General features: G+C 43.6%; 1 long non-coding RNA gene across 1 annotated transcript; it reads left to right on the top strand.

The window, feature by feature from the left end:
* The first annotated feature begins 49537 nt into the window (after positions 1 to 49537).
* Positions 49538 to 142843, top strand: LOC126191489 (uncharacterized). The gene is made up of 3 exons (XR_007538358.1): positions 49538 to 49751; positions 110647 to 110679; positions 142803 to 142843. It is a non-coding gene; the product is annotated as an uncharacterized LOC126191489 (long non-coding RNA).
* Positions 142844 to 144179: the final 1336 nt, after the last annotated feature.

Here is a 144179-nt window from a genome sequence, read left to right as displayed (position 1 = left end):
GTCTAGATACGACTCTGACAGGTGACACAAACGTAAACATCCTGTCTGATCACCTCCACCCATTCACGTCCATTGCGCATTCCGACGGACTTGGGCAATTCCAGCAGGACAATGCGAAATCCCACACGTCCATAATTGCTACAGAGTGGCTCGAGGGAGACTCTTCTGATTTTAAACACTTCCACTGCCCACCAAATTGCCGAGACATGAACATTATTGAGCATATCTCGATCCCCTCGTCCTCTTACGGACGTATGGACAGTCCAGCAGGATTCATGGTGTCAATTCCCTCCGGTACCACTTCAGACAGTAGTCGACCCTTAGCCACGTCGTGTTGCAGTACGTCTGCAGGCTCACAGAGGCCCTATACGACATTACGGATGTGCCAGTTTGATTAGTAACCAATGAAGATGTGCTGCGGTGATTCAGAAATCATATAGCTCTAAGCCACAACGTAACTAAAAGAAGTTTCGTACGAAGGGCGACCGTCAACAATGGGCCAAGAAGCGCGCTACATAACGGAGGGAACCGAGACCTTACAGCCAGAACCCCAGCATAACGTCAGTAGAATAGCCTTAAAGAGCTCGATAATACATAGCTACCGCAGTCCATTACCAACCTATGGTATTAGAAAAGACGACACAGAGAGATTGTGCTGGCAAGATCGAGCCGACGGCAAAGGTGTCGCAAACTGTGTTGCTCGAACCACTCTACCACTCTCCTGGCCTTTTCACATAGCGCATACTGTTGTTGAAAAATGCCACAACCGTCAGAAGACATAATCATCATGAAGTCGTGCACGTGGTCTGCAGTCAGTTTATGATACTCATTGGGCGTCATGGTGCCTTACATGTGAATGTTCTCCAGATCACAATGGAACCACCACCAGCTTGTGTCCATCCCGCAGTACAGGTGTCAAGGAACAGCACACCTAGAAGGCGAAGTGATGAAGAAGGTACCATAGAACGTTCTGGCATTGCGCCAACTTCCAGTGCCGATGGTCATGTGCCCATTTCAGTCATTGTTGCTTATGTTGTGTTGTTAAGATTGATACATGCATGGGTGCTCCTGTAAAAGGAATGAGGAGTTGGTAGGTTGCTGGAGGGAGCTGGCACCACTTCTGCATACACAAGTCAGATATTTCCCGCAAATTCGTGGGAGGGCAGGGGGGGGGGAGGCTCTGACACCACGTTCAGTCACATCCCAGATGTGTTCGCTCGGGTTCAGATCTGGCGAGTTCGGGAGCCAGCACATTAATTGGAACTCGCCACTGTGTTCCTCGAAACATTCCATCCACACATCAGTGTATACGCGTTCCAATTACTTTGGATCGAATGACACTTCAGCATCACGTAGCATGAAATAACAAGCAAAGCGGTAAAGTGGAGTGTGACAGGAGGACACCGTTATTACACTTGATTTAGGCCCACTGACGTTGTCGCTGTCTTGAAGACTCAGACCTTACTGGAATGGAAAGTGATGTGGTAGTTACTGCATTTCACGAAGATACGACAGTGTACAATAGCACAGGCTCCTATATCTAAAAAGTACATTATCTCAAACTAGATTATCTAACCAGCAAAAATCGGAAAAATTTCCATCAAATTGGTACACGGATGTTACCCATCACACTTGTACAGCTTGAAAAGTCTGGTACCTACATGTTACGTTTCTCACGCAGTTCAACTCTTCGGTCCCATCCACCTTATATTTGGGATACTCAATAATGGAAACGTAGTGGAAAGTCCTTGATACATTATTACTCAATGTCGGAATTTGTCTGCCCACATGCATTACAACAACGCTCTGGCAGTTAAGCAGAGCGGAGCAATTTATTCTAGCTAGACTTCTGCAAAAAGTGGAGATCCAGCTGAAAACGAGCTATGTGGACACCTCTGGGGTTTGTACCAGATGCAACGTTTATCTGTCAAGGCTCAGTATTTTCACGTTCCCTTTACGTCGCGGTTATGGATATATGAAGAACAGTCTTTAAACTACTACAAAACTGCAATGAAGACTATGTCAGTATGTGCAACGACCGTCAAACATGTTTTGTTGTCACGCAGATGCTAAATGAATATGTGAATAAAAGCGAGCATTCCTTGAGCAGGTTCATCACGCGACACTCGTCAGTGGTGATACTCCCTTGTCTTCTGTCTCGACAATGGTTCTACAGCCGCGGTAAACGTGGAAACACTAACCTGGCGCTAAGCTGTCAGACAAGATGCTTCTTTTCTTGCTTATCGCTGCGCTCGGTGAGATCGCATCCCCGGTTCTCTGCTGGTGAATCGCCGGCAGCTCTCGCAACCTCGCAGACTGGTCACTCTAAACGCCGTTGGCCGGTATCGCTGCGTCACTCGCAGGCGAGCAGTCGTGTGGATCGCGCGACGTACAGGCACTAACTGGTTTCGCACCGAAATACATGCTTCGGAAAGACTTTTCCTCCTTTGAGCTTTTCTCTTTGTAAATCAGTAGTGCTAAGAGTTCGCGATATAGAAACTGTAACAGAATACATTTGCTGAACCGTGTCTAGTAAAACAACTTAACTACGTCAATCGATAGAAAAGTTAATATTGTTTCATTTTATTTTTCAGGGTTCACTGGGAGCTCATATTCTCAAACGAAATGTAAGTACCAATTATCCGTGAATAGTAGATGACCACAGTGATCAACGTGGACACAGAGCAGAGGTGGAGGACGAGCAGGGGTGGTTGTGTCACTGGTGAGTTCACTGGTGTAGAAGCAGCCAGTAATTGGCACTGACATTAGGGAGATTCTCCTTTAACACCCGACCGTATCTGTGTTCTTGGTGATGATAGTTTATTAAAACATGACAGACTTCAGACAGCTTAACTGGCGTCATCTAATGATCGATGTCGCGAGCACGATCGTATAGGTCTGCAACTCGCGGTCCACGAGATATGTCGGTAGTGTCATGATACACACGGTGTTAATCACTTTAGTAGTAAATAACAACCAGCATGATAGACGGACGTACTTCGTTAAATTGTGATGAAGCGTGTTTAACCATATTTTCAATGTCTCTTGTGGCACAGTAAGTACTACATCACAAATTCACACATCCAGTACTGTGTAGGTTACCTGTTTGTCGTACCGTTCACTTATAGTCTGCAAACGCTTAGTGTCGGATCATCAGATAATGTATTTTAGAAATATGTCAGCTTGTTGCTGCCAACAGTTTCTTAATAGAACGTGCTATGCTACAGTTATAGTTTTAATGACAATGTTCAAGGGTACGATGTTTCAGGATAATTGTCGGTACAATACCTTCCAAAACAAAGCAATTTTGTCCGTGTTTTTTTAGGTGGATATCGGAAATAGATTTACTGGACTTCCATTTGGAAGAGTATATCCTGGACATCGAGGCAGACCTGGCTGAAGAAGTCGACCTCTCCGAGTTTTTCCTTGACGAGACGGATTATTCAGATCCTGGTCTATGGCCGATTGACCAGGCTGACGGCCTGATGCCTGAGGAATGTTTAACAGATGTATGGGAGATGGTGGGGGAGGAAGACGAGTTTTCTGAGGGAGAAGTCATTGTCATACGGATACTTTTCATTACTATAAAGGAATTTATAGCTCCAAAACGTAAAGTAATGGCTTTCTTTGAGTCTTCACTGGGCCAATAAATAAATAATGTTCTTCAGGTTTCTGAAATGGTTTTTGGTCCATGAGCGAATACCTAGTGGTAAAGACCAGCACTTTAAATATGTAGTGTTTAGTCTGCAGAAAATGAATACTGGACGTCGTTTTTGCTTCTTTGGGTCTATATGCGGTCGTTATTGACACCGTTCGTAATGTTCGTAATGAAATTATCCGGTCCTTTACGTATTCATTTCATTATTTAAGCACTCACTCATTTTCTGTTCTTGAGTAATGTTCTTTCAAGCATGTTACGTAGCGCGAAGGACTCATACATCGTTAAGGAGGGACGCCTCTCAGCTAAGCGAATGTCATTCAGATTTTACTTGAGACGACTTACAATTAACTTTCACAAGATGTCCACTATTTCGATTATAAACTGAAGGATTAATTTTGAAGCTGAAATATTTTTAATTTTAGATTTAAATATGTATTTATTTTCTTCTGTGTACATTTTGCTCTACAACAGGACTATGAGATTTTGGGAATAGAAAGATGGCTACTCTGTCTCGACATCTAACACAACCACTATCAACAACTGCTGCGTTACCAGTGTCTCAGCTATGTGCATTAAATACACACCTGTTTAAATTTTGCCTCGTTGTAGATATTAGTAGATCGTCTCAATCTATACCAGTGGAGGCTTGTGGAGCAAAGTCGAACGTATTTTCGAAGTTTCAATTATCATCGACATATAGGCATTAACTTACTTTAACGTAATTTAAAAACTGGAAGTATAATATTTTTCTTTTTGCCAGAACAGCAGATCACTCTGATACGAATTTAGTGACATACATCTTTTGTGGGTCTGACAAGAGTTTACGGAGTGTTGTTATGCAGAATACGGGGATTTTTGTGCTGCTGAGCAGCGGTCGTTTGAATACCTTTGCCCCTGGAAGTTCACAACACTGCGCAGTGAATCTTGAGCTATCGGGCAGAGAAGCAAAGTGAGTCACGAGAGTTAGGTTTCACCAAAGCTTAAACATGTTCTGCACCAAAGAGAATCTTCTGTCGTTGAAAAGTCATTTAGTCGTCTGTAAGAACGGGATAATTTAATTTTTCACTTCGCATATCACTCTACAAGGCGTTCCAAGTACATGTCAGCTGGTCGCTCTACAGTGGAGTGCGTGATGATTTGAAACTTCCTGACGGATTAAAACTGTGTGCCACACAGGAACTCGGAATCGAAATATTTGCCTTTCGCGGACAAGTGCTCTACTGACTTTTTTTTCTTATTTTACTATATTTATTTATTTTCGTATTGTCGATTTGTTAGGGCCACAGTCAGCTACATGGTGGAGCAGACAAGGTGGGCAGCGGTCCAATCCCGAGGCCTGGCCACGATGCCTCCCTCTTCCCATCGCCATGTTGCACCCTCATACTGCTCATATTAATTTACTTATTACATTTACTTCATTTTTTGTGCACATCTAAGCAAAGGGAAAACAGTGAAATCTAGTGCACCCATCCCGAACCCTGGAAATCCCACAAGGTGATGCTCGTTGGCAGGTGGACCGAATCAAAGGGGTAGCCGCGTCATGCTTCATTCCGAATAGGAGGGCACCTGGAGCACCTGCTGAGCCGGGAACACGCCAACCAAGTAGAGACGTGGTAAGAACGCTGTTAAGATAATAACGGGTACTGCGCGCAACCTCCACATGTGCGGTCTGCGAGTATTGCCGAAACTCATTGCGCGAGTGATGAGCATTTAAATATAGATATTGCCAAAGTCCATCCCCTTCTCCAAAGAACCACTGGATTCTTTGTTGCAGGAAAATATTCCACCGCTGGGTAAAGTTAGGACTCAGGATCAGTAACATGCGACGCACTCGTAGAAAACAAAGGACTATTTTTCGCCCCCACAACCAGACCACCACATAGGCATTAACACTGACTGAACTATACAAGCAAGACTAACGACCCGCCCTCATATCTTTACTTCCGCCAGTAGTTCATCTTATACCTACCAGACTTCAAAAATCTCCTGCATACCTTGCAGGACTAGCAGTGCTGGAAGAGAGGATATTGCGGAGACATTCTTTAGCCACAGCCTGGAGGAATTTTGACACAGCAAACTGCCCATGTTCCAATCCTGGTTCGGCACGCACTTTTAACCTCTCAGGAAGCTCAGTAGTTGTCATAATTTGCAAACAGAGGTCTACAGTAACAAGGGTTTTAAGCGAGAATAAAATGGTCGAGTTAACTGCGGTCCGGCAACGGTAGCCCAGCGGTTCTAGGCGCTTCAGTGCGGAACCGCGTGACTGCTACGATCGCAGTGTAACGCTGGGCGCGTGGCACACGATACTCCTTAAAGCCTGTACTATGGTAAGTTGACGGGCTTCACCTTATGAGTAAGGATTTTTGTATACCGCATGTACCTGAATCGAGGCAAATCAGACTTACACCCATTCTGTAATAACAATGATACGTCAAGGAAGTTCGAAATGCAACTACACGTCAGTACGGACAAAAAACAACACGGGAGATGCTACCAATTTGTTAATAATATGGTCGCCAGCCTAATTAGGCATTAACTGAGTTTCTTCCCTGTACAAGTTGGCAGATATTCGTGCAAAGCAACAAGTAGTAACACTGCATAATATGGTAAATTTTAGAACTAGAAAATCTGTTGAACTGATAGTTTCCCTTTCTGTACTGATAGGGAAAATCCATAAATACATAACACTACACTATAATGTTTACTACAAAACTTCGTACTGTCTATTGATCTGATTAAAATCGGGCATAGGTTACCCTAGAAATAGTAATTTCGAGCCACAAACAAAATGTCAATTTAGATAAAGATAAAACACTGATAAATTTTGGCTCTTATATTGACTTTAACTTTGCTGGTCAAAGCAATTTAAAACACTTCAGAATTCAAATGAATAAAAGGGGGAGGGGGGGACCCTGAAACTGTTATGATCACTATATTAAAAAAATTGATTACTGAAATTATCAGGCGTTCAAGATTTCCAATATATGAGTTACTACTCTTTATATCTTATTTCCTACTCATTTAAATACCTTTATATCTGTCTCGAAATAATTAAACTCCATTACTAAATCAATATTAAAGTTATCTTCCAACTTTGTCAGACCTTCGTTATTCATTTACTGGTTCATTAACAAAACAATTCTTTAAACACCATTCTAACATAGTTAGGTCTGCAGGTAATTTTTATTAATACAAACTTTAATTTTTCATCTCGGGACACTCGGACTGCACAACATTTGGAGAGGACCCTATCTAGGTTAGTTGTGAGGATAATTAAATGATAGGAAAGTTCTGGTAAAATTTAAGTTGTTATTGAACAGTATGGAACAAAATTAACACTGGTCCATACGAATACAGTACTAAAAGTTTCAACCTGCTTGTATCGATGCGGCGGTTGGCGGGCGGCGAGATGGCGAGGCACAGAGCACACATACAACCACAGCTATGGCTCTTGATGTATCGGCACTTTACTTCTTCTTAGCGTCGCAATACTTTTCCGGTTAGTGCCTATGGAATTTTGCCATGCTGTATGGGCCTTGGAACGGCATACCCGAGGCTCAATGAAACTACGTCTTCCAGGAGAGCCTCCTCGATCCAGAACGTGTGGCTCAGACCAATGCCCAACTCCAACTACCACTGCTGAGCCCGTTATGCCGTGCAGTGCTCGTGCGCATTTTCCCGCGCTCGCCTGCCATCCACCTTTTACCGCTCCCTTACAGACAGCGTATTCACCCGAGGTTTTGCATTCTACATATCCTAACACACTGCCTACGTATGGACCAGACACACAGTTACAATTTTAAACATCTTACAACAGTTTCAACATTTGTTACATTTCAATTCTATTACAATATTGCTTGACATTTCACATAAACATTAATATTCACATTGACACTTGTTTACAGTTTTCTTAACACAATGACATGAAACAAAAAAAGAAATGAAATCAGAACATTAATTACACATGTTTATCGAAAAATCAGAAGAAAAAAAATTATATGTACAATACGACAGAGTTGTTGTTGTTACACATGCCCCTGTTTCCAGTAAATTTCACTAAGTGCAAATTTGATGGGAATACTGAACTTTGTATTTATACCTGAGTTCTGAATCTTTGTGTGAATGTGCCATCATAAAATTTCATATCACAAAACTTCCTTTCACTCACATTATATAGGTCTATACTTTTTAATATAGCGAGAACATTTACCTATCATTTACTTAAGTGCCTTTGGAACAGTCCAACCTCCTATCACAACATGATTTAAATAGCAAATTACTTATCATTATTATTAAATTTCTCAGAGAAATAAAAATAAAAATCTGGAACACAAACAGTTAACTACAAAGCAGATATGAATATCTACATACACTATAAAACAATTTGTTGCTGCTTTCATTGCATGGCAGTCATGTCCTTATCTACTAATAAACACCAAATATTATTTAGAAAAATCCCTACATATATTTGCTGCCTATTATTCAGATTTGGGCAGTACATTTTGGATCATTTTATCACTTCACCTGTACCACACTTACAATTCTCCTTTTACTATTTATCTGCCCTCTTTGATTTTTGGCAGTCCCATCTTTTATTCGGCTTGCAGCATTTACCCTTTCTTTTCAGCCTTTTTCTCCATACATCTTTACATTTATAGTACATATGGTAATCTGAAACTCACATAAGTACATTAGTACACTGACACTGGTATCCATACATTTACAAAGATTTGTTACAATTAGAGTAAAATAGTTTCAGCATAAGATACAGCACATTTACTGCAGGTTTCTTTCTGAATGTACTTAGGTTACTCACGCCTAGGAACATACAGTTTCAGGTCCACAACGTTTCTTACACCTAAAGGTCTCTTGGATTTTGGGTAGATCAGGTAGTAAGCATTATTGTGTGGAATGTTCTGTATTATATATGGTCAATTATAAATGTATTTAAATTTGGAAATTTCATGGTTCAGTTCACTAGATTTTTCGTGGGTTTTTAAAAGAACATAACCCCCAATTTTAAATTTTGAAACTTTCAGGTTTTTAGCATGTCTTTTAGATCTAGATTCAGCTTTTTGCTTTGCACTTTTTCTGACTAATTCTTTCTTTTGATTCAACCCCAAGGTGGAAACTCTACTTTTTTCTCAATTAAACTTTTACTTCTGCTGCCTAACAAAATTTCTTCCGGTGGGAACCCAGTAGTTTCATGATGTAATGTGTTCATGACATTCTCAAAGTCCGATATAAACCTGCCCCAGGCTCTAAATCATGCCCCTTCCTGTTTTTTCCGCAACGCACCTTGCCGACTGTGACATCGTCCCAAGATACGTTCCTGACCTGTGAACCATTTATATCTGGTGGCTTTCTCGGTTTCTGGAGTTCAATGTCTTTGCTTACTTCAACTCTTTGCAAAATAGACACTGAGTCGTCAGGTGGCTCTTCCTTTCTGTGGTCAGTCTCAACATCTGGGTTTTGTTTTGAAACTTCGTCATCAGTAGGTACAATATCGCAATTAGCTGGATTCCCATTATTTTCACTAGTACCGAAATACTCGTCATCTGAACTATCGTCCGAATCCGACCATTCTGGATCGCTTTCAGGTTCTAACATAAAAGGTTTTCTGAGACAGGCACTAAGTTCTTGCTCTGCATTTTCGTCAGGCTTTGATTTTAACTCAATATCCTCTTTTGGCAAAACGGCTTCATTATCAGCTTTACTCACATCCACTGTTACTTCATATTTAGTGTAATCCTCGTGGACTTCCATTATTCTTAGGTAATTACCTGCCCCTTCCCCACGGTGCCTTTCGGTAACAGCTTGTACTATTGGCGGATCATTAACAGGAGTTACTTCCTCGTCAATGCTTAGGATTTCATCCTCCAATTCCTTTCTATCTTTAACCTTCGTTCTATCGGCAGTACGCGTACTTTGCGCGGCGCTATTTACTCTCTCCTCTTTAAATTCGGGCCACGTCACCTTATCGACGTCCCTACTATTTCCTTTTTCACTAATTAACGTCCTTGCCTCATATTCCTTCTTAAAATCCTCCCGCTCACATTGCTTGAGGCCCTTGTACAGATCGTCGATCTGCACACATCTTTCAGTTACTTCTGCTAATTCATTCTCCCCATTTACTTCATTGCTAACACTACTAACCACACCTCTCTGTGTATCCACTTTTCCATCTACTATTTCCTTCGTCACGGAATTACCACTCATAATGTATTCACCAGCTCTTACGGCAATGTTTGTACCTAATTCTGCCGCCTTACTAGCGGCTTCTCTCTGAACAGCTGTTCTGCTAGGCTGGGCCGTTGCCCTCTGATGCTCCACTCATCTGTTAACATGTATCGCTCTGCGCGGCGAAGATGACTCATCTGCACACGCACCTGATGCTTGCTTCGCCACAACACGCTGCGTCGTTCCATGCCTGTCCCTAAGTTGTCTCATAACTTCATTGTCAGTCCGGTAACATTTCTTAAATCTGGGCCAGTATGTTCTGTCTGCTTCTGTTTGGCCCGCAACGTTCGCGGAAATCAGTTTCCTGCGTCGTTATTATTTTGCGCGGTGTACCCTCTACCGCGACCTGGATAACCCCCTCTTCCTCTTCCTCTGCCTCTACCTCTCTGTATCATGTTGACGCGAAACCCATCGCCGTCATTTCTCCCGTCATTATTACGATTATTTCTGTTACTAAAATTCTGATAGTTGGCACGAATTTCGCGACAGTGATCTTCGTCTTCGACCCTTTCGAGAAACGCTTGCAAGCTACGATGATTGCTTCCCATGTATGTCTTCGAATCTTCTGGAAGCTTTTTATATAGTTCCCATACGATTTCAGAATCGGATCTTCTCCCTCTTAAGCGTGTCAACTTTCGGTACCAATATTCGCAGAAATCTTTCAAAGAATTCCTGCCCCTGTTATCATGAAGTTTGGCCATGATAAACTGGCGCCACAAATGATCCTGTTTTTGTTCGGACCAATATTCTTCCGTAAATTTTTGTTTAAACTCTTCGAACGTCATTAGTTCGGTATTCAAGTTAATTCCCCAGCGCTTAGCGTCACCTGCTAAGGCGCTAATTACTACATTTATCTTTTCCTGACCAGACAAGTGTTCAGGAAACATCCTCTCGCAATTTTTGATGAAATCCAACGGATGCCATCCGTTATGTTTCTTGGCGGGATCGAAGCGCTCCTCACCTTCCAACAGCTTCGTAAGTGGCGTGCCATTACAGACAACACCAGGCCTATCTTTGATTTTACTCTCAAGATCGAAAACTTTGCCTTGAATTTTCGATGTATTTTGTTCACACTTTTGCACACATCCGATAACTTTTTCGCCTAAATTTCTTTCAGTATCTGAAACTGCCTTTTTCAACTGTGAGATTCCATGTTGGCATTCGTTTAAGATCTCAGTTTTAAGACCGAAAACCTTTTCGTCTACTTTTGTTTCAACTAGAGGCTCTACTTTCTCTTGGATGTTGAGAATTTCAACATCAAACGTACTGTTAATGTTGTCAATTTCCCCCTGCATAGTCTCCATATTTTTATTAATTGTGTCAATTTCAAACCTCATAGTATTTACTACAGAACTTAATTCACCCACTTTTTGTTCTACCTGTTCTATTTGTTTACTAATTTTAATTCCTTATTCTTCGACCTGAGCTTTAAGCTGACCAACTTGTGTTTTGAGCTGCTCATCAACGTGTCTTTTAAGCTGATCATTCTGTGTTTTGAGCTGCTCACTCTGTCCTGCAATTTGCTTGGTTAATTGTTCAAATAAATCGTTCATGCTTAAAATTTTCACGCTGTTTTGTTCTACGAAATCGGAGTGTTCCGAACCTACATCAAAATTTTCTTTCGGTTCTTTCTTTATCTGTGGTGAATCAAGCATCTCAGTGGATTCGTTCACATACCCACTATCATCTAAAAAGTCATCCTCTACTTCTTGTTTTATTCCTTGGTGTGTTCGAGGCAATCTCGACATTTCAATCTGTTCGTTAACATGTTCGTGGTATTGAATGCACGCCAATTGTCTTCCGCTAACGCCATCTGTTGTCTGGCCGCGTAAACCCCTGTCACTGCCAACCGCATCATTCATTACGCTCGGCACATCAACTGCTCCTACGTTCTTGTCCATACTGAACGCAAATTACACCTCACTACCGCACTTGACGTTCACTGTTATTTACTTTACTAAATAATATTGCTATTCGTGCCACTGAACATCCACTGTTCGGTATTAACGTTAATTTGTGACCGACAACGACTGGATGTCCTGTCACCGGGAGCCACTTGTAACGTGCGCGTGGGCCACGATACTCCTTAAAGCCTGTACTATGGTAAGTTGACAGGCTTCACCTTATGAGAAAGGATTTTTGTATACCGCGTGTACCTGAATCGAGGCAAATCAGACTTACACCCATTCTGTAATAACAATGATACGTCAAGAAAGTTCGAAATGCAACTACACGTCAGTACGGACAACAAACAACACGGGAGATGCTACCAATTTGTTAATAATACGGTCGCCAGCCTAATTAGGCATTAACTGAGTTTCTTCCCTGTACAAATTGGCAGATATTTGTGCAAAGCAACAAGTAGTAACACTGCATAATATGGTAAATTTTAGAACTAGAAAATCTATTGAACTGATAGTTTCCCTTTCTGTACTGATAGGGAAAAACCATAAATACATAACACCACACTATAATCTTTATTACAAAACCTCGTACTGTCTATTGATCTGATTAAAATCGGGCATAGGTTACCCTAGAAATAGTAATTTCGAGCCACAAACAAAATGTCAATTTAGATAAAGATAAAACACTGATTAATTTTGGCTTTTATATTGACTTTAACTTTGCTGGTCAAATCAATTTAAAACACTTCAGAATTCAAATGAATAAAAGGGGGAGAGGGGGACCCTGAAACTGTACTAAAAAAATTGATTACTGAAATTATCAGGCGTTCAAGATTTCCAATATATGAGTTACCACTCTTTTTATCTTATTTCCTACTCATTTAAATACCTTTATATATGTCTCGAAATAATTAAACTCCATTACTAAATCAATATTAAAGTTATCTTCCAACTTTGTCGACCTTCGTTATTCATTTACTGGTTCATTAACAAAACAATTCTTTAAACACCATTCTAACATAGTTAGGTCTGCAGGTAATTTTTATTAACACAAACTTTAATTTTTCATCTCGGGACACTCGGATTGCACAACATTTGGAGAGGACCCTATCTAGGTTAGTTGTGAGGATAATTAAATGATAGGAAACTTCTGGTAAAATTTAAGTTGTTATTGAACAGTATGGAACAAAATTAACACTGGTCCAAACGAATACAGTACTAAAAGTTTCAACCTGCTTGATTCGATGCGGCGGTTGGCGGGCGGCGAGATGGCGAGGCACAGAGCACACATACAACCACAGCTATGACTCTTGATGTATCGGCACTTTACTTCTCCTTAGCGTCGCAATACTTTTCCGGTCAGTGCCTATGGAATTTTGCAATGCTGTATGGGCGTTGGAACGGCATACCCGAGGCTCAATGAAACTACGTCTTCCAGGAGAGCCTCCTCGATCCAGAACGTGTGGCTCAGACCAATGCCCAACTCCAACTACCACTGCTGAGCCCGTTATGCCGTGCAGTGCTCGTGCGCATTTTCCCGCGCTCGCCTGCCATCCACCTTCTACCGCTCCCGTACAGACAGGGTATTCACCCGAGGTTTTGCATTCTACATGTCCTAACACATTGCCTACGTATGGACCAGACGCACAGTTACAATTTTAAACATCTTAAACAGTTTCAACATTTGTTACATTTCAATTCTATTACAATATTGCTTGACATTTGACATAAAGATTAATATTCACATTGAAACTTGTTTACAGTTTTCTTAACACAATGGCATGAAACAAAAAAAGAAATGAAATCAGAGCATTAATTACACATGTTTATCGAAAAATCAGAAGAAAAAAAAATTATATGTACAATAGGACAGAGTCGTTGTTGTTACAGCAGGTTCGAATCCTGCATCGGGAATGGCTGTGTGTGATGTCCTTAGGATAATTAGGTTTAAGTAGTTGTAAGTTCTAGGGGAGTGATGAGCTCAGATGTTTAGTCCCATAGTGCTCAGAGCCATTTGAACCATTTGAAGTTAAGTGCGGCCTTGGATAGAAGACCAAGACAGTTGTTGTGCTATTTAACACTCCTGACTGCTGTGTCCGCAGCAACAGCTCACAGAGCTGCGGAAAAACTCACAGAGAAATGTTTCAAAGTAACGGTAGTGCAACTACTTCAGACACTGTTGTTGGACATCAGTAGTGCAACTGGCTGCTGCAGTGTCTGCATATGACGACGAATGTAATGAAAGGCTCTTTTATTCTGACGCAACACACCCGCAGTTAACAGAAAAAGCGAATACACAGAAGGAACTCCCTGTAGTTCCTATCAGTTATGGCAGCAGCCCGTTATTGACGTGAAAACCGGAATGTGATGTGCGATTAGCGCAGTATGATATTCTTCCATCAATCCTTAACTTCGGGTAGATGTCTCAACAATTTACAGCGATCTTTCTTCGGAGAACTAACACTAACCAAAAGACCAACGGGTGTTTCACGCAGGGGAATGTTGGAGCTAATACTCCCAACGTGTCTACGACACAATACCAAGGGAAGGTTTCGATGAGGGGTTGGTCGGCTGGAGTACTCGTTCTACGGCTTTGGATCCATGTGGTTTTTCTCTGTGAGACATGTTAAAAGAGAAGCTGTACGCAAACAACACTCACGCTCTCGAAGAGTGTTTGACAATGTGTTTTGAGGGTGTCAGGCTGCAGCAGCTAATTCTCTGCAGACGAGGTCTCCCTTCATATCGCAAAAATCATACACAGACACATGAACAGAATTTTATGTAACAAATAGATTATCACCAGTAATTAATGTGTGATATGATCAGGACTCAGCAAACAAGGCACAATAGGGCGAATTTTTGGATGTAAAGTCTGAAAGGCAGGAAGCACCTTTTTGACCTTTGCCAACAGACGATTTATGCAAATTTTGTTCGTGATGCAATATCAAGTTGAAAATAAACAGACCAACCACTTAAAGTACATTCCGCATTTTCATTCAGTAGTATGTTATGGTATAATTATCTATTGTAACCCGTCAGCTGGGTAGAAGGAGCTCAGGATATAAAAAAAAGAAACAGAGAAAATAATGTGCGACTTTCACCCACAATTCCATTGTAGGTTTCTCTTCAAAGAGTTATGTATTTTAAGCCGACAGAATCTGTATTCATTGAAGAAACAGGTCATAAATAATTCTTCGAAGTTTGGGAAGAGTAGTAATGTCCACAGATATGACACAAGAGGAAAAATATGACCTTCGTTACTCATTACTACAGCCCTACAGCTTTACATCCTGAAGGCCGTGCTTCTGAAGATATAAGGGCTGGGAAGTTTCGACCTCTAGATATTTCGAGTATATTGCAGAGCATTCGAGTGCACTCGAGAACATTCCACAACATTCGAGAGTAATCGAGAGCGTTCCACAACAGTCAGTCACTGTTGGGAATTAGTGGGGAGAATTTAGGAGCTGGTTCCTCGCTGCCATGTACTTCACTGCCACTGCTGCAGAGTGATTTCAGTCGTAGTTTCCACTTGTCCAGCCACCTGGACAAACACTTAGTTCTTTTTTGTGCTTGTGCTTTGATTGGTGTTCAAGGCGGAGTCCATCTCCATGCAGTGCAGCCAACCATGAGAAGCAGCCGTCATCAGCATGCCACTTTGCGCCGTACTGTTGGTAATATCCCAGCTCTGGCGTGTAGGGTTTGAGCTGGTTTATCAGCCACAAAGCATTCAAGGTCAGGTCTCTGAGCAGTGACATTTGAAGAGCCACTTTGTGTACTTAGGTCATATCATGGTATTGCATCCAGTTAGCCTGACGTTTATCGTTTTTACGCATTTCACCTGTTCCCTTTGCTCTCCCTTCTCATGGCAGGGAAGTACACTAGATTCCATGCAGTCTCGTTTGTACTAGGTTGATGCCAACATCTGTACAATGTTTGGTTTACATTAAAATACATGAATGTCCCTTGTACAAATTCATGAACAACTCTATGCTCCATTTAAAAAAATGTAGTTGTAAAATTTTAGGATGGCACTTATCTGTTAAACTGTCACTCTCACCAGAATCCTTTCTCCATCATCATTTCTGGAGGGGAACTATGATTGCATAATTTAACGAAAAGGTATGTTCTTACCAACAATTGGTTTATACTCAGGTGCATTTATGGTCTTTTGTTTCTTATTCACTGATCACTATGTGAAATGTTTAACTTCAAGCACTGAAGATGATAATTCTGTGATCGAAAATCGATATTACAGTTAATGAATCAACAAAATTACGGCCAATGCTGACTTTCCTTATTATTTAACGAATAAATTATACGAGAAGCTACGCACCCTAACATTTGCTTTATATCAGGGTCATTATAAGATTGTGCTACACAACTTGTGCACATTCATTACAAACCCACTTGGGTACGATTTGCATAACATCGTGATTCTCCCCCTTAACTTGCATTATCAGTTAAGGGTCCAACGACACCAAACGATATCTACTTTCCAGGCACGTCGTGTTCCGTTGTGCAGACGTCTGATATTATCAGTCAGTCAGAATGCAGCATGGTATGTATCACTGATAGACAACCATTCCATCACTAGTCTGTCTGACGTCATAGTGTTAGAAACAGACATATTGGTAGAGCTAGTGACACCACAGAGAACTGTGTAAGCACTACCGATTTCTAACCAAAAATACTGTAAATAAAACAAATACCACACCGCAGCAGATAAACAACCACTACGTTACTAGATTATGGGGCATCACAGTAAAAATACGTCTGCCTGCAGTAGGTGCTTGATATTTCTAATGCTGAATCCAGAATATGGTACGTCAGATAATACTGTTCAGGCTGATTCCAGATTTCGGTGCACGTGGGGATGCTGTTCAGGGCGGATCCGCCTATGTAAAATCTGGGATAATTCTTGGGATGGATCTGTATGTGCAGTAATTCCACGTTGTTATTCGGTGTGGATCCATCGTCGAATGATCTGGGGTAGCAACTAAAAGGTGAATCGTCCCACATTAGGTTCAATGCTGCCGCCGTTGCCGATGCGAACAATGCCACCGGCCTCAGTGGCAGGAGGTGATGGCGGTCTATGCTATCACCCAACACGCGAAATGGCGTAATTGTGTTATGGGTGTTGACGGCAGAATAAGACTAACATATTGCCTCCAAGAGCAATCCGTGTAGATGTAGCTGAAGAGGGTCCTAATGTATAATAGATGACATCTATCCAGACTATCACACAGGAATTCCAAACTGCATCAATATCCACTGCAAGTACTATGACACTTTGGCGGAAGGTGAGAAATCTTGGATTTCATGGTCGAGCGGCTGCTCATAAGCCACACGTCTCCTGGGAAATGCCGAACGACGCCTCGCTTGGTGTAAGGAGTATCAACATTGAACGATTGAACAGTGGAAAAACCTTGTGTGGTGACACGAATCACGATACACAATGTGGCGATCCGATGGCAGGGTGTGGGTATGAAGAATGCTTCGTAAACCTCGTTGCCAGCGTGTGTAGTGCCAACAGTAAAATTCGGAGGCTATGGCGTTATGGTGTGTTCGTGTTTTTCATGGAGGTGGCTTGCACGCCACATTGTTTTGCGTGGTATCAAAACAGAAGTATACCATAACTGCATCATTATAGATTCCAATGGCGTGCCTTAAAATGATAAAAGGTGAAACGCGTCTGTGAACATAAAATACGATGCAGCAAGAGAAGACGTTTTTTACTTACGAATCAAATATGCTGTGTAACATTCGATGTTATGCACATATAAGAGTGCAGACTCCCTCTCTCTCTCTGTCTCTCAGGGGCGAGCTGTCATTATGAATAATTTACAAATTAAGCACCAAAAATGCAAATGCAAATAAATATTCAAGACACACTGATCATCTGCTCCAATAACCAATCACTCACAATAAAAAGCATAAAAAGACTGACACATTTGCAAAAAAATTAAAAGGTGTCTTTCTTTTTGCCTAATTATTTTAGAACACTTTTTTTAAAAATGTCTTCAATTAAATTGCACCTTTCCCACCAAGTTTAGGTTTCTCGTCATTTCATTACAAAACACTTTACCAACATCAACTCGTTTCCGAGCTGCCCAAAATGTGCTAGCATTTTGTGGCAGCATTTATTCATAGAGCATAAGATTAATGAGCTCTTGGTTTAATTCGTCTCCTAGAATGGCTACCTACAATTTCTACACTCATGTTCAGAACAAACAGCACATCTTCAACGACTAGAGGTAGGACGAACATTGTCTCAGGAAGTGTACATTAGTATGTTCTGTAGAAATGACTCACCTCAGTTCACCATGTGTCCACCATAAGACCGGACAACTTGTCCTACACATGACGCAACAACGCGTATAAGTTGCGAATGGCGTCCTATGGTATAGTCATTTATGCTACATTCACCTGGTTCTAAAGTTCATCTCTTGTCGTTGGCGTTGGTCACAGCATGGCACCTGTCGTTTCACCATAGCCCACACATTTACGATTGGCGTGAAGTCTAGCGATCTTGTGGGCCACAGCAAAAAAGGGGGAACATTCTGCGACACTAAGAAGTTTGATTATGCAGCAGCATGTGATCGTGCACTGTCTTGCTGAAACATGGGGTATGGGATGTTGTGCAGAAAGGGTATGGCAATGGTTCGCAGGACGCCATTGGCGTAGATCACACTGGTCTCAGTGCCCTGGACACGCACCAGCTGTGATTTGTGGCTGTAGCCAAAGTACCCCACACCACAAGGCCTTGAGCAGGCGCCGATTGTCTTGTGTGAATGCGGTCACTGTGATGCTGCTCCCACTGCCTGCAGTGAACCGAAATGCGGCCATCATTATCGAAAAAACAGAACCTGGATTCGACCGAATACACTACCTGATGGTATTGCCGTCTTTCATGCTTCTCCGCATTCGTCATAGGTAGGCAAAGAAGTGGACGACGAGCATGTAACCCATGCCTTAATAAACGGCGACGGTCTGATAGTGTACGATGTGTTACACTCTTCCACCGTAGCGCTAGAGCAGATCTGTCCCGCGATGCCATTTGGATGAGGCGTCAATCTCCTCGGGGCTGTGGTCTGTTCTGGTGCGGCCTGACCCATCTCGTCGTGTTCTACGGTCTTCCGTGAACCATTCTGCACACACCAGCTGCACTGCCGAAACACTTCATCCCACACAAAAACCTTGGCACTAGTTCGCAGATTCAACTGAGCGAAGACGTTTTCAAACTGACTGGAGGTAACAGTTTTTTCAAAATTCACGATGGCTCCGTTTTTGACGTAATAATCCCGGTGTTCCATTGCGTAGAAGCGGGGAAAATTCTCTGAGAAAAGGGAACTGTTCTTGCGTGAGAGGGTGGAGGGGGGGGGGCGGGGAGTCATCTATACACTTTACACGTTGAGATCGAAACCACAAAAGAGACAAAGGGATTTCCTGTTTGATCTTTTTTGCTCCCAGAAAAAAGTCGAAAACCATACTCCATGCTTCTGTGCCCTGTGCAGAAACGGTAATGAAGTTAACTGACTACATATCAATCACTACAAGGAATATGCTAGTATACCAATTGAAATGTTGAATATTTTTAACCAGCAGGACAGAACCACGAACTATGTCTAACTTTGGCGTAGAGTACGCAAGTAAACTTCCCAATAAATCAAAAACATCTGAACGTATAAAGGAGGAAGCAGTAAAAGTTTCATTTGAAATTAAAGAACAATTTCATTGCCCTGCCCCTTCAGGAAAAAAAAGATAGATAGATTTACACAAAAGGTAAAAAGATATTGCAATAACGAATTGGGTGACATAAGAGGATGTTGAAATCATGGCTTTATTATAAAAATAATTGAGTGAGCATTTAAAATGGATAAAATAAGATGATAAGTTTAATCATTTTATCCAGTAATGTTGACGCACCAGGTTAGCCGAGAGCGCTAATGCGCTGCTTCCTGAACTCGCGTGGGCGCGCTTGCCCCGGATCGAATCCACCTGGCAGATTCACGACGAGGGCCAGTATGCAGGCCAGCCTGGACGTAGTTTTATAGGCGGTTTTCCACATCCCACTAGATGAATAACTGGTTGGTCACCACGTCCCGCCTCAGTTACACGACTCTCAGATGTTTCAAAGCATTCGCACTATTTAATGGCTTACACTCGACGCAGACAGCTGGAGTACACTAATTCCGTCCTGGGGCGTTCGTGGTGGAGACAGGAAGGGCCTCCGCCCACTCTCCGACACTAACATTGCCAAATCCATAGTGACAAGGCCGACGCCATGTTGAAGTGAGACAAGGGGCAAATGAAATGATGATGATGTTTTTATCGAGTAATGATGTAGAAAGGAACGAAGGTGAAGGTAAAAAGAAAATAAAAAGCCAGAAACAAGAAAAAATATAAAAAAAATACTGAGCATGCCTTTGTATTAGCCAGTCCTAACAATGGATAAAATGTGAAAGGGATTGTTCCTATTGAAAAACGGTCAGCAGAGGATTGACCACTATCACAGCTTTCATTGACGGTCGGTATCGTCACGGCTAAAATATTTGTCCTAGGAAACTCCACGTCAACGTAACAGGTCGCAAAGCCCAAGGTCGGGAAGCCCACGACAAAGAATGATTTCGTAACGGTCGCGGCTCGCGGCATCTCTGAAGTCGAACACGGCGTGGAAATAAATGTGATTGTTATTCCAGGCCTTATTACTGACAAGCTTAACTATTTTCTTCAAAATCATGCTTATACATCAGAATTGCTGAAAAAACCTTACACTCACCGCAGTTGGTATAGCCGGCCGCGGTGGCCGTGCGGTTCTAGGCACTTCAGTCCGGAACCGCGGGACTGCTACGGACGCAAGTTCGAATCCTGCCTCGGGCATGGATGTGTGTGATGTCCTTAGGTTAGTTAGGTTTAAGTAGATCTAAGTTCTAGGGGACTGATAACCTAAGATGTTAAGTCCCATAGTGCTCAGAGCCATTTTTGAGCAGTTGGTATATAATAGTCACTCACACGGATCTGTGTTGAGTCCCCTTTTGAATAAGGTGAATGCAGGATATATTGTAACGACATTAAGCATGTTTCTGTAAGTACAAACGTGTGCCGGTTATATGTGCCTGTATAGTTACTCGATTAATCTGAGGGTGACACTTCTATGACTGAATCGTAGATTAGGCAGTCTCTTTGTCTGAAAGAACAAAACCATTCGTAGTCAAGCTGTTATTAATTGTCCAGTTCTAGTCTTCGCAAGGAAGCACTGGACTATAACAACACCAACGGGTCAGCCACGCCATTTCACAGTTTAGCGTAGAGTTCGCCTAAATTGCTGGCGCCGTTTGTTGACTGAGAACTGACGAGGCGCCTACATCTTGAATGCATAGCAATCGAAGTGTGACGGTTACTTGTCATAGTAAGGGCAGCATCTCAGGTGTCGAGGTTTTAGTTTTATTTACGCTTTACTGTGGCATTATACAGTCGTCGTCCAGTTATCGATGGATATTACGTATATGGTAGTGCCTTGAACTATTTACAAAGGAGACAGAGAACTGAGACACCGTATTTTTTGTGACTGATTCTAGAAGCACTGTAGATTTACTAGAAGATAAGGAATGGACCCCATAGTGAAAGCGAAATTTCTCTACAATATACACGTCCACGAATAGTTTGAATCAAAGGGCACAATAGGTCAAGTGGAAAAGTCGTGTGTGACAGGAAGTCACCGATTCTTTACTTTAATACCACTTACGATGTCTCTGCCTTGAAAGACCAGACATTACTGGAATGGAAAGAAATGTGATAGTCGCTGCAATTCCAAAGATACGGCTCTATAGATTAGTACAGCCTCCTGCATCTAGAAACCATGTATCTCTCAAGCTAGAAGATTCAAACTTCAAACATCTAAAGTACTTTCCATCAGTTGGGACCAGATGTTACGCGTCACAGCTGTACAACTTAAAAAGTATAGAATTTTCGTATTGCGAGGAACCTCGGAACATCTGCGTAGTTTCTATCAGAACTAACGTTTTTAAATAAAGTCTCAGCACTTTCAACTTATTCCGCGCTTACAGATATATGAAGAACAATTTTTAAACTATTATTTAACTGCAATGTAAACTATGTCGGTCAGTGCAACAATCATTAAATATATTTTGTTACCTCGCAGCGCACAAATAAATATGTGATTCGTTGAGCAGTTTTCTCACGCGACACTCGTGATTGGTGAGACTCCCTTGTCTCCTGTATCGACAATGGAGCTACAGCCGGGGTAACCGCGGAAACACTAATTTGGTGCTAAGCAGTCAGACAAGATGCTTGTTCTCGTGCTTATCACTGCGCTCGACGACGTCGCATTCGCGATTCTGTGCTGGTAAGTCGCCGCCAGCTCTCGCATCTTCGCACACTCGTCACTCTACACGCTGTAGGCCGGAATCGCTGCGTCAGTCTCGCGTTTTGGTCGAAGTCGAGCTGTCGTGTGGCTGGCGAGGCATACAGGCAACAATTGCTCTCGCGTCTCGAAGTTCTTACAAAGTTTCACACCGAAATACCTGTTTCGGAAAACCTTTCGCTCTTTTGAGCTCTTAGTGTTGCTTAATGTTAGTAAATCTAACTACTTACACTTCATCAATCGTAATTAAAATGCATGTTTTTCTCTTTTTCTATTTCAGGCTTTCATGGCAGCTGATAGTCTCTACTGAAATGTAAGTACCAAGTCTTTCTGAATAATATAAGATAACTTCTATTAGTTATATATGTTACGTATAATGGTTTACGATAGCTCGTCAGTGCTTGCAAAGAGGGGAGATACATATATGATCGCCAACCACAGGCTCAGGGTGGACACAGCAAAGAGGTAGACAGTTGGTGGGGCTGGTCGTCTCACTGGTGACGTGACTGACTTAGAAGCAGTCCGAAGCTGACTCTGACATTGTAGTGTGACACCCGGCAACATCTGTCCGCTTGGTGATGATAGCAAATTAAAACACGACCGATTTCAGTCCCCTCAGCAGACATCATGTAATGATCAATGTGGCGACCACGATTGTATAGGGTAGCAACATGCAGTCCACGAGATATGCCAGAAATGTCAGCTAATCATTTTAGTAGTAGTTAACTACCAGAATGACAGACCGACGTACTTCGTTAAATTGTACTGAAGCATCGTTTTAACATATGTTCAATGTCGCTTGTGGCACTGTAAGTAGTACATGACAAATTCCAACAGCCGATATGGTGTAGTATACCTGTGTGTCGCACCGTTTACTTGTAGTCTGCAAACGCTTAGTGTAAGATCATCAAATAATGTGTTTTGGAAATGAGTCAGCTTGATGCTGATAATGCTTTTGATAAGTTGGTTTGTTATACATACTTCTTAACAGAACATGCCACGCCACAATCATAAATTTTTATTAGTTTGAAAAATCACTTCACACAAGAATGACACTGTTTAAGGGTAATATATTTTAGAATAGTTTTCCATATAATGTCTTCCAAAACAATTCAATTTTGTTTTTAGATGGCAATCGGAAATGGACTTGCTGGAAGCTGATTTCGAGGAATATGTACTGGACATCGAGGCTGACCTGGCAGAAGAACTGGACCTCTTCGAGGTTATCCCTGACGAGATGGATTATTCAGATACAGATCTATGGTGGATTGACGAACTGATGCCAGAAAAAGATTGGTTAGCCGATGTGAGGGAGATGGTGGAGGACGAAGATGCTTCTCCTGACGGAGTAGTCCTTGTCATACGGATACATTTCATTGGTGTAAAGGAATTTGTGTTTCCAAAACGTAAAGTAATGACTTTCTTTGAGTCTTTACTAGGTCAAGAAATAAATAACGTTTCTTAATTTTTGAAACTGTTTTTATTAGTCCCATGGTCGAATAGCTAGTGTTAAAGACTAGTAATGTTCATATTCTGTGTTCAGCTTCCAGAAAATACTAGAAGTCGTTTGGTCATTTTTTCATCTCTATGCAGTCACCATGTTCGTTAGTGGAAAATGAAGAAAGGGTGTAAAAATTATAACATGAAGAAAAAAAGAGCAAACATTTCATTGAGAAGTTGTTTACTCTTAATTTCAAATTTTTAGCAAAATAATGGAATAATATTTTGGCAGTATTGACTACAAAAAGTTATTCTGAAGTTACATAAAATACAGGGAGCGAAACGTTGTGTACAGCTTGGACAGAAATCAGACTTTAGTTGTAAAAGTGAGAGAACACGAATTACAGGCATCGGCTGAAGTGTGACATGTTTGTAATCTACCCTTGCCCATGTTATTCAACCTACTTATGGACGAAGAAATAAAGGAAACCAAAGATAATTCGGAATGTGAATTAAAGATGGGGACAAGAAAGAAAACCTTTAAAGCTTGCGATAACATTGTCACTCTGTCAGAGACGGCGGTGAACTTTAGGAAGATCACTTGAACGAAATGCATAGTGCCTAGGAAATAGGTTACAAGATGAAGGTAACTAAAAGTGAATGTGGGTACTAAAATGTTAAAGCGAGACACTAAAAGTATTAGACTAGGTTACTGTTTTCCCAGAAATACACTATAATACAATAAAATAAATAAAAGATGCACGACGAAGAATTATGCAAATGGAAAGGAAAACGATAGAAGTGATGACGAGAAAGAAAGCTGATTACAGGTTCAGAAAAATTGCGAGTTTTATTCGAGTGAAAGAGTTTCACTAATTGGGCTAGACAATAACGCGTTGGTCCACTTCTGGCACTTATGGACGCAAGCACTTATTTGTAGGGCATTGATTGAGAGAGCAGTCTTCCTGAGGGATATCGTGCCAAATTCCGTCCAGTTGGCGCGTTAGATCGCCATAAAATTATCTGATGGAGGGCCCTACCCATAATGCTCCAAACGTTCTCAATAGGGAAGAGATCCAGCGACACTACTCGCCATGATAAGGTTTGGCAAGCAGCACGAAGACATGCAGTAGAAACTGTCGCCGAGTGCGGGCAGTTATTATTTTGCTGAGATGTAAGCCCAGGATGAGTGATCATTGAGGGCAACAAAATGAGGCATAGAATGACGCCGACGTCCGCTGTGCAGTAAGGATGGCGCGGGTGATAACCAAAAGAGTCCTGCTATGAAATACAACGGCAGTACTACTGGTTGTTGGGCCATATGGCGGGGGACGTGGACGTCGGTACGTCAACGCTCGTATGAGATCTAGACATGTCTTCGCTGGTCTTTGGGGCCTATTTCGAAGGAGGACTCATCACTGATGACACTTCTACTCCAGTCAATGAGATTCCAGGCCGAATGGCCCGACACCACTGCAGACGCGATCGTTGGTGTACAGAGGTCAATGGAGGTCGGCGCAAGGGGCGCCGTGAACTCAGCCCCCTCTCTGTGAGCCGCTTAGTAACGGCCATTGTGATCACTGAAGCATCAGTTGGCCATCGGAGCGATGACAGTGATGAGTCCGGGGCTCGGAGTGCCTCTCAGACGATTGCTCAGTCCTCACGTTGTGTCGTTTCCAAAGACCAACCGCTTCCTTCTTGACGCCATGTTCGGCCATGTTTCACCAATTCCTGCCAACATCGTCTAATAGTGGCATCGCTGTTATTCAAATGTTGAAGGATTCAGAGATTACTCCAACCGGCTTCTTTGAACCCAACTACACGTCCTCTCTCAAATGTTGACGTCTGCGTATATTTTTCATGCGCCTGTCTGCGAGGCATCGTTATTGTCTAACTGAGTACATGATATGAAATTTGGAAACATTTTACGCCTCGGTATCGTATGTCCCCTGGTTAATATCATGTCCAGCTGCCCGTTGAAAACGCGCTGCAGCGTCACATATTCATCCATCGGCCACCAAAGTTTATGATTATGAATTTTCTGTCGATACGCATATGAATATGAATTTGCTGCCAGTTTTCATGACTCCTTTGAGATGCGTCTTTTTTTTTTTTTTTTGGCTTAGAGTGTGTATAACTGATGACAGATGAAGTAAAGAAAACACCAGCAGCATACAGGCAACAGCAAGAAACGCATTTTTAATCGAAAAATGTTTTACCACCGAATATAAATTTAAATGTTAGGAAGTGTGCTGAATGTATTTGTTTGACGATTAGTGTTATATGTAAGAGAACTAAAATCATAAAAACTGCGGCACTAACAGAAACAGGCTTTTGAAATGTGGCATTAAGGTGCTGACGAGAATATACAATGAAGCGGCACAATAGATGGTATAGGGATGCATATTCGATTACAGAGATACGTAAACAAGCAAAATACGGCGCTGCAGTCGGCAATGCTTATATAAGACAACAAGTGTCTGACCCAGTTGTTGGATGAGTTACTGCTGCTACAATCGCAGGTTATCAAGTTTTAAGGAAGTCTAAATGTATTGTTATAGTCGGCGCACGGGCAGATGGGACACAGCATTTCCGAGGTAGGGATGAAGTGGCAAATTTCCCGTATGACCATTTCACGAATGTACCGTGAATATTAGCAATCTCGTAAAACATCAAACCTCCGACACCACGGAAGCTGGAAAAGGACCCTCAACAATGGGACCAACGACGACTGAAGAGAATCGTTCAATGGTTTTTTTGTGTTTAGGGCGTCAACTACTAAGGTCATTAGCGCCCTTCCCAGATTTCAGTGCTGTGCCATCAACAAGTGTCAGCGCGCGAACCATTCAACGAAACATCTTCGATATGGGCTTTCAGAGGCAAAGGCCCACCCGTGTACCCTTGATGACTTCACTACACAAAACTTTACACCTCGCCTGGGCCCGTGAACACCGACATTCGACTGTTGATGACTGGAAACATGTTGTGGGATTGGACGAGTCTCGTTTGAAATTGTATCAAGCGGATGGACGTCTACGAGTATGGAGACAACCTCATGAATCACTGGACCCTGCATGTCAGCAGGGCACTGTTCAAGCTGGTGGGGGCTCTGTATCGGTGTCGGCGTGTGCAGTTAGAATGACATGACGACTGTGATACGTGACACCTAAGTAAACGTCCTGTCTGATCATCTGCATCCATTCATGTCCATTGTGCATTCCGACTAATTTGGACAATTCCAGCAGTACAATGCGACACCCCACACGTCCAAAATTGCTTCAGAGTCGACAGTCCAGCAGGATTCATGGTGTCAGTTCCCTGTAGTACCACTTCAAACAGTAGTCGTCCCTATGCCACTTCGTGTTGTGGCACTTCTGCACGTTCGCGGAGGTCCTACGCGATTTTACGCGGGTGTACCAGTTTGATTAGCTTTCCAGCGTAGGTTGGTCGAGTAACCAATGAAGATGTGCTGCGACGATTCGGGAATAGAAGAGCTCTAAGCCACAACGTGACTAAAGAAGCTACATACGAAAGGCGACCATCAACAATGGGCCAAGACGCAGGCTACGTAACACAGTAAACCGAGACGTTACATCCAGAATGTGGTATCGATATCCACGATGCCACGGCGTAGGTACAGATACTTAAGCTGGCACTACGAGCGACACCGACGATAGCGCCCTCTAGCAGGCGCTGTCCAGATCTATGAGCTCCCCTGCAGATTCTGCCCATTTCATCAAGAACAGACGGCCGGGAGACTTCGCTTCAGCTTTGCTCTACATACGACAGATTTAAGGCTTGCTCATCTTTACAAAGTTATGTATGTCCTGTATATATTCATGCACCAATAAACCAGTTTTACTTTCTTGCAGTATCGACGTGTATTACCTTTTCCTGCTCCCACTCACTTCCTTCATTCGGCCAAACTTTCAGTTTTCAGGAGCAGACCCACGCGCCGTCTTTCAGGCGGGATACAAAACAGAACACCACGGTATCGGCAGTAGAATAGCCTTGAAGAGCTCGATAACGCAGAAATACCGTCAATCTATTACCAATCTATGGTACTAGAAAAGACGACACAGAGAGATGGGGCTGGCAAGACCGAGACGACGGCAAACTTGTCCCAAGCGGACTGGGCTGACTGTGAAGGCGGTCCGCTGATGGTTGCAACAGGCAATACGGAAGGGGGGTGGGCGCCCCTGTAAGTTAGCACTATAACCAATGCCGGCAAACGCGACAGAGCCACACAATGTGCCAATACAAATTCAGATGACATAAGCTGCCATGTGCGATAGAGATAAGAACATAGGAACGAAGACAAGCATATTGGCTTGCCTCTCTCAATATCAACGCAAAGAAGGATGTATTTACTTAAATTTGTGCTATAAACGGTGGACATAGACATCGTCGTCCTACAAGAAGTGCACATCGACTAATTTCCCATCATGTGCAGGTATAAAGCCTAAGTATTACGTGCCTTCAAAACTGGCAGGAGCATCACAAAACTTCTTACGGAAGGCATCACGGTAGGGGATATCTTCTACCATCCGCTACATCTCTGTATTGTCGAGTACCGACGGAACGGAAGAGCGTTCCCGCTTCTTCACGGAAGAAATTGCCTCGCTGTTACAACGATGACACGACTATTTTATCCTAGGCGGCGATTTTAATTGTGTACTTGCACCGAAAAAATACTTTTCTCGATGCACCCCTTGCCCAGAACTACGAATTTTGACACAGAATATGCATTTTTTTGACATGTGGGAGGATGCCCATGTCCTCGATCCCTGATACACCCATGTAACGAGTCATTCCGATAGTCGTCTCGACGGAGTGTACACTGGTCAGCCACATCAATACGAATACCTACCTAATAACCTGTATGTCTACCTTTGACACGGATAACAACAGCGATGTGTCGTGGCGTGGAGGCAGTGAGACTTTGGTAGGTCGCTGGAGGGAGTTGGCACAACATCTGCACACACAAGGCACTTAATTATTGGAAATTACGCGGAGGGGCCAATGAACTATGAGATCGTAATTCACATTCTAGATGTGTTCGATCGACGTCAGATATAGGGAGTTGAAAGGCCGACACATCAACTGAAACTCGCCAATGTGTTGTCCGAAAAAATCTATCACTCTCCTGGCCTTGTCGCATGGCGCATAATCTTGTTGAAAAATGCCATAGCCGTCAGAAGACAATCATCATGAAATCGTGCACGTGCTCTGCAATCAGCTTATGACACTCATAAGCCATCATGGTGCCTCAGACGTGAATGTTCGACAGACCATAATAGAACCGCCACCAGCTTGTCTCCATCCTGCAGTACAGGTGTCAATGAACTGCTCACCTGGAAGATGAAGCATTCTTGCACTAGCATCGGCGTGGTAAGAAAGGTATCGGGGTTCATCAGACCATACAATGCTCTGTCACTGCGTCAACTTCCAATGCCGATGGTCGTGTGCCCATTTCAGTCATAGTTGCTGACGTGTTGTCAACATTGGTATATGCATGGGCCGTCCTCCAGAGGCCCACCTTTAGGAGTTTTCAGACTCACTTGTACTGTGCGTAGCATTAAAACCTGATGTTAATTCCGCCACAGTTCGCTGCCTGTCTTGTTTTACCAGTCGGCATAGTCTACGACGTGAGACAACTGTAATGAGTGGTGACCACCCAGTCACACGACGTCTGGACATGGTTTCACCTTGTTTCCACCACGTGTTGAAGAAACTCACCACAGCACTTCTCGTACACCCGTCAAGTCGTGCAGTTTCCTAAATATTCGTGCTGAGACTCCAAGCCGTCACATGTGCCCTCGGCGAGACTCACATAGATTGCGCACATTCGCCATTCCAGACATGAAAAGCACACTCACCAATGCTACATGCAACATGCATGTGTCTGACTAGCAGTCATTCCAGCCAGGTGACGCTGCTATGGCCGTTACGGGCTTATATCGATTGCAAGTCACTAGTCGGGATGCTTTGGCTGATCAGAGTTTGTTACACATAATGTTAACACTGAGGTCTTCAATGCGGAACTGTAGCCTACGTCTACCATAAGCCATTTAATGTATGACGTCCCTCCAGCAGCAGCGGGCGTGCCGGAGTTGCGGTCCTTGGAAACTGAATGTCGCTGACCTCAGAGACGGTCCTTACTTGGAAATATTGCAAACGACACCTTACGGCGTATCCCGAGACCCTACATTAGCGCATGGTTTGTGCCAAACTGGTGCTATGCTGTGAAATGATGACATACGGCCGTGAGCAGGCAGTGTGACGACGTCATACGATGGACTTCTGTTCCACAGTGCTATAGGAGTGCACTGACCAAGCACTTTCTCCAGAGTGGCAAGTCGGGATACAACGAACTAAGGCCGATATTAAACCCATCATGCCACCTCGTAGGTGCATTGCTGCAGGCATGGACACTAAACTAGCTTAGAGGATAACACCCATTAATGTATAATATCATCAAAAAAGCAAAAGACGATGAAGAGCCCTGATACATGCACTGAATGATGGCACACACCTAACGTCGCAACAAGAAATAGGCAATGACTTTGTAGAACATTACTGTCAATTTGATGCTGCAGTGGATATCGAGGTTACACATATGATTTTCGGCACCATTGAACCAGAGATGGAAGCACTGCTGACGAAGAAGATTACTGAGGATGAAGTGAAGGAGGCCTTTGATAGGGGAGCAGTGAATAAATCAGTGGGACCTATTTGAAATTTTATAGGAGCACCAGCTATACTATGGCATCCCGAGTGACTGGTGTCTGTCAGGAATTAATAACAACTTTCAGAAGGCGCTTGGTGACTATCACGATATGATCGCCCTAGCAAAGACATGCCGCCGCTATGCAGCACTATTGTCGGTAGGTTTTGATCAAGCTTTCAATGGAGTGAATCTAAGTCTTGATGCACAAGCGGTTTCCATGGCCATTTATCGCTATCATGACGTCGTCACTTCACCATGATTTCTCCATAGTCCTCCTGCAAGGGTGTACGACGAAATCCCTCATTGTATCGAGATACGACAGACAATGGTGTCCCCTGTCTATGATATAATATGTGACAGCCCTTGGTCTGTTACTCTGTGGCTGTCGTCACTGACCGGCAAGACTGAATTTGTGATGATACACATGTAAGTGTAAAGGATATACTGATGGCCTGGTGCTGGCGGCTGATGATAACATGCATGTGGCTTTAGATTGGATCCAAAAATATGGAACGGCCACTAGCAGCCATATAAATGTGGACAAGTTGGTTGTTGACGTGTATCGGTGTCAGGCTATTGGAAGAATATGTAGCACAATTTATGGCTCATTGGTACTTTGGAATGCCTAGGAACTGTTGTTACCAATGGCATATGTCGCACAACAGTTACAATTCTGTCAGACTGCCACAAGCAGTCTAGACAGGTGTCAACAGTAACCTGACATGGGCCTTAGACATCCTCCAGCAAGCACCATATGTAAACACCTATCCAGATTTACAGATTCTGCACTTTGCCCAAGTACTCCCGACGTTGGCTTGGCGGGAGTAGCGCAATTCTGATGGACATCATTTGGTTCCTTCATGAGTGCAGGTCTACTTTTTAAAGCCAGATACAAATCCCAGGTCCCTGTGTTGGTATGAGTTGACCAGGACTTGTACATGTTCACCAAAGAGTGGTGGAGCTATGCATCAGCACAATGTTAAAACTGTGGAGATGACATGAGGCTTCATTGACTAGAAATTTAATAGAAGAATTTCCAACAGTGGCTGTCCAGCCCATTTAACAGTCACTTCACCCTGTACGCATTCTTTTTAGTATCAAACATAATTGTATTCAGATAGCTCTGCCAGGAACCAGACGAGACGCCTATCAGATACTAACTACAGGACAGCCTAGCAAACCCATTCTGAGGAGGTATCCTCAAATAAATCATTTTCAGATAGGTGTCCGGATACTTTTGATCACGTAGTGTATTAAAATTATCTTATAAGCAATCCTAAGATCATCCTACAAGTTGTTTATTGAGGAAGATATACTAGCTTAGATGGCGTTGATTACAACGCCTTTCATGCCCCCTAAAATTGAAATACATAAGTGCTTAATTTTTTTCTGGATATTTACGTGTTGTTAAAGACTAGTTTTAACAGATTATTCGGTAGTGACAGAATGTAATAACTCGAAACTGTATTTGTAAGAAAGACAGTCATGATCTATGATGTTGTATCAAATTATTCGCTGTATGCCTATAGTTTTAACTGATGGCCGATTACACAAAGAAACAAAGCTACTTACAACAAATATGACACTGTAATTCAGAATTAAACTGCCGGATGATTGAAACCATCTAACCTGCCCATTTTACTTCCTACAGAATGATGTCTGTGAAACTAGATTTCTTATGCTCTCACAGCTATGGCTGGTGGAAACATCTCCCTTCCAGATCTTTTACGATTCCACTGCATAACGCAGATGCCAATATGGTATTACCTACGATTGGTCTCCGAATCAATAGTTATCTATCACGTACATAAGTTGTTTAGGAATTGCGTGGCGTGTTATGACAAAATACGATTGTTGTCTTACAGTCTGAGACACTTACTACTTTGGTTTAATGGATGTGGGCTGTAATTATCTCAAGAATACTTCTGCTTCCAAATTAAACACAGATTTACTATATTTTATTAAATGCTTATCCGGACTCTGGGCTGCTTATTACTTATAGGGGGATCATGTGAATTCAGTATCTCTCTTGTCAAGACGCACACACAGTAAGGCCCCTAATAAAAAGTAAACCTACAGGGAGGAGAGCAATTAACTGTACAAGTTCTATTTTCCCCTACGTTATGTTGCCTATCTATATCCGTCCTCAGTACTGTTTTTCACGAAAAAGATGTTTGGCCAATTTGAGTTCACATAATACTAGCATGTGCATTTATCCTACCAGCAACAAGTCCAGCATTACGTTATCGGTGCTTTGTAGAAGTCTTCCGGTTAATAAGGAGTGTTTTACAGCGACAAGGGATTCACTGCTACAACCTTACTGCTACGAACCTCATACTGCTACAACCTTATAACCACATAAGTCTGTTTCCTCTGGTGAGCTTGTAAGTGTCTGCGAGTTGCGACTGGCTCGCCTAGGTGGTCTAGAGGGAAAGGATGGCGGGGCGGGGAAGACAGTGCTTGGCGCTTCAACTGTTAGAAACGTTTGTCTGCAAGGGCGCCGGCGAGTTACGACAGGCTTTTCTGTGCTGGGATACCCTCTCACTGAACCATTGAGCACCATATGTGCCAGACGCCAGGGTCGAGAAAATTACACATACGTTGTGCAAATCTCTCTACCTCGCCTGGTGAGATGGTCAGGTGTAATGTCAGGAAAACATGCGGAGCTCTGTCATTCGCGACCTGGTGGTCACAATCGCACGATGAGTGGCACAGCCTACCAGGATCTCGCCTCACTCGTTCGATATGCGAATTCTGGGGCGAGTTTCCCGTTATCTAGGTGTGTGCCAGACTTACATTTTTTCATCGACGTGTCGGGATCTGCTTGCTGTTATTAATGTGTGGAGGATATCCCTCGGCCACGGCTGATATAGCTCCAGTGCCTGACCCCAGACCGGAGAGGACTTTACCGAAACTTTTTCGGCAGTTGTTGTGCAGTGTGCGCTAACATCGGCGTTCTGGGCTACACACCAACACAACCGAGTCTGAGCGACGGATTCCCTGTGTGCAAGTTCATTCTCGTTTCTCACGTCTGTAGAGGTGTATTTTGTAGTGCTGTGCTACACACATACACAAACTTTGCTTGGAAGCATCAAAATGTTACTGTGACGTCCCATAATTTTGTAGTGTAGTGGTGCATTACCTACTGCTGTGTGGTATTTATCTTATATAAAGCATCTCTGGCTAGAAATTGGTATCGCGTGTAGAATTCTCTATGACTTCACTATTTGTACGAATGTTTCATTTCCAACACTATGACGTCCAACACTACTAATCGAGTGGTGGCTTAGGAATGATAAATAAATCGGCAACATGCTGCATTGTTCTCAAATGACAAATTCACGACTTCTACAAACGCATCACGACGTGCTACAACACGGTGCGCAACTGTGATGTGACGTCTGGACGTGACGTGACGCATGTGACGTGACGCATGTGACGTGACATTTTGTCTCGATGCGAGGCGATGTTGACACCGCGTTGACACTGATTGGGTACAATGATTGAGTGCAATGTGTAAAACTGCTTAAGATACTAAAAATTGCATAAAATATGGGTTAATAACATTACTTACGTACCTGTGTCAGTGACGCTTCTCCAACATCTACATCTACATCTACATCTGCATCTACATCCATACTCCGCAAACCACCTGACGGTGCGTAGCGGAGGGTACTTTGAGTACCTCTATCGATTCTCCCTTCTATTCCAGTCTCGTATTGTTCGTGGAAAGAAAGATTGTCGGTATGCCTCTGTGTGGCCTCTAATCTCTCTGATTTTATCCTCATGGTATACGTATACGTAAGAGGGAGCAATATACTGCTTGACTCCTCGGTGAAGGTATGTTCTCGAACCTTCAACAAAAGCCCGTACCGAGCTACTGAGCGTCTCTCCTGCAAAGTCTTCCACTGGAGTTTATCTATCATCTCCGTAACGCTTTCGCGATTACTAAATGATCCTGTAACGAAGCTTGCTGCTCTCCATTGGATCTTCTCTATCTCCTCTATCAACTCTATCTGGTACGGATTCCACACTGGTTAGCAATATTCAAGCAGTGGGCAAACAAGTGTACTGTAACCAACTTCCTTTGTTTTCGGATTGCATTTCCTTAGGACTCTTCCAATGAATCTCAGACTGGCATCTGCTTTACCGACGATCAACTTTATATGATAATTCCATTTTAAATCACTCCTGATGCCTACTCCAATATAATTTATGGAATTAACTGCTTCCAGTTCTTGACCTGCTATATTGTAGCTAAATGATAAAGCATCTTTCTTTCTATGTATTCGCAGCACATTACACTTGTCTACTACATTGAGTACTTACATATCTGCCTGGGTGTAGTCTCTGGTGGTGCCACGTAATACAAAACTGTTGTTAACAAATAGAACCCATTTATGTGGCATAACGTAGTTCTAAACAAATAGACAGAGGCTACAACCTCTCTCCCTACGCTGCCCAGCTCCAGAATACATCCTGTTATAAAACAGGAACATTGTGGGAAATTGGTGAAAAATACGTAAAATTTGGAATAATGAGAGTAATTCCATATCTGACTCGATGTGGTCTCCGCAGGTGTCACATAATACTGTTGTTGACAAATAGGACTCAGGTGACATAGTTTGTTATTAAGAGATAGACACATCCTCTTCCTATGCTGTCCAGCTCAATAATAACGCCCCACACTTACAGGATGCTTAATCCTCATGCTTCAAAGGGGCAGGGTGAGGAGAGATAGTGGGGGTTGCTGCGATTTTTATGACATGTGACTACTTTAGAATTATGTCATGATCTTGAATATAGCTTGCACAGTTGATTGGGTGCATCCTCTAAGTGACCTCGACCAATTTCTGGTCGTTCCCGGGAAATATGGAATAGCGAAACTAGGACCTCCAGTGTATTACCTGAGAGCGGTTGTCCTTATTTCGATATAAGGAACCAATTATAACTGATAGAGTGATAAAAAAAACACAGCTGCAAAAGAATATAACATACGATACTGGTTCAGGTATATGGATCACATCCTCTGCTTAATACACGAACCACAAACAAAAATTGAAAAATTACATACTGACATCAACCAGGTACATAAAAATAGGAAATTCACAATGGAAAGAGAAGAGAACAACCAAATAAACTTTCTGGATATAACAATGAAAAAGCAAAACAAAAAGCATATGTTTGAAATTCACCATACACCCACAGCAACTGACGCTATTATGCCTCCAGTACTTGAACCATCCACACTCACCAAAGCAAGCAATACTTGAACAGATGCTTCATAGACTCAATACAGTTTCACTCAGCAAAGAAAACTACCAAAACGAACTTGAGATATTAAAGCAGATAGCCCAAAACAAGGAGCACAATAGTGCTATAGTCACAAAACTAAACAACAAAATCAGAAGTAAAATATAATCAAAAACCATTAACAACATCACAACAGGACCATACACAATCACAATCACTCATTAACATAACAACTACACAAAATTATCAGGAAAACATAAGAGAAAAAGGAATGTGCCACATAATGACGTACAAACACAAACTCACACAGAACTCAGCAACATTTTCAAAAGCAGGGAATAAACATTGCATACACAACAGACAATTCTATCAAAAAACACACCCCAAAACTGACAAAAATACGGACATATATCAGAAGCAGGTATATTTCAGTTACAGTATAACACTTGTGATAGCAGATACATAGCACAAAAAGGCAGAACATTTGATGTGAGATACAAAGAACACATTAGAGCCTGGAAGTATGGACAAACCACTCCAAATTTGCGGAACGGCTACGTAAACAAAGCCACAAACCAATCACTAGAGAAAAAGACAACAATATATCTAGAATCAACAATAAAAGACATCTCATAACCCTGTAAGAAAATTATCACATACAGAGAACCGAAGCAGAAAAGTAAACCGTGTTGAATGATCAAGTACACATACCAAACAACTCGTTGTTTACGCTAATAAATAAAATAATAGAGGAACTCCATAACAGAGGACTATTATCATGACAATAATGCCTCCCAACTCAATTTCTATTCACTCACTGGTCCATGAACGTCACCGCGAACATTTAACTAAAACTCATGGAAAAAAATCCATGCATGTATATTCTCTCTCTCTCTTTCTCTCTCTCACTCTCTCTCTCTCTCTCTCTCACACACACACACACACACACACACACACACACACACACACAGACAACAAACAGATATAAACGTCATACCAACAAATACGCGTTAGTTTCAGCATATACATCGTTCGGTTGGAAACATGTAGGTGTATGGAAACAAACCAAACAGGATGAGATGCACGGTGAACTCAAAGTAGTTATGAGTACATTAATGTTATGTGTATGTAACTGACAGAAGACTGAGAGTGATAGTAAAGATCACAAGAAAAAGTGCAAACTAAACGAAATGTGGGAAGAAAAATGTTCGCAACGCCAAGACATGCTTATGTTTTGTCAGTGGAATGGTGGTGCGACCAGATGCGAGGAAAAACCGATGCCAACTAAAAACAGAAAGAATGATAGGTAGTCACTTATTTACATAAAAACCGAGATACATATCAAAACAAAAGTATAGCATAACTGTATCATTATAGAGTCCAATGACGTGTCTTAAAATGGAAAAATGCCGAACGCGTCTGTGAACATAAGATACAATGCAGCGACAGAAGGCGGTTTTTACTTACAAAACAAATATGCTGTTTAACATTCGATGTGATGCACATACAAGAGTGCAGACTCTCTCTCTCTCTCTCTCTCTCTCTGTCTCTGAGGGATGAGCTGTCATTATGAATAAATGAAGCATCAAACAAGCAAATGCGAATAAATATTCAAGAGACATTAATCATCTGCTGCAACAAACTATTATTCATAATAAAAAGCATAAAAAACTGACATATATGCTAAAGAATTAAAACATGACTTACTTTCTGCCTAATTCTTGTAGGACACTTGTTTTTGAAACAGTAATGACTTGAATTAAAGTTCACCTTTCACCACGAATTTTAGGTTTCTCAACATTTCATTGCAAAAAACTTTACCAACACGATCGCGCTTTCGAGCTGTTGAAAATCTGCTGGCATTTCGTAGCAGCATTTATTCATAGGACATATGATTAATGAGCTGCTGGTTCATTCGTCTCCTAGAATGGCTACCCACCATTTGTGCACTCATGTTTAGAACAAATAGAACACTTTCAACGACTAGAGATAGGACGATCATAGTCTCATGGAATGTACATTAGTATGTTGACAGGGGCTGTTTTGGGGAAGGAGACCAGACAGCGAGGTCATCGGTCTCATCGGATTAGGGAAGGATGAGGAAGGAAGTGGGCCGTGCCCTTTCAAAGGAACCATCCCGGCATTTGCCTGGAGCGATTTAGGCAAATCACGGGAAACCTAAATCAGGATGGCCGGACGCGGGATTGAACCGTCGTCCTCCCGAATGCGAGTCCATTAGTATATTCTGTAGAAATGACTAGCATTTGAGTCACCTCAGTTCAGCATGTGTCCTGTTGTCTAATAGACACACGTTCTGCCATCGGCCCTAATAACTTGTTCCATGCACGATGGCATTGACGTGCATTAGGTGCGAATGGCGTCCTTCGGTATAGCCATCCGTGCTGCATTCCCCTACTTCCAAAGTTCATCTCTGGTGGTTGGCAATTGGGCACAGGGCAGCACCTTTCGTTTCATCACATCCCACAGTTTTCCAATTGGCAAGAAGTCTCATGATCTGCCAGGTCACTGCAAAAGCGGAACATCCTGTGGTGCTAGGAAAACACGAGATCGCGCAGCAACATGTGACCTTGCATTGTCTTGCTGAAAAATGGCATCTGGGTTGTTGTGAAGAGAGGGTATGGCAATGGTTCGCAGGATGTCATTGTCGTAGATCACACTGGTCACAGTTCCCTGGACACAGACTAGTTGTGGTTTGTGGCTGTGCCAAATACTACCCCCACCGCATGGCCTTGAGTTGGTGCTGATTGTCTTGTTTGAAGTCAGTCACTGCGATGCCGCTCCCCCTGTCTGCGGCGAAGCAAAATGCGCCAACATTTTCAAACAAACACAAGCTGGATACGACAGAATACACTACCAGATGCCATTGCCACCTAGCATGTTTCTCCACATTCGTCAAGCGTAGGTGGAGACGTGGACGACGAGCAAGTAACCCATGCCTTAATAAATGGCGACGGACTGTCATCCCTGGTAGTGTACGATGTGTTACACTGTTCCACCGTTGCGCTAGAGCAGATCTGTCCTGCAATGCCATTTGGATGAGGCGTGAATCCCCTCGGGGGTGTGGTCTGTTCTGGTGCGACCTGACCCGTCTCGTCGTGTTCTACTGTCTTCTGTGAACCCTTCTGCACACACCAGCTGCACTGCCGAAACACTTCATACCACACGAGCAGCAATTTCTTGTATGGATGCATCACAGTCTTTCATGCCAATAACGCGCCCTCTTTCAAACTCACTGATTTGACGGTACAGTTCGAGCATACATCCGCAAGGCGTCCGGCAGCTCTGCTCAAGTCACACTGATCCATTACCTACGGTTTACAGCGACAACGAGAGCTGCAGGGAAATTTTACAGGCAGGTGGTGTCGTGCCGCGATATCGATGCTGGCCTTGAAGCTGCAGCCCGACATGGATCAAATTCCACTCATTTCTGCAGAACATACTGTTGTACGTATCCTGTGAATATCAGCATCCTAACTCGAGTCGATCACTGTGTTCTGTTTCTTCTGAAAGTGAGTGTAATTGCAGTTCAATCCCGAAACTGGTTTCGGAGTTTTAAAAGTAAACTTAATATACACTGTTGAATATATACGATGCTGAGTTCAACGCTGACTGCCTTTAGATTGTTTTTTGCTTGTAAATTACCAAGTCGTCTCACTTTTCGGGCTGGCAAAGACGTTTTAGGGAATACAGTTGGTAAAACTTTTTCAGTAAGTTTCCGAGTTGCTTCATGCACACACTTTAATCTCTCCCTTATTCAGAGTCTAGTCGATATGAATGCAGAATTTCACACATCTTATTTACAAAGTAACCAGCAGGTTAATGAACCCTGCAGTAAAGAAAAAGCATAACGTTCTCTTAACTTGAGGCGAATGTTATTGTTTTGAACGCCATGTTCCCCTCACGTGCTGCAAACAGAACGATCAAGAAATTCAAAATGACGTCACGATTACACTAAGCTGTGTGAACTGTAGGTTACCCTTCATGACTGTGGTGGTTTCGACCCTTTTGTAGGTGTCGCAGGTACTGTGGGACTTGCGACCAAGCATTTACGTACCGTTAGTTTTCCGACCAGAGCCTCCTGCTGATTTACACCAGTTGTCCACCAGCAGCGGAAGTGTTGCCTCCGTCAGTATACATCGAAAACACAGAAGGGATTTCCTGCTTTATTTATTTTGCTCCCAAACAAAAGTCGAAAAACATACTCAATGCTGCTGTGGTTATAATTAATGGAGAAAATGCCCAGTGGAGAAAAGGTAATGAAGTTAACTGACTATATGTCAATCACTACACGGAACATGCTAGTATAGCAGTTGAAATGTTGAATGTTTTTAAGCAACGGGGCAGAACCACGAATTCTGTCGAACTGTGGGGTACGGTACGAAAGTAAACTCCCTAATAAATCAAATACATCTGAACGTATGAAGGAGGAAGCTGTAAATGCTAAATTTGAAATGAAAGAACAATTTCACTGATCTCCCCCTTCACGACCAAAAAAGATACATAGATTTAAACAAAACGTAAAATGATATTGCAATAACGAGATGGGTGACATCAGAGGATGTTCAAATTATGGATTTGTTACAAAAAAAATGAGTGAGAATTTAGAATTGATAAAATGCCGGCCAGCCTGGATGACGTTTTTGGCGGTTTCCCACATCCCACTAGATGAATAACGGGTTGGTCACCACGTCCCGCCTCAGTTACACGACTCGCAGGCATTTGAAAGCATTCGCACTAAGGAAAATAAAAAGCCAGAAACAAGTAAAATTACAATAAAATACTGAGCATGCCTTTGTATTAGTCAGTCCTAAGAATGGATAAAATGTGAAAGGGACTGTACTTATTGAAAAACGGTCAGCAGTGGGTCGTCCACTATTAAATCTTTCATTGACGGTCGGTATCGTCACGGCTAAAAAATTTGTCCTCCGAAACACCACGTTGACATAACAGGTCACGAAGCCCAGGGTCGGAAGCCCACGACACCGAATGACTTCGTAACAGTCGTGGCTCGCGGCATCTCGGAAGCCGAACACGGCGTGGAAATAAATGTGATTGTTATTCCAGGCTTTATTACCGATAAGCTTAACTATTTTCTTGAAAATCATGCTTATACATCAGAATGTCTGACAAAACCCTACACTCACCGCAGTTGGTATATAACAGTCGCTCACAGGGATCTGTGTTGAGTCCCCTTTTGTATAAGGTGAATACAGGATATATTGTAACGACATTAAGCATGTTTCTGAAAGTACAAACGTGTGCCGGTTATATGTGCGTGTATACTTACTCGATTAATCTGAGGGTGGCACTTCTATGACTGAATCGCAGATTAAGCAGTCTCTTTGTCTGAAAGAACAAAACCATTCGCAGTCAAGCTGTTATTAACTGTCCAGTTCTAGTGTTCGCAAGGAAGTGCTGGACTATAACACCAACTGGTCAGCTAGGCCGTCACACAGTTTCGCCTAGAGTTCGGCTAAATTGCTGGCGCCAATCGTTGACTGAGAACCGATGAGGCTCCTACATCTTGAATGCATAGCAAGCGAAGTTTTACGGTTACTTGTCATAGTAAGTGCAGCATCTCAAGTGTAAAGGTTTTGGTTTTATTTACGCTATACCGTGGCATTATACAGTCGTCGTGCAGTTACCGATGGATATTACGTCTATGGTAGTGCCTTGAACTATTTACGAAGCGAGACAGAGAACACACACCGTGCAGTAAGATCTTGCCATAATATCGATCTTTACTGATGAAACAACTGATCATGCTGGCAGCAAATGAAACTGTAAACCTAGGTTTAGCTACGATTGTGATGCTATTGTCGTACTACCAGATCTTTTGTATCAGCGTGGAGGACAGTCTACACCAAAAACCTCAGCTGTTAATACGTTTCACCTCGTTCTGTCAACGAGGACAACATCGCTCATAATTCTGTCATGCCGTGCGACTTGTATTGCGGAGGTACGCAAGCTAGGAAAATGTACGAACTCCTGGCCGATACCAGCATCTGTATTAGGGAAGTGTAAGCGACGAAGAAGGCCTCAATATGCGTCTAAACTGCCGCCGACGTAGTCTTTATACCAACTGATTCTAGAAGTACTGTAGATTTACTAGAAGATAAGGAATGCACCTCAAAATGTAAGCGACATTCCTTACAATATAGACGTCCACAATTACTTTGAATCAAAGGACACACCGCACACCGCATTTGAACACCAGTATCACACAGTATGAGATAACAGGCCAAGTGGAAAAGTCGTGTGTGACAGGAGGTGGCCGTTTCTTTACTTTAATACCACTGACGATGTCTCTGCCTTGAAATAGCAGACATTACTGGAATGGAAAGAAATGTGATAGTCGCTGCAATTCCAAAGATACGACTCTATAGAATAGTACAGCCTCCTGCATCTAGAAACCATGTATCTCTCAAGCTAGATGATTCAAACTTAAAGAAACATCCAAAATATTTTCCATCAGTTGGGACCAGATGTTACACGTCACAGCTGTACAACTTAAAAAGTATGGAATTTTCGTATTGTGTGTCACAGACGAACTTTCCGGCCTCGACCACTTGATAAGCGGAAAATGCTTGAAACATTTTTAGTCACTGCAGGAATTTGTCTACCCACGTCTATTACGATAATGCCCTGGTAGGCAGGCACAGCGGAGCACGTCATCCTACCGACATTTTTGGAACGCGCTGGGTGGATACCAAAAAAAAACCGAAAGAGGAACCTCGGAACATCTGCGTAGTTTCTATCAAAACCAACGTTTTTAAATCAAGTCTCGGCATTTTCACCATAACTTTATTCCACGCTAACGGATATATGAAGAACAATCTTTAAACTATTATAAAACTGCAATGTAAACTATGTCGGTCAGTGCAACAATCATTAAATATGTTCGTTGAGCAGTTTTTTCACGTGACGGAGCTACAGCCGGGGTAACCGCGGAAACACTAATTTGGTGCTAAGTAGTCAGGCAAGATGCTTGTTCTCGTGCTTATCACTGCGCTCGACGACGTCGCATTCGCGATTCTGTGCTGGTAAGTCGCCGCCAGCTCTCGCATCCTCGCACACTCGTCACTCTAAACGCTGTAGGCCGGAATGGCTACGTCAGTCTCGCGTTTTGGTCGTAGTCGAGCTGTCGTGTGACTGGCGAGGCATACAGGCAACAATTGCTATCGCGTCTCGAAGTTCTTACAAATTTTCACTCCGAAATACATGATTCGATAAACCTTTTGCTCCTTTGAGCTCTTAGTATTGCATATTGTTAGTAAATCTAACAACTTACCCTTTGTCAATCGTAATTAAAATGCATGTTCTTCTCTTTTCTATTTCGGGCTTTTATGGCAGTTGATACTCTCTACTGAAATGTAAGTACCAAGTCATTCTCAATAATAGAAGATAAGTTCTTTTAGTTATATATGTTGTGTATAATGGTTTACGATAGCTCGTCAGTGCTTGCAAAGAGGGGAGATACAGATAAGATCGCCAACCACTGTACTCAGAGTGGACCCTGCGCAGAGGTAGAGGGTGGGTGGGGCTGGTCGTCTCACTGGTGACGTGACTGACGTAGAAGAAGTCCGTAACCGACTCTGACATTGTGGTGTGACACGCGGCAATATCTGTCTTCTTGCTGATGATAGCAAATTAAAACACGACCGATTTCAGTCCCCTTAGCAGACGTCATGTAATGATCAATACGGCGAGCACGATCGTAAAGGGTAGCAACATGCAGTCCACGAGATATGCCACAAATGTCACGATACACATGCAGCTAATCACTTCAGTAGCATGAGAGACCGACGTTCTTCCTTAAATTATGTTGAAGCATCGTTTTAACATATGTTCAATGTCGCTTGGGGCACAATAAGTAGTACATGACAAATTCCCATATCCGATATGGTGTAGTATACCTGCGTGTCGCACCGTTTACTTGTAGTCTGCAAACGCTTAGTGTAAGATCATCAAATAATGTGTTTTGGAAATAAGTCAGCTTGGTGCTGATAATGCTTTTGATAGCTCGGTTGGTTATACATACTCCTTAAAAGAACTTGCCATGCCACAATCATAAATCTTTATAAGTTTGACAAATCTCTTCTCACATGAATGACACTGTTTAAGGGTAATATATTTTAGAATAGTTATCCACATAATGTCTTCCAAAACAATTCAATTTTGTTTTCGTTGTTTGTTTTTAGATGGCGATCGGAAATGGACTTGCTGGAAGCTGATTTCGAGGAATATGTACTGGACATCGAGGCTGACCTGGCAGAAGAACTGGACCTCTTCGAGGTTATCCCTGACGAGATGGATTATTCAGATACAGATCTATGGTGGATTGACGAACTGATGCCAGAAGAAGATTGGTTAGCCGATGTGAGGGAGATGGTGGAGGACGTAGACGCTTCTCCTGAGGGAGAAGTCGTTGTCATACGCATACATTTCATTGGTGTAAAGGAATTTGTATTTCCAAAACGTAAAGTAATGGCTTTCTTTGAGTCTTTACTAGGTCAAGAAATAAATAACGTTTCTTAATTTTTGAAACTGTTTTCATTAGTTCCATGGTCGAATAGGTAGCGTTTAAGACTAGTAATGTACATATTGTGTGTTCAGCTTCCAGAAAATACTAGAAGTCGTTTGGTCATTTTTTCATCTCTATGCTGTCGCCATGTTCGTCAATGGAAATTGAAGAAATGGTGTAAAAATTATAAGATGAAGAAAAAAAAGCAAACATATCATTGAGAAGTTGTTTACTCTAAATTTCAAATTTTTAGCAAAATAATGGAATAATATTTTGGCAGTATTGACTACAAAAAGTTATTCTGAGGTTACATGAAATACAGGCAGCGAAACGGTGTGTAAAGCTTGGACAGAAATCAGAGTTTACTTGTAAAAGTGAGAGAACACGAATTACAGGCATCGGCTGAAGTGTGACATGTTTGTAATCTATCCTTGCCCATGTTATTCAACCTACTTACGGATGAAGAAATAAAGGAAACCAAAGATAATTCGGATTGTGAATTGTAGATGGGGTCAAGAAAGAAAACCTTAAAGGTCTCTATGTCAGAGACGTCGGTGAACTTTAGGAAGATCACTTGAACGAAATGCATAGTGCCTAGGAAATAGGTTACAAGATGAAGGTAACTAAAAGTGAACATGGGTACTAAGATGTTAAATTCACACACTAAAAGTATTAGACTAGGTTACTGTTTTCTCAGAAATACACTTTAAGATAATAAAATAAATAAACGATGCACGACGAAGAAGTATGCAAATGGGAAGGAAATCGATAGAAGTGATGACGAGACAGAAAGCTGATTACAATTTCAGAAAAATTCCGAGATTTATTCTAGAGAAAGAGCTTCACTAATTGGGCTAGACAATAACGCGTTGGCCCACTTCTGGCACTTATGCAAGCAAACACTTATTAGTAGTGCATTGATTGAGAGAGCAGTCTTCCTGAGGGATATCGTGCCAAATTCCATCCAGTTAGCGCGTTAGATCGCCATAATATTATCAGATGGGAGGGCCCTGCCCATAATGCTCCAAACGTTCTCGATAGGGAAAACAACCAGCGACACTGCTCGCCATGATAAGGTTTGGCAAGCAGCACGAAGACATAGAATAGAAACTGTCGCCGAGTGCGGGCAGGCATTATTTTGCTGAAATGTAAGCCCAGGATGAGTGATCATTGAGGGCAACAAAACGAGGCATAAAATGACGCCGACGTCCGCTGTGCAGTAAGGATGGCGCGGGTGACAACCAAAGGAGTCCTGCTATGAAATAAAACGGCAGAACTCCTGGTTGTTGGGCCACATGGCGGGGGACGTGGACGTCGGTACGTCAACGTTCGTATGAGCTCTAGGCGAGTCATCGCTGGTCATTGGGGCCTATTTCGAAGAAGGACCATCACTGAGGACAGATCTACCTCAGTCAATGAGATTCCAGGCCGAATGGCACGACACCACTGCAGACGCGATCGTTGGTGTACAGAGGTCAATGGAGGTCGGCGCAAGGGGCTCCGTGAACTTAGCCTCCTCTCTGTGAGCCGCCTAGTAACGGTCTTTGTGATCACTCAGTTGGACGTCGGAGCGATGACAGTGATGAATCCGGGGCTCTGAGGGCCGCTCTGAAGATTCCCATTCCTGCCTACATGGTCGAATAGTGGCATCGCTGTTATTCAAATGCTGAAGGATTCGGAGATTACTCCAACCAGCTTCTTTGAATCCACCTAAGCGTCCTCTCTCAAATGCAGACATTTGCGTATATTTTTCATGCGCCTGTCTACGAGGCATAGTTACTGCCTAACTGAGTACATGGTTTTATGCCTTGGTATCGTATGTCCCCTGTTTAATATCTTGTCAGCTGCGCGTCGAAATTGCGCTGCAGCGTCACATATTCATCCATCGGCCACCAAAGATTACGACTATGAATTTTCTGTCAATACAAAGATGAATATGAATTTTCGGTCAATTTTCATACTTCCTTTGTAATTCTTTTTTGTGGCTTAGAGTGTTGTTGTAAGGGATGACGGATGAAGGGAAGAAAATACCAATAGTAAACAGGAAACTGCTAGAAATTCATTTTAAAGTAAAAGTGTTTTACCACCGAATATACATTTAAGTGTTAGGAAGTGTGATGAATGTATTTGTTTGACGATTAGCGTTATATGTAAGGGAACTAAAATCATAAAAACAGCGGCACTAACAAAAACAGGCTTTTGAAATGTGGTGTTAAAGTGCTGACGAAAATATACAATGAAGCGGCACAATAACTGGTATAGGGATGCATATTCAATTACAGAGATACGTAAACAAGCAAAATACGGCGCTGCAGTCGACTACGCTTATATAAGACAACAAGTGTCTGGCGCAGTTGTTGTGTGAGATGCTACAATGGCAGTATATCAAGATTTACATAAGTCTGAATTTTGTGATACAGTCGGTGCACGAGCGATGGGACACAGCATCTCCGATGTAGCGATGAAGTGGCAATTTTCCCGTATGACCACTTCAGGAGTGTACCGTGAATATCAGGAATCCGGTAAAACTCGAAATCTATGACATCACTGAAGCCGGAAAAAGATCTTGCAACATGGGGCCAACGACGACTGAAGTGAATCGTTCAATGTGACAGAAGTACTACCCTTCCGCAAACTGCTGCAGAGGCCCACTCGTGTACCCTTGATGACTTCATGACACAAACTTTCACGCCTCGCCTGGGCAAGTCAACACCGACAATGGACTCTTGAAGAGTGGAAACATGTTGCCTGATCGGATGAGTCTCGTTTCAATTTGTATCGATCGGATGGACGTCTACGGGTATGTAGACAACCTCAAGAATCGCCGGACCCTGCAGGGGAGGCTGGTGGAGGCTCGTGGAGACCCTGTCCGTGTGGGGCGTATGTAGTTCTAGTGATATGGATCCCCTGGTACGTCTAGATACGACTCTGACAGGTGACACAAACGTAAACATCCTGTCTGATCACCTCCACCCATTCACGTCCATTGCGCATTCCGACGGACTTGGGCAATTCCAGCAGGACAATGCGAAACCCCACACGTCCAGAATTGCTACAGAGTGGCTCGAGGGAGACTCTTCTGATTTTAAACACTTCCACTGCCCACCAAACTGCCGAGACATGAACATTACTGAGCATATCTCGACCCCCTCGTCCTCTTACGGACGTATGGACAGTCCAGCAGGATTCATGGTGTCAATTCCCTCCAGTACCACTTCAGACAGTACTCGACCCTAAGCCACGTCGTGTTGCAGTACTTCTGCATGCTCACAGAAGCCCTATACGATATTACGCATGTGCCAGTTTGTTTAGTAACCCATGAAGATCTGCTGCGGTGATTCAGAAATCAAAGAGCTCTAAGCCACAACGTGACTAAAAGAAGCTTCGTACGAAGGGCGACCTTCAACAATGGGCCAAGAAGCGCGCTACATAACGGAGGGAACCGAGACCTTACAGCCAGAACACCACCATAACGTCAGTAGAATAGCCTTAAAGAGCTCGATAATACATAGCTACCGCAGTCCATTACCAACCTATGGTATTAGAATAGACGACACAGAGAGATTGTGCTGGCAAGATCGAGCCGACGGAAAACTTGTCGCAAAGTGTGTTGCTCGAACCACTCTACCACTCTCCTGGCCTTTTCACATAGCGCATACTGTTGTTGAAAAATGCCACAACCGTCAGAAGACATAATCATCATGAAGTCGTGCACGTGGTCTGCAATCAGTTTATGATACTCATTGGGCGTCATGGTGCCTTACATGTGAATGTTCTCCAGATCACAATGGAACCACCACCAGCTTGTGTCCATCCCACAGTACAGGTGTCAAGGAACAGCTCACCTAGAAGACGAAGCATTCTTGCTCTAGCATCGGCGTGATGAGGAAGGTATCGGGTTTCATCAGACCATAGAACGCTCTGGCACTGCGCCAACTTCCAGTGCCGATGGTCATGTGCCCATTTCAGTCATAGTTGCTTATGTTGTGTTGTTAACATTGATACATGCATGGGTCGTCCTGTAAAAGGAATGAGGAGTTGGTAGGTTGCTGGAGGGAGTTGGCACCACTTCTGCATACACAAGTCAGATATTTCCCGCAAGTTCCTGGGAGGGCAGGGGGGGGGGGGAGGCTCTGACACCACGTTCAGTCACATCCCAGATGTGTTCGTTCGGGTTGAGATCTGGCGAGTTCGGGAGCCAGTACATTAACTGGAACTCGCCACTGTGTTCCTCGAAACATTCCACCCACACATCAGTGTATACGAGTTCCAATTACTTTGGATCGAATGACACTTCAGCATCACGTAGCATGAGATAACAAGCAAAGCGGTAAAGTGGAGTGTGACAGGAGGATACCGTTATTACACTTGATTTAGGCCCACTGACGTTGTCGCTGTCTTGAAGACTCAGACCTTACTGGAATGGGAAGAGATGTGGTAGTTACTGCATTTCACGAAGATACGACAGTGTACAATAGCACAGGCTCCTGTAGCTAAAAAGTACATTATCTCAAACTAGATTATCTAACCAGCAAATATCGGAAAACTTTCCATCAAATTGGTACACGGATGTTACCCATCACACTTGTACAGCTTGAATAGAATGGTATCTACATGTTACGTTTCTCACGCAGTTGAACTCTTCGGTCCCATGTACGTGATATTTGGGGTACTCAATAATGGAAACGTAGTGGAAAGTCCTTGATACATTATTACTCAATGTCGGAATTTGTCTGCCCACATACGTTACAACAACGCTCTGGCAGTTAAGCACAGCGGAGCAATTTATTCTAGCTAGACTTCTGCAAAAAGTGGAGATCCAGCTGCAAACGAGCTATGTGGACACCTCTGGGGTTTGTACCAAATGCAACGTTTATCTGTCAAGGCTCAGTATTTTCACGTTCCCTTTATGTCGCGGTTATGGATATATGTAGAACATTCTTTAAACTATTACAAAAGTGCAATGAAGACTATGTCAGTATGTGCAACGACCGTCAAACATGTTTTGTTGTCATGCAGATGCTAAATGAATATGTGAATAAAAGCGAGCATTCCTTGAGCAGGTTCATCACGCGACACTCGTCAATGGTGATACTCCCTTGTCTTCTGTCTCGACAATGGTTCTACAGCCGCGGTAAACGTGGAAACACTAATCTGGCGCTAAGCTGTCAGACAAGATGCTTCTGTTCTTGCTTAACGCTGCGCTCGATGAGATCGCATCCCCGATTCTCTGCTGGTGAGTCGCCGGCAGCTCTCGCAACCTCGCAGACTGGTCACTCCAAACGCCGTTGGCCGGTATCGCTGCGTCACTCGCGCGTTTTGGTCTCTGGCGAGCAGTCGCGTGGATCGCGCGACGTACAGGCACTAACTGGTTTCGCACCGAAGTACATGTTTCGGAAAGTCTTTTCCTCCTTTGAGCTCTTTCTCTTTGTAAATCAGTAGTGCTAAGAGTTCGCGACATAGAAACTGTAACAGAATACATTTGCTGAACCGTGTCTAGTAAAACAACTTAACTACGTCAATCGATAGAAAAGTTAATGTTGTTTCATTTTATTTTTCAGGGTTCACTGGGAGCTCATATTCTCAAATGAAATGTAAGTACCAATTATCCGTGAATAGTAGATGACCACAGTGATCAACGTGGACACAGAGCAGAGGTGGAGGACGAGCAGGGTTGGTTGTGTCACTGGTGAGTTGACTGGTGTAGAAGCAGCCAGTAATTGTCACTGACATTAGGGAGATTCTCCTTTAACACCCGACCGTATCTGTGTTCTTGGTGATGATAGTTTATTAAAACATGACAGACTTCAGACAGCTTAACTGGCGTCATCTAATGATCGATGTCGCGAGCACGATCGTATAGGTCTGCAACTCGCGGTCCACGAGATATGTCGGTAGTGTCATGATACACACGGTGTTAATCACTTTAGTAGTAAATAACAACCAGCATGATAGACGGACGTACTTCGTTAAATTGTGATGAAGCATGTTTATCCATATTTTCAACGTCGCTTGTGGCACAGTAAGTACTACATCAGAAATTCACACATCCAGTACTGTGTAGGTTACCTGTTTGTCGTACCGTTCACTTATAGTCTGTAAACGCTTAGTTTCCGATCATCAGGTAATGTATTTTAGAAATATGTCAGCTTGTTGCTGCTAACAGTTTCTTAATAGAACGTGCTATGCCACAGTTATAGTTGTAATGACAATGTTCAAGGATACGATGTTTCAGGATAATTGTCGGTACAATACCTTCCAAAACAAAGCAATTTTGGCCCTGTTTTTTTAGGTGGATATCGGAAATAGATTTACTGGACTTCCATTTGGAAGAGTATATACTGGACATCGAGGCAGACCTGGCTGAAGAAGTCGACCTCTCCGAGTTTTTCCTTGACGAGACGGAGTATTCAGATCCTGGTCTATGGCCGATTGCCCAGGCTGACGGCCTGATGCCAGAGGAATGTTTAACAGATGTAAGGGAGATGGCGGGGGAGGAAGACGAGTTTTCTGAGGGAGAAGTCGTTGTCATACGGACACATTTCATTACTATAAAGGAATTTATAGCTCCAAAACGTAAAGTAATGGCTTTCTTTGAGTCTTCACTGGGCCAATAAATAAACAATGTTTTTCAGGTTTCTGAAATGGTTTTTGGTCCATGAGCGAATACCTAGTGGTAAAGACCAGCACTTTAAATATTTAGTGTTTAGCCTGCAGAAAATGAATACTGGACGTCGTTTTTGGTTCTTTGGGTCTATATGCGGTCGTTATTGACACCGTTCGTAATGTTCGTAATGAAATTATCCGGTCCTTTACGTATTCATTTCATTATTTAAGCACTCACTCATTTTCTGTTCTTGAGTAATGTTCTTTCAAGCATGTTACGTAGCGCGAAGGACTCATACATCGTTAAGGAAGGACCCCCCTCAGCTAAGCGAATGTCATTCAGATTTTATTTGAGACGACTTACAATTAACTTTCACAAGATGTCCACTATTTCGATTATAAATTGAAGGATTAATGTTGAAGCTGAAATATTTTTAATTTTAGATTTAAATATGTATTTATTTTCTTCTGTGTACATTTTGCTCTACAACAGGACTATGAGATTTTGGGAATAGAAAGATGGCTACTCTGTCTTGACATCTAACACAACCACTATCAACAACTGCTGCGTTACCAGTGTCTCAGCTATGTGTATTAAATACACACCTGATTAAATTTTGCCTCGTTGTAGATATTAGTAGATCGTCTCCATCTATAGTGAAGTCTTATGGAGCAAAGTCGAACGTATTTCCGAAGTTTCAATTATCATCGAGATATAGGCATTAACTTACTTTAACGTAATTTAAAAACTGGAAGTATAATATTTTTCTTTTTGCCAGAACAGCAGATCACTCTGATACGAATTTAGTGACATACATCTTTTGTGGGTCTGACAAGAGATTACGGAGTGTTGTTATGCAGAATACGGGGATTTTTGTGCTGCTGAGCAGCGGTCGTTTGAATACATTTGCCCCTGGAAGTTCACAACACTGCAGGGTGAAGCTTGAGCTATCGGGCAGAGAAGCAAAGTGAGTCACGAGAGTTAGGCTTCACCAAAGCTTAAACGTGTTCTGCACCAAAGAGAATCTTCTGTCGTTGAAAAGTCATTTAGTCGTCTGTAAGAAAGGGATAATTTAATTTTTCACTTCGCATATCACTCTACAAGGCGTTCCAAGTACATGTCAGCTGGTCATCGCTAAGAAACGTTTCTCAATGTCATGATTGTTATAGAATGAATTTTTCGCTCTACAGTGGAGTGCGTGATGATTTGAAACTTCCTGACGGATTAAAACTGCGTGCCAGACAGGAACTCGGAATCGCGATATTTGCCTTTCGCGGACAAGTGCTCTACTGACTTTTTTTTCTTATTTTATTATATTTATTTATTTTCGTATTGTCGATTTGTTAGGGCCACAGTCAGCTACAGGGTGGAGCAGACAAGGTGGGCAGCGGTCCAATCCCGAGGCCTGGCCACGATGCCTCCCTCTTCCTATCGCCATGTTGCACCCTCATACTGCTCATATTAATAAGGGAAAACAGTGAAAACTAGTGCACCCATCCCGAACCCTGGAAATCCCACAAGGTGATGCTCGTTGGCAGGTGGGCCGAATCAAAGGGGTAGCCGCGTCATGCTTCATTCCGAATAGGAGGGCACCTGGAGCACCTGCTGCGCCGGGAACACGCCAACCAAGTAGAGACGTGGTAAGAACGCTGTTAAGATAATAACGGGTACTACGCGCAACCTCCACATGTGCGGTCTGCAAGTATTGCCGAAACTCATTGCGCGAGCGATGAGCATTTAAATATAGATATTGCCAAAGTCCAGCCCCTTCTCCAAAGAACCACTGGAGTCTTTGTTGCAGGAAAATATTCCACCGCTGGGTAAAGTTAGGACTCAGGATCAGTAACATGCGACGCACTCGTAGAAAACAAAGGACTATTTGTCGCCCCCACAACCAGACCACCACATAGGCATTAACACTGACTGAACTATACAAGCAAGACTCACGACCCGCCCTCACATCTTTACTTCCGCCAGTAGTTCATCTTATACCTACCAGACTTTGAAAATCTCCTGCATACCTTGCAGGACTAGCAGTGCTGGAAGAGAGGATATTGCGGAGACATTGTTTAGCCACAGCCTGGAGGAATTTTGACACAGCAAACTGCCGATGTTCCAATCCTGGTTCGGCACGCACTTTTAACCTCTCAGGAAGCTCAGTAGTTGTCATAATTTGCAAACAGAGTTCTACAGTAACAAGGGTTTTAAGCGAGAATAAAATGGGCGAGTTAACTGCGGTCCGGCAGCGGTAGCCCAGCGGTTCTAGGCGCTTCAGTGCGGAACCGCGTGACTGCTACGATCGCAGTGTAACGCTGGGCGCGTGGCACACGATACTCCTTAAAGCCTGTACTATGGTAAGTTGACGGGCTTCACCTTATGAGAAAGGATTTTTGTATACCGCGTGTACCTGAATCGAAGCAAATCAGACTTACACCCATTCTGTAATAACAATGATACGTCAAGCAAGTTCGAAATGCAACTACACGTCAGTACGGACAAAAAACAACACGGGAGATGCTACCAATTTGTTAATAATACTGTCGCCAGCCTAATTAGGCATTAACTGAGTTTCTTCCATGTACAAGTTGGCAGATTTTCGTGCAAAGCAACAAGTAGTAACACTGCATAATATGGTAAATTTTAGAACTAGAAAATCTGTTGAACTGATAGTTTCCCTTTCTGTACTGATAGGGAAAATCCATTAATACATAACACTACACTATAATGTTTACTACAAAACTTCGTACTGTCTATTGATCTGATTAAAATCGGGCATAGGTTACCCTAGAAATAGTAATTTCGAGCCACAAACAAAATGTCAATTTAGATAAAGATAAAACACTGATAAATTTTGGCTTTTATATTGACTTTAACTTTGCTGGTCAAAGCAATTTAAAACACTTCAGAATTCAAATGAATAAAAGGGGGAGGGGGGGACCCTGAAACTGTTATGATCACTATATTAAAAAAAATGATTACTGAAATTATCAGGCGTTCAAGATTTCCAATATATGAGTTACTACTCTTTTTATCTTATTTCCTACTCATTTAAATACCTTTATATCTGTCTCGAAATAATTAAACTCCATTACTAAATTTGTCAGACCTTCGTTATTCATTTACTGGTTCATTAACAAAACAATTCTTTAAACACCATTCTAACATAGTTAGGTCTGCAGGTAATTTTTATTAATACAAACTTTAATTTTTCATCTCGTGACACTCGGACTGCACAACATTTGGAGAGGACCCTATCTAGGTTAGTTGTGAGGATAATTAAATGATAGGAAAGTTCTGGTAAAATTTAAGTTGTTATTGAACAGTATGGAACAAAATTAACACTGGTCCATACGAATACAGTACTAAAAGTTTCAACCTGCTTGTATCGATGCGGCGGTTGGCGGGCGGCGAGATGGCGAGGCACAGAGCACACATACAACCACAGCTATGGCTCTTGATGTATCGGCACTTTACTTCTTCTTAGCGTCGCAATACTTTTCCGGTTAGTGCCTATGGAATTTTGCCATGCTGTATGGGCGTTGGAACGGCATACCCGAGGCTCAATGAAACTACGTCTTCCAGGAGAGCCTCCTCGATCCAGAACGTGTGGCTCAGACCAATGCCCAACTCCAACTACCACTGCTGAGCCCGTTATGCCGTGCAGTGCTCGTGCGCATTTTCCCGCGCTCGCCTGCCATCCACCTTTTACCGCTCCCTTACAGACAGGGTATTCACCCGAGGTTTTGCATTCTACATATCCTAACACATTGCCTACGTATGGACCAGACACACAGTTACAATTTTAAACATCTTATAACAGTTTCAACATTTGTTGCATTTCAATTCCATTACAATATTGCTTGACATTTCACATAAACATTAATATTCACATTGACACTTGTTTACAGTTTTCTTAACACAATGACATGAAACAAAAAAAGAAATGAAATCAGAGCATTAATTACACAAGTTTATCGAAAAATCAGAAGAAAAAAAATATATGTACAATAGGACAGAGTCGTTGTTGCTACAGCAGGTTCGAATCCTGCATCGGGAATGGCTGTGTGTGATGTCCTTAGGATAATTAGGTTTAAGTAGTTGTAAGTTCTAGGGGAGTCATGAGCTCAGATGTTTAGTCCCATAGTGCTCAGAGCCATTTGAACCATTTGAAGTTAAGTGCGGCCTTGGATAGAAGACGGAGACAGTTGTTGTGCCATTTAACACTCCTGACTGCTGTGTCCGCAGCAACAGCTCACAGAGCTGCGGAAAAACTCACAGAGAAAAGTTTCAAAGTAACGGTAGTGCAACTACTTCAGACACTGTTGTTGGACATCAGTAGTGCAACTGGCTGCTGCAGTGTGTGCATATGACGACGAATGTAATGAAAGGCTCTTTTATTCTGACGAAACACACCCGCAGTTAACAGAAAAAGTGAATACACAGAAGGAACTTGCTGTAGTTCCCATCAGTTATGGCAGCAGCCTGTTATTGACGTGAAAACCGGAATGTGATGTGCGATTAGCGCAGTATGATATTCTTCCATCAATCCTTAACTTCGGGTAGATGTCTCAACAATTTACAGCGATATTTCTTCGGAGAACTAACACTAACGAAAAGACCAACGGATATTTCACGCAGGGGAATGTTGGAGCTAATACTCCCAACGTGTCTATGACACAATACCAAGGGAAGGTTTCGATGACGGATTGGTCGGCTGGAATAGTCGTTCTACGGCTTTGGATCCATGTGGTTTTTCTCTGTGAGACATGTTAAAAGAGAAGCTGTACGCAAACAACACACACGCTCTCGAAGAGAGAGTGACAATGTGTTTAAAGGGTGTCAGGCTGCAGCAGCTAATTCTCTGCAGACGAGGTCTCCCTTAATATCGCAAAAATCATACACAGACACATGAACAGAATTTTATGTAATTAATAGATTATCACCAGTAATTAATGTGTGATATGATCAGGACTCAGCAAACAAGGCACAATAGGGCGAATTTTTGGATGTAAAGTCTGAAAGGCAGGAAGCACCTTTTTGACCTTTGCCAACAGACGATTTATGCAAATTTTGTTCGTGATGCAATATCAAGTTGAAAATAAACAGATCAACCGCTAAAAGTATATTCCGCATTTTCATTCAGTAGTATGTTATGGTATAATTATCTATTGTAACCCGTCAGCTGGGTAGAAGGAGCTCAGGATATAAAAAAAAGAAACAGAGAAAATAATGTGCGATTTTCACCGACAATTCCATTGTAGGTTGCTCTTCAAAGAGTTATGTATTTGAAGCCGACAGAATCTGTATTCACTGAAGAAACAGGTCATAAATAATTCTTCGAAGTTTGGGAAGAGTAGTAATGTCCATAGATATGACACAAAAGGAAAAATATGACCTTCGTTACTCATTATTACAGCCCTACAGCTTTACATCCTGAAGGGCGTGCTTCTGAAGATATAAGAGCTGGGAAGTTTCGACCTCTAGATATTTCGAGTATATTGCAGAGCATTCGAGTGCACTCGAGAACATTCCACAACATTCGAGAGTAATCGAGAGCATCCCACAACAGTCAGTCACTGTTGGGAATTAGTGGGGAGAATTTAGGAGCTGGTTCCTCGCTGCCATGTACTTCACTGCCACTGCTGCAGAGTAATTTCATTCGTAGTTTCCACTTCTCCAGCCACCTGGACAAACACTTAGTTCTTTTTTGTGCTTGTGCTTTGATTGGTGTTCAAGGCGGAGTCCATCTCCATGCAGTGCAGCCAACCATGAGAAGCAGCCGTCATCAGCATGCCACTTTGCGCCGTACTGTCGGTAATATCGCAGCTCTGGCGTGTAGGGTTTGAGCTGGTTTATCAGCCACAAAACATTCGAGGTCAGGTCTCTCAGCAGTGACATTTGAAGAGCCGCTTTGCGTACTTAGGTGATATCATGGTATTGCATCCAGTTAGCCTGATGTTTATCGTTTTTACGCATTTCACCTGTTCCCTTTGCTCTCCCTTCTCATGGCAGGGAAGTACACTAGATTCCAAGCAGTCTAGTTTGTACTAGGTTGATGCCAACATCTGTACAATGTTTGGTTTACATTAAAATACATGAATGTCCCTTGTACAAATTCATGAACAACTCTGTGCTCCATTTAAAAAAATGTAGTTGTAAAATTTTAGGATCTCACTTATCTGTTAAACTGTCACTTTCACCAGAATCCTTTCTCCATCATCATTTCTGGAGGGGAACTATGATTGCTTAATTTAACGAAAAGGTATGTTCTTACCAACAGTTGGTTTATACTCAGGTGCATTTGTGGTCTTTTGTTTCTTATTCACTGATCACTATGTGAAATGTTTAACTTCAAGCACTGAAGATGATCATTCTGTGATCGAAAATCGATTTTACAGTTAATGAATCAACAAAATTACGGCCAATGCTGACTTTCCTTATTATTTAACGAATAAATTATACGAGAAGCTACGCACCCTAACATTGGCTTTATATCAGGGTCATTATAAGATTGTGCTACACAACTTGTGCACATTCATTACAAACCCACTTGGGTACGATTTGCATAACATCGTGATGCTCCCCCTTAACTTGCATTATCAGTTAAGGGCCCAACGACACCAAACGATATCTACTTTCCAGGCACGTCGTGTTCCGTTGTGCAGACGTCTGATATTATCAGTCAGTCAGAATGCAGCATGGTATGTATCACTCATAGACAACCATTGCATTACTAGTCTGTCTGACGTCATAGTGTTAGAACCAGACATATTGGTAGTGCTAGTGACACCACAGAGAACTGTGTAAGCACTACCGATTTCTAACCAAAAATACTGTAAATAAAACAAATACCACACCGCAGCAGATAAACCACCACTACGTTACTAGATTATGGGGCATCAAAGTAAAAATGCGTCTGCCTGCAGTAGGTGCTTGATATTTCTAATGCTGAATCCAGAATATGGTACGTCAGATAATACTGTTCAGGCTGATTCCAGATTTCGGTGCATGTGGGGATACTGTTCAGGGCGGATCCGCCTATGTAAAATCTGGGATAGTTCTTGGGATGGATCTGTATGTGCAGTAATTCTACGTTGTTATTTGGTGCGGATCCATCGTCGAATGATCTGGGGTAGCAACTCAAAGGTGAATCGTCACACATTAGGTTCAATGCTGCCGCCGTTGCCGATGCGAACAATGCCACCGGCCTCAGTGGCAGGAAGTGATGGCGGTCTATGCTGTAACCCAACACGCGAAATGGCGTAATTGTGTTATGGGTGTTGACGGCAGAATAAGACTAACATATTGCCTCCAAGAGCAATCCGTGTAGATGTAGTTGAAGAGGGTCGTAATGTATAATAGATGACATCTATCCAGACTATCACACAGGAATTCCAAACTGAATCAATATCCACTGCAAGTACTATGACAGTTTGGCGGAAGGTGAGAAATCTTGGATTTCATAGTCGAGCGGCTGCTCATAAGCCACCCGTCTCCCGGGAAATGCCAAACGACGCCACGCTTGGTGTAAGGAGTATCAACATTGAACAACTGAACAGTGGAAAAACCTTGTGTGGTGACACGAATCACGATACACAATGTGGCGATCCGATGGCAGGGTGTGGGTATGAAGAATGCTTCGTAAACCTCGTCTGCCAGCGTGTGTAGTGCCGACAGTAAAATTCGGAGACTATGGCGTTATGGTGTGTTCGTGTTTTTCATGGAGGTGGCTTGCACCCCTCATTGTTTTCCGTGGTATCAAAACAAAAGTATAGTATAACTGCATCATTATAGATTCCAATGGCGTGCCTTAAAATGAAAAAAGGTGAAACGCGTCTGTGAACATAAAATACAATGCAACAAGAGAAGGCGGTTTTTACTTACAAATCAAATATGCTGCGTAAAATTCGATGTTATGCACATATAAGAGTGCAGACTCCCTCTCTCTCTCTGTCTCTCAGGGGTGAGCTGTCATTATGAATAATTTACAAATTAAGCACCAAACATGCAAATGCAAATAAATATTCAAGACACACTGATCAACTGCTCCAATAACCAATCACTCACAATAAAAAGCATAAAAAGACTGACACATTTGCAAAAGAATTAAAAGGTGTCTTTCTTTTTGCCTAATTATTTTAGAACACTTGTTTTTAAAATGCCTTCAATTAAATTCCACCTTTCCCACCAATTTTAGGTTTCTCGTCATTTCATTACATAAAACTTTACCAACATCAACGCGTTTCGGAGCTGCCCAAAATGTGCTAGCATTTTGTGGCAGCATTTATTCATAGGACATAAGATTAATGAGCTCTTGGTTTAATTCGTCTCCTAGAATTTGTACACTTATGTTCAGAACAAACAGCACATCTTCAACGACTAGAGATAGGACGTTCATAGTCTCATGATATGTACATTAGTATGTTCTGTAGAAATTAGCAATTGAGTCACCTCAGTTCAGCATGTGTCCACTATAGGACCTGACAACTTGTCCTGCACATGACGCAACAACGCGTATAAGTTGCGAATGGCGTCCTATGGTATAGTCATTTATGCTACATTCACCTGGTTCTAAAGTTCATCTCTTGTCGTTGGCGTTGGTCACAGCATGGCACCTGTCGTTTCACCATACCCCACACATTTACGATTGGCGTGAAGTCTAGCGATCTTGTGGGCCACAGCAAAAAAGGGGGAACATTCTGCGACACTAAGAAGACGTTTGATCATGCAGCAGCATGTGATCGTGCACTGTCTTGCTGAAACATGGGGTATGGGCTGTTGTGCAGAAAGGGTGTGGCAATGGTTCGCAGGACGCCATTGGCGTAGATCACACTGGTCTCAGTGCCCTGGACACGCACCAGCTGTGATTTGTGGCTGTACCCAAAGTACCCCACACCACAAGGCCTTGAGCAGGCGCCGATTGTCTTGTGTGAATGCGGTCACTGTGATGCTGCTCCCACTGCCTGCAGTGAACCAAAATACGGCCATCATTATCAAAAAAACAGAACCTGGATTCGACCGAATACACTACCTGATGCTATTGGCGTCTTTCATGCTTCTCCGCATTCGTCATAGGTAGGCAGAGAAGTGGACGACGAGCATGTAACCCATGCCTTAATAAACGGCGACGGTCTGATAGTGTACGATGTGTTACACTCTTCCACCGTTGCCCTAGAGCAGATCTGTCCCGCAATGCCATTTGGATGAGGCGTCAATCTCCTCGGGGGTGTGGTCTCTTCTCGTGCGACCTGACCCGTCTCGTCGTGTTCTATGGTCTTCCGTGAACCCTTCTGCACAGACCAGCTGCACTGCCGAAACACTTCATGCCACACAAAAAACCGTGGCACTAGTTCGCAGATTCAACTGAGCGAAGACGTTTTCAAACTGACTGGAGGTAACAGTTTTTTGAAAATTCACGATGGCTTCGTTTCTGACGTAATAATCCCGGTGTTCCATTGCGTAGAAGCGGGGAAAATTCTCAGAGAAAAGGGAACTGTTCTTGCGTGAGAGGGGGGAGGGGGGGGAGAGTCATCTATACACTTTACACGTTGAGATCGAAACCACAAAAGAGACAAAGGGATTTCCTGTTTGATCTTTTTTGCTCCCAGAAAAAAGTCGAAAACCATACTCCATGCTGCTGTGGTTATTAATAATGGAGAAAATGCCCAGTGCAGAAACGGTAATGAAGTTAACTGAATACATATCAATCACTACATGCTAGTATACCAATTGAAATGTTGAATGTTTTTAACCAGCAGGACGGAACCACGAACTATGTCGAACTTTGGCGTAGAGTACGCATGTAAACTCCCCAATAAATCAAAAACATCTGAACGTATAAAGAAGGAAGCAGTAAATGTTACATTTGAAATTAAAGAACAATTTCATTGCCCTGCCCCTTCAGGGGAAAAGAAAGGATATATAGATTTACACAAAAGGTAAAAAGATATTGCAATAACGAATTGGGTGACATAAGAGGATGTTGAAATCATGGCTTTATTATAAAAATAATTGAGTGAGCATTTAAAATGGATAAAATAAGATGATATGTTTAATTATTTTATCCAGTAATGTTGACGCACCAGGTTAGCCGAGAGCGCTAATGCGCTGCTTCCTGGACTCAGGTGGGCGTGCTTGCCCCGGATCGAATCCACCTGGCAGATTAACGACGAGGGCCAGTATGCCGGCCAGCCTGGACGTAGTTTTTAGGCGGTTTTCCACATCCCACTAGATGAATACCCGGTCGCTCCCCACGATCCGCCTCTGTTACACGAGTTGCAGACATTTGAAGCATTCGCACTGTTTCATGGATTACACTCGACGCAAACAGCTGGGGTACACTAATTCCGTCCTGGGGGGTTCGTGGTGTAAACAGGAAGGGCATCCACGCACTCTCGGACACCTCGGAAACACCACGTTGTCGTAACAGGTCGCAAAGCCCAGGGTCGGGAAGCCCCCGACTCCGATTGATTTCGCAACGGTCGCGGCTGGCGGCATCTCTGAAGTCGAACACGGCATGGAAATAAATGTGATTGTTATTCCAGGCCTTATTACCGACAAGCTTAACTATTTTCTTTAAAATCATGCTTATACATCAGAATTTCTGACAAAACCTTCCAATCAGCGCAGTTGGTATAGCCGGCCGCAGTGGCCGTGCGGTTCTAGGCACTTCAGTCCGGAAACGCGGGACTGCTACGGTCGCAGGTTCGAATCCTGCCTCGGGCATGGATGTGTGTGATGTCCTTAGGTTAGTTAGGCCTAAGTAGTTCTAAGTTCTAGGGGACTGATGACCTAAGATGTTAAGTCCCATAATGGTCAGAGCCATTTTTGAGCAGTTGGTATATAACAGCCACTCACACGGATCTGTGTTGAGTCCCCTTTTGTATACGGTGAATGCAGGATATATTGTAACGACATTAAGCATGTTTCTGAAAGTACAAACGTGTGCCGGTTATATGTGCCTGTATCGTTACTCGATTAATCTGAGGGTGACACTTCTATGACTGAATCGTAGATTAGGCAGTCTCTTTGAAAGAACAAAACCATTCGTAGTCAAGCTGTTATTAACTGTCCAGTTCTAGTCTTCACAAGGAAGTGCTGGACTATAACAAAACCAACGGGTCAGCCACGCCCTTTCACAGTTTAGCGTAGAGTTCGGCTAAATTGCTGGCGCCGTTTGTTGACCGAGAACTGACGAGGCGCCTACATCTTGAATGCATAGCAATCAAAGTTGGACAGTTACTTGTCATAGTAAGGGCAGCATCTCAGGTGTGGAGGTTTTGGTTTTATTTACGCTTTACTGTGGCATTATACAGTCGTCGTCCAGTTATCGATGGATATCTCGTATTTGGTAGTGCCTTGAACTATTTACTAAGCGAGACAGAGAACTGAGACACCGTCTTTATTGTGACTGATCCTAGAAGCACTGTAGATTTACTAGAAGATAAAGAATGGACCTGTGGTGTCACCGCCAGACACCACACTTGCTAGGTGGTAGTTTTAAATCGGCCGCGGTCCATTAGTACATGTCGGACCCGCGTGTCGCTACTGTCAGTGATCACAGACCGAGCGCCACCACATGACAGGTCTAAAGAGACGTACTAGGACTCGTCCCAGTTCTTAGACGACTTTGCTAGCGACTACACTGACGAAGCCTTTCTCTCATTTGCCGAGAGACCGTTAGAATAGCATTCAGCTAAGTCCATGGCTACGACCTAGCAAGGCGCCATTAGCCTTACAGTGCTTGTATATAAAGAGTCTCATTTGTATCGTCAAGAGCGATGTACCACAATGATGGATTACAGTTAAGATTATAGCGTGCATTTCGGCCTCCTCTATCTACAAGGTGTTGGCACATTTGCCAACACATCATTGACGACGAGGCTTAAGAAAGGACCTTGTTCTTTATACTTGCTTTGATCTGCTTTACTTGTGTCATGGCTTCGCCACAATCTCCAGATTTACTGTCCAAATTTTATCGCTTGCAGAATCAGCAGACACAGGCCTTATTGGATGCCCTTGGACAGCTCGTTCAGGGTCAACGGGCACTGCAAAACGATGCGGCAGCCGCCGCTTCATCGCTACCGCAGCCACACCACGCAGTTGCACCCCCGTTCCGTAATTTTCGTCCAGACGACGAAACATGGACGGAGTGGTCACGCCAATTTGGATTCCATCTCGCCGCCTACAGAATTCAAGGTACTGAGCGGCAGCCTTTTTTGTTAGCATCCGTCGGGGTGCAGACGTATCGTGTGATAGTGAAATTGTTTCCCCGACGCGACGTAGCGACTCTGTCCTAAGAAGAAATTTTGTCTGCTTTAGATGCCTATTTCAAGGAAACAGTCAATGTCGTTGCGAAAAGATATACGTTCTTTCGTACAAAACGTACGGCCGTCAAACTAATCAGGAGTGGGTTGCAACATTGCAAGGCCTTACAAGGGATTGTGCTTTTGAGTGTGAATGTGGATTCAGATACTATGGTATGTGATGCAATAGCACAGAACGTTTCTGATGTTCGCATAAGGGAACAGATTTTGAAATTAGTCAATCCCTCCCTTCAACAAGTGATAGACATATTGGATAGGCAAGACACACTTGACTTTGCTCAGGAATCATTTGAAACTTCGCCAGCTGTGTGTCACATTAACCGGCCCGCCGGGTGAGCTGCACGGAACTGTAAACTGCCCTCGCGCACGTCCGCGCAGCCACGTGTCCCGCGAAAGCAAGCAAATACAGTGAAATCATGCTCGCGGTGTGCAACTAGACATTCGTGTGAGAATTGCCCATCACGCCAAGCTATTTGCTTTTTCTGTAATAAAAAAGGACATGTTCAAAGTGTTTGCCAGAAAAAGCTTAGATCGGACACTCACAACCATTCCAGGCCCTTTGCTTCGTGCCGGAATCGAAACAAGGACACTCAGGCTCGGGAACCTTCGCCCATGGACATTCATGTAGTTAATGCCACTCCGCCCTGTGCTACTCTCTCTAACAGTGACTGTGTTCATCCCACAAAAAGTGTGCGTCGACGTCGACGGAAATCCCGTCACGTCGTAAGTGATTCTGTACCAGTGTCTGTTCAAGTTGCACAAAACAGTCGCTCTTGTCGTCAGCAGGACAATAAACTTTTTGTAGATTTGGACTTTGCCGGACAAGTTATACCGTTCCAGCTTGATACCGGAGCTGCAGTTTCATTGCTCAATCACGCCACGTACAAACAACTGGGCGCACCTCCGTTGCATGCCGCAAATGTTCAGCTCACTAGTTATTCAGGACAGAATATCCCTGTGTTAGGACAGTGCAGCCTTCTTGCAACATACAAGGGACAAACAAAACTTGTGTCTTTTTACGTCCTACGTTCTTCTTCTGCAGTGAACTTGTTCGGTTTAGATTTATTTCAGTTGTTTAACTTGTCAATAGTCAATCAGGTCCTATCAGTGAACCAGACTGTGCCTTCCGCCAGTGTTTCTGGTCTATGTGAGGAATTTGCAGACATTTTTGCACCGGGCCTTGGTTGCGCTAAGAACTATGAAGCACATTTGGAACTAAAAGTCAATGCACAACCGAAATTTTTCAGAGCGCGCAATGTTCCCCACGGATTGCGTGACGAGGTCGCAAGAACATTAAACGATTTAGAATCACAAGGTGTAATTGAACGTGTGCAGGCTTCTCTCTGGGCCTCACTCTTAGTAATTTTGCAAAAACCTTCCGGAAAATTGAGACTTTGCGTGGACTTCAAGGCCACAGTGAATCCACAACTAGTGACTGCTACTTTTCCTTTGCCCCGCCGGAAGATCTTTTAGGCAAACTGTGCCCGGGAAAATATTTTTCAAAGTTGGACCTAGCAGATGCGTACTTGCAAATACCGGTGGACGACGAATCCCAGCGCGTATTGGTGGTTAACACGCATCTTGGTTTGTACAGATTCAAACGACTGCCATTCGGGTGTGCATCCGCCCCTGCCTTGTTTCAGCAATATTTACAAACTGTTTGTGCGTCGGTCCCTACTGCAGCAAACTATCTGGACGATATTGTGATCTCCGGAAAGACGGCCGCAGAACATTTACAAAATCTCCGAACGTTATTTCAGGTCTTGCGACAGAATGCTCTTCGCTTGAGGAAGGACAAATGTGTGTTTTTTGCTCGTGACTTACCATATCTGGGACATGTAATCAATGCTCAAGGCATACATCCGAGTCCAGAGCACCTTCGTGCCATACAGGACATGCCTTCGCCGCAGAATTTGAAGCAGCTACAGAGTGTGTTGGGAAAAATTAACTATTACCATAAATTTGTGCCGCACGCTTCTTCCATTTCAGCTCCGCTTCATTGCTTACACCGTAAAGGTGTTTCGTTCGTCTGGTCGACGGAATGTGAACGCGCCTTTCGCCAGTTGAAATTGGCGTTGCTTTCAAATACTTGCCTTACGCCATTCGATCCCCAGAAACCCCTTTTGTTGATGGTAGATGCATCGGATTTCGGGATCGGTGCTGTGCTTGCGCACAAAGATGGCTCGCATGATCGCCCTATTGCCTTTGCGTCCAAATTGCTCTCGTCTGCGCAAAGAAATTATTCCCAGATCGAGAAAGAAGCTTTGGCTCTCGTCTTTGGTGTTACTAAGTTCCATGATTTCTTGTATGGTCGTCACTTTACCATCATCACAGACCACAAACCTTTGACATCGCTTTTTCATCCGAACAAGCCTGTACCTCCGCGTACAGCGCAGAAATTCATTCGCTGGTCTATTTTCCTCTCGCAGTACCGCTACGATATCTTGTATCGGTCCACTGCTAAGCATGGAAACGCCGATGCGTTGTCCCGTTTGCCTGTTGCCGAGGATAAAGCATTCGATTCTTCCGAACTTGCTTGCATGTTCATTGATGCAGAAACTGATGACGTGGTCGAATCGTTTCCGATTGATTTTCGTCGTGTAGCTACAGCCACAGCTGCTGACCTTGTCCTTGCTACCGTTTTGCGTTTTGTTGCTACGCAATGGCCCTTGTCGAAGTCACGGATCGAGGATCCGTTGGTTCGCCGATTTTTTGCTCACAAGGAGATACTTTTTGTCCGACGTGGTGTTTTGCTGTTGCGTTCTGATAATGATCAGTCTCGGGTCGTGGTCCCACGTTCGTTACAGTCCTCTGTCTTACAGCTTCTCCACCAAGGACGTTGGGGTATAGTGCGTACGAAACAACTTGCTCGTCAGCACTGTACTTGGTTCGGAATCGATGCTGCGATTACGAATATGTGCTCTTCTTGCATGGCGTGTGCCGAACAACAATCCGCGCCACCGCGGAAATTCTTTGCATGGCCAAAAGCCACTTCCCCTTGGCAACGCTTACACATAGATTTTGCTGGTCCATTCTGGAATGCTCGATGGTTGGTTGTGGTCGATTCCTTCAGTAATTTTCCTTTTGTTGTCCGGATGTCTTCCACGACGTCATCTGCCACAATCCAAGCGTTGTCCGCTATCTTTTGCATTGAAGGTCTACCACAGACTATTGTTTCCGACAATGGCCCACAATTCATGTCCGCAGAATTTCAGTCATTCTGGAAGGCCAATGGTATTCAACATCTGACATCCGCGCCGTTTTCGCCTCAGTCAAACGGTGCCGCTGAACGTTTGGTCCGGACCTTCAAGTCACAGATGTTGAAGTTGAAAGAGTGGCATTCTTGGGAGGACGCGTTATTGCTCTTTTTGTCTTCATATCGCTCTCAGCCCCGAGATGGTCGCTCGCCGGCTGAGTTGCTTCATGGTCGTCCTCATCGAACCTTGATGTCTTTGCTGCATCCGCCGCATCAGGTTCCTGTGCAGCGGCAGACTCCTGCTTTTGCTCCAGGCGACGTTGTATTCTATCGCCACTATCGCGGTTCACGGCGTTGGCTCGCAGGGCGCATTCTTCGCTACCTCGGCCGCGCGATGTATTTGGTTTTGGGGGCCTCTGGTGAGGTGCGTCGGCATCTCAATCAGCTGCGCCTCTGTCGTCGCCTGGGTTCTGCCGCTCCCCGTCTGCTTTCATCGACGGTGCCGTCCGGTCAGCGCCCTGGGGACCCATCTACTGGCTCACCTCATCCCCAGGTGTTACCGACGCTGCCTTCTATTTTGCCCCATGGCGACGCGCCGCCACCGCCGCCGCCGCCGCCGCCGCGTGTTCTCCCGCCGGCGCCGCCCGCAGTGGACGCTTCGCTGCAGCTGCCACGCGCCTCTCTGGGTCACGCGCCGCCGATCGCTTCCCGTGACCAGCTGTCCTCAGCCATGGAACTCTTGCCTGCTCAGGACCACATGGCGTCATCGCGCGTCGGATACCCCGACGCAATGGAGGTCGACTCTTCGGCCCCTCCTGTCTACGGGCGCATCCACCGCATGTTGACGTGCACCCTGGACTAGGTTTCCAGGCGTTTCCTAGCTCCCCTCGGACCGAACGGCCGGGTGCGGGTGGCACAGCTTCGCCTGTTGTTAGGCTCCCCACCTCATCGCATACGTCAACATGGGGCCCTCCCCACGGCGGGCGGAAGCCTTATAACACGACCGTTCGCCGATTTGCGGGGGAGGAATGTGATGTCACCGCCAGACACCACACTTGCTAGGTGGTAGTTTTAAATCGGCCGCGGGCCATTAGTACATGTCGGACCCGCGTGTCGCCACTGTCAGTGATCGCAGACCGAGCGCCACCACACGGCAGGTCTAAAGAGACGTACTAGGACTCGTCCCAGTTGTACGACGACTTTGCTAGCGACTACACTGACGAAGCCTTTCTCTCATTTGCCGAGAGACCGTTAGAATAGCCTTCAGCTAAGTCCATGGCTACGACCTAGCAAGGCGCCATTAGCCTTACAGTGCTTGTATTTAAAGAGTCTCATCTGTATCGTCAAGAGCGATGTACCACAATGATGGATTAAAGTTAAGATTATAGCGTGCATTTCGGGCTCCTCTATCTACAAGGTGTTGGCACATTTGCCAACACATCAGGACCCGATAGCGAAGCGACGTTTCTCTACAATATAGACGTCCACGAATAGTTTGAATCAAAGGGCACAATAGGTCAAGTGGAAAAGTCGTGTATGACAGGAAGTCACCGATTCTTTACTTTAATACAACTGACGATGTCTTTGCCTTGAAATAGCAGACATTACTGGAATGGAAAGAAATGTGATAGTCACTGCAATTCCAAAGATACGACTCTATAGAATAGTACAGCCTCCTGCATCTAGAAACCATGTATCTCTCAAGCTAGAAGATTCAAACTTCAAACATCTAAAATACTTTTCATCAGTTGGGACCAGATGTTACGCGTCACAGCTGTACAACTTAAAATGTATAGAATTTTCGTATTGTGTGTCACAGACGAACTTTTCGGTCTCGACCACTTGATAAGCGGAAAATGCTTGATACATTTTTTGCCACTGCAGGAATTTGTCTACCCACGTCTATTACGATAATGCTCTGGCAGGTAGGCATAGCGGAGCACGTCATCCTACCGACATTTTTGGAACGCGCTGGGTGGATACCTAAAGAAATCCGAAAGAGGAACCTCGGAACATCTGCGTAGTTTCTATCAGAACTAACGTTTTTAAATCAAGTCTTAGCACTTTCAGATTATGCCGCGCTTACGGATATATGAAGAACAATTTTTAAACTATTATAAAACTGCAATGTAAACTATGTCGGTCAGTGCAACAACCATTAAATATATTTTGTTATCTCGCAGCGCACAAATAAATATGTGATTCGTTGAGCAGTTTTTTCACGCGTCACTCGTGAGTGGTGAGACTAACATGTCTCCTGTATCGACAATGGAGCTACAGCCGGGGTAACCGTGGAAACACTAATTTGGTGCTAAACAGTCAGACAAGATGCTTGTTCTCGTGCTTATCACTGCGCTCGACGACGTCGCATTCGCGATTCTGTGCTGGTAAGTCGCCGCCAGCTCCCACATCCTCGCACACTCGTCACTCTAAAAGCTGTAGGCCGGAATCGCTGCGTCAGTCGCGCGTTTTGGTCGCAGGCGAAATGTGTGACTGGCGAGGCATACAGGCACCAGTTGCTCTCGCCTCTCGAAGTTCTTACAAACATTCACTCCGAAATACATGTTTCGTAAAACCTTTCGCTCCTTTGAGCTCTTAGTATTGCTTATTGTTAGTAAACCTAACTAGTTACCCTTCATCAATCGTAATTAAAATGCATATTCTTCTCTTTTCTATTTCAGGCTTTTATGGCAGCTCATACTCTCTACTGAAATGTAAGTACCACGTCTTTCTGAATAATTGAAGATAAGTTCTTTTAGTTATATATGTTACGTATAATGGTTTACGATAGCTCGTCAGTGCTTGCAAAGAGGGGAGATACATATATGATCGCCAACCACAGGCTCAGGGTGGACACAGCGAAGAGGTAGACAGTTGGTGGGGCTGGTCGTCTCACTGGTGACGTGACTGACGTAGAAGCAGTCCGTAGCTGACTCTGACATTGTAGTGTGACACCCGGCAACATCTGTCCGCTTGGTGATGATAGCAAATTAAAACACGACCGATTTCAGTCCCCTCAGCAGACGTCATGTAATGATCAATGTGGCGACCACGATTGTGTAGGGTAGCAATATGCAGTCGACGAGATATGCCGGAAATGTCAGCTAGTCACTTTAGTAGTAGTTAACTACCAGGATGAGAGACCGACGTACTTCGTTAAATTGTACTGAAGCATCGTTTTAACATATGTTCAATGTCGCTTGTGGCACAGTAAGTAGTACATGACAAATTCACACTTGTGATATGGTGTAGTATACCTGTGTGTCGCACCGTTTACTTGTAGTCTGCAAACGCTTAGTGTAAGATCATCAAATAATGTGTTTTGGAAATGAGTCAGCTTGGTGCTGATAATACTTTTGATAAGTTGGTTTGTTATACGTACTCCTTAACAGAACATGCCACGCCACAATCATAAATTTTTAATAGTTTGAAAAATCTCTTCACACAAGAATGACACTGTTTAAGGGTAATATATTTTAGAATAGTTTTCCACATGATGTCTTCCAAAACAATTCAATTTTTTTTTTAGATGGCGATCGGAAATGGACTTGCTGGAAGCTGATTTCGAGGAATATCTACTGGACATCGAGGCTGACCTAGCAGAAGAGGTTATCCCTGACGAGATGGATTATTCAGATACAGATCTATGGTGGATTGACGAACTGATGCCGGAAGAAGATTGGTTAGCCGATGTGAGGGAGATGGTGGACGACGAAGACGCTTCTCCTGAGGGAGAAGTCGTTGTCATACGGATACATTTCTTTGGTGTAAAGGAATTTGTATTTTCAAAACGTAAAGTAATGGCTTTCTTTGAGTCTTTACTAGGTCAAGAAATAAATAACGTTTGTTAATTTTTGAAACTGTTTTTATTAGTTCCATGGTCGAATAGCTAGTGTTAAAGACTAGTAATATACATATTCTGTGTTCAGCTTCCAGAAAATACTAGAAGTCGTTTGGTCATTTTTTCATCTCTATGCAGTCGTAGTGTTCGTCAATGGAAAATGTAGAAAGGGTGTAAAAATTATAACATGAAGAAAAAAAGAGCAAACATTCCATTGAGAAGTTGTTTACTCTTAATTTCAATTTATTAGCAAAGTAATGGAATAATATTTTGGCAGTATTGACTACAAAAAAGTTATTCTGAGGTTACATAAAATACAGGGAGCGAAACGTTGTGTACAGCTTGGACAGAAATCAGACTTTAGTTGTAAAAGTGAGAGAACACGAATTACAGGCATCGGCTGAAGTGTGACATGTTTGCAATCTACCCTTGCCCATGTTATTCAACCTACTTATGGATGAAGAAATAAAGGAAACCAAAGATAATTCGGAATGTGAATTAAAGATGGGGACAAGAAAGAAAAACCTTTAAAGCTTTTGATAACATTGTCACTCTGTCAGAGACGGCGGTGAACTTTAGGAAGATCACTTGAACGAAATGCATAGTGCCCAGGAAATAGGTTACAAGATGAAGGTAACTAAAAGTGAACATGGGTACTAAGATGTTAAACTGAGACACTAAAAGTATTAGACTAGGTTACTGTTTTCTCAGAAATACATTTTAAGACAATAAAATAAATAAACGATGCACGACGAAGAATTATGCAAATGGGAAGGAAATAGATAGAAGTGATGACGAGACAGAAAGCTGATTACAGGTTCAGAAAAATTGCGAGATTTATTCGAGAGAAAGAGTTTCACTAATTGGGCTAGACAATAACGCGTTGGTCCCCTTCTGGCCCTTAGGGAAGCAAGCACTTATTTGTAGGGCATTGATTGAGAGAGCAGTCTTCCTGAGGGATATCGTGCCAAATTCCGTCCAGTTAGCGCGTTAGATCGCCATAATATCAGATGGGAGGGCCCTGCCCATAATGCTCCAAACGTTCTCGATAGGGCGATAGGGAAGACATCCAGCGACACTACTCGCCATGATAAGGTTTGGCAAGCAACACGAAGGCATAGAATAGAAACTGTCGCCGAGTGCGGGCAGGTATTATTTTGCTGAGATGTAAGCCCAAAATGAGTGACCATTGAGGGCAACAAAACGAGGCATAGAATGACGCCGACGTCCGCTGTGCAGTAAGGATGGCTCTGGTGACAACCAAAGGAGACCTGCTATGAAATAAAACGTCAGAACTCCTGGTTGTTGGGCCACATGGCGGGGGACGTGGACGTCGTACGTCAACGCTCGTATGAGATCTAGACATGTCTTCCCTGGTCTTTGGGGCCTATTTCGAAGGAGGACTCATCACTGATGACAGTTCTACTCCAGTCAATGAGATTCCACGCAGAGTGGCCCGACTCCACTGCAGACGCGCTCGTTGATGTACAGAGGTCAATGGAGGTCGGCGCAAGGGACGCTGTGAACTCAGCCCCCTCTCTGTGAGCCGCTTAGTAACGGTCATTGTGATCAATGAAGCGTCAGTTGGACATCGGAGCGATGACAGTGATGAATCCGGGGCTCTGAGTGCCTCTCAGACGATTGCTCAGTCCTCACGTTGTGTCGTTTCCAAAGACCAACCGCTTCCTTCTTGACGCTATGTTCGGCCATGGTTCACTCGTTCCTGCCAACATCGTCGAATAGTGGCATCGCTGTTATTCAAATGTTGAAGGATTCAGAGATTACTCCAACCGGCTTCTTTGAACCCAACTACACGTCCTCTCTCAAATGTTGACGTCTGCGTATATTTTTCATGCGCCTGTCTGCGAGGCATCGTTATTGTCTAACTGAGTACATGATACGAAATTTGGAAACATTTTACGCCTTGGTATCGTATGTCCCGTGTTTAATTTCCTTTCCAGTTGCCCGTTGAAACTGCGCTGCAGCGTCACATATTCATCCATCGGCCACCAAAGTTTACGATTATGAATTTTCTGTCGATATGCATATGAATATGAATTTGCTGCCAATTTTCATAACTCCTTTGAGTTGTGTCTTATTTTTGGCTTAGAGTGTGTGTAACTGATGACAGGTAAAGTAAAGAAAACACCAGCATACAGGCAACAGCAAGAAACGCATTTTTAATCGAAAAATGTTTTACCACCGAATATAAATATAAATGTTAGTAAGTGTGCTGAATGTATTTGTTTGACGATTAGTGTTATATGTAAGAGAACTAAAATCATAAAAACTGCGGCACTAACAGAAACAGGCTTTTGAAATGTGGCATTAAGGTGCTGACGAGAATATACTATGAAGCGGCACAATAACTGATATAGGGATGCATATTCAATTACAGAGATACGTAAACAAGCAAAATACGGCGCTGCAGTCGGCATTGCTTATATAAGACAACAAGTGTCTGACCCAGTTGTTGGATGAGTTACTGCTGCTACAATCGCAGGTTATCAAGTTTTAAGGAAGTCTAAATGTATTGTTATAGTCGGCACACGGGCGATGGGACACAGCATCTCCGAGATAGGGATGAAGTGGCAAATTTCCCGTATGATCATATCACGAGTGTACCGTGAAAGTCAGCAATCCGGTAAAACATCAAACCTCTGACACCACGGAAGCTGGAAAAGGACCCCAACAATGGGACCAACGACGACTGAAGAGAATCGTTCAATGGTTTTTTTTGTGTTTGGGGCGTCACCTACTAAGGTCATTAGCGCCCTTCCCAGATTTCAGTGCTGCGCCATCAACAAGTGTCAGCGCACGAACCATTCAACGAAACATCTTCGATATGGGCTTTCAGATGCAAAGGCCCACCTGTGTACCCTTGATGACTTCACTACACAAAACTTTACACATCGCCTGGGCCCGTGAACACCGACATTGGACTGTTGATGACTGGAAACATGTTGCAGGATTGGACGAGTCTCGTTTGAAATTGTATCAAGCGGATGGACGTCTACGAGTATGGAGACAACCTCATGAATCACTGGACCCTGCATGTCAGCAGGGCACTGTTCAAGCTGGTGGGGGCTCTGTATCGGTGTGGGCGTGTGCAGTTAGAGTGATATGGGACCCCTGGTACGTCTAGATACGACTGTGATACGTGACACGTAAGTAAACATCCTGTCTGATCACCTGCATCCATTCATGTTCACTGTGCATTCCGACTAATTTGGGCAATTCCATTAGCACAATGTGACACTCCATACGTCCAAAATTGCTTCAGAGTGGACAGTCCAGCAGGATTCATGGTGTCAGTTCCCTGCAGTACCACTTCAGACAGTAGTCGTCCCTATGCTACTTCGTGTTGCGGCACTTCTGCACGTTCGCGGAGGTCCTACGCGATTTTACGCAGGTGTATCAGTTTGATTAGCTTTCCAGCGTAGGTTGGTCGAGTAACCAATGAAGATATGCTGCGACGATTCGGGAATAGAAGAGCTCTAAGCCACAACGTGACTAACGAAGCTACATACGAAAGGCGACCATCAACAATGGGCCAAGACGCGGGCTACATAACACAGGAAACCGAGACGTTACATCCAGAATGTGGTATCGATATCCACGATGCCACGGCGTAGGTATAGATACTTAAGCTGGCACTACGAGCGACACCGACGATAGCGCCCTCTAGCAGGCGCTGTCCAGATCTATGAGCTCCCCTGCAGATTCTGCCCATTTCATGAAGAGCAGACAGCCGGGAGACTTCGCTTCAGCTTTGCTCTACATACGACGGATTTAAGGCTTGCTCATCTTTACAAAGTTATGTATGTCCTGTAAATATTCATGCACCAATAAACCAGTTTTACTTTCTTGCAGTATCCACGTGTATTATCTTTTCCTGCTCCTACTCACTTCCTTCATTCGGCCAACCTTTCAGTTTTCAGTAGCAGACCCACGCGCCTTCTTTCAGGCGGGATACAGAACAGAACACCACGGTATCGGCAGTAGAATAGCCTTGAAGAGCTCGATAACGCAGAGCTACCGTCAATCCATTACCAATCCATGGTACTAGAAAAGACGACACAGAGAGATGGGACTGGCAAGACCGAGACGAAGGCAAACTTGTCCCTGGCAGACTGGGCTAACTGTGAAGGTGGTACGCTGATGGTTGCAACAGGCAATACGGTAGGGGTGGCGCCCCTCTAAGTTAGCACTATAACCAATGCCGGCAGACACAACAGAGCCACACAATGTGCCAATACAAATTCAGATGACATAAGCTGACATGTGCGATAGAGATAAGAACATAGGACGAAGACAAGCATATTGGCTTGCCGCTCTCAATATCAACGCAAAGAAGGATGTATTTACTTAAATTTGTGCTATAAACGGCGGACATAGACATCGTCGTCCTACAAGAAGTGTACATCGACGAATTTCCCATCATGTGCAGGTATAAAGCCTAAGTATTACGTGCCATCAAAACTGGGAGGAGCATTACAAAACTTCTTACGGAAGGCATCACGGTAGGGGATATCTTCTACCATCCGCTATATCTATGTATTGTTGAGTACCGACGGAACGGAAGAGCGTTCCCGCTTCTTCACGGAAGAAATTGCCTCGCTGTTACAACGATGATACGACTATTTTATCCTAGGCGGCGATTTTAATTGTGTACTTGCACCGAAAAAATACTTTTCTCGATGCACCCCGTGCCCAGAACTACGAATTTTGACACAGAATATGCATTTTTTTGACATGTGGGAACATGACCATGTCCTCCATCCCTGATACACTCATGTAACGAGTGTTTCTGATAGTCGCCTCCATGGACTGTACACTGGTCAGCCACATCATTATGAATACCTACCTAATAACCTGTATGTCTACCTTTGACACGGATAACAACAGCGATGTGTCGTGGCGTGGAAGCAGTGAGACATTGTTAGGTGGCTGGAGGAAGTTGGCACCACATCTGCACACACAGGTCACTCAATTCTTGTAAATTTCGGGGAGGGGCCGATGAACTCTGACATGGTGGTTCACATTCTAGATGTGTTCGATCGACTTCAGATATAGGGAGTTGAAAGGCCGACACATCAACTGAAACTCGCCACTGTGTTGTCCGAAACAATCTATCACTCTCCTGGCCTTGTCGCATGGCGCATAATCTTGTTGAAAAATACCATAGCCGTCAGAAGACATAATCATCATGAAATCATGCACGTGCTCTGCAATCAGCTTATGACACTCATAAGCCATCATGGTCCCTCAGACGTAAATGTTCGACAGACCGTAATAGAACCACCACCAGCTTGTCTCCATCCTGCAGTACAGGTGTCAAGTAACTGCTCACCTGGAAGATGAAGCATTCTCGCACTAGCATCGGCGTGGTAAGAAAGGTATCGGGGTTCATCAGACCATACAATGCTCTGTCACTGCGCCAACTTCCAATGCCGATGGTCGTGTGCCCATTTCAGTCATAGTTGCTGACGTGTTGTTAACATTGGTATATGCATGGGCCGTCCTCCAGAGGCCCACCGTTAGGAGTTTTCAGACTCGCTTGTACTGTGCGTAGCATCAAAATCTGAAGTTAATTCCACCACAGTTAGCTGCCTGTCTTGTTTTAGCAGTCGGCATAGTCTACGACATAAGGCAACTGTAATGAGTGGTGACCACCCAATCACACGACGTCTGGACATGGTTTCACCTTGTTTCCACCACGTGTTGAAGAAACTCGCCACAGCACTTCTCGTACACCCGACAAGTCGTGCAGTTTCCTAAATATTCGTGCCGAGACTCCAAGCCGTCACATATGCCCTCGGCCAGACTCACATAGATTGCGCACATTCCCCATTCCACACATGAACAGCACACTCACCAATGCTACATGCAACGTGCGTGTGTGTGACTAGCAGTCATTCCAGCCAGGTGACGCTGCTATGGCCGTTACGGGCTTATATCGATTGCAAGTCACTAGTCGGGATGCTCTGGCTGATCAGAGTTTGTTACACATAATGTTAACACTGAGGTCTCCAATGCGGAACTGTAGCCCGTAGGCTACGTCAACGATAAGCCATTTAATGTATGACGTCCCTCCAGCAGCAGCAGGCGTGCCGGAGTTGCGGTCCTTGGAAATTGAATGTCGCTGACCTCAGAGACAGTCCTTACTTGGAAATATTGCAAACGACACCGTACGGCGCATCCCGAGACCCTACATTAGCGCATGGTTTGTGCCAAACTGGTGCTATGCTGTGAAATGATGACATACGGCCGTGAGCAGGCAGTGTGACGACGTCATACGATGGACTTCTGTTTCACAGTGCTATAGGAGTGCACTGACCAAGCACTTCCTCCAGAGTGGCAAGTCGGGATACAACGAACTAAGGCCGATATTAAACCCATAATGCCACCTCGGAGGTGCATTGCTGCAGGCATGGACACTAAACTATCTTACAGGAGAACACCAATTAATGTATAATATCATCAAAAAAGCAAAAGACGATGAAGAGCCCTGATACATGCTCTGAATGATGGCACACACCTAACGTCGCAACAAGAAATAGGCAATGACTTTGTAGAACATTACTGTCAATTTGATGCTGCAGTGGATATCGAGGTTACACATATGATTTTCGGCACCATTGAACCAGAGATGGAAGCACTGCTGACGAAGTAGATTACTGAGGATGAAGTGAAGGAGGCCTTTGATAGGGGAGCAGTGAATAAATCAGTGGGACCTCTTTGAAATTTTATAGGAGCACCAGCTATACGATGGCATCCCGAGTGACTGGTGTCTGTCAGGAATTAATAACAACATCCAGAAGGCGCTTGGTGACTATCACGATATGATCGCCCTAGCAAAGACGTGCCGCAGCCATGCAGCACTATTGTCGGTAAACTTCGATCAAGATTTCAATTGAGTGAATCTAAGTCTTGATGCACAAGCGGTTTCCATGGCCATTTATCACTATCATGACGTCGTCACTCCACCATGACTTCTCCATAGTCCTCCTGAAAGGGTGTATGGCGAAATCCCTCATTGTATCGAGATACGACAGACAATGGTGTCCCCTGTCTATGATATAATATGTGACAGCCCTTGATCTGTTACTCTGTGGCTGTCGTCACTGACCGGCAAGACTGAATTTGTGATGATACACATTTAAGTGTAAATCATATACTGATGGCCTGGTGCTGGCGGCTGATGATAACATGCATGTGGCTTTAGATTGGATCCACAAATATGGAACGGCCACTAGCAGCCATATAAATGTGGACAAGTTGGTTGTTGATGTGTATCGGTGTCAGGTTATTGGAAGAATATGTAGCACGTTTATGGCTCATTGGTACTTTGGAATGCCTAGGAACTGTTGTTACCAATGGCATATGTCGCACAACAGTTACAATTCTATCAGACTGCCACACGCAGTCAAGACAGGTGTCAACTGTAACCTGACATGGGCCTTAGACATCCTCCAGCAAGCACCATATGTAAACACCTACCCCGCCTTACAGATTCTGCACTTTGCCCAAGTACTCCCGACGTTGGCTTTGCGGGAGTAGCGCAATTCTTATGGACATCATTTGGTTCCTTCATGAGTGCAGATCTACTTTTTAAAGCCAGATACAAATCCCAGGTCCCTGTGTTGGTATGAGCTGACCAGATCTTGCACATGTTCACCAAAGAGTGGTGGAGCTATGCATCAGCACAATGTTAAAACTGTGGAGATTACATGAGACTTCATTGACTAGAAATTTAATAGAAGAATTACCAACAGTGGCTGTCCAGCACATTTAACAGTCACTTCACCCTGTACACATTCTTTTTAATATCAAACATAACTGTATTCAGATAGCTCTGCCAGGATCCAGACGAGACGCCTATCAGATACTGGCTACAGGACAGCCTAGTAAACCCTTTCTAAGGAGGTATCCACAAATAAATCATTTTCAGATAGGTGTCCAGATACTTTTGATCACGTAGTGTATTAAAATTATCTTATAAGCAATCCTACGATCATCCTACAAGTTGTCTATTGAGGAAGATATACTAGCTTAGATGGTGTTGATTACAACGCCTTTCATGCCCCCTAAAATTGAAATACATAAGCGCTTAATTTTTTCTGGATATTTACGTGTTGTCAAAGACTAGTTTTAACAGGTTATTCGGTAGTGACAAAATGTAATACCTCGAAACTGTATTTCTAAGAAATACAGTCATGATCTATGATGTTGTATCAAATTATTTGCTCTATGACTATAGTTTTAACGTGATGGCCGATTACACAAAGAAACAAAGCTACTTACAACAAATATGACACTGTAATTCAGAATTAATCTGCCGGATGATTGAAACCATCTAACCTGCCCATTTTACTTCCTACAGAATGATGTCTGTGAAACTAGATTTCTTATGCTCTCACAGCTATGGCTGGTGGAAACATCGCCCTTCCAGATCTTTTACGATTCCACTGCATAACGCAATGCCAATATGGTAGTACCTACGATTGGTCTCCGAATCAGTAGTTATCTGTCACGTACATAAATTGTTTAGGAATTACTTGGCGTGTTATGACAAAATACGATTTTTGACTTACAGTCTGAGACACTTACTACTTTGGTTTAATGGACGCGGGCTGTAATTATCTCAAGAATACTTATAGACACAGATTTACTATATTTTATTAAATGCTTATCCGGACTCTGGGCTGCTTATTGCTTATAGGGGGATCATGTGAATTCAGTATCTCTCCATAGCGAAATGCAAGCTAAGGAAGGCCCCGAGCCTGGACGGGATTTTTGTTGAACAGATTAAACACTGAAACTGTTCAACAATTGCATGGAAACATGTCAGATTCCCACAATCTGGAGGAAGGCTAAAGTTATTGCCATTTTAAAACCAGGCAAAAATGCTCATGACCCCAGAAATTTCCGACCCGTATCACTTCTCTGCCATATCTTTAAAATCTTTGAAAGAATACTCCAGGATCGCCTCTCCAGTGCCATAGAACCCTACCTAATCCCCCAACAAGCAGGTTTCCGCCCAGGGAAAAGCACTACATCTCAGGTAATTAACCTCACGCAGCTGATTGAAGACGGCTATGAGAACCGGAAAATAACCGGTGTCGCCTTTATAGACTTGACAGCCGCATATGACACCGTTAACTTACGTCTGCTAATGAAGAAGCTGTATGCCATTACCAGGGACTTTAAATTCACATCCACAGTTAGAAGTCTGTTAGAGAACCGTAGGTTCTCTGTGGAATTCCAAGGGATGCATAGCAGGTGGCGGGCACATAAAAATGGTCTCCCTCAGGGCAGCGTACTGGCACCCTTACTTTTCAACATATACACCAATGATCAACCACTGCCAGCTGGTACGGAAAACTATATCTACGCCGATGACCGTGCTACGGCCGTACAGGGTGACTCCTTTGAGGATGTTGAGACAAAGCTCACGGATGCGCTAGACATGCTCTGTCAGTACTACGCCGACAATCAACTCAAGCTGAACCCTAGCAAAAGACAAGTTTGCGCCTTCCATCTCCGTAACAAGCAGGCATCCCGTAAGCTGCGTGTCTTCTGGAAGGACACACTCCTCGAACATTGCGTTAACCCCAAATACCTAGGAGTAACCCTAGACAGGGTTCTGACGTATAAACAGCACTGTATTAACACCAAAATGAAGGTGAGCGGCAGAAATAATATTCTTCGGAAAATAACGAACTCCTCCTGGGGCGCAAAGCCAGAGGTAGTGAGGACCACAGCACTAGCAGTTTGCTTCCCAGCAGGCGAATATGCAAGCAGTGTCTGGTACAACCCTACCCGCGCTAAACAGGTCGACATTGCTCTGAATGAGACCTGCAGGCTCGTCACTGGATGTCTGAAACCGACGCCAACAGACAAGCTCTCCCATCTTGCTGGGATTGCACCTCCTGCAGTGCGAAGAGAAGCGGCAGCCCATAGTGAAAGAGCGAGGGCTGAGATGGCAGAGAGCCACCTCCTCCACAAAACTCAGCCAGCCACCAAACGCTTGAAATCTAGACGCAGTTTTCTCAGAGCAACCTAAGATTTTAGCGACCAACCTGGATCTAGGATGGAGAGATGGAAGCGGTCGGGAGAAGGGCACTGGATGGAACCAAAGGAAGAATTGGCACCAGGTTACGATGAGGACTGGGTGGTCTGGAGATCACTAAACAGGCTACGCACCAACACTGCACGGTCAAGAGATAACCTTCTGAAGTGGGGATATTCTACTACATCTAATCTCTGCGACTGTGGAGAGGTGCAGACGACCCAGCACATGTATAACTGCCCTGAATGTCCTTCACACTGCACTTTAGAGGATCTGATGTTGTAAACCCCAAACGCTGTCGACGTATCCCGCTTATGGGCCAAATGCCTATAACATTTTGTTTCTGTGCACACATATTTGTGTACATATATATATATATATATATATATATATATATATATATATATATATATGCCTGTAATTAATTTTTTTCTGTGTGCTATTCATTTTTTTTATATTCCTGTATCCATGATGCTTCTGACACGAATAATAAAAAAAAAAGTATCTCTCTTGTCAAGACGCACACACAGTAAGGCCCCTAATAAAAAGTAGACCTACAGGAAGGAGAGCATCTATCTGTACAAGTTCTATTTTCCCCTACGTTATGTCGCCTATCTATATCCGTTCTCAGTAATGTTTTTCGCGAAAAAGATGTTTGGCCAATTTGAGTTCACATATACTACCATGTGCATTTATCCTACCAGCAACGAGTCCAGCATTACGTTATTGGTGCTTTGTAGAAGTCTTCCGGTTAATAAGGAGTGTTTTACAACGACAAGGGATTCACTGCTACAACCTTACTGCTACGAACCTCATACTGCTACAACCTTATAACCATGTAAGTCTATTTCCTCTGTGAGTTGCGACTGGTTCGCCCAGGTGGTCTATTGGGAAAGGATGGTGGGGCGGGGAAGACAGTGCTTGGCGATTCAACTGTTAGCAACGTTTGACTGCAAGGGCGCCAGCGAGTTACGACAGGCTTTTCTGTGCTGGGATACCCTCTCACTGAACCATTGAGCACCATCTGTGGCAGACGCCAGGGTCGAGAAAATTACACATACGTTGTGCAAATCTCTCTACCTCGCCTGGTGAGATGGTCAGGTGTAATGTCAGGAAAACATGCGGAGCTCTGTCATTCGCGACCTGGTGGTCACAATCGCACGATGAGTGGCATACCCTACCAGGATCTCGCCTCACTCGTTCGATATGCGAATTTTGGGGCGAGTTCCCCGTTATCTAGGTGTGTGCCAGACTTACATTTTTTCATCGACGTGTCGGGATCTGCCTGCTGATATTAACATGTGGAGGATATCCCTCGGCCACGGCTGATATAGCTCCAATGCCTGACCCCAGACCGGAGAGGACTATACCGAAACTTTTTCGGCAGTTGTTGTGCAGTATGCGCAAACATCGGCGTTCTGGGCTACACACCAACACAACCGAGTCTGAGCGACGGATTCCCTGTGTGCAAGTTCATTCTCGTTTCTCACGTCTATAGAGGTGTATTTTGTAGTGCTGTGCTACACACATACACAAACTTTGCTTAGAAGCATCAAAATGTTACTGTGACGTCCCATAATCTTGTAGTGTAGTGGTGCATTACCTACTGCTGTGTGGTATTTATCTTATATAAAGCATCTCTGGCTAGAAATTGGTAGCGCGTGTAGAATTCTCTATGACGCCACTATTTGTACGAATGTTTCATTTCCAACACTATGACGTCCAACACTACTAATCGAGTGGTGGCTTAGGAATGATAAATAAATCGGCAACATGCTGCATTGTTCTCAAATTACAAATTCACGACTTCTACGCAACGCATCACGACGTGCTACAACACGGTGCGCAACTGTGACGTGACGTCTGGACGTGACGTCACGCATGTGACGTGACATTTTGTCTCGATGCGAGGCGATGTTGACACCGCGTTGACACTGATTGGGTACAATGATTGAGTACAATGTGTAAAACTGCTTAAGATACTAAAAATTGCATAAAATATGGGTTAATAACATTACTTACGTACCTGTGTCAGTGAGGCTTTTCCAACATCTACATCTACATCTACATCTGCATCTACATCCATACTCCGCAAACCACCTGACGGTGCGTAGCGGAGGGTACTTTGAGTACCTCTATCGGTTCTCCCTTCTATTCCAGTCTCGTATTGTTCGTGGAAAGAAAGATTGTCGGTATGCCTCTGTGTGGCCTCTAATCTCTCTGATTTTATCCTCATGGTATACGTATACGTAAGAGGGAGCAATATACTGCTTGACTCCTCGGTGAAGGTATGTTCTCGAACCTTCAACAAAAGCCCGTACCGAGCTACTGAGCGTCTCTCCTGCAAAGTCTTCCACTGGAGTTTATCTATCATCTCCGTAACGCTTTCGCGATTACTAAATGATTCTGTAACGAAGCTTGCTGCTCTCCATTGGATCTTCTCTATCACCTCTATCAACTCTATCTGGTGCGGATTCCACACTGGTTAGCAATATTCAAGCAGTGGGCAAACAAGTGTACTGTAACCAACTTCCTTTGTTTTCGGATTGCATTTCCTTAGGATTCTTCCAATGAATCTCAGACTGGCATCTGCTTTACCGACGATCAACTTTATATGATAATTCCATTTTAAATCACTCCTGATGCCTACTCCAATATAATTTATGGAATTAACTGCTTCCAGTTCTTGACCTGCTATATTGTAGCTAAATGATAAAGCATCTTTCTTTCTATGTATTCGCAGCACATTACACTTGTCTACTACATTGAGTACTTACATATCTGCCTGGGTGTAGTCTCTGGTGGTGCCACGTAATACAAAACTGTTGTTAACAAATAGAACCCATTTATGTGGCATAACGTAGTTCTAAACAAATAGACAGAGGCTACAACCTCTCTCCCTACGCTGCCCAGCTCCAGAATACATCCTGTTATAAAACAGGAACATTGTGGGAAATTGGTGAAAAATATGTAAAATTTGGAATAATGAGAGTTATTCCATATCTGACTCGATGTGGTCTCTGCAGGTGTCACATAATACTGTTGTTGACAAATAGGACTCAGGTGACTCCTATGCTGTCCAGCTCAATAATAACGCCTCACACTTACAGGGTGCTTAATCCTCATGCTTCAAAGGGGCAGGGTGAAGAGAGATAGTGGGGGTTGCTGCTATTTTTATGACATGTGACTTCTTTAGAATTATGTCATGATCTTAAATATAACTTGCACAGTTGCCTGGGTGCATCCCCTAAGTGACCTCGACCAATTTCTGGTCGTTCCCGGGAAATAGGGAATAGCGAAACAAGGACCTCCAGTGTATTACCTGAGAGCAGTTGTCCTTATTTCGATATAAGGAACCAGTTATAACTGATCCAGTGATAAAAAAACAGCTGCAAAAGAATATAACATACGATACTCGTTCAGGTATATGGATCACATCCTCTGCATAATAGATGAACCACAAACAAAAATTGAAAAATTGCATACTGACATCAACAAGGTACATAAAAATATGAAATCCACAATGGAAAGAGAAGAGAACAACCAAATAAACTTTCTGGATATAACAATCAAAAAGCAAAACAAAAAGCATATGTTTGAAATTCACCATACACCCACAGCAACTGACGCTATTATCCCCCAGTACTTGAACCATCCACACTCACCAAAGCAAGCAATACTTCAACAGATGCTTCATAGACTCAATACAGTTTCACTCAACAAAGAAAACTACCAAAACGAACTTGAGATATTAAAGCAGATAGCCCAAAACAAGGAGCACAATAGTGCTGTAGTCACAAAACTAAACAAAAAAATCAGAAGTAAAATATAATCAGAAACCATTAACAACATCACAACAGGACCGTACACAATCACAATCACTCATTAACATAACAACTACACAAAATTATCAGGAAAACATAAGAGAAAAAGGAATGTGGCACATAATGACGTACAAACACAAACTCACACAGAACTGAGCAACATTTTCAAAAGCAGGGAATAAACATTGCATACACAACAGACAATTCTATCAAAAAATACACCCCAAAACTGACAAAAATACGGATATATATCAGAAGCAGGTATATTTCAGTTACAGTATAACACTTGTGATAGCAGATACATAGCACAAAAAGGCAGAACATTTGATGTGAGATACAAAGAACACATTAGAGCCTGGAAGTATGGACAAACCACTCCAAATTTGCGGAACGGCTACGTGAACAAAGCCACAAACCAATCACTAGAGAAGAAGACAACAATATATCTAGAATCAACAATAAAAGACATCTCATAACCCTGTAAGAAAATTATCACATACAGAGAACCGAAGCAGAAAAGTAAACCGTGTTGAATGATCAAGTACACATACCAAACAACTCGTTGTTTACGCTAATAAATAAAATAATAGAGGAACTCCATAACAGAGGACTATTATCATGACAGTAATGCCTCCCAACTCAATTTCCATTCACTCACTGGTCCATGAACGTCACCGCGAACATTTAACTAAAACTCATGGAAAAAAATCCATGCGTGTACATTCTCTCTCTCTCTCTCTCTCTCTTTCTCTCTCTCTCTCTCTCTTTCTCTCTCTCTCTCTCTCTCTCTCTCTCTCTCTCTCTCACACACACACACACACACAATGACAACAAACAGATATAAACGTCATACCAACAAATACGCGTTAGTTTCAGCCTATACATCGTTCGGTTGGCAACATGTAGGTGTCTGGAAACAAACCAAACAGGATGAGATACACGGTGAACTCAAAGTAGTTCTGAGTACATTAATGTTGTGTGTATATAACTGACAGAAGACTGAGAGTGATAGTACATCACAAGAAGAAGTGCAAGCTAAATGAAAGGTGGGAAGAAAAATGTTCGCAACGCCAAGACATGCTTATGTTTTGTCAGTGGAACGGTGGTGCGAACAGATGCGAGGAAAAACCGATGCCAACTAACAACAGAAAGAACGATAGGTAGTCACCTATTTACATAAAAACCGAGATACATTTCAATACAAAAGTATAGCATAACTGTATCATTATAGAGTCCAATGACGTGTCTTAAAATGGAAAAATGCCGAACGCGTCTGTGAACATAAGATACAATGCAGCGACAGAAGGCGGTTTTTACTTACAAAACAAATATGCTGTTTAACATTCGATGTGATGCACATACAAGAGTGCAGACTCTCTCTCTCTCTCTCTCTCTGTCTCTGAGGGATGAGCTGTCATTATGAATAAATTAAGCATCAAACAAGCAAATGCGAATAAATATTCAGGAGACATTAATCATCTGGTGCAACAAACTACTACTCATAATAAAAAGGATAAAAAACTGACATATATGCAAAAGAATTAAAACATGACTTACTTTCTGCCTAATTCTTGTAGGACACTTGTTTTTGAAACAGTTATGTCTTGAATTAAAGTTCACCTTTCACCACAAATTTTAGGTTTCACAACATTTCATTGCAAAAAACTTTACCAACACGAACGCGCTTTCGAGCTGTTCAAAATCTGCTAGCATTTTGTAGCAGCATTTATTCATAGGCCATATGATTAATGAGCTGCTCCTAGAATGGCTGCTCTCCTAGAATGGCTACCCACCGTTTGTATACTCATGTTCAGATGAATGAGAACACCTTCAACGACTAGAGATAGGACGATCATAGTCTCATGGAATGTACATTAGTATGTTGACAGGGGTTGTTTTGGGGAAGGAGGCCAGACAGCGAGGTCATCGGTCTCATCGGATTAGGGAAGGATGGGGACGGAAGTCGGCCGTGCCCTTTCAAAGGAACCATCCCGGCATTTGCCTGGAGCGATTTAGGGAAATCACGGAAAACCTTAATCAGGATGGCCGGACGCGGGATTGAACCGTCGTCCTCCCGAATGCGAGTCCATTAGTATGTTCTGTAGAAATGATTAGCATTTGAGTCACCTCAGTTCAGCATGTGTCCTGTTGCCTAATAGGCACACGTTCTGCCATGGGCCCTAAAAATGGTTCAAATGGCTCTGAGCACTATGGGACTTAACATCTATGGTCATCAGTCCCCTAGAACTTAGAACTACTTAAACCTAACTGACCTAAGGACATCACACAACACCCAGCCATCACGGGGCGCCATGGGCCCTAATAACTTGTTCCATACACGATGGCATTGACGTGCATTAGGTGCGAATGGCGTCCTTTGGTATAGCCATCCGTACTGCATTCACCTGCTTCCAAAGTTCATCTCTGGTGGTCGGCAATTGGGCACAGGGCGGCATCTTTCGTTTCACCACATCCCACAGTCTTCTAATTGGCAAGAAGTCTGACGATCTGACAGGTCACTGCAAAAGCGCAACATCCAGTGGTGCTAGGAAAACTCGAGATCGCGCAGCAACATGTGATCGTGCACTGTCTTGCTGAAAAATGGCATCTGGGTTGTTGTGAAGAAAGGGTATGGCAATGGTTCGCAGGATGTCATTGTCGTAGATCACACTGGTCACAGTTCGCTGGACACACACCAGTTGTGGTTTGTAGCTGTGCCAAATAATACCCCCACTACAAGGCCTTGAGTTGGCGCTGATTGTCTTGTTTGAATGCATTCACTGTGATGCCGCTCCCCCTGTCTGCGGCGAAGCAAAATGCGCAACATTTTCAAACAAACACAAGCTGGATACGACAGAATACACTACCAGATGCCACTGCCACCTAGCATGTTTCTCCACATTCGTCAAACGTAGGTGGAGACGTGGACGACGAGCAAGTAACCCATGCCTTAATAAACGGCGACGGACTGTCATCCCTGGTAGTGTACGATGTGTTACACTGTTCCACCGTTGCGCTAGAGCAGATCTGTCCTGCAATGCCATTTGGATGAGGCGTGAATCCCCTCGGGAATGTGGTCTGTTCTGCTGCGACCTGACCCGTCTCGTCGTGTTCTATGGTCTCCCGTGAACCCTTCTGAACACACCAGCTGCACTGCCGAAACACTTCATCCCACACGAGCAGCAATTTCTTGGATGGATGCATCACTGTCTTTCATGCCAATAATGCGCCCTCTTTCAAACTCACTGATTTGACGGTACAGTTCGAGCATACATCTGCAAGGCGTCCGGCAGCTATGCTCAAGTCACAGTGATCCATTACCTATGGTTTACAGCGACAACGAGAGCTGCAGGGAAATTTTACAGGCAGGTGGTGTCATGCCGCGATATCGATGATGACCTTGAAGCTGCAGCCCGACATGGATCAAATTCCACTCATTTCTGCAGAACATACTGTTGTACGTATCCTGTGAATATCAGCATCCTAACTCGAGTCGTTCACGGTGTTCAGTTTCTTCTGAAAATGAGTTCAATCCCGAAACTGGTTTCGGAGTTTTAAAAGTAAACTTAATATACACCGTTGAATATATACGATGCTGAGTTCAACGCTGACTGGCTTTAGCTCGTTTTTTGCTTGTAAATTACCAAGTCGTCTCACTTTTCGGGCTGGTAAAGACGTTTTAGGGAAAATAGTTGGAAAACTTTTTCAGTAAGTTTCGGAGTTGATTCATGCACACACTTTAATCTCTCCCTTATTCAGAGTCTAGTCGATATGAATGCAGAATTTTACACATCTTATTAACAAAGTAACCAGCAGGTTAATGAACCCTGCAGTAAAGAAAAAGCATAACGTTCTCTTAACTTGAGGCGAATGTTATTGTTTTGAACGCCATGTTCCCCTCACGTGCTGCAAACAGAACGATCAAGAAATTCAAAATGACGTCACGATTACACTAAGCCGCGTGAACTGTAGGTTACTCTTCCTGACTGTGGTGGCTTCGACCCTTTTGTAGGTGTCGCAGGTACTGTGGGACTTGCTACCAAGCATTTACCTACCGTTAGTTTCCCGACCATAGCCTCCTGCTGATTTACACCAGTTGTTCATCAGCAGCAGAAGTGTTGCTTCCGTCAGTATGGCAGTGCCCTCGCCCAAAGCCCTTGTTCCCGTATACATCCATAGGGCTAAGCTATTTGAATTCTATATAGGGCCGGTAATGAAAATAATTACGACAAAAGGGAAGGTATGCCTTCTGGAGATTAGTTATTACTACCGGGTACATTGAAAATGTGACGCTTATACAAACTGCTTGTGCATGAATTCCGAATAAGTGAGTGCGAAGCCGTTTAAAAATTGCAAATGGCAGAATAATGGGTTCCTGCTCATCTCACAAAGCAGATTTGCATGTTAAGAAAGGAATGTGTAAGTGCAGGAAAAGAGTCCACGAAGAAAACACAGTTCTTGTTTTCCAAATTTTGTAAGAAGGGATTACAAGATTTGAAAGACAAAGTTTTAATTTCGACGTATGCAGCTCAAATTATGACAACAGCAAAACTTCATTGTGTAAAGCCAGAAGGCATGCTCTTGGGACGACCAAAAACTCTGGCACTAGTTTACAGATTCAACTGAGCGAAGACGTTTTGAAACTGACTGGAGGTAACAGTTTTTTGAAAATTGACGATGGCTCCGTTTTTGATAAAATAATCCTGGTGTTGCATTGTATAGAAGCTGAGACAATTCTGTGTGAAGATGGAACTATTCTTCCGCGGGGGGAGGGGGGGGGGGGGAGGAGGCATCGAAATCACATAAGAAGGGATTTCCTGCTTTATTTATTTTGCACCCAAACAAAAGTCGAAAAACATAGTCCATGCTGCTGTGGTTATAATTAATGGAGAAAATGCCCAGAGGAGAAAAGGTAATGAAGTTAACTGACTATATGTCAATCACTACACGGAACATGCTAGTATAGCAGTTGAAATGTTTAATGTTTTTAAGCAGCGGGTCAGAATCACGAATTATGTCGAACTGTGGGGTACGACACGAAAGTAAACTCCCTAATAAATCAAATACATCTGAACGTATGAAGGAGGATGCTGTAAATGCTAAATTTGAAATGAAAGAACAATTTAACTGCCCTGCCCCTTCATGAGCAAAAAAGATACATAGATTTAAACAAAACGTAAAATGATATTGAAATAACGAGATGGGTGACATCAGAGGATGTTCAAATTATGGATTTGTTATAAAAAAATTGAGTGAGAATTTAGAAATGATAAAATGCCGGCCAGCCTGGATGAAGTTTTTGGCGGTTTCCTACACCCCACTAGATGAATAACGGGTTGGTCACGACGTCCCGCCTCAGTTACACGACTCTCAGATGTAAGCTATTTCGTGGCTTACACTAGATGCAGACAGCTGGGGTACACAAATTCCGTCCTGGGTGTTCGTGGTGGAGACAGGAAGGGACTCCGCCCACTCTCCAACATTAACATTGCCAAATCCATAGTGACAAGGCCGACGCCATGTTGATGTGAGACAAAGGCCCAAATGAAATGATGATGATGTTTTTATCGAGTAATGATGTAGAAAAGAACGAAGGTGAAGGTAAAAAGAAAATAAAAAGTCAGAAACAAGAAAAAATAAAAAAAAATACTGAGCATGCCTATGTATTAGCCAGTCCTAACAATGGATAAAATGTGAAAGGGACTGTTCTTATTGAAAAACGGTCAGCAGTGGGTCGTCCACTATTACATCCTTCATTGACGGTCGGTATCGTCACGGCTGAAATATTTGTCCCCGGAAACACCACGTTGACATAACAGGTCACTAAGCCAAGGGTCGGGAAGCCCACGACACCGAATGACTTCGTAACGGTCGCGGCTCGCGGCATCTCTGAAGCCGAACACGGCGTGGAAATAAATGTGATTGTTATTCCAGGCTTTATTACCGAAAAGCTTAACTATTTGCTTCAAAATCATGCTTATACATCAGAATGTCTGACAAAACCCTACACACACCGCAGTTGGTATATAACAGTCACTCACACGGATCTGTGTTGAGTCCCCTTCTGTATAAGGTAAATACAGGATACATTGTAACGACATTAAGCATGATTCTGAAAGTACAAACGTGTGCCGGTTATATGTGCCTGTATACTTACTCGATAATCTGAGGGTGGCACTTCTATGACTGAATCGCAGATTAAGCAGTCTCTTTGTCTGAAAGAACAAAACCATTCGCAGTCAAGCTGTTATTAACTGTCCAGTTCTAGTGTTCGCAAGGAATTGCTGGACTATAACACCAACGGGTCAGCTAGGCCCTTTCACAGTTTCGCGTAGAGTTCGGCTAAATTGCTGGCGCCAATCGTTGACTGAGAACCGATGAGGCTCCTACGTCTTGAATGCATAGCAAGCGAATTTGGACGGTTACTTGTGATAGTAAGTGCAGCATCTCAAGTGTAGAGGTTTTGGTTTTATTTACGCTATACCGTGGCATTATACAGTCGTCGTGCAGTTACCGATGGATATTACGTCTGTGGACAGAGAACACACACCGTGCTGTAAGATCTTGCCATAATATCGATATTTACTGATGAAACAACTGATCATGCTAGCAGCAAATGAAACTGCAAACCTAGGTTTAGCTACGATTGTGATGCTATTGTCGTACTACCAGATCCTTTGTATCAGCGTGGAGGACAGTCCACACCAAAAACCTCAGCTGTTAATACGTTTCACCTCGTTCTCTCAACGAGGACAACAACGGTCATAATTGTGTCATGCCGTGCGACTTGTATTGCGGAGGTACGCAAGCTAGGAAAATGTACGAACTCCTGGCCGATACCAGCATCCTGGCGGAAAGCAGCATCTGTATTGGGGAAGTGTAAGCGATGGATATGGCCTCATTATGCGTCTAAACAGCCGCCGACGTAGTCTTTATAGCAACTGACTCTAGAAGTACTGTAGATTTACTAGAAGATAAGGAATGCACCTCAAAATGTAAGCGACATTTCTCTACAATATAGGCGTCCACAATTACTTTGAATCAAAGGACACACCGCACACCGCATTTGAACACCAGTATCACACAGTATGAGATAACAGGCCAAGTGGAAAAGTCGTGTGTCACAGTAGGTGACCGTTTCTTTACTTTAATACCACTACGATGTCTCTGCCTTGAAATAGCAGACATTACTGGAATGGAATGAAATGTGATAGTCGCTGCAATTCCAAAGATACGATTCTATAGAATAATACAGCCTCCTGCATCTAGAAACCATGTATCTCTCAAGCTAGATGATTCAAACTTCAAGAAACATCCAAAATATTTTCCATCAGTTGGGACCAGATGTTACACGTCACAGCTGTACAACTTAAAAAATATGGAATTTTTGTATTGTGTGTCACAGATGAACTTTCCGGCGTCGACCACTTGATAAGCGGAAAATGCTTGAAACATTTTTAGTCACTGCAGGAATTTGTCTACCCACGTCTATTACGATAATGCTGTGGTAGGCAGGCACAGCGGAGCACGTCATCCTACCGACATTTTTGGAACGCGCTGGGTGGATACCAAAAGAAAACCAACGTTTTTAAATCAAGTCTCGGTATTTTCACCTTAACTTTATTCCACGCTTACGGATATACGAAGAACAATCTTTAAACTATTATAAAACTGCAATGTAGACTATGTCGGTAAGTGCAACAATCATTAAATATGTTCGTTGAGCAGTTTTTTCACGTGACAGTCGTGAGTGGTGAGACTCCCTTGTCTCCTGTATCGACAATGGAGCTACAGCCGGGGTAACCGCGGAAACACTAGTTTGGTGCTAAGCAGTCAGACAAGATGCTTGTTCTCGTGCTTATCACTGCGCTCGACGACGTCGCATTCGCGATTCTGTGCTGGTAAGTCGCCGCCAGCTCTCGCATCCTCGCACACTCGTCACTCTAAACGCTGTAGGCCGGAATCGCTGCGTCAGTCTCGCGTTTTGGTCGTAGTCGAGCTGTCGTGTGACTGGCGAGGCATACAGGCAACAATTGCTATCGCGTCTCGAAGTTCTTACAAATTTTCACTCCGAAATACATGTTTGAAAAACCTTTTGTTTCTTTGAGCTCTTAGTATTGCATATTGTTAGTAAATCTAACTACTTATCCTTCCCAATCGTAATTAAAATGCATGTTCTTCTCTTTTCTATTTCAGGCTTTTATGGAAGCTCATACTCTCTACAGAAATGTAAGTACCAAGTCTTTCTGAACAATAGAAGATAAGTTTTTTAGTTATATATGTTACGTATAATGGTTTACGATAGCTCGTCAGTGCTTGCAAAGAGGGGAGATACAGATAAGATCGCCAACCACAGTGTTCAGGGTGGACACAGCGCAGAGGTAGAGGGTGGGTGGGGCTGCTCGTCTCACTGGTGACGTGACTGACGTAGAAGCAGTCCGTAACTGACTCTGACATTGTGGTGTGACACGCGGCAATATCGGTCTTCTTGCTGATGATAGCAAATTAAAACACGTCCGATTTCAGTCCCCTTAGCAGACGTCATGTAATGATCAATACGGCGAGCACGATCGTAAAGGGTAGCAACGTGCAGTCCACGAGATATGCCGCAAATGTCACGATAGACAAGCAGCTAATCACATCAGTAGTAGTTAACTACGAGCAAGTATGTTGAAGCTTTGTTTTAACATACGTTCAATGTCGCTTGTGGCGCAATAAGTCATACATGACAATTTCTCATATCCGATATGGTGTAGTATACCTGCGTGTCGCACCGTTTACTTGTAGTCTGCAAACGCTTAGTGTAAGATCATCAAATAATGTGTTTTGGAAATAAGTCAGCTTGCTGCTGATAATGCTTTTGATAGCTCGGTTGGTTATACATACTCCTTAAAAGAACTTGCCATGCCACAATCATAAATCTTTATAAGTTTGACAAATCTCTTCTCACATGAATGACACTGTTTAAGGGTAATATATTTTAGAATAGTTATCCACATAATGTCTTCCAAAACAATTCAATTTTGTTTTCGTTGTTTGTTTTTAGATGGCGATCGGAAATGGACTTGCTGGAAGCTGATTTCGAGGAATATGTACTGGACATCGAGGCTGACCTGGCAGAAGAACTGGACCTCTTCGAGGTTATCCCTGACGAGATGGATTATTCAGATACAGATCTATGGTGGATTGACGAACTGATGCCAGAAGAAGATTGGTTAGCCGATGTGAGGGAGATGGTGGAGGACGTAGACGCTTCTCCTGAGGGAGAAGTCGTTGTCATACGCATACATTTCATTGGTGAAAAGGAATTTGTATTTCCAAAACGTAAAGTAATGGCTTTCTTTGAGTCATTACTAGGTCAAGAAATAAATAACGTTTCTTAATTTTTGAAACTGTTTTCATTAGTTCCATGGTCGAATAGCTAGTGTTAAAGACTAGTAATGTTCATATTCTGTGTTCAGCTTCCAGAAAATACTAGAAGTCGTTTGGTCATTTTTTCATCTCTATGCAATCGCCAGGTTCGTCAATGGAAATTGAAGAAATGGTGTAAAAATTATAAGATGAAAAAGAGACCAAACATATCATTGAGAAGTTGTTTACTCTAAATTTCAATATTTTAGCAAAATAATGGAATAATATTTTGGCAGTATTGACTACAAAAAGTTATTCTGAGGTTACATGAAATACAGGCAGCGAAACGGTGTGTACAGCTTGGACAGAAATCAGAGTTTACTTGTAAAAGTGGGAGAACACGAATTACAGGCATCGGCTGAAGTGTGCCATGTTTGTAATCTACCCTTGCCCATGTTATTCAACCTACTTACGGATGAAGAAATAAAGGAAACCAAAGATAATTCGGATTGTGAATTATAGATGGGGTCAAGAAAGAAAACCTTTAAAGCTTGCGATAACATTGTCACTCTGTCAGAGACGCCGGTGAACTTTAGGAAGATCACTTGAACGAAATGCATAGTGCCTAGGAAATAGGTTACAAGATGAAGGTAACTTAAAATGTATGTGGGTACTAAGATGTTAAATTCACACACTAAAAGTATTAGACTAGGTTACTGTTTTCTCAGAAATACACTTTAAGATAATAAAATAAATAAACGATGCACGACGAAGAAGTATGGAAATGGGAAGGAAATCGATAGAAGTGATGACGAGACAGAAAGCTGATTACAATTTCAGAAAAATTCCGAGATTTATTCTAGAGAAAGAGCTTCACTAATTGGGCTAGACAATAACGCGTTGGTCCACTTCTGGCACTTATGCAAGCAAGCACTTATTTGTAGTGCATTGATTGAGAGAGCAGTCTTCCTGAGGGATATCGTGCCCAATTCCGTCCAGTTGGCGCGTTAGATCGCCATAATATTATCAGATGGGAGGGCCCTACCCATAATGCTCCAAACGTTCTCGATAGGGAAGAGATCTAGCGACACTGCTCGCCATGATAAGGTTTGGCAAGCAACAGAAAGGCATAGAATAGAAACTGTCGCCGAGTGCAGGCAGGTATTATTTTGCTGAGATGTAAGCCCAGGATGAGTGATCATTGAGGGCAACAAAACGAGGCATAGAATGACGCCTAAGTCCGCTGTGCCGTAAGGATGGCGCGGGTGACAACCAAAGGAGTCCTGCTATGAAATAAAACGGCAGAACTCCTGGTTGTTGGGCCACATGGCGGGGGACGTGGACGTCGGTACGTCAACGCTCGTTTGAGATCTAGACATGTCTTGGCTGGTCTTTGGGGCCTATTTCGAACTAGGACTCATCACTGATGACAGTTCTACTCCAGTCAATGAGATTCCAGGCCGATTGGCCCGACACCACTGCAGACGCGATCGTTGGTGTACAGAGGTCAATGAAGGTCGGCGCAAGGGGCGCCGTGAACTCAGCCCCCTCTCTGTGAGCCGCTTAGTAACGGTCTTTGTGATCACTGAAGCGTCAGTTGGACATCGGATCGATGACAGTGATGAATCCGGGGCTCGGAGGGCCGCTCTGACGATTCCCATTCCTGCCAACATGGTCGAATAGTGGCATTGCTGTTATTCAAATGCTGAAGGATTCGGAGGATACTCCAACCGGCTTCTTTGAATCCAACTAAGCGTCCTCTCTCAAATGCAGACATTTGCGTATATTTTTCATGCGCCTGTCTACGAGGCATAGTTACTGCCTAACTGAGTACATGGTTCTATGCCTTGGTATCGTATGTCCCCTGTTTAATATCTTGTCAGCTGCGCGTCGAAATTGCGCTGCAGCGTCACATATTCATCCATCGGCCACCAAAGATTACGACTATGAATTTTCTGTCAATACAAAGATGAATATGAATATTCGGTCAATTTTCATACTTCCTTTGTAATTCTTTTTTTGTGGCTTAGAGTGTTGTTGTAAGGGATGACGGATGAAGGGAAGAAAATATCAATAGTAAACAGGAAACTGCAAGAAATGCATTTTAAAGTAAAAGTGTTTTACCACCGAATATACATTTAAGTGTTAGGAAGTGTGATGAATGTATTTGTTTGACGATTAGCGTTATATGTAAGTGAACTAAAATCATAAAAACAGCGGCACTAACAGAAACAGGCTTTTGAAATGTGGTGTTAAAGTGCTGACGAAAATATACAATGAAGCGGCACAATAACTGGCATAGGGATGCATATTCAATTACAGAGATACGTAAACAAGCAAAATACGGCGCTGCAGTCGACTACGCTTATATAAGACAACAAGTGTCTGGCACAGTTGTTGTGTGAGATGCTACAATGGCAGTATATCAAGATTTACATAAGTCTGAATGTTGTGTTATCGTCGGCGCACGAGCGATGGGACACGGCATCTTCGATGTAGCGATGAAGTGGCAATTTTCCCGTATGACCACTTCAGGAGTGTACCGTGGATATCAGGAATCCGGTAAAACTCGAAATCTATGACATCACTGAAGCCGGAAAAAGATCCTGCAAGGATGGGGCCAACGACGACTGAAGTGAATCGTTCAATGTGACAGAAGTACTACCCTTCCGCAAACTGCTGCAGAGGCCTACTCGTGTACCCTTGATGACTTCATGACACAAACTTTCGCGCCTCGCCTGGGCAAGTCAACACCGACAATGGACTCTTGAAGAGTGGAAACATGTTGCCTGATCGGATGAGTCTCGTTTCAATTTGTATCGATAGGATGGACGTCTACGGGTATGTAGACAACCTCAAGAATCGCCGGACCCTGCAGGGGAGGCTGGTGGAGGCTCGTGGAGACCCTGTCCGTGTGGGGCGTATGTAGGTCTAGTGATATGGATCCCCTGGTACGTCTAGATACGACTCTGACAGGTGACACAAACGTATACATCCTGTCTCATCACCTCCACCCATTCACGTCCATTGCGCATTCCGACGGACTTGGGCAATTCCAGCAGGACAATGCGAAACACCACACGTCCAGAATTGGTACAGAGTGGCTCGAGGGAGACTCTTCTGATTTTAAACACTTCCACTGCCCACCAAACTGCCGAGACATGAACATTATTGAGCATATCTCGACCCCCTCGTCCTCTTACGCACGTATGGACAGTCCAGCAGGATTGATGGTGTCATTTACCTCCAGTACCACTTCAGACAGTAGTCGACCCTAAGCCACATCGTGTTGCAGTAGTTCTGCATGCTCACAGAGGCCCTATACGATATTACGCATGTGCCAGGTTGTTTAGTAACCAATGAAGATTTGCTGCGTGGATTCACTAATCAAAGTGCTCTAAACCACAACGTGACTAAAAGAAGCTTCGTACGAAGGGCGACCGTCAACAATGGGACAAGAAGCGCGCTACATAACGGAGGGAACCGAGACCTTACAGCCAGAACCCCACCATAACGTCGGTAGAATAGCCTTAAAGAGCTCGATAATACATAGCTACCGCAGTCCATTACTAACCTATGGCATTAGAAAAGAGGACACAGAGAGATTGTGCTGGCAAGATCGAGCCGACGGCAAACTTGTCGCAAAGTGTGTTGCTCGAACCACTCTACCACACTCCTGGCCTTTTCACATAGCGCATATTGTTGTTGAAAAATGCCACAACCGTCAGAAGACATAATCATCATGAAGTTGTGCACGTGGTCTGCAGTCAGTTTATGATACTCATTGGGCGTCATGGTGCCTTATATGTGAATGTTCACCAAATCACAATGAAACCACCACCAGCTTGTGTCCATCCCACAGTACAGGTGTCAAGGAACAGCTCACCTAGAAGACGAAGCATTCTTGCCCTAGCATCGGCGTGATGAGGAAGGTACCGGGTTTCATCAGACTATAGAACGCTCTGGCATTGCGCCAACTTCCAGTGCCGATGGTCATGTGCCCATTTCAGTCATAGTTGCTTATGTTGTGTTGTTAACATTGATGCATGCATGGGTTGTCCTGTAAAAGGAATGAGGAGTTGGTAGGTTGCTCGAGGGTGTTGGCACCACTTCTGCATACACAAGTCAGATATTTCCCGCAAGTTCCTGAGAGGGCAGGGGGGGGGGGGGGGGAGGCTCTGACACCACGTTCAGTCACATCCCAAATGCGTTCGATCGGGTTCAGATCTGGCGAGTTCGGGAGCCAGTACATTAACTGGAACTCGCCACTGTGTTCCTCGAAACATTCCACCCACACATCAGTGTATACGCGTTCCAATTACTTTGGATCGAATGACACTTCAGCAGCACGTAGCATGAGATAACAAGCAAAGCGGTAAAGTGGAGTGTGACAGGAGGACACCGTTATTACACTTGATTTAGGCCCACTGACGTTGTCGCTGTCTTGAAGACTCAGACCTTACTGGAATGGGAAGAGATGTGGTAGTTACTGCATTTCACGAAGATACGACAGTGTACAATAGCACAGGCTCCTATATCTAAAAAGTATATTATCTCAAACTAGATAATCTAACCAGCAAAAATCGGAAAACTTTCCATCAAATTGATACACGGATGTTACCCATCACACCTGTACAGCTTGAAAAGTCTGGTATCTGCATGTTACGTTTCTCACGCAGTTGAACTCTTCGGTACCATCTACATGACATTTGGGGTACTCAATAATCGAAACGTAGTGGAAAGTCCTTGATACATTATTACTCAATGTCGGAATTTGTCTGCCCACATGCATTACAACAACGCTCTGGCAGTTAAGCACAGCGGAGCACGTTATTCTAGCTAGACTTTTGCAAAAAGTGGACATCCAGCTGCAAACGAGCTATGTGGACACCTCTGGGGTTTGTACCAAATGCAACGTTTATCTGTCAAGGCTCAGTATTTTCACGTTCCCTTTACGTCGCGGTTATGGATATATGAAGAACAGTCTTTAAACTATTACAAAACTGCAGTGAAGACTATGTCAGTATGTGCAACGACCGTCAAACATGTTTTGTTGTCATGCAGATGCTGAATGAATGTGTGAATAAAAGCGAGCATTCCTTGAGCAGGTTCATCACGCGACACCCGTCAGTGGTGATACCCCCTTGTCTTCTGTCTCGATAAAGGTTCTACAACCGCGGTAAACGTGGAAACACTAATCTGGTGCTCAGCTGTCAGAGAAGATGCTTCTGTTCTTGCTTATCGCTGCGCGCGATGAGATCGCATCCCCGCTTCTCTGCTGGTGAGTCGCCGGCAGGTCTCGCAACCTCGCAGACTGGTCACTCTAAACGCCGTTGGCCGGTATCGCTGCGTCACTCGCGCGTTTTGGTCGCAGGCGAGCAGTCGTGTGGATCGCGCGACGTACAGGCACTAACTGGTTTCGCACCGAAATACATGTTTCGGAAAGTCTTTTCCTCCTTTGAGCTTTTTCTCTTTGTAAATCAGTAGTGCTAAGAGTTCGCGATATAGAAACTGCAACAGAATACATTTGCTGAACCGTGACTAGTAAAACAACTTAGCTGCGTCCACCGATAGAAAAATTATTGTTGTTTCATTTTATTTTCCAGGGTTCACTGGGAGCTCATATTCTCAAATGACATGTAAGTACCAATTATTCGTGAATAGTAGATGACCACAGTGATCAACGTGGACACAGAGCAGAGGTGGAGGACGAGCAGGGGTGGTTGTGTCACTGGTGACTTGACTGGCGTAGAAGCAGTCAGTAATTGGCACTGACATTAGGGAGATTCTCCTTTAACACCCGACCGTATCTGTGTTCTTGGTGATGATAGTTTATTAAAACATGACAGACTTCAGACAGCTTAACTGGCGTCATGTAATGATCGATGTCGCGAGCACGATCGTATAGGTCTGCAACTCGCGGTCCACGAGATATGTCGGTAGTGTCATGATACAGACGCTGTTAATCACTTTAGTAGTAAATAACAACCAGCATGATAGACGGACGTACTTCGTTAAATTGTTTAGCCACAGCCTGGAGGAATTTTCACACAGCAAACTGCCCATGTTCCAATCCTGGTTCGGCACGCACTTTTAACCTCTCAGTAAGCTCAGTAGTTGCCATAATTTGCAAACAGAGGTCTACAGTAACAAGGGTTTTAAGCGAGAATAAAATGGTCGAGTTAACTGCGGTCCGGCAGCGGTAACCCAGCGGTTCTAGGCGCTTCAGTGCGGAACCGCGCGACTGCTACGATCGCAGTGTAACGCTGGGCGCGTGGCACACGATACTCCTTGAAGCCTATACTATGGTAAGTTGACGGGCTTCACCTTACGAGTAAGGATTTTTGTATAGATACTGACCGCGGGTGCCTGGATGGAGGCAAATCAGACTTACACCCATTCTGTAATAACAATGATATGTCAAGCAAGTTCGAAATGCAACTACACGTCAGTACGGACAAAAAACAACACGGGAGATGCTACCGATTTGTTAATAATACGGTCGCCAGCCTAATTAGGCATTAACTGAGTTTCTTCCCTGTACAAGTTGGCAGATTTTCGTGCAAAGCAACAAGTAATAACACTGCATAATATGGTAAATTTTAGAACTAGAAAATCTATTGAACTGATAGTTTCCCTTTCTGTACTGATAGGGAAAAACCATAAATACATAACACCACACTATAATGTTTACTACAAAACTTCGTACTGTCTATTGATCTGATTAAAATCGGGCATAGGTTACCCTAGAAATAGTAATTTCGAGCCACAAACAAAATGTCAATTTAGATAAAGATAAAACACTGACAAATTTTGGCTTTTATATTGACTTTAACTTTGCTGGTCAAATCAATTTAAAACACTTCAGAATTCAAATGAATAAAAGGGGGAGAGGGGGACCCTGAAACTGTACTAAAAAAATTGATTACTGAAATTATCAGGCGTTCAAGATTTCCAATATATGAGTTACCACTCTTTTTATCTTATTTCCTACTCATTTAAATACCTTTATATCTGTCTCGAAATAATTAAACTCCATTACTAAATCAATATTAAAGTTATCTTCCAACTTTGTCAGACCTTCGTTATTCATTTACTGGTTCATTAACAAAACAATTCTTTAAACACCATTCTAACATAGTTAGGTCTGCAGGTAATTTTCATTAACACAAACTTTAATTTTTCATCTCGGGACACTCGGATTGCACAACATTTGGAGAGGACCCTATCTAGGTTAGTTGTGAGGATAATTAAATGATAGGAAAGTTCTGGTAAAATTTAAGTTGTTATTGAACAGTATGGAACAAAATTAACACTGGTCCATACGAATACAGTACTAAAAGTTTCAACCTGCTTGTATCGATGCGGCGGTTGGCGGGCGGCGAGATGGCGAGGCACAGAGCACACATACAACCACAGCTATGGCTCTTGATGTATTGGCACTTTACTTCTTCTTAGCGTCGCAATATTTTTCCGGTTAGTGCCTATGGAATTTTGCCATGCTGTATGGGCGTTGGAACGGCATACCCGAAGCTCAATGAAACTACGTCTTCCAGGAGAGCCTCCTCGATCTAGAACGTGTGGCTCAGACCAATGCCCAACTCCAACTACCACTGCTGAGCCCGTTATGCCGTGCAGTGCTCGTGCGCATTTTCCCGCGCTCGCCTGCCATCCACCTTTTACCGCTCCCTTACAGACAGGGTATTCACCCGAGGTTTTGCATTCTACATATCCTAACACATTGCCTACGTACCGAGCGAGGTGGCGCAGTGGTTAGCACACTGGACTCGCATTCGGGAGGACGACGGTTCAATCCCGTCTCCGGCCATCCTGATTTAGGTTTTCCGTGATTTCCCTAAATCGCTTCAGGCAAATGCCGGGATGGTTCCTGTGAACGGGCACGGCCGATTTCCTTCCCCATCCTTTCCTCACCCGAGCTTGCGCTCCGTCTCTAATGACCTCGTTGTCGACGGGACGTTAAACACTAATCTCCTCCCCCCACATTGCCTACGTATGGACCAGACGCACAGTTACAATTTTAAACATCTTACAACAGTTTCAACATTTGTTACATTTCAATTCTATTACAATATTGCTTGACATTTCACATAAACATTAATATTCACATTGACACTTGTTTACAGTTTTCTTAACACAATGACATGAAACAAAAAAAGAAATGAAATCAGAACATTAATTACACAAGTTTATCGAAAAATCATAAGAAAAAAAATATATGTACAATAGGACAGAGTCGTTGTTGTTACAGCAGGTTCGAATCCTGCATCGGGAATGGCTGTGTGTGATGTCCTTAGGATAATTAGGTTTAAGTAGTTGTAAGTTCTAGGGGAGTGATGAGCTCAGATGTTTAGTCCCATAGTGCTCAGAGCCATTTGAACCATTTGAAGTTAAGTGCGGCCTTGGATGGAAGACCGAGACAGTTGTTGTGCTATTTAACACACCTGACTGCTGTGACCGAGCCCGCATCTCGTGGTCGTGCGGTAGCGTTCTCGCTTCCCACGCCCGGGTTCCCGGGTTCGATTCCCGGCGGGGTCAGGGATTTTCTCTGCCTCGTGATGGCTGGGTGTTGTGTGCTGTCCTTAGGTTAGTTAGGTTTAAGTAGTTCTAAGTTCTAGGGGACTTATGACCACAGCAGTTGAGTCCCATAGTGCTCAGAGCCATTTTTTTTTTGCTGTGACCGAAGCAACAGCTCACAGAGCTGCGGAAAAACTCACAGAGAAAAGTTTCAAAGTAACGGTAGTGCAACTACTTCAGACACTGTTGTTGGACATCAGTAGTGCAACTGGCTGCTGCAGTGTGTGCATATGACGACGAATGTAATGAAAGGCTCTTTTATTCTGACGAAACACACCCGCAGTTAAAAGGAAACGTGAATACGCAGAAGGAACTCGGTGTAGTTCCCATCAGTTATGGCAGCAGCCCGTTATTGACGTGAAAACCGGAACGTGGTGTGCGATTAGCGCAGTATGATATTCTTCCATCAATCCTTAACTTCGGGTAGATGTCTCAACAATTTACAGCGATCTTTCTTCGGAGAACTAACACTAACGAAAAGACCAACGGGTATTTCACGCAGGGGAATGGTCGAGCTAATACTCCCAACGTGTCTACGACACAATACCAAGGGAAGGTTTCGATGACGGATTGGTCGGCTGGAATAGTCGTTCTACGGCTTTGGATCCATGTGGTTTTTCTCTGTGAGACATGTTAAAAGAGAAGCTGTACGCAAACAACACCCACGCTCTCGAAGAGTGTTTGACAATGTGTTTTGAGGGTGTCAGGCTGCAGCAGCTAATTCTCTGCAGACGAGGTCTCCCTTAATATCGCAAAAATCATACACAGACACATGAACAGAATTTTATGTAATTAATAGATTATCACCAGTAATTAATGTGTGATATGATCAGGACTCAGCAAACAAGGCACAATAGGGCGAATTTTTGGATGTAAAGTCTGAAAGGCAGGAAGCACCTTTTTGACCTTTGCCAACAGACGATTTATGCAAATTTTGTTCGTGATGCAATATCAAGTTGAAAATAAACAGATCAACCACTTAAAGTACATTCCGCATTTTCATTCAGTAGTATGTTATGGTATAATTATCTATTGTAACCCGTCAGCTGGGTAGAAGGAGCTCGGGATAAAAAAAAAAAAGAAACAGAGAAAATAATGTGCGACTTTCACCCACAACTCCATTGTAGGTTTCTCTTCAAAGAGTTATGTATTTTAAGCCGACAGAATCTGTATTCACTGAAGACACAGGTCATCAATAATTCTTCGAAGTTTGGGAAGAGTAGTAATGTCCACAGATATGACACAAGAGGGAAAATATGACCTTCGTTACTCATTACTACAGCCCTACAGCTTTACATCCTGAAGGGCGTGCTTCTGAAGATATAAGGGCTGGGAAGTTTCGACCTCTAGATATTTCGAGTATATTGCAGAGCATTCGAGTGCACTCGAGAACATTCCACAACATTCTAGAGTAATCGAGAGCGTTCCACAACAGTCAGTCACTGTTGGGAATTAGTGGGGAGAATTTAGGAGCTGGTTCCTCGCTGCCATGTACTTCACTGCCACTGCTGCAGAGTAATTTCATTCGTAGTTTCCACTTCTCCAGCCACCTGGACAAACACTTAGTTCTTTTTTGTGCTTGTGCTTTGATTGGTGTTCAAGGCGGAGTCCATCTCCATGCAGTGCAGCCAACCATGAGAAGCAGCCGTCATCAGCATGCCACTTTGCGCCGTACTGTCGGTAATATCGCAGCTCTGGCGTGTAGGGTTTGAGCTGGTTTATCAGCCACAAAACATTCGAGGTCAGGTCTCTCAGCAGTGACATTTGAAGAGCCGCTTTGCGTACTTAGGTGATATCATGGTATTGCATCCAGTTAGCCTGATGTTTATCGTTTTTACGCATTTCACCTGTTCCCTTTGCTGTCCCTTCTCATGGCAGGGAAGTACACTAGATTCCATGCAGTGTCGTTTGTAATAGGTTGATGCCAACATCTGTACAATGTTTGGTTTACATTAAAATACATGAATGTCCCTTGTACAAATTCATGAACAACTCTGTGCTCCATTTAAAAAATTGTAGTTGTAAATTTTTAGGATGGCACTTATCTGTTAAACTGTCACTCTCACCAGAATCCTTTCTCCATCATCATTTCTGGAGGGGAACTATGATTGCTTAATTTAACGAAAAGGTATGTTCTTACCAACAGTTGGTTTATACTCAAGGGAATTTGTGGTCTTTTGTTTCTTATTCACTGATCACTATGTGAAATGTTTAACTTCAAGCACTGAAGATGATCATTATGTGATCGAAAATACATTTTACAGTTAATGAATCAACAAAATTACGGCCAATGCTGACTTTCCTTATTATTTAACGAATAAATTATACGAGAAGCTACCCACCCTAACATTGGCTTTATATCAGGGTCATTATAAGATTGTGCTACACAATTTGTGCACATTCATTACAAACCCACTTGGGTACGATTTGCGTAACATCGTGATTCTCCCCCTTAACTTGCATTATCAGTTAAGGGTCCAACGACACCAAACGATATCTACTTTCCAGGCACGTCGTGTTCCGTTGTGCAGACGTCTGATATTATCAGTCAGTCAGAATGCAGCATGGTATGTATCACTGATAGACAACCATTCCATTAATAGTCTGTCTGAGGTCATAGTGTTAGAAACAGACATATTGGTAGAGCTAGTGACACCACAGAGAACTGTGTAAGCACTACCGATTTCTAACCAAAAATACTGTAAATAAAACAAATACCACACCGCAGCATATAAACCACCACTACGTTACTACATTATGGGGCATCACAGTAAAAATGCGTCTGCCTGCAGTAGGTGCTCGATATTTCTAATGCTGGATCCGGAATATGGTACGTCAGATAATACTGTTCAGGCTGATTCCAGATTTCGGTGCACGTGGGGATACTGTTCAGGGCGGATCCGCCTATGTAAAATCTGGGATAATTCTTGGGACGGGTCTGTATGTGCAGTAATTCCACGTTGTTATTCGGTGTGGATACATCGTCGAATGATCTGGGGTAGCAACTAAAAGGTGAATCGTCCCACATTAGGTTCAATGCTGCCGCCGTTGCCGATGCGAACAATGCCAGTGGCAGGAGGTGATGGCGATCTATGCTAACACCCAACACGAGAAATGGCGTAATTGTGTTAAGGGTGTTGACGGCAGAATAAGACTAACATATTGCCTCCAAGAGCAATCCGTGTAGATGTAGCTGAAGAGGGTCCTAATGTATAATAGATGACATCTATCCAGACTATCACACAGGAATTCCAAACTGCATCAATATCCACTGCAAGTACTATGACAGTTTGGCGGAAAGTGAGAAATCTTGGATTTCATGGTCGAGCGGCTGCTCATAAGCCACACGTCTCCCGGGAAATGCCGAACGACGCCTCGCTTGGTGTAAGGAGTATCAACATTGAACGATTGAACAGTGGAAAAACCTTGTGTGGTGACACGAATCACGACACACAATGTGGCGATTCGTTGGCAGGGTGTGGGTATGAAGAATGCTTCGTAAACCTCGTCTGCCAGCGTGTGTAGTGCCAACAGTAAAATTCGGAGGCTATGGTGTTATGGTGTGTTCGTGTTTTTCATGGAGGTGGCTTGCACGCCTCATTGTTTTGCGTGGTATCAAAACAAAAGTATACCATAACTGCATCATTATCGATTCCAGTGGCGTGCCTTAAAATGAAAAAAGGTGAAACGCGTCTGTGAACATAAAATACAATGCAGCAAGAGAAGGCGTTTTTTACTTACGAATCAAATATGCTGTGTAACATTCGATGTTATGCACATATAAGAGTGCAGACTCCCTCTCTCTCTCTGTCTCTCAGGGGCGAGCTGTCATTATGAATAATTTACAAATTAAGCACCAAACATGCAAATGCAAATAAATATTCAAGACACACTGATCATCTGCTCCAATAACCAATCACTCACAATAAAAAGCACAAAAAGACTGACACATTTGCAAAAGAATTAAAAGATGTCTTTCTTTTTGCCTAATTATTTTAGAACACTTGTTTTTAAAATGTCTTCAATTAAATTGCACCTTTCCCACCAATTTTAGGTTTCTCGTCATTTCATTACATAAAACTTTACCAACATCAACGCGTTTCCGAGCTGCCCAAAATGTGCTAGCATTATGTGGCAGCATTTATTCATAGAGCATAAGATTAATGAGCTCTTGGTTTAATTCGTCTCCTAGAATGGCTACCTACAATTTGTACACTAATGTTCAGAACAAACAGCACATCTTCAACGACTAGAGATAGGACGTTCATAGTCTCATGATATGTACATTAGTATGTTCTGTAGAAATTAGCAATTGAGTCACCTCAGTTCAGCATGTGTCCATCATAGGACCTGACGACTTGTCCTACACATGACGCAACAACGCGTATAAATGCGAATGGCGTCCTATGGTATAGTCGTTTATGCTACATTCACCTGGTTCTAAAGTTCATCTCTTGTCGTTGGCGTTGGTCACAGCATGGCACCTGTCGTTTCACCATACCCCACACATTTACGATTGGCATGAAGTCTAGCGATCTTGTGGGCCACAGCAAAAAAGGGGGAACATTCTGCGACACTAAGAAGACATTTGATCATGGAGCAGCATGTGATCGTGCACTGTCTTGCTGAAACATAGGGTATGGGATGTTGTGCAGAAAGGGTATGGCAATGGTTCGCAGGACGCCATTGGCGTAGATCACACTGGTCTCAGTGCCCTGGACACGCACCAGCTGTGATTTGTGGCTGTACCCAAAGTACCCCACACCACAAGGCCTTGAGCAGGCGCTGATTGTCTTGTGTGAATGCGGTCACTGTGATGCTGCTCCCACTGCCTGCAGTGAACCAAAATGCGGCCATCATTATCAAAAAAACAGAACCTGGATTCGAACGAATACACTACCTGATGGTATTGCCGTCTTTCATGCTTCTCCGCATTCGTCATAGGTAGGCAGAGAAGAGGACGACGAGCATGTAACCCATGCCTTAATAAACGGCGACGGACTGTCATCCCTGGTAGTGTACGATACGTTACACTGTTCCACCGTTGCGCTAGAGCAGATCTGTCCCGCAATGCCATTTGGATGAGGCGTCAATCTCCTCGGGGGTGTGGTCTGTTCTGGTGCGGCGTGACCCGTCTCGTCGTGTTCTATGGTCTTCCCTGAACTATTCTGCCACAGACCAGCTGCACTGCCGAAACACTTCATCCCACACAAAAAACCTTGGCACTAGTTCGCAGATTCAACTGAGCGAAGACGTTTTCAAACTGACTGGAGGTAACAGTTTTTTCAAAATTCACGATGGCTCCGTTTTTGACGTAATAATCCCGGCGTTCCATTGCGTAGAAGCGGGGAAAATTTTCTGAGAAAAGGGAACTGTTCTTGCGTGAGAGGGTGGAGGGGGGGAGGGGCGGGGAGTCATCTATACACTTTACACGTTGAGATCGAAACCACAAAAGAGACAAAGGGATTTCCTGTTTGATCTTTTTTGCTCCCAGAAAAAAGTCGAAAACCATACTCCATGCTGCTGTGCTTATTAATAATGGAGAAAATGCCCAGTGCATAAACGGTAATGAAGTTAACTGACTACATATCAATCACTACAAGGAAGATGCTAGTATACCAATGGAAATGTTGAATGTTTTTAACCAGCAGGACAGAACCACGAACTATTTCAAACTTTGGCGTAGAGTACGCAAGTAAACTCCCCAATAAATCAAAAACATCTGAACGTATAAAGGAGGAAGCAGTAAATGTTACATTTGACATTAAAGAACAATTTCATTGCCCAGTCCCTTCAGGAAAAAAAAGATAGATAGATTTACACAAAAGGTAAAAAGATATTGCAATAACGAATTGGGTGACATAAGATGATGTTGAAATCATGGCTTTATTATAAAAATAATTGAGTGAGCATTTAAAATGGATAAAATAAGATGATATGTTTAATCATTTTATCCAGTAATGTTGACGCACCAGGTTAGCCGAGAGCGCGCTAATGCGCTGCTTCCTGGACTCGCGTGGGCGCGCTTGCCCCGGATCGAATCCACCTGGCAGATTGACGACGAGGGCCAGTATGCCGGCCAGCCTGGACGTAGTTTTTAGGCGGTTTTCCACATCCCACTAGATGAATAACTGGTTGGTCGCCACGTCCCGCACAGTTACACGACTCTCAGATGTTTGAAAGCATTCGCACTATTTAATGGCTTATACTAGACGCAGACAGCAGGAGTACACGAATTCCGTCCTGGGAGGTTCGTGGTGGAGACAGGAAGGGCCTCCGCCCACTCTCCGACACTAACATTGCCAAATCCATAGTGACAAGGCCGACGCCATGTTGAAGTGAGACAAGGGGCAAATGAAATGATGATGATGTTTTTATCGAGTAATGCTGTAGAAAGGAACGAAGGTGAAGGTAAAAAGAAAAATAAAAAGCCAGAAACAAGAAAAAATATTTAAAAAAATACTGAGCATGCCTTTGTATTAGCCAGTCCTAAAAATGGACAAAATGTGAAAGGGATTGTTCCTATTGAAAAACGGTCAGCAGAGGATTGACCACTATCACAGCTTTCATTGACGGTCGGTATCGTCACGGCTAAAATATTTGTCCTAGGAAACTCCACGTCGACGTAACAGGTCGCAAAGCCCAAGGTCGGGAAGCCCACGACACCGAATGATTTCGTAACGGGCGCGGCTCGCGGCATCTCTGAAGTCGAACACGGCGTGGAAATAAATGTGATTGTTATTCCAGGCCTTATTACTGACAAGCTCAACTATTTTCTTCAAAATCATGCTTATACATCAGAACTGCTGACAAAACCTTACACTCACCGCAGTTGGTATAGCCGGCCGCGGTGGCCGTGCGGTTCTAGGCACTTCAGTCCGGAACCGCGGGACTGCTACGGACGCAGGTTCGAATCCTGCCTCGGGCATGGATGTGTGTGATGTCCTTAGGTTAGTTAGGTTTAAGTAGATCTAAGTTCTAGGGGACTGATGACCTAAGATGTTAAGTCCCACAGTGCTCAGAGCCATTTTTGAGCAGTTGGTATATAACAGCCACTCACACGGATCTGTGTTGAGTCCCCTTTTGAATAAGGTGAATGCACGATATATTGTAACGATCTTAAGCATGTTTCTGAAAGTACAAACGTGTGCCGGTTATATGTGCCACTCGATTAATCTGAGGGTGACACTTCTATGACTGAATCGCAGATTAGGCAGTCTCTTTGTCTGAAAGAACAAAACCATTCGTAGTCAAGCTGTTATTAACTGTCCAGTTCTAGTCTTCACAAGGAAGTACTGGACTATAACAACACCAACGGGTCAGCCACGCCATTTTACAGTTTAGCGTAGAGTTCGGCTAAATTGCTGGCGCCGTTTGTTGACTGAGAACTGACGAGGCGCCTACATCTTGAATGCATAGCAATCGAAGCTGGACGGTTACTTGTCATAGTAAGGGCAGCATCTCAGGTGTCGAGGTTTTAGTTTTATTTACGCTTTACTGTGGCATTATACAGTCGTCGTCTAGTTATCGATGGATATTACGTATATGGTAGTGCCTTGAACTATTTACTAAGCGAGACAGAGAACTGAGACACCGTCTTTATTGTGACTGATTCTAGAAGCACTGTAGATTTACTAGAAGATAATGAATGGACCCCATAGTGAAAGCGACATTTCTCTACAATATAGACGTCCACGAATAGTTTGAATCAAAGGGCACAATGGGTCAAGTGTAAAAGTCGTGTGTGACAGGAAGTCACCGATTCTTTACTTTAATACCACTGACGATGTCTTTGCCTTGAAATACCAGACATTACTGTAATGGAAAGAAATGTGATAGTCGCTGCAATTCCAAAGATACGACTCTATAGATTAGTACATCCTCCTGCATCTAGAAACCATGTATCACTCAAGCTAGAAGATTGAAACTTCAAACATCTAAAATACTTTCCATCAGTTGGGACCAGATGTTACGCGTCACAGCTGTACAACTTAAAAGTACAGAATTTTCGTATTCCGAGGAACCTCGGAACATCTGCGTAGTTTCTATCAGAACTAACGTTTTTAAATAAAGTCTCAGCACTTTCAACTTATTCCGCGCTTACAGATATATGAAGAGCAATTTTTAAACTATTATAATACTGCAATGTAAACTATGTTAGTCAGTGCAACAATCATTAAATATATTTTGTTATCTCGCAGCGCAGAAATAAATATGTGATTCGTTGAGCAGTTTTTTCACGCGACACTCGTGAGTGGTGAGATTCCATTGTCTCCTGTATCGACAATGGAGCTACAGCCGGGGTAACCGCGGAAACACTAATTTGGTGCTAAGCAGTCAGACAAGATGCTTGTTCTCGTGCTTATCACTGCGCTCGACGACGTCGCATTCGCGATTCTGTGCTGGTAAGTCGCCGCCAGCTCTCGCATCCTCGCACACTCGTCACTCTAAACGCTGTAGGCCGGAATCGCTGCGTCAGTCTCGCGTTTTGGTCGAAGTCGAGCTGTCGTGTGACTGGCGAGGCATACAGGCAACAATTGCTATCGCGTCTCGAAGTTCTTACATTCACTCCGAAATACATGTTTCGTAAAACCTTTCGCTCCTTTGAGCTCTTAGTATTGCTTATTGTTATTAAACCTAATTAAAATGCATGTTCTTCTCTTCTCTATTTCAGGCTTTTATGGCAGCTGATACTCTCTACTGAAATGTAAGTACCAAGTCTTTCTGAATAATAGAAGATAAGTTCTTTTAGTTATATATGTTACGTATAATGGTTTACGATAGCTCGTCAGTGCTCGCAAAGAGGGGAGATACAGATAAGATCGCCAACCACAGTGCTCAGGGTAGACACAGCGCAGAGGTAGAGGGTGGGTGGGGGTGGTCGTCTCACTGGTGACGTGACTGACGTAGAAGCAGTCCGTAGCTGACTCTGACATTGTGGTGTGACACCCGGCAACATCTGTCCGCTTGGTGATGATAGCAAATTAAAACACGACCGATTTCAGTCCCCTTAGCATACGTCAAGTAATGATGAATGTGGCGAGCACGATTGTATAGGGTAGCAACATGCAGTCCACGAGATATGCTAGAAATGTCACGATACACATGCAGCCAATCACTTTAGTAGTAGTCAACTACCAGCATGAGAGACCGACGTACGTCGTTAAATTGTACTGAAGCATCGTTTTAACGTATGTTCAATGTCGCTTGTGGCACTGTAAGTAGTACATGACAAATTCCCACACCCGATATGGTGTAGTATACCTGTGTGTCGCACCGTTTACTTGTAGTCTGCAAACGCTTAGTGTAAGATCATCAAATAATGTGTTTTGGAAATGAGTCAGCTTGGTGTTGATAATGCTTTTGATAAGTTGGTTTGTTATACGTACTCCTTAACAGAACATGCCACGCCACAATCATAAATTTTTATTAGTTTGAAAAATCTCTTCACACAAGAATGACACTGTTTAAGGGTAATATATTTTAGAATAGTTTTCCATATAATGTCTTCCAAAACAATTCAATTTTGTTTTTAGATGGCGATCGGAAATGGACTTGCTGGAAGCTGATTTCGAGGAATATGTACTGGACATCGAGGCTGACCTAGCAGAAGAACTGGACCTCTTCGAGGTTATCCCGTACGAGATGGATTATTCAGATACAGATCTATGGTGCATTGACGACCTGATGCCAGAAGAAGATTGGTTAGCCGATGTGGGGGAGATAGTGGAGGACGAAGACGCTTCTCCTGAGGGAGAAGTCGTTGTCATACGGATACATTTCATTGGTGTAAAGGAATTTGTATTTCCAAAACGTAAAGTAATGGCTTTCTTTGAGTCATTACTAGGTCAAGAAATAAATAACGTTTGATAATTTTTGAAACTGTTTTTATTAGTTTCATGGTCGAATAGCTAGTGTTAAAGACTAGTAATGTTCATATTCTGTGTTCAGCTTCCAGAAAATACTAGAAGTCGTTTGGTCATTTTTTCATCCCTATGCAGTCGCCATGTTCGTCAAAGGAAAATGTAGAAAGGGTGTAAAAATTATAACATGAAGAAAAAAAGAGCAAACATTTCATTGATAAGTTGTTTCCTGTTAATTTCAATTTTTTAGCAAAATAATGGAATAATCTGTACACGTCCATCCGCTCGATACAATCTGAAACGAGACTCGTCCGACCATGTAACACATTTCCAGTCATCAATAGTCTAACGTCGGAGATGACGGGCCCCAGGCGAGGTGCAAAGCTTTGTGTCGTGCAGTCATCCTGGGTGGGCCTTCGGCTCCGAGAGCCCATATCGATGATGTTCCGTTGCGTGGTTCGCACTCTGACACTTGTTAATGGCCCAGTATTGAAATTTGCAGCAATTTGCGGAAGGGTGGCACTTCGGTCACGTTGCACGATTCTTTTCAGTCGTCGTTGGTCCCGTTCTTGCAGGATCTTTTACCAGCCGCAGCGAAGTATGAGATTTGATGTTTACCGGTTCCCTGGTATTCACGGTACACTCATGAAATGGTCGTACGGAAGTCCCCACTTCATCGCTACCTCGGAGTTGCTGTGTACCATCGCTCGAGCGCGGACTATGACACCACGTTCAAACACACTGAAATCTTGATAACCTGCCATTGTAGCAGCAGCAAACTATCTAAAAACTGGGGCAGGCACTTGTTGTCTTATGTAGGCGTTGCCAACCGCAGCGGCGTATTCTGCCTGTTTACATACCTCTGTGTTTGAATACGCATGCCTATACGAGTTTCTTTGGCGCTTCAGTGTGTTTCAGACGAGTTTTATTCTTGAAGCGCCTTTGAATGCAGGCAAGCTCTCGATAGCACACGACAAAATGAAGACCTCTAGTGGGTAGCTTTCCCATTACATACTGATTCCCGTGGGTCCTGGACGAAGCCGGGCGTTCGCGACGTGTGGTGGACAAGGAGTCTAGTGTGACGTCACAATTTCGTTGCATGGCCCGTATTTCTGTGGGTCCCACACTCATCGAAGAGCTGGCCGCTGTGGCCGATCGGTTGTAGGCGCTTCAGTCGGGAACCGCGCTGCTGCTACGATCGCAGGTTCGAACCTTGCCTCGGGCATGGGTGTGTGTGTGATGTTCTTAGGTTAGTGAGGTTTAAGTAGTTCTAAGTCTAGGGGACTGATGACCTCAGATGTTAAGTCCCATCGTGCATAGAGCCGTTTGAACCATTTGAGCTCATCGAAGACCGCAGTAGCCACTGTCGATTTTCGTTAGCGTTCCGTTCGATAAGGGGTACCTGGAAAACACCTTATTGGATTCCTGAGTTGATGGTTCTCTTATTGTAAGTTGTGCACTATGAAAGTATGCCATTTCAAAGTTGAAAAAGAAAAAAAAGCTCAGATGGCTCTGAGCACTATGGGACTTAACATCTGTGGTCATCAGTCCCCTAGAACTTAGAACTACTTAAACCTAAGGACATCACATACATCCATGCCCGAGGCAGGATTCGAACCTGCGACCGTAACAGTCGCGCGGTTCCGGACTGAAGCGCCTAGAACCGCTCGGCCACCGCGGCCAGCTATTCTGCACACACCCGTTGCACTGCCGAAACGCTCCGTTCCACACGAGCAGCAATTTTTCGGATGGATGCATCACATTCTCTCACGCCAATAATGCGCCCTCTATCAAACTCACTGACTTGACGGCACGGTTCGCGCATACATCTGCGTGGCATCCTGCACACCCGCTCAAGTCACACTGATCCGTTACCTTCGGTTGGTAGCGACAACGAGAGCCGCAGGCACAGTTCACCGGTAGGTGGTGTTACACCGCGATGTCGATGTTAACCTTCAAGCCGCGGGCCGACATGGTTCACATTCTAATACTTTCTTGGAAATTTGTGGTAAATTCTATGGGACCAAACTGCTGGGGTCATCAGTCGCAGGGCTTACACACTACTTAATCAAACTTGAACTATCTTACGCTAAGGACAACACACTCACCCATGCCCAAGGGAGAACTCGCACCTCCGACGCGGGCAGCCGCGCGAACCGCGGCAAGGTGCCCGGACCGCACGGCTACCCCGCCTGGCAGCACTTTCTTCAGAACATATTAATGTGCCTGCCCTGTGAGTATCAACGTCCTATCTCTAGTCGGTCAAGGTGTTCTGTTTTTTTTTTTTGTGTGTGTGTGTAATTACAGTTCCATCCTGAAACTGGTTTCAGAGTTTCAAAAATAAAATTAATGGACACCGCTGACTAGATACGTTATTAGACTCAATGCTAGCTGACTTTCAGCTTGTTTTTTTTTCTTGTAGATCAGTAAGTCGTTTCACTTTCAGGATTGATGAAGGCGTGTTATGGAAAATAGTTAGTAGAATTTTTTCAGTCAGTTTCGGAGTTGATTCTTGCAAACACTTTAATCTGTCACTTATTCACATACTAGTCTGTTGAATGCAGAATTTTACACGTCTTACTAACAAAGTAACATCCAGGTTAACGAACCCTGCAGTAAAGAAAAATCGTACTTTCCGGTTCTTTCTCCCTGAGGTGAACGTTAATTATTTTGAGCGCCATGTTCGCCTTACGTGCTGCAAGCTGAACGACCACGGAAGTCGATAGACAACTCTTTTCGTCTCCCATACAGACGTCAAAATGATTTCACTTTTACACGAAGACGTGTGATCTGTAGGCTATCCCTTCCGACTTGTGACACAGCATTTTCGTACCCTGGGTTTTCTGACCTGGTGGTCCTCCAGCGCTGAGATATACCAGTAGTTCCCAGCAGCGGAAGTGTTGTCACCATCAGTGTGGCAGTGCCCTCATAGCCAGCCTTTGTTTCCGTATAGTTTCGTAGGCCTAAGCTACTTGAATTATACTCTGAAGAGCCAAAGAAACTGGTACTCGTGCCAAATACCGTGGAGGGCCCCCGGGAGCAGCAGAAGTGCCGCAGTGGACTCTACTAATGTCTGAAGTAGTGCTGGAGGGAACTGGCACAGTGATTCCTGCAGGGCTGTCCGTAAATCCGTAAGAGTGTGATGAGTGAAGAGCTCTTCTGAAGAGCACTTTGCAAGGCATCCCAGATATGCTCAGTAATGTTCATGTCGGAGGAGTTTGGTGTCCAGGGGAAGTGTTTAAACTCAGAAGAGTGTCCTGGAGCCACTCTGTAGCAATTCTGGACGTCTCGAGTGTCGCACTGTCCTGCTGGAACTACCCAAGTCCGTCGGAATGCACAATGGACATGAGTTGATGCAGGTGATCAGATAGGATGCTTACGTACGTTTCAACTGTCAGAGTCGTATCTAGACGTATCAGCCGTCTATATCACTCCACCTGCACACGCCCCAAGCCATTACAGAGCCTCCGGCAGCTTGAACAGTCCTCTGCTGACATGTAGGGCCCATGGATTCGTGAGGGTGTCTCCATTCACCTACACGCCCATCTGCTCGATACAATTGGAAACGAAACCCGTCCGACCACGCAACATGTTTCCAGTCATCAACAGTCCAACGTCGATGTTGACGGGCCCAGGCGAGGCGTAAAGCTTAGTACCGCGCAGTCATCGGGGTTACACGAGTGGGCCTTCGTCTCCGAAAGCACACATCGGTGGTGTTTCGTTGAATGGTTCGCACGCTGACACTTGTTGATGGTCCAGCATTGAAATCTGTAGCAATTTGCGGAAGAGTTGCACTTCTGTCACGTTGAACGATTCTCTTCAGTCGTCGTTGGTCCCGTTCTTGCAGGATCTTTCTCCGACCGCAGCAATGTCGGAGATTTGATGTTTTACCGGATTCCTGACATTCACGGTAGACTCGTGAAATGGTCGTACGGGAAAATACCCACTTCATTGCTACCTCGGAGACGCTGTGTCCCATCGCTCGTGCGCCGACTATAACACCACGTTTAAACTCGCTTAACTCTTGTTAACCTGCCATTGTAGTGGCAGTAACCGATCTAACAATTGCGCCAGATACTTGTTGTCTTGTATACGCGCTGCCGACCGCATCGCCGTATTCTGCCTGTTAATGTATCTCTGTATTTGAATACACATGCCTATACCAGTTTCTTTGACGCTTCAGTGTACATACGGAGAGTAATGAAAATAACTGCAACGAAAGGGAAGATGTGTCTTCTGAAGTTTGAGTATTGGTACCTGTTACACAGAAAATTTGAAACTTATATGAACTGCTGGTGCATGAATACCGAACGGAGTGAGTGTCGAGGCCGTTTAAAAATTGTACATGGCAGAATCTGGGCTGAACAACGACGTTCTTGCCCAGTTGAGGAAGCAGATGTGCAGATTAAGATACAAATGCGTAAGTGGAGCAAAAGAGTCCACGAAGGAGAAACAGGATCTGTTTTCCAAATTTTTAAGGAGGGATTTCAATATTTGGAAGACAAAGGTTTAGATGTCGACGCATCTAGCCTAAATTATGAGAACACCGAGACTGTATTGTGTAAAGCAAGAAGGGAAGCTATTGGGACGACCTAAAACGCTGACACTAGCTCGGAGATTCAATTGAGCGAAGACGATTTAAAACTGACTGAAGGTAATAGTTTTTTGAAAACTGACGATGGCTTTGTTTCTGAAAACATAATCCTGGTGTTCGATTGTGAAGAAACAGAGAAATTTCTGTGTGACATTTGAATTATTTTAGCAGGTGGGGGGGAGGGGGGGGGCAATTCAAATAACTGAACACGTTATACGTTGACAGGAAGGGATTTCTTGTTTAATAAAGTTTGCTCCCAGACAAAAGTCAAAACACTCAGGAAAAATTTCTTGGGACTGAAAAGCAAGATGTCTTGGCGCCAGAGTTTGAAATGACTACAGTCAAACCTTTGAAAAAATGCTTTTCTGGTTGCAATGTTTACTTCAATCAATGTCTGTGGAAGAAAACTGAGCTTAACAGAGGAACGAAGGGATAGAGAAGAAGTTGGGTTGTTCCGCCGCATGTGCGCTACAGTAGCACATGTTCCCCCAAACAGTGTTGATGAAATGTGGTTATTGTTCAAATTGTTAAAATGTGTGTGAATTCCTAATCGACCAAACTGCTGAGCTCATCCGGCCCTACACTTACACACTACTGCCGGCCGAAGTGGCCGAACGGTTCTAGGGGCTACAGTCGGGAACCGCGCGACCGCTACGGTCGCAGGTTCGAATCCAGCCTCGGGCATGGAAGTGTGTGATGTCCGTGGGTTAGTTAGGTTTAAGTAGTTCTAAGTGCTAGGGGACTGATGACCTCAGAAGTTAAGTCCCATAGTGCTCAGAGCCATTTGAACCAGTTTTTTACACACTACTGTAGACTAACTTAACTAACTTTTGCTAAGAACTGCTCACACACGCATGCCCGAGGGAGGACTCGAACCTCCGGCGGGAGGGGCCGCGCAATCCGTGACGTATCACCTCAAATCGCGCGGTCACCCCGCGCGGCTGTTGTTATTAATATCGGAGAAAATGCCCATTGGAGAAAAGGTAATGAAATTAGCTGACTATATGGTCAATCAGTACACGGAACATGCTAGGATACCAATTGAAATGTAGAATGTTTTTAACCAGAGGCACAGGACCACTAATTCTGTCGAAGGTTGGCGTACGATAAGAAGCTAAACTCCCCAATAAATCAAAAACATCAGAATGTATGACGGAGGAAGCAGTAAATGGTACATTTGAAATTAAAGAAGCGTTTCATTGCCCTGCCCCTTCAGAAAAGAAAAGAAAAAAGATAGATAGATCTAGACAAAAGGTAGAAAGATATTGCAACAACGAATAGGGTGACAACTTATAACATAATCAAGGTAACACAGTTATGCAATCAACACTTGGTTGCCATAGAGATAACTAACGGGAACGTCACATGGGTTATTGCATCCAAGTACGCCCAATACAGCCCTCAAATGCAGTCGTACGCAGACTACATCAGAGACCTAGTAATGTATGCCAGAGGCAAAAAATTAGTGATAAGTGCTGACATTAATTCCAGATCGACCCTCTGGAACTCAGACAGAACAGATGACAGAAGACGCATAATCACCGACCTAATACAAGAAACACAATTACATGTAGTGAATACGGAAGGACCTATACCAGCGTATGCAGGGTTCGATGTTTCGAGCAGTGATATCGACTTTACGCTAGCAAATAATGCAGCAATGGCATACGTAACAAACTGGAATGTACACGACAACATAACCAGTAGTGATCACAATGTCATAACATACACACTAAGTCACACTCAGAACACAATGACCAAATCACACACCAGACACTTGTTGTGCACAAAGCAGACTGGAACAAATTAACGGAAATTATCCAACAACACGATCTAGAAAACATCAATGGAAGTATCGATTATAGAGCACACAAGATAACACAGGTAATACAACATGCACAAAACACTTCAACACCGACAGCAAAAACACAAAATGCTCACCAGTACCATGGACCAACGAACTCACAAGACTCAAACAAGATGCAAGACGCAAACGAAAATTATATCAAAGGGGGATAGCAGATAGGGACAGACGAATAAGACTTGAAGCATATAGGCATGCACAAGACTTATATAGACAGACCCTATACAACACGCATAGGCAACAATGGGAGCTATTTGTAACAACACAAACAGAGCAAAATATATGAGGGGGAACCATACAAAATACTGACAGAGAAGATAAAAACCCCACTAGTTCTGGGAACGCTAAGGCAGGATGACGGCTCGATGACGACGGGATGGAGGAATACAGCGGAGTTTCTGCTGTATAAACTGCTCCCTGACGACGTTATCAATACAGACACACAATATCATGCAACACTAAGAGAAAACTTACACACACCATACAACACTGCGCAAGAAGAGGTTGCGCTAGCAATCTCAGAGCTCAGATAAAAGAAAGCACCTGGACCAGACGGTTTCCACTCGGAAACACTGAACAAACTAGCACCGCAGATCACCCCGTTTCTAACAACGTTATTGAACGATGCCTTACGGCTGGGCGGGGTACCTATAGTATGGAAAGCCTCCAAAGCAGTCATTATTAAGAAATCAGCGGACAGAGATCCTTCAGATCCAAAGACTTACAGGCAAATATGCCTAATAAACGCCCTAGCAATGATTCAGGAGAAGCTATTGTGCAAGCGCCTGCAAACACACAGAACTCTCAGGGATATGAGCCAACACCAATTCGGCTTCAGAACTGGCAGATCAATAGATGATGTCATCAACCAGGCCCTGCACATAGTTAACACCACAAAACAGAAATACGCCATGGCGATAATGATTGACATTGCTGGAGCATTTGATAATCTCTGGTGGCCGGCACTGTTTCAGAGGCTAAGACATCTGGAGGTACCGCAGTCACTGTACAGCAGTTTTCTAGACTACTGTAAAGACCGAGTAGTCGAATGGCAGATGAACAGCCGGAAATTAATTAAAAGGATTACCAAAGGCTGTCCTCAAGGGTCGATCTGCGGCCCCAACTTCTTCAAATGGTTCAAATGGCTCTGAGCACTACGGGCTTAACTTCTGAGGTCATCAGTCCCCTAGAACTTAGAACTACTTAAACCTAACTAACCTAAGGACAGCACACACATCCATGCCAGAGGCAGGATTCGAACCTGCGACCGTAGCGGTCGCGTGGTTGCAGACTGAAGCTCGTAGAATCACGCGTCCACCCCGGCCGGCCCCCATCTTCTGGGACATAACAATCGAACCCCTCCTAGAACTCCCGTATGGGGATGACAGGTCAGACGGTATTGTAGTCTATGCAGAAGACCTATTAGTTGTAGTCACTGCAAACAACAGAACCCAGTTAGAAGAGAAAGCCAGTGGAATACTACAAACAATTACTCAGTGATGTCACAACAACAAACTCAGGATAGCCGAAAACAAAACAACATACTCTTTACTGAAAGGATCACTCCAGAGGGATCCTTCGGTTAAAATTGGGGACACAAACATCAAATGAGCACACGTTACGCGCTATCTTGAGGTACACATAGACGAAAAAATGAATTTCCACTAACACATAAGGCTAACAACAGACGAGGCAGAAAAAATACTTCATAAACTGGCGAGGCTAAATTCAAAACAGTACAGACTACCTCTACCAGTCATACGGACATACCACTGTGCACTCTTCGAATCAGTACTCAGCTTCGCAGTTAGCACTTGGCCACATAGACTGAATGTGGTCACCAACAAAGCATTGGTCAGACGAGGGCGGAGAAGTGTCCTACTTAGGCTGTCTGGAGCCTTCGGTACGACCTCAGCGGATGCACTGTGTGTGGTGCTCGGAATATGCCCCATAGATATCACGATCAAATACAGTGCTGCAAGGTACTGGTTAAAGGAGGGAGACTAGATAAGGTACACACAACAACCGGTGTGCTGATAGAGACGCTACACCACCTTAAAAGTTGGCCTTTGGATACATGACAATGTGAGTGGGATGTAAGTGATCAGGGACGTACACTGCACGACTTCCTGCCTGACATAATGGAGCGGCTGAGAATGATACATATCGATCCCAGCCGCGGTATGGTACATTTCCTTACCGAACACGGACCTTATCCCACGCACTTAAACCGCGTGAGTCTGAGGCAGACACCTACATGTACATGCGGGGAAGAAGATTCCCCAGAACACACTGTCTCTTTCTGCAGGCAATACGCGAACAATAGACATACACTGCACTTAGACTACACAGATACAGACATTGATATATACACAGCAATAAGAGACGAAGAACAATGGGGACAATTAAACGCACTGGCAAAGAGTATTTCAAAAACAACAGATGAAGAGTACATGCGGACACGACATAAGAGACATGCCTATGTGCAACGTAACAAGAATCTCCAGAAGGTGGACAGCGATACCCACAGGGACAGCGAAAATAGTGACAAAGAGGAGGAACACGAGGAGGAACCTGAGATGTGACAGTAAATAAGCATAAGGTGCTCGCAATTCCGTGGTACTGTAAAATGATGAAAAAACGAAAACTGTAAGATGTACGACCTGTTTTAAACCACAGGTAGCAGGTCTATAATTTGGCAATAAATAAAATAAAAATAAAATAAAAAATAAAAATGCCTCTGTATCAGCTAGCCGTAAGCCTCGATAAAATGTGAAAGGGACTGTTCTTATTGAAAAACGGTCAGCAGAGGCTCCACCACTATTAAGTTTTCATTGACGGTCGCTATAGTCACGGCTAAAATATTTGTACTCGGAAACACCACATTGACCTAACAGGTCGTAAAGCACAGGGTCGGGAAGCCCACGACACTGAATGCTTTCCTAACAGTCCCGGCTCGCGGCATCTCTGAAGCCGAAGACAGCGTGAAAAGGAATGTGTTGGTTAACAAATTACACGTGAAAGTTATTCCAGGCTTTATTACCGAAAAGCTTAACTATTTTCTTCAAAATCATGTTTATGCATCAGAATTTCTGACAAAACCTTACACACACCGCAGTTGGTATACAGCAGCCTCTCACACGGATCTGTGTTGAGTCCCCTTTTGTATAAGGTGAATACAGGATATATAGTAACGACATTAAGCATGTTTCTGAATGTACAAATGCGTGCCGGTTATATATGCCTGTATACTTACTCGATTAATCTGGGGAAGACACTTCTGTGACTGAATCGTGGATTAAACAGTCTCTTTGTCTGAAGTACAAGACCGTTCGCAGTCAAGCTGTTATTAACTGTGCAGTTCTGGTCATCACAAGGAACTGCTGCACTGTAACAGCACCAACGGGTCAGCCAGGCCCTTTCACAGTTTCGCCTGTTTGTTGATTGAGAACCGACGAGGGGCCATATCTTGAATGCTTAGCAACCGACGTTGGACGGCTACTCGTCAAAGCAAGTGCAGCATCTCAGGTGTAGAGGTTTTGGTTTTATTCAAGCTTTACCGAGGCATTATACAATCGTTGTGCAGTTATCGATGCATATTACGTATATGGTAGTGCCTTGAACTATTTACTAAGCGAGACAGAGAACTCACACACCGTACTGAAAGATCTTGCCATAAAATCGATCTTTACCGATGATACATGACCATGCATTCAGTAAATGAAACTGTAAACCTAGGTTTAGCTACGATTGTGAAGGTATTGTCGTACAACCAGGCCTTTTCTATCAGCGTGGAGGGCAGTCTACACCAAAAACCTCAGCTGTTAATACGACTCACCTCGGCCCGTCCACGAAGACAGCAACGCTCATAATTCTTTCATGTCGTGCGACTTGTACTGCGGAGGTACGCAAGCTAGGAAAATGTACGAACTCCTGGCGGAAACCAGCATTTGTATTGGGGAAGTGTAAGCGACGAAGAAGGCCTCATTATGCGTCTAAACTTCCGCCGACGTCGTCTTTATAGTGACTGATTCTAGAAGTACTGCAGATTTACTAGAAGATAAGGAATGGACCTCAAAGTCTAAGCGACATTTCCCCACAATATAGACGTCCACAATTACTTTGAATCAAAGGACACACCGATATCACACAGCATGAAACAACAGGTCAAGTGGTACAGTGAAGTGTGACAGGACGTGACCGTTATTGTACTTTGATACGACTGACGATGTCTCTGCCTTGAAGTAGCGCACTTTACTGGAATGGAAAGAAATTCGATAGTCGCTGCAATGACAAAGAAAGAACTCTATAGAATAGCACATCGTCCTGCATCTATAAACCATAATCTCTCAAGCTAGATTATTTAAACGTCAAACATCTAAAATAGTTTCCATCAGGCTGGAAACAGATGTTACACGTCAGAGCCGTACAGCTTAAAAAGTATGGCATTTTCGTATTGTGTTTCCCAGACGAACTTTCTGGCTTCGACCACTTGATAAGCGGAAAATGCTTGATACTTTTTTAGTCACTGCAGGAATTTGTCTACGCACGTCTATTACGATAATGCCCTGGTAGACAGGCACAGCGGAGCACGTCATCCTACCTAGAATTTTGGAACGCGCTGGTTGGATACCAAAAGACAACCGAAAGAGGAACCTCGGAACATCTGCGTAGTTTCTATAAAAACCACCGTTTATCTATCAAGTCCCTTCATTTTCACCTTAACTTTAAGTCGCGCTTAGGGATACATGAAGAACAATCTTTAAACTATTATAAAATTACAATGTAAACTATGTCGGTCAGTGCAACAACCATTAAATATGTTTTGTTAACACGCAGCGGCCAAATAAATATGTGAATAAAAACAGTGATTCGTTGAGCAGTTTTCTCACGCGACACTCGTGAGTGGTGAGACTAACATGTCTCCTGTATCGACAATGGAGCTACAGCCGGGGTAACCGCGGAAACACTAATTTGGTGCTAAGCAGTCAGACAAGATGCTTGTTCTCGTGCTTATCACTGCGCTCGACGACGTCGCATTCGCGATTCTGTGCTGGTAAGTCGCCGCCAGCTCTCGCATCCTCGCACACTCGTCACTCTAAACGCTGTAGGCCGGAATCGCTGCGTCAGTCTCGCGTTTTGGTCGAAGTCGAGCTGTCGTGTGACTGGCGAGGCATACAGGCAACAATTGCTCTGGCGTCTCAAAGTTCTTACGTTCTTCTCTTTTCTATTTCAGGCTTTTATGGCAGCTCATACTCTCTACTGAAATGTAAGTACCAAGTCTTTCTGAATAATAGAAGATGAGTTCTTTTAGTTATATATGTTACATATAATGGTTTACGATAGCTCGTCAGTGCTTGCAAAGAGGGGAGATACAGATAAGATCGCCAACCACAGTGCTCAGTGTGGACCCTGCGCAGAGGTAGAGGGTGGGTGGGGCTGGTCGTCTCACTGGTGACGTGACTGACGTAGAAGCAGTCCGTAATTGACTCTGACATTGTAGTGTGACACGCGGCAATATCTGTCTTCTTGGAAATAATAGCAAATTAAAACACGACCGATTTCAGTCCCCTCAGCAGACGTGTAATAATCAATGTGGCGAGCACGATCGTATAGGGTAGCAACATGCAGTCCACGAGATATGCCGGAAATGTCACGATACACATGCAGCTAATCACATCAGTAGTAGTCAACTACCAGCATGAGAGACCGACGTACTTCCTTAAATTATGTTGAAGCATCGTATTAACATACTTTCAATGTCGCTTCTGCCACAGTTAGTTGTACATGACAAATTCAAACATCCGATATGTTGTAGTATTCCTGTGTGTCGCACCGTTTACTTGTAGTCTGCAAACGCTTAGTGTGAGGTCATCAGATAATGTATTTTAGAAATAAGTTAACTTGGTGCTGATAATGCTATTGATAAGTTGGTTTGTTACACGTACTCCTTGAAAGACGTGCCATGACACAATCATAAATTTTTATAAGTTTGAAAAATCTCTTCACACAAGAATGACTCTGTTTAAGGGTAATATATTTTAGGATAATTATCCAAGCAATATCTTCCAAAAAAAATGAATTTTGTCTTCGTTTTTTTAGATGGCGATCGGAAATGGACTTGCTGGAGTTGGATTTCGAGGAATATGTACTGGACATCGAGGCTGACCTGGCAGAAGAACTGGACCTCTTCGAGGTTATCCCTGACGAGATGGATTATTCAGATACAGACCTATGGTGGATTGACGAACTGATGCCAGAAGAAGATTGGTTAGCCGATGTGAGGGAGATGGTGGAGAACGAAGACGCTTCTCCTGAGGGAGAAGTCGTTGTCATACGGATACATTTCATTGGTGTAAAGGAATTTGTATTTCCAAAACGTAAAGTAATGGCTTTCTTTGAGTCATTACTAGGTCAAGAAATAAATAACGTTTGTTAATTTTTGAAACTGTTTTTATTAGTTCCATGGTCGAATAGCTAGTGTTAAAGACTAGTAATATACATATTCTGTGTTCAGCTTCCAGAAAATACTAGAAGTCGTTTGGTCATTTTTTCATCTCTATGCAGTCGTAGTGTTCGTCAATGGAAAATGTAGAAAGGGTGTAAAAATTATAACATGAAGAAAAAAAGAGCAAACATTTCATTGATAAGTTGTTTCCTGTTAATTTCAATTTTTTAACAAAATAATGGAATAATATTTTGGCAGTATTGACTACAAAAAGTTATTCTGATGTTACATAAAATATCGGGATCGAAACATTGTGTACAGCTTGGACAGAAATCAGAGTTTACTTGTAAAAGTGAGAGAACACGAATTACAGTCATCGTCTGAAGTGTGACGTGTTTGTAATCTACCCTTGCCCATGTTATTCAACCTACTTATGGATGAAGAAATAAAGGAAACCAAAGATAATTCGGAATGTGAATTAAAGATGGGGACAAGAAAGAAAACCTTTAAAGCTTGCGATAACATTGTCACTCTGTCAGAGACGGCGGTGAACTTTAGGAAGATCACTTGAACGAAATGCTTAGTGCCTAGGAAATAGGCTACAAGATGAAGGTAACTAAAAGTGATTGTGGGTACTAAGATGTTAAACTGAGACACTTAAAGTATTAGACTAGGTTACCGTTTTCTCAGAAATACACTTTAAGACAACAAAATAAATAAACGATTATGCAAATGGGAAGGAAAACGATAGAAGTGTTGACGAGACAGAAAGCTGATTACAGGTTCAGAAAAATTGCGAGATTTATTCGAGAGAAAGAGTTTCACTAATTGGGCTAGACAATAACGCGTTGGTCCACTTCTGGCACTTATGCAAGCAAGCACTTATTAGTAGTGCATTGATTGAGAGAGCAGTCTTCCTGAGGGATATCGTGCCAAATTCCGTCCAGTTAGCGCGTTAGATCGCCATAATATCAGATGGGAGGGCCCTGCCCATAATGCTCCAAACGTTCTCAATAGGGGAGAGATCCAGCGACACTGCTCGCCATGATAAGGTTTGGCAAGCAGCACGAAGACATGCAGTAGAAACTGTCGCCGAGTGCGGGCAGGTATTATTTTGCTGAGATGTAAGCCCAGGATGAGTGATCATTGAGGGCAACAAAATGAGGCATAGAATGACGCCGACGTCCGCTGTGCAGTTAGGATGGCGCGGGTGACAACCAAAGGAGTCCTGCTATGAAATACAACGGCAGTACTGCTGGTTGTTGGGCCACATGGCGGGGGACGTGGACGTCGTACGTCAACGCTTGTTTGAGATCTAGACATGTCTTGGCTGGTCTTTGGGGCCTATTTCGAACTAGGACTCATCACTGAGGACAGTTCTACTCCAGTCAATGAGATTCCAGGCCGAATGGCCCGACACCACTGCAGACGCGATCGTTGGTGCACAGAGGTCAATGGAGGTCGGCGCAAGGGGCGCCGTGAACTCAGCCCCCTCTCTGTGAGCCGCCTAGTAACGGTCTTTGTGATCACTGAAGCATCAGTTGGACATCGGATCGATGACAGTGATGAATCCGGGGCTCTGAGGGCCGCTCTGAAGATTCCCATTCCTGCCAACATCGTCGAATAGTGGCATCGCTGTTATTCAAATGTTGAAGGATTCGGAGATTACTCCAACCGGCTTCTTTGAATCCACCTAAGCGTCCTCTCTCAAATGCAGACATTTGCGTATATTTTTCATGCGCCTGTCTACGAGGCATAGTTACTGCCTAACTGAGTACATGGTTTTATGCCTTGGTATCGTATGTTCCCTGTTTAATATCTTGTCAGCTGCGCGTCGAAATTATCCATCCATCCCCCACCAAAGATTACGATTATGAATTTTCTGTCGATACAAATATGAATATGAATTTTCGGTCAATTTTCATACTTCCTTTGTAATTCTTTTCTTGTGGCTTAGAGTGTTGTTGTAAGAGATGACGGATGAAGGGAAGAAAATACCAATAGTAAACAGGAAACTGCAAGAAATGCAATTTAAAGTAAAAGTGTTTTACCACCGAATATCCATTTAAGTGTTAGGAAGTGTGATGAATGTATTTGTTTGACGATTAGCGTTATATGTAAGTGAACTAAAATCATAAAAACTGCGGCACTAACAGAAACAGGCTTTTGAAATGTGGCATTAAGGTGCTGACGAGAATATACAATGAAACGGCACAATAACTGGTATAGGGATGCATATTCAATTACAGAGATACGTAAACAAGCAAAATACGGCGCTGCAGTCGACTACGCTTATATAAGACAACAAGTGTCTGGCGCAGTTGTTGTGTGAGATGCTACAATGGCAGTATATCAAGATTTACATAAGTCTGACTGTTGTGATACAGTCGGTGCACGAGCGATGGGACACAGCATCTCCGATGTAGCGATGAAGTGGCAATTTTCCCGTATGACCACTTCACGAGTGTACCGTGAATATCAGGAATCCGGTAAAACTCGAAATCTATGACATCACTGAAGCCGGAAAAAGATACTGCAAGAATGGGGCCAACGACGACTGAAGTGAATCGTTCAATGTGACAGAAGTACAACTCTTCCGCAAACTGCTGCAGAGGCCCACTCGTGTACCCTTGATGACTTCATGACACAAAGTTTCACACCTCGCCTGGGCAAGTCAACACTGACACTGGACTCTTGATGAGTGGAAACATGTTGCCTGATCGGATGAGCCTCGTTTCAATTTGTATCGATCGGATGGACGTCTACGGGTATGTAGACAACCTCAAGAATCGCCGGACCCTGCAGGGGAGGCTGGTGGAGACTCGTTGAGACTCTATCGGTGTGGGGCGTATGCAGTTCTAGTGATATGGATCCCCTGGTACGTCTAGATACGACTCTAACAGGTGACACAAACTTAAACATCCTGTCTGATCACCTCCACCCATTCACGTCCATTGTGCATTCCGACGGACTTGGGCAATTCCAGCAGGACAATGCGAAATCCCACACGTCCAGAATTGCTACAGAGTGGCTCGAGGGAGACTCTTCTGATTTTAAACACTTCCACTGCCCACCAAACTCCCGAGACATGAACATTATTGAGCATATCTCGACCCCCTCGTCCTCTTACGGACGTATGGACAGTCCAGCAGGATTGATGGTGTCATTTACCTCCAGTACCACTTCAGACAGTAGTCGACCCTAAGCCACATCGTGTTGCAGTAGTTCTGCATGCTTACAGAGGCCCTATACGATATTACGCATGTGCCAGTTTGTTTAGTAACCAATGAAGATGTGCTGCGGTGATTCAGAAATGAAAGAGCTCTAAGCCACAACGTGACTAAAAGAAGCTTCGTACGAAGGGCGACCGTCAACAATGGGCCAAGAAGCGCGCTACATAACGGAGGGAACCGAGACCTTACAGCCAGAACACCACCCTAACGTCAGTAGAATAGCCTTAAAGAGCTCGATAGTACATAGCTACCGCAGTCCATTACCAATATATGGTATTAGAAAAGACGACACAGAGAGATTGTGCTGGCTAGATCGAGCCGACGGCAAACTTGTAGCAAACTGTGTTGGTCGAACCACTCTACCACACTCCTGGCCTTTTCACATAGCGCATATTGTTGTTGAAAAATGCCACAACCGTCAGAAGACATAATCATCATGAAGTCGTGCACGTGGTCTGCAGTCAGTTTATGATACTCATTGGGCGTCATGGTGCCTTACATGTGAATGTTCTCCAGATCACAATGGAACCACCACCAGCTTGTGTCCATCCCACAGTACAGGTGTCAAGGAACAGCTCACTTAGAAGACGAAGCATTCTTGCCCTAGCATCGGCGTGATGAGGAAGGTATCGGGTTTCATCAGACTATAGAACGCTCTGGCACTGCGCCAAATTCCAGTGCCGATGGTCATGTGCCCATTTCAGTCATAGTTGCTTATGTTGTGTTGTTAACATTGATGCATGCATTGGTCGTCCTGTAAAAGGAATGAGGAGTTGGTAGGTTGCTGGAGGGAGTTGGCACCACTTCTGCATACACAAGTCAGAAATTTCCCGCAAGTTCCTGGGAGGGCAGGGGGGGGGGGGAGGCTCTGACACCACGTTCAGTCACATCCCAGATGCGTTCGATCGGGTTCAGATCTGGCGAGTTCGGGAGCCAGCACATTAATTGGAACTCGCCACTGTGTTCCTCGAAACATTCCATCCACACATCAGTGTATACGCGTTCCAATTACTTTGGATCGAATGACACTTCAGCATCACGTAGCATGAGATAACAAGCAAAGCGGTAAAGTGGAGTGTGACAGGAGGACACCGTTATTACACTTGATTTAGGCCCACTGACGTTGTCGCTGTCTTGAAGACTCAGACCTTACTGGAATGGGAAGAGATGTGGTAGTTACTGCATTTCACGAAGATACGACAGTGTACAATAGCACAGGCTCCTATATCTAAAAAGTATATTATCTCAAACTAGATAATCTAACCAGCAAAAATCGGAAAACTTTCCATCAAATTGGTACACGGATGTTACCCATCACACCTGTACAGCTTGAAAAGTCTGGTATCTGCATGTTACGTTTCTCACGCAGTTGAACTCTTCGGTACCATCTACGTGATATTTGGGGTACTCAATAATGGAAACGTAGTGGAAAGTCCTTGATACATTATTACTCAATGTCGGAATTTGTCTGCCCACATGCATTACAACAACGCTCTGGCAGTTAAGCAGAGCGGAGCAATTTATTCTAGCTAGACTTCTGCAAAAAGTGGAGATCCAGCTGCAAACGAGCTATGTGGACACCTCTGGGGTTTGTACCAAATGCAACGTTTATCTGTCAAGACTCAGTATTTTCACGTTCCCTTTACGTCGCGGTTATAGGTATATGAAGAACAGTCTTTAAACTATTACAAAACTGCAATGAAGACTGTGTCAGTATGTGCAACGACCGTCAAACATGTTTTGTTGTCATGCAGATGCTAAATGAATATGTGAATAAAAGCGAGCATTCCTTGAGCAGGTTCATCATGCGACACTCGTCAGTGGTGATACTCCCTTGTCTTCTGTCTCGACAATGGTTCTACAGCCGCGGTAAACGTGGAAACACTAATCTGGCGCTAAGCTGTCAGACAAGATGCTTCTGTTCTTGCTTATCGCTGCGCTCGGTGAGATCGCATCCCCGGTTCTCTGCTGGTGAGTCGCCGGCAGCTCTCGCAACCTCGCAGACTGGTCACTCCAAACGCCGTTGGCCGGTATCGCTGCGTCACTCGCGCGTTTTGGTCGCAGGCGAGCAGTCGTGTGGATCGCGCGACGTACAGGCACTAACTGGTTTCGCACCGAAATACATGTTTCGGAAAGTCTTTTCCTCCTTTGAGCTCTTTCTCTTTGTAAATCAGTAGTGCTAAGAGTTCGCGATATAGAAACTGCAACAGAATACATTTGCTGAACCGTGTCTAGTAAAACAACTTAACTACGTCAATCGATAGAAAAGTTATTGTTGTTTCATTTTATTTTTCAGGGTTCACTGGGAGCTCATATTCTCAAATGAAATGTAAGTACCAATTATCCGTGAATAGTAGATGACCACAGTGATCAACGTGGGCACAGAGCAGAGGTGGAGGACGAGCAGGGGTGGTTGTGTCACTGGTGAGTTGACTGGCGTAGAAGCAGCCAGTAATTGGCACTGACATTAGGGAGATTCTCCTTTAACACCCGACCGTATCTGTGTTCTTGGTGATGATAGTTTATTAAAACATGACAGACTTCAGACAGCTTAACTGGCCTCATGTAATGATCGATGTCGCGAGCACGATCGTATAGGTCTGGAACTCGCGGTCCACGAGATATGTCGGTAGTGTCATGATACACACGGTGTTAATCACTTTAGTAGTAAATAACAACCAGCATGATAGACGGACGTACTTCGTTAAATTGTGATGAAGCGTGTTTAACCATATTTTCAACGTCGCTTGTGGCACAGTAAGTACTACATCACAAATTCACACATCCAGTACTGTGTAGGTTACCTGTTTGTCGTACCGTTCACTTATAGTCTGCAAACGCTTAGTGTCGGATCATCAGATAATGTATTTTAGAAATATGTCTGCTTGTTGCTGCCAACAGTTTCTTAATAGAACGTGCTATGCTACAGTTATAGTTTTAATGACAATGTTCAAGAGTACGATGTTTCAGGATAATTGTCGGTACAATACCTTCCAAAACAAAGCAATTTTGTGCATGTTTTTTTAGGTGGGTATCGGAAATGGATTTACTGGACTTCCATTTGGAAGAGTATATCCTGGACATCGAGGCAGACCTGGCTGAAGAAGTCGACCTCTCCGAGTTTCTCCTTGACGAGACGGATTATTCAGATCCTGGTCTATGGCCGATTGACCAGGCTGACGACCTGATGCCTGAGGAATGTTTAACAGATGTATGGGAGATGCTGGGGGACGAAGACGAGTTTTCTGAGGGAGAAGTCGTTGTCATACGGATACATTTCATTACTATAAAGGAATTTATAGCTCCAAAACGTAAAGTAATGGCTTTCTTTGAGTCTTCACTGGGCCAATAAATAAATAATGTTCTTCAGGTTTCTGAAATGGTTTTTGGTCCATGAGCGAATACCTAGTGGTAAAGACCAGCACTTTAAATATTTAGTGTTTAGCCTGCAGAAAATGAATACTGGACGTCGTTTTTGCTTCTTTGGGTCTATATGCGGTCGTTATTGACACCGTTCGTAATGTTCGTAATGAAATTATCCGGTCCTTTACGTATTCATTTCATTATTTAAGCACTCACTCATTTTCTGTTCTGGAGTAATGTTCTTTCAAGCATGTTACGTAGCGCGAAGGACTCATACATCGTTAAGGAAGGCGCCTCGCAGCTAAGCGAATGTCATTCAGATTTTATTTGAGACGACTTACAATTAACTTTCACAAGATGTCCACTATTTCGATTATAAATTGAAGGATTAATGTTGAAGCTGAAATATTTTTAATTTTAGATTTAAATATGTATTTATTTTCTTCTGTGTACATTTTGCTCTACAACAGGACTATGAGATTTTGGGAATAGAAAGATGGCTACTCTGTCTCGACATCTAACACAACCACTATCAACAACTGCTGCGTTACCAGTGTCTCAGCTATGTGTATTAAATACACACCTGTTTAAATTTTGCCTCGTTGTAGATATTAGTAGATCGTCTCAATCTATACCAGTGGAGGCTTGTGGAGCAAAGTCGAACGTATTTTCGAAGTTTCAATTATCATCGACATATAGGCATTAACTTACTTTAACGTAATTTAAAAACTGGAAGTATAATATTTTTCTTTTTGCCAGAACAGCAGATCACTCTGATACGAATTTAGTGACATACATCTTTTGTGGGTCTGACAAGAGATTACGGAGTGTTGTTATGCAGAATACGGGGAATTTTGTGCTGCTGAGCAGCGGTCGTTTGAATACCTTTGCCCCTGGAAGTTCACAACTCTGCGCAGTGAATCTTGAGCTATCGTGCAGAGTAGCAAAGTGAGTCACGGGAGTTAGGTTTCACCAATGATTAAACGTGTTCTGCACCAAAGAGAATCTTCTGTCGTTGAAAAGTCATTTAGTCGTCTGTAAGAACGGGATAATTTAATTTTTCACTTCGCATATCACTCTACAAGGCGTTCCAAGTACATGTCAGCTGGTCATCGCTAAGAAACGTTTCTCAATGTCATTATTGGTATAGAATGAATTTTTCGCACTACAGTGGTGTGCGTGATGATTTGAAACTTCCTGACGGATTAAAACTGTGTGCCAGACAGGAACTCGGAATCGCGATATTTGCCTTTTGCGGACAAGTGCTCTACTGACTTTTTTTTCTTAGTTTATTATATTTATTTATTTTCGTATTGTCGATTTGTTAGGGCCACAGTCAGCTACAGGGTGGAGCAGACAAGGTGGGCAGCGGTCCAATCCCGAGGCCTGGCCACGATGCCTCCCTCTTCCCATCGCCATGTTGCACCCTCATACTGCTCATATTAATTTACTTATTACATTTACTTCATTTTTTGTGCACATCTAAGCAAAGGGAAAGCAGTGAAATCTAGTGCACCCATCCCGAACCCTGGAAATCCCACAAGGTGATGCTCGTTGGCTGGTGGGCCGAATCAAAGGGGTAGCCGCGTCATGCTTCATTCCGAATAGGAGGGCACCTGGAGCACCTGCTGCGCCGGGAACACGCCAACCAAGTAGAGACGTGGGAGGAACGCTGTTAAGATAATAACGGGTACTGCGCGCAACCTCCACATGTGCGGTCTGCAAGTATTGCCGAAACTCATTGCGCAAGTGATGAGCATTTAAATATAGATATTGCCAAAGTCCAGCCCCTTATCCAAAGAACCACTGGAGTCTTTGTTGCAGGAAAATATTCCACCGCTGGGTAAAGTTAGGACTCAGGATCAGTAACATGCGACGCACTCGTAGAAAACAAAGGATTATTTGTCGCCCCAACAACCAGACCACCGCGTAGGCATTAACACTGACTGAACTATACAAGCAAGACTCACGACCCGCCCTCACATCTTTACTTCCGCCAGTAGTTCATCTTATACCTACCAGACTTTGAAAATCTCCTACATAACTTGCAGGACTAGCAGTGCTGGAAGAGAGGGTATTGTGGAGACATTGTTTAGCCACAGCCTGGAGGAATTTTCACACAGCAAACTGCCCATGTTCCAATCCTGGTTCGGCACGCACTTTTAACCTCTCAGTAAGCTCAGTAGTTGTCATAATTTGCAAACAGAGGTCTACAATAACAAGGGTTTTAAGCGAGAATAAAATGGGCGAGTTAAGTGCGGTCCGGCAGCGGTAACCCAGCGGTTCTAGGCGCTTCAGTGCGGAACCGCGCGACTGCTACAGCCGCAGGTTCGAATCCTGCATCGGGAACGGCTGTGTGTGATGTCCTTAGGTTAATTAGGTTTAAATAGTAGTAAGTTCTAGGGGAGTGATGAGCTCATATGTTTAGTCCCATAGTGCTCAGAGCCATTTGAACCATTTGAAGTTAAGTGCGGCCTTGGATAGAAGACCGAGACAGTTGTTGTGCCATTTAACACTCCTGACTGCTGTGTCCGCAGCAACAGCTCACAGAGCTGCGGAAAAACTCACAGAAAAAAGTTTCAAAGTAACGGTAGTGCAACTACTTCAGACACTGTTGTTGGACATCAGTAGTGCAACTGGCTGCTGCAGTGTGTGCATATGACGACGAATGTAATGAAAGGCTCTTTTATTCTGACGCAACACACCCGCAGTTAACAGAAAACGTGAATACGCAGAAGGAACTCGCTGTAGTTCCTATCAGTTATGGCAGCAGCCTGTTATTGACGTGAAAACCGGAATGTGGTGTGCGATTAGCGCAGTATGATATTCTTCCATCAATCCTTAACTTCGGGTAGATGTCTCAACAATTTACAGCGATATTTCTTCGGAGAACTAACACTAACGAAAAGACCAACGGGTATTTCACGCAGGGGAATGTTGGAGCTAATACTCCCAACGTGTCTACGACACAACACCAAGGGAAGGTTTCGATGACGGATTGGTCGGTTGGACTACTCGTTCTACGGCTTTGGATCCATGTGGTTCTTCTCTGTGAGACATGTTAAAAGAGAAGCTGTACGCAAACAACACACACGCTCTCGAAGAGAGAGTGACAATGTGTTTTGAGGGTGTCAGGCTGCAGCAGCTAATTCTCTGCAGACGAGGTCTCCCTTCATATCGCAAAAATCATACACAGACACATGAACAGAATTTTATGTAACAAATAGATTATCACCAGTAATTAATGTGTGATATGATCAGGACTCAGCAAACAAGGCACAATAGGGCGAATTTTTGGATGTAAAGTCTGAAAGGCAGGAAGCACCTTTTTGACCTTTGCCAACAGACGATTTATGCAAATTTTGTTCGTGATGCAATATCAAGTTGAAAATAAACAGATCAACCACTTAAAGTACATTCCGCATTTTCATTCAGTAGTATGTTATGGTATAATTATCTATTGTAACCCGTCAGCTGGGTAGAAGGAGCTCTGGTTATAAAAAAAAAAGAAACAGAGAAAATAATGTGCGACTTTCACCCACAACTCCATTGTAGGTTTCTCTTCAAAGAGTTATGTATTTTAAGCCGACAGAATCTGTATTCACTGAAGACACAGGTCATCAATAATTCTTCGAAGTTTGGGAAGAGTAGTAATGTCCACAGATATGACACAAGAGGGAAAATATGACCTTCGATACTCATTACTACAGCCCTACAGCTTTACATCCTGAAGGGCGTGCTTCTGAAGATATAAGGGCTGGGAAGTTTCGACCTCTAGAAATTTCGAGTATCTTGCAGAGCATTCGAGTGCACTCGAGAACATTCCACAACATTCGAGAGTAATCGAGAGCGTTCCACAACAGTCAGTCACTGTTGGGAATTAGTGGGGAGAATTTAGGACCTGGTTCCTCGCTGCCATGTACATTACTGCCACTGCTGCAGAGAGATTTCATTCGTAGTTTTCACTTCTCCAGCCACCTGGACAAACACTTAGTTCTTTTTTGTGCTTGTGCTTTGATTGGTGTTCAAGGCGGAGTCCATCTCCATGCAGTGCAGCCAACCATGAGAAGCAGCCGTCATCAGCATGCCACTTTGCGCCGTACTGTCGGTAATATCGCAGCTCTGGCGTGTAGGGTTTGAGCTGGTTTATCAGCCACAAAACGTTCAAGGTCAGGTCTCTCAGCAGTGACATTTGAAGAGCCGCTTTGCGTACTTAGGCGATATCATGGTATTGCATCCAGTTAGCCTGATGTTTATCGTTTTTACGCATTTCACCTGTTCCCTTTGCTCTCCCTTCTCATGGCAGGGAAGTACACTAGTTTCCATGCAGTCTCGTTTTACTAGGTTGATGCCGACATCTGTACAATGTTTGGTTTACATTAAAATACATGAATGTCCCTTGTACAAATTCATGAACAACTCTGTGCTCCACTTAAAAAAATGGTAGTTGTAAAATTTTAGGATGGCACTTATCTGTTAAACTGTCACTCTCACCAGAATCCTTTCTCCATCATCATTTCTGGAGGGGAACTATGATTGCTTAATTTAACGAAAAGGTATGTTCTTACCAACAGTTGGTTTATACTCAGGGGAATTTGTGGTCTTTTGTTTCTTATTCACTGATCACTATGTGAAATGTTTAACTTCAAGCACTGAAGATGATCATTATGTGATCGAAAATACATTTTACAGTTAATGAATCAACAAAATTACGGCCAATGCTGACTTTCCTTATTATTTAACGAATAAATTATACGAGAAGCTACCCACCCTAACATTGGCTTTATATCAGGGTCATTATAAGATTGTGCTACACAATTTGTGCACATTCATTACAAACCCACTTGGGTACGATTTGCGTAACATCGTGATTCTCCCCCTTAACTTGCATTATCAGTTAAGGGTCCAACGACACCAAACGATATCTACTTTCCAGGCACGTTGTGCAGGCGTCTGATATTATCAGTCAGTCAGAATGCAGCATGGTATGTATCACTGATAGACAACCATTCCATTACTAGTCTGTCTGACGTCATAGTGTTAGAAATAGACATATTGGTAGAGCTAGTGACACCACAGAGAACTGTGTAAGCACTACCGATTTCTAACCAAAAATACTGTAAATAAAACAAATACCACACCGCAGTATATAAACCACCACTACGTTACTAGATTATGGGGCATCACAGTAAAAATGCGTCTGCCTGCAGTAGGTGCTTGATATTTCTAATGCTGGATCCGGAATATGGTACGTAAGATAATACTGTTCAGGCTGATTCCAGATTTCGGTGCACGTGGGGATACTGTTCACGGCGGATCCGCATATGTAAAATCTGGGATAATTCTTGGGACGGGTCTGTATGTGCAGTAATTCCACGTTGTTATTCGGTGTGGATCCATCGTCGAATGATCTGGGGTAGCAACTAAAAGGTGAATCGTCCCACATTAGGTTCAATGCTGCCGCCGTTGCCGATGCGAACAATGCCAGTGGCAGGAGGTGATGGCGATCTATACTGTCACCCAACACGCGAAATGGCGTAATTGTGTTATGGGTGTTGACGGCAGAATAAGACTAACATATTGCCTCCAAGAGCAATCCGTGTAGATGTAGCTGAAGAGGGTCGTAATATATAATAGATGACATCTATCCAGACTATCACACAGGAATTCCAAACTGCATCAATATCCACTGCAAGTACTATGACAGTTTGGCGGAAGGTGAGAAATCTTGGATTTCATGGTCGAGCGGCTGCTCATAAGCCACACGTCTCCTGGGAAATGCCGAACGACGCCTCGCTTGATGTAAGGAGTATCAACATTGAACGATTGAACAGTGGAAAAACCTTGTGTGGTGACACGAATCACGATACACAATGTGGCGATCCGATGGCAGGGTGTGGGTATGAAGAATGCTTCGTAAACCTCGTTGCCAGCGTGTGTAGTGCCAACAGTAAAATTCGGAGGCTATGGTGTTATAGTGTGTTCATGTTTTTCATGGAGGTGGCTTGCACGCCTCATTGTTTTGCGTGGTATCAAAACAAAAGTATACCATAACTGCATCATTATCGATTCCAGTGGCGTGCCTTAAAATGAAAAAAGGTGAAACGCGTCTGTGAACATAAAATACAATGCAGCAAGAGAAGGCGTTTATTACTTACGAATCAAATATGCTGTGTAACATTCGATGTTATGCACATATAAGAGTGCAGACTCCCTCTCTCTCTCTGTCTCTCAGGGGCGAGCTGTCATTATGAATAATTTACAAATTAAGCACCAAACATGCAAATGCAAATAAATATTCAAGACACACTGATCATCTGCTCCAATAACCAATCACTCACAATAAAAAGCACAAAAAGACTGACACATTTGCAAAAGAATTAAAAGATGTCTTTCTTTTTGCCTAATTATTTTAGAACACTTGTTTTTAAAATGTCTTCAATTAAATTGCACCTTTCCCACCAATTTTAGGTTTCTCGTCATTTCATTACAAAAAACTTTACCAACATCAACGCGTTTCCGAGCTGCCCAAAATGTGCTAGCATTATGTGGCAGCATTTATTCATAGAGCATAAGATTAATGAGCTCTTGGTTTAATTCGTCTCCTAGAATGGCTACCTACAATTTGTACACTCATGTTCAGAACAAACAGCACATCTTCAACGACTAGAGATAGGACGAACATTGTCTCAGGAAGTGTACATTAGTATGTTCTGTAGAAATGAGTCACCTCAGTTCACCATGTGTCCACCATAAGACCTGACAACTTGTCCTACACATGACGCAACAACGCGTATAAGTTGCGAATGGCGTCCTATGGTATAGTCATTTATGCTACATTCACCTGGTTCTAAAGTTCATCTCTTGTCGTTGGCGTTGGTCACAGCATGGCACCTGTCGTTTCACCATAGCCCACACATTTACGATTGGCGTGAAGTCTAGCGATCTTGTGGGCCACAGCAAAAAAGGGGGAACATTCTGCGACACTAAGAAGTTTGATTATGCAGCAGCATGTGATCGTGCACTGTCTTGCTGAAACATGGGGTATGGGATGTTGTGCAGAAAGGGTATGGCAATGGTTCGCAGGACGCCATTGGCGTAGATCACACTGGTCTCAGTGCCCTGGACACGCACCAGCTGTGATTTGTGGCTGTACCCAAAGTACCCCACACCACAAGGCCTTGAGCAGGCGCTGATTGTCTTGTGTGAATGCGGTCACTGTGATGCTGCTCCCACTGCCTGCAGTGAACCAAAATGCGGCCATCATTATCGAAAAAACAGAACCTGGATTCGACCGAATACACTACCTGATGGTATTGCCGTCTTTCATGCTTCTCCGCATTCGTCATAGGTAGGCAGAGAAGAGGACGACGAGCATGTAACCCATGCCTTAATAAACGGTGACGGTCTGATAGTGTACGATGTGTTACACTCTTCCACCGTAGCGCTAGAGCAGATCTGTCCCGCGATGCCATTTGGATGAGGCGTCAATCTCCTCGGGGGTGTGGTCTGTTCTGGTGCGACCTGACCCGTCTCGTCGTGTTCTACGGTCTTCCGTGAACCATTCTGCACAGACCAGCTGCACTGCCGAAACACTTCATCCCACACAAAAAACCTTGGCACTAGTTCGCAGATTCAACTGAGCGAAGACGTTTTCAAATTGACTGGAGGTAACAGATTTTTGAAAATTCACGATGGCTCCGTTTTTGACGTAATAATCCCGGCGTTCCACTGCGTAGAAGCGGGGAAAATTTTCTGAGAAAAGGGAACTGTTCTTGCGTGAGAGGGTGGAGGGGGGGGGGGGCGGGGAGTCATCTATACACTTTACACGTTGAGATCGAAACCACAAAAGAGACAAAGGGATTTCCTTTTTGATCTTTTTTGCTCCCAGAAAAAAGTCGAAAACCATACTCCATGCTGCTGTGGTTATTAATAATGGAGAAAATGCCCAGTGCATAAACGGTAATGAAGTTAACTGACTACACATCAATCACTACAAGGAAGATGCTAGTATACCAATGGAAATGTTGAATGTTTTTAACCAGCAGGACAGAACCACGAACTATGTCAAACTTTGGCGTAGAGTACGCAAGTAAACTCCCCAATAAATCAAAAACATCTGAACGTATAAAGGAGGAAGCAGTAAATGTTACATTTGATATTAAAGAACAATTTCATTGCCCAGTCCCTTTAGGAAAAAAAAGATAGATAGATTTACACAAAAGGTAAAAAGATATTGCAATAACGAATTGGGTGGCATAAGAGGATGTTGAAATCATGGCTTTATTATAAAAATAATTAAGTGAGCATTTAAAATGCATAAAATAAGATGATAAGTTTATTCATTTATCGAGTAATATAGACGCACCAGGTTAGCCGAGAGCGCTAATTCGCTGCTTCCTGGACTCGGGTGGGCGCGCTTACCCCGGATCTAATCCACCTGGCAGATTAACGACGAGGGCCAGTATGCCGGCCAGCCTGGACGTAGTTTTTAGGCGGTTTTCCACATCCCACTAGATGAATACCCGGTCGCTCCCCACGACCCGCCTCTGTTACACAAGTCGCAGACATTTGAAAGCATTCGCACTGTTTCATGGCTTACACTCGACGCAAACAGCTGGGGTACACTGATTCCGTCCTGGGGGGTTCGTGGTAGCGACAGGAAGGGCATCCACGCACTCTCGGACACCTCTGAAACACCACTTTGACAAAACTTTACACTCACCGCAATTGGTATAGCCAGCCACGGTGGCCGTGCGGTTCTAGGCACTTCAGTCCGGAACCGCGGGACTGCTACGGTCGCAGGTTCGAATCCTGCCTCGGGCATGGATGTGTGTGATGTCCTTAGGTTAGTTAGGTTTAAGTAGTTCTAAGTTCTAGGGGACTGATGACCTAAGATGTTAAGTCCCATAGTGCTCAGAGCCATTTTTGAGCAGTTGGTATATAACAGCCACTCACACGGATCTGTGTTGAGTCCCCTTTTGTATAAGGTGAATACAGGATATATTGTAACGACATTAAGCATGTTTCTGGAAGTACAAACGTGTGCCGGTTATATGTGCCTGTATAGTTACTCGATTAATCTGAGGGTGACACTTCTATGACTGATTCGTAGATTAGGCAGTCTCTTTGTCTGAAAGAACAAAACCATTCGTAGTCAAGCTGTTATTAATTGCCCAGTTCTAGTCTTCGCAAGGAAGCACTGAACTATAACAACACCAACGGGTCAGCCACGCCATTTCACAGTTTAGCGTAGAATTCGGCTAAATTGCTGGCGCCGTTTGTTGACTGAGAACTGACGAGGCGCCTACATCTTGAATGCATAGCAATCGAAGCTGGACGGTTACTTGTCATAGTAAGGGCAGCATCTCAGGTGTCGAGGTTTTAGTTTTATTTACGCTTTACTGTGGCATTATACAGTCGTCGTCTAGTTATCGGTGGATATTACGTATATGGTAGTGCCTTGAACTATTTACTAAGCGAGACAGAGAACTAAGACACCGTCTTTATTGTGACTGATTCTAGAAGCACTGTAGATTTACTAGAAGATAATGAATGGACCCCATAGTGAAAGCGACATTTCTCTACAATATAGACGTCCACGAATAGTTTGAATCAAAGGGCACAATGGGTCAAGTGGAAAAGTCGTGTGTGACAGGAAGTCACCGATTCTTTACTTTAATACCACTGACGATGTCTTTGCCTTGAAATACCAGACATTACTGGAATGGAAAGAAATGTGATAGTCGCTGCAATTCCAAAGATACGACTCTATAGAATAGTACATCCTCCTGCATCTAGAAACCATGTATCTCTCAAGCTAGAAGATTCAAACTTCAAACATCTAAAATACTTTCCATCAGTTGGGACCAGATGTTACGCGTCACAGCTGTACAACTTAAAAAGTATAGAATTTTCGTATTCCGAGGAACCTCGGAACATCTGCGTAGTTTCTATCAGAACTAACGTTTTTAAATGAAGTCTCAGCACTTTCAACTTATTCCGCGCTTACAGATATATGAAGAACAATTTTTAAACTATTATAAAACTGCAATGTAAACTATGTCGGTCAGTGCAACAATCATTAAATATATTTTGTTATCTCGCAGCGCAGAAATAAATATGTGATTTGTTGAGCAGTTTTTTCACGCGACACTCGTGAGTGGTGAGATTCCATTGTCTCCTGTATCGACAATGGAGCTACAGCCGGGGTAACCGCGGAAACACTAATTTGGTGCTAAGCAGTCGGACAAGATGCTTGTTCTCGTGCTTATCACTGCGCTCGACGACGTCGCATTCGCAATTCTGTGCTGGTAAGTCGCCGCCAGCTCTCGCATCCTCGCACACTCCTCACTCTAAACGCTGTAGGCCGGAATCGCTGCGTCAGTCGCGCGTTTTGGTCGCAGGCGAAATGTGTGAGTGGCGAGGCATACAGGCAACAATTGCTCTCGCGTCTCGAAGTTCTTACATTCACTCCGAAATACATGTTTCGTAAAACCTTTCGCTCCTTTCAGCTCTTAGTATTGCTTATTGTTAGTAAACCTAACTAGTTACCCATCATCAATCGTAATTAAAATGCATGTTCTTCTCTTTTCTATTTCAGGCTTTTATGGCAGCTCATACTCTCTACAGAAATGTAAGTACCAAGTCTTTCTGAATAATATAAGATAAGTTCTATTAGTTATATATGTTACGTATAATGGTTTACGATAGCTCGTCAGTGCTCGCAAAGAGGGGAGATACGGATAAGATCGCCAACCACAGTGCTCAGGGTGGACACAGCGCAGAGGTAGAGGGTGGGTGGGGCTGGTCGTCTCACTGGTGACGTGACTGACGTAGAAGCAGTCCGTAGCTGACTCTGACATTGTGGTGTGACACCCGGCAACATCTGTCTTCTTGCTGATGATAGCAAATTAAAACACGACCGATTTCAGTCCCCTCAGCAGACGTCATGTAATGATCAATGTGGCGACCACGATTGTGTAGGGTAGCAATATGCAGTTGACGAGATATGCCGGAAATGTCAGCTAGTCACTTTAGTAGTAGTTAACTACCAGGATGAGAGACCGACGTACTTCGTTAAATTGTACTGAAGCATCGTTTTAACGTATGTTCAATGTCGCTTGTGGCACAGTAGGTAGTATATGACAAATTCCCACACCCGATATGGTGTAGTATACCTGTGTGTCGCACCGTTTACCTGTAGTCTGCAAACGCTTAGTGTAAGATCATCAAATAATGTGTTTTGGAAATGAGTCAGCTTGGTGCTGATAATACTTTTGATAAGTTGGTTTGTTATACGTACTCCTTAACAGAACATGCCACGCCACAATCATAAATTTTTATTAGTTTGAAAAATCTCTTCACACAAGAATGACACTGTTTAAGGGTAATATATTTTAGAATAGTTATCCACATAATGTCTTCCAAAACAATTCAATTTTGTTTTCGTTGTTTGTTTTTAGATGGCGATCGGAAATGGACTTGCTGGAAGCTGATTTCGAGGAATATGTACTGGACATCGAGGCTGACCTGGCAGAAGAACTGGACCTCTTCGAGGTTATCCCGTACGAGATGGATTATTCAGATACAGATCTATGGTGGATTGACGACCTGATGCCAGAAGAAGATTGGTTAGCCGATGTGAGGGAGATGGTGTAGGACGAAGACGCTTCTCCTGAGGGAGAAGTCGTTGTCATACGGATACATTTCTTTGGTGTAAAGGAATTTGTATTTCCAAAACGTAAAGTAATGGCTTTCTTTGAGTCTTTACTAGGTCAAGAAATAAATAACGTTTGTTAATTTTTGAAACTGTTTTTATTAGTTCCATGGTCGAATAGCTAGTGTTAAAGACTAGTAATGTTCATATTCTGTGTTCAGCTTCCAGAAAATACTAGAAGTCGTTTGGTCATTTTTTCATCCCTATGCAGTCGCCATGTTCGTCAATGGAAAATGTAGAAAGGGTGTAAAAATTATAACATGAAGAAAAAAAGAGCAAACATTTCATTGATAAGTTCTTTACTCTTAATTTCAATTTTTTAGCAAAATAATGGAATAATAGCACTTATTTGTAGGGCATTGATTGAGAGAGCAGTCTTCCTGAGGGATATCGTGCCAAATTCCGTCCAGTTAGCGCGTTAGATCGCCATAATATTATCTGATGGAGGGCCCTACCCATAATGCTCCAAACGTTCTGAATAGGGAACAGATCCAGCGACACTGCTCGCCATGATAAGGTTTGGCAAGCAGCACGAAGACATGCAGTAGAAACTGTCGCCGAGTGCGGGCAGGTATTATTTTGCTGAGATGTAAGCCCAGGATGAGTGATCATTGAGGGCAACAAAACGAGGCATAGAATGACGCCGAAGTCCGCTGTGCCGTAAGGATGGCGCGGGTGACAACCAAAGGAGTCCTGCTACGAAATAAAACGGCAGAACTCCTGGTTGTTGGGCCATATGGCGGGGGACGTGGACGTCGTACGTCAACGCTCGTTTGAGATCTAGACATGTCTTGGCTGGTCTTTGGGGCCTATTTCGAAGGAGGACTCATCACTGATGACAGTTCTACTCCAGTCAATGAGATTTCAGGCCGAATGGCCTGACACCACTGCAGATGCGATCGTTGGTGTACAGAGATCAATGGAGGTCGGCGCAAGGGGCGCTGTGAACTCAGCCCCCTCTCTGTGAGCCGCTTAGTAACGGTCATTGTGATCACTGAAGCATCAGTTGGCCATCGGAGCGATGACAGTGATGAATCCGGGGGCTCTGAGTGCCTCTCAGACAATTGCCCAGTCCTCACATTGTGTCGTTTCCAAAGACCAACCGCTTCCTTCTTGACGCTAT

The sequence above is a fragment of the Schistocerca cancellata genome, chromosome 6 (genome assembly GCF_023864275.1).
Source record: "Schistocerca cancellata isolate TAMUIC-IGC-003103 chromosome 6, iqSchCanc2.1, whole genome shotgun sequence".
Taxonomy (NCBI): domain Eukaryota; kingdom Metazoa; phylum Arthropoda; class Insecta; order Orthoptera; family Acrididae; genus Schistocerca; species Schistocerca cancellata.
This window is presented reverse-complemented; position numbering and strand designations above follow the sequence as displayed.